The 144,179-nt window shown below is 38.6% G+C and overlaps 1 protein-coding gene across 4 annotated transcripts; it reads left to right on the forward strand.

Moving 5' to 3' along the window:
• Positions 1–55,492: 55,492 nt before the first annotated feature.
• Positions 55,493–112,626, forward strand: LOC131691713 (protein yellow-like). 4 transcript variants are annotated; one of them, XM_058978322.1, is made up of 3 exons: positions 55,493–55,622; positions 110,425–111,264; positions 111,323–112,626. In XM_058978322.1, the coding sequence occupies exons 2-3, from the start codon at positions 110,772–110,774 to the stop codon at positions 112,381–112,383; spliced, it is 1,554 nt and encodes a 517-aa protein (XP_058834305.1). In that variant the 5' UTR covers positions 55,493–55,622; positions 110,425–110,771; the 3' UTR covers positions 112,384–112,626. The 4 variants fall into 4 exon arrangements, with proteins under 4 accessions (XP_058834305.1, XP_058834304.1, XP_058834306.1 ...); XM_058978321.1 differs by lacking the exon at positions 55,493–55,622 and adding an exon at positions 64,078–64,384; XM_058978323.1 differs by lacking the exon at positions 55,493–55,622 and adding an exon at positions 64,408–64,518.
• The last annotated feature ends 31,553 nt before the right edge of the window (positions 112,627–144,179 follow it).

Genomic DNA, 144,179 nt, shown 5'->3' on the forward strand with positions numbered 1-144,179 from the left:
TTCATATGCATCAGAGCACTCTTTGTCCCACCAAGGATTAGGGGGCCGTCTTTTTATTGTCATTCCAGGATTGCATTTCGTTTGGGCTTGTTCTGCTGCTTCAAAAATTAAACCCGCTAAGAATTCATATTCTTCGGTAGGGGGTAGCTCTTCTGTCGAAGCAAGAGAAGTGGAAATTAATGTTTCGTATGTTTTCCAATCAATATTTCGTGTTAAGTCATAAGGAACATTGATTGAATTCGTAAGGCCTAATTCACTGTTAATTGAAACAACGATTGGCAAATGATCGCTACCGTCAGGATCAGGTACAACCTTCCACGTGCAATCTAACCGAAGTGATGTCGAGCACAGAGATAGATCTAATGCACTTGGACGTGCAGGAGGTCTGGGGATGCGTGTTGTTTCGCCAGTATTTAAAACTGTCATATTAAATTCGTCACAAACATTGTAAATCAAAGAGGATCGATTATCATTGTAGAGGGAACCCCACAATACTCCGTGCGAGTTGAAGTCTCCCAGTATCAGACGCGGAGCAGCCATGGATTCCACTACCTCAAAAATTTGACGTTGTCCAATTTGAACTTTGGGAGGTATATATATAGAAGCGATAGACATGTCTTTGCCTTTAATGTTCGTTTGGACAGCTACAGCCTCAATGCCCGCAAACAAGGGGATGTTAATTCTATAGAAAGAATAGCACTTTTTAATTCCTAGAAGCACTCCTCCATACGGGGTGTCTCGGTCTAGGCGAATAATGTTGAAATCATTTAAGTTGAAATTAATGTTTGAGGTAAGCCATGTTTCACATAGAGCAAAAGCATCGCATTTTAAATTATGCAGTAAAATTTTTAAGGAATCAATTTTAGGTATGATACTTCTGCAATTCCACTGTAAAACAGTGATGGAATCTTTCATTGGAGGAGGTGAATTACCCATTGAAAGATACAATCGCTGCAAGGATGGGCCATTGAGCAATCAGCTGCTCTAAAAATGTTCTAATTGTTGGGAGGAAAGCTGAAAGTATACTCTTTAGTGGTTCAGAAATATTGAATGCTTTAAAAATCCAATCAACAATTTCAGAAAATTTCAATAATCCTACCCCCGGCTGAGGCTCAGAGGTAGTCGAAATTTTATTATTTCCAGTAATGGTGTTCTATTTGGATTGTACGTTCCCAAAACCGGGCGGAATTGATTTCGGTTTTGAATCGGAATTTTTCGGTTTTGGGCGCAGTTTATCTATTGGTGGAGAAATTTTAAGGCCCTTTCTTGGCAGCTTGGGAAAAGAAGACTGTTTTCTTTTTCTGGAATTTCCGGGTAAAACAAATGATGTACCTTCGCACGCTCCGTCAGAGTCAGACTGTTCCGAAAATAGAGATGCGTAAGTGTTTTCTAAGAAGATGGGTTTAGGGGTAGCATTTTTCAACATTTCTGCATAGGAGCGCTTAGACCTCTCCTTCAAGGATCGTTTAATTTTATCCTCACGCAATTTATAAATGGGGCATGCAGGGAGCTCATGTGAGTTTTCTCCGCACATTAAACATTTTTCTGAATTTTCATTGCATGTATCCTCTTGATGAGAACCCCCACATTTGCCACACCGTGCCTTATTGGAACAGTAAGTGGCTGTGTGGCCAAGCTGTTTGCAATTAAGGCAATTCATTACACGAGGGATAAAAAGGCGAACAGGGAGACGAATCTTATCGATAATGACATAGTTGGGCAGCGCAGACCCAGCGAAAGTCACTCGAAATGAGTCAGACAGTCGATAAACTTTTTTATCTCCTTCGTGTGATACTGAATGCAATTGCTTGCATTCAAGTATTTTTACGTCTTTAAGTATGGTGTCTTTGAAACGACCAACCCCATGCTTAACTAAGTCATCAACAGTCAAACTCGATTCTGTGATGACCCCATCAATTTCAATTTCCTTTGAAGGAATATACGCTCTATACTCACGCGTAAAAAGCTCGCAAGAAGCAATTGCATTGGCTTGTTTGAGACTACCAACGACAATGCGTATTTTATCTTTATTGACTTTGATGATCTCTTTTACATCCGAGAATCGCGAAGTCAAATCTTTAGAAATTTGAATAATATTTAGCGCCTTTACTTTACGCCTAATAAATACAATCCATGGTCCCGTTGACGACTCTGGGTAAATTTTAATTCTAGTCGGATTTACATTTTCAGCATAAGGCTTAGGGGGAGGGTCTGTTACTCGTTCTCCCATCTCTTCATCCATTTTACCTAGCAAGAAAAACTATCACAAAAAGGAATGAAAAATATACCTGTTATACCTGTAGAACACACCTCATGTGTTACGTTGTAAACTCGGTGCCCGTTGTTTGACAATGTGACACTTGCTGTCCTTCTTCGTCGCGTTGCTTCTTCAGTAGAGAAATAGTCCTACCTGCAACACTTCAAAACTCTCTCCGATTAAGCTGCTCGTCGGTATCACCACCACAAGCGCGCTCTCTCCGTTTCCACCACCTCGGTAGACAAATGTGACTACCTGTGGCTTGCTGCGAAAATCCCACTGTCGATGCGGCACTTTTCGGTGCCACTTGTTTTCCTTATTCGTCGTACCACTTCTGCGGTAGACAAATAGAGCAAATGGGTCTACCTGTGACGCTTCCCTCTCGTCGATTAGAATTGCCCGACGACACCAATACACTATATTTTTTTCTGTGTGTACAGGCACGATCACTGTCGATTTCTGCCACCGCGGTAGGCAAATTCGTCTACCCGCGGTTTGCTGTCAAAACACCACTTGTCGAGGATGCCGTTGACCACGCCTCCGACGTATCAACTGTCGACTCACACTTAACAAACTGGTCTCTCTCTCTCTCTCTCTCTCTCTCTCTCTCTCTCTCTCTCTCCCACAATAACGCATACAGCGTCTCGCACTCCGTCACTCTCTCGAGAACAAAACCTTCCACCTGGAGGCACAACCGTCTCGGTCGGTTGCAAAAACTGTTATGAACGGAACCCTTTTGACCTTAGTTCGAATACGAGAAGTTGGGGTTATAGGGCTTTTTGTCATTCATATTAAATTTTATGATTTTCTCATGCATATATCTCTATTTTTCTTCACTCAATTTTTATAAACTGTATCTTGTTGAACGTGGAAAATTCTTAGGATTATAACAAAAATAGATTCGTTACCGGTAAAATTCAGGAACATCAAACTATCTGACATATAGTGACATTTTTATCATAAAATCGCACATATTAACTCCGTTTAACAACAAAATTCATATTTAATTTACTACTTTTAGTGTAAAGTATGCTTAGGGATCACATGAGAAAAGTTTGATTCCTGGAAAATAGGGGAAGTTGAGGTATTAGGACAAATAATGAAAAAAATGAGATTTGTAGAGTAAATATCAAAAAGTTTGATGTTTCTGAATTTTACCTCTAACGTTTTTATTGTTGTTTTATTCCTCAGAATTTTACACGTTCAACAAGTTACATTTTATGAAAATTGATTGAAGAAAAATAGAGATATATGCATGAGAAAATCATAAAATTTAATATGAATGACAAAAAGCCCTATAACCCCAACTTCTCGTATTCGAACTAAGGTCAAAAGGGTTCCGTTCGATTTCTGAGATTTTTTCACATTAGAAAAACTACAAAATATGTATGATTTGCATCAGGGAGTAGAAAAATCATTAAAAATATGGGATTTTGGGGCCAAAATGACCCAGTACCCGACTTTCCCGTATTTTACTAGAACCAAAAAAATCTCCATTCAAATACTAAGATTATTTCCTTTCAAAAGAGGTATAAATTGTAATTTTCTGATTGCTACTTCAAAAGTTATAGAGTTTAATGTATTTTTCCTCCATATTTTCCCATAGTAGGGGATATCGGGGCTAGTTGGCGGTGTTTTCAGTTTTCAATTTTTACTGCTTTGATGTAGGTAGATCTTGCAAAATAGAATACGTGCCATGAAAGAGCAGACTGTTGGCAACATCTCTGATTTTTTTTAAAGTGTTTGATGTATTGTCTCCATTTTTAGAGACAAATATATGTGACGCGGAAAACCCGCCAACTTACCCTGGCCCCGGGGTAAGTTAGCGGTAAGTGATGATACGCCAATAACTAAGCAATCCAATGGAGATTCAATTACTTCAAGGATCCGTCTGGAACGTACTGAATGTCTTTTCGAAAAAACTGTATTTGCTATTATATTTCAGTATCAACACCCCGGCATTTTGACTTTGACGCGTACTCCATATTTAAAAGCAAATTTTCGAAATTCTTCATGCAATTGGCCGAAATAAATGTCTTCTACATTGGCGAAATACACAAGAAAAAGATTTTCTTATTTTGGAGTGAATTACAGAAATAAATTTTTTTGATGACTTTTTTTGCATTGTAAATAGTACCGCCAACTTGCCCCGCATGCAGCACCGCCAACTTACCCCAACCGCATATTTTATTAAAAACTATTTAAAAAATAACTTTTGTTTTCGGATAGATGTAATATCTTTACGGATACTGAAAGATCTTTTCAGGTGCTATCGAAAAATATAATCATTTAGGACATAGATTGAAAATCACCCTAAATAACGCAAAGTATTTAAAATTTAGAAAATTTACTTGGTATGCTCGAAAATACCATATCACCCACAACTTCCACCAAACAAATCGTTTTGCAACAAAAACACATTGGATAACGGGTTTCGCATAACTTGAGGTACACAAGAAGAGGCAGTGCTATATGTCTAATAGAAACAGAGAAAAAGGGATTCCGCCAACTTACCCCAACCGCCAACTAGCCCCGGGCTCCCCTATCAATTTCAAAAAATTCAAGCGAAGTGGGTGGGGGTCTAAAATTGTCCAAATGATGTGAAATTTGGCATCTGAGCTTACTTTGACATTTGTCACAATATGAGAGGGAGGGGGGCTATGAGAATTCAAAAAAAAATTTTTTGCAATGCCCTGTGTATGTCTATATGTATGTAGCGGAACATGGGGAGACTTAACCTGCATAAATTTTCAAAAAGTTTTCAATCCTTCCAAAGCCATTAACCGTTATGTGTCCGATGCGGTACCCGGGTATCTTTTTAGGTTTCCATTAATGAAATTTCCATGTTTTATCCATAGCTGGAAATTGAAACTTTGTGATATCTTAGAACTTCACTAAGTTAAGCATTTGGGTTAATAATATTGTTGATATAGTAAGGGGAAGTGAGCAGGGGCTTGTGATTTTTTTTACTACGTAATAGGCCGACGTGGGTACCCGGGTACCCACTAAACTGAAATGCCAATAACTAAGGTAATTTCCACCCGATTTTGATACATTTGGGTGTTTTGAATTCAGGTACTCATCCACTCTTGCACTTGGTAAAAATGTTACGGGTTACTTCTTTCGGTTCCCGGGAATCAGGATTTCGGGAAGCAGGTTCCAGTGCTGGGATACTATTCGTGAACTTGAATGTAATACTAACAATATAGGTATCAGAATTCTTGGAATTGCATCAGTAGGCTGTATCTCGTGGTTTTCGAACCATTTGGTGACTTGACCCCGGAACGGACATTCCGGAGCAGGTTCCCGTGGGGCCGTGAGTGGCCATTCCATTCCAATTCCTTTTTAAAATTACCATATAGTCCTGTAACTATAAATAACAGACATCCGAGACAATTTGAAGAGTTTTGATACTCATATTGCTAGGACATTATTAAAATTTACAAATCATGCCTTGGTACTGGAACATTACTCCGGAAAATCCGGATTACCAAGAACCAGATCCATTCATCCGGTTCAAATTCACAGAATAAAAAAGTAGATGAGTTCTTGAATCCAAAACAACTAAAAGTGTCCAAATCGGTTAAAGGAAGTCATAGTTATAAGCATTTCAATTTGTGGGTACCCGGGTACCCTCGATGGCCTGCTAAAGGTGTTTTTTTGTTGGACGCATAACGGTTAAGATATTAGACATAAAGGTATTGTGTGTGTTCATGATTTTTTGCAGAATTTTTAATTTTTTACATTTCTTATAAAAGAAATGTATAGAATTCGCTCAAACCTTCAAGATTTTTTCCGAGGCCCGGAGGGCCGAGTCTTATATACCAATCGACTCAGCTCGACGATTTGGGACAATGTCTGTGTGTGTGTGTGTCTGTGTGTGTGTGTGTATGTAACGGACAAATTCTCATTCGTGTTTCTCAGCAATGGCTGAACCGATCTTATCCAAACCAATTTTAAATGAAAGAACTAAAAAACAGTATGAACGCTATTAATTTGTTTTTGATTCTGATGTTTAGTTTCCAAGATATGAATGTTTGAATGCGTAAAAATAGCGCTTTTTGCAGTTTTTTTAAATTATCTGCCGAAATTGACAATACAAATTAACAATTTATATGTTTTTAGACAGCTTTAACGAATACCTTTCGAACAAGCTATAGATTGTTGAAATCGGACTATTATCAAAAGAGATATTTAACATTAAATGCGGACGAAAGATTTTTATCATTTCCCATTGCCAGAAATATGACCAAAAACATGTAATCTATTATTAACGCCGAAACGGCTTATTTTAGGTCAATAGTATCTTCGGAGAATTTAATGGAGGTAATATGCCCTTTCTTTTGGTATTGTGCTTTTGCTGATTAATCCCCCTATGAGTGAGATATTTTCATAAATTTTCTTGGAAGTGATTATATCGAAATGATGTCTTCAGAAAATTTGTAGCTCTTACTTTTGCGAATAACTTTACTGAAGACATAAAATATCTATTTTGAATACTTCAAAAGTTATGGCTTGTTGTTTGTGGATTACCTTTTGTCGCCCATTTATTGTTCAATATAGTAATAATCCATTGAAATAAGCCAAACATTATTTCGATAAAACGAATTTTGTATTTCATTTTACTATCTACAACCGCTAGAAATAATCACCGAACACTTCCAAGTTGTTTGGAAGGAACTTGATAACTTATCAGTACAAAAATGTTCATTTGTGCGAACCTTCTGACTGCAATTTTTCAAACTTATAACCATCGGATCGATCTGAAACATATCGGAAAATGAAAAGCGAAATAAATAACTCCAAGCAACGGCGTAGCCAAGAGAAGTTTTGGGGTTTAACACTATACAACCGCCCCCCCCCCACCCCACCACACCCAAAAAAAATTATTGGATTGAAGTTGAAAATTTATTGATGCAGACTGATTTAATTCAATATTACAATAACAATTATCTGATCCGTAGATTGATAACCTGTTGCTGTAAACATCATGAGGAATTTTGAAAAAATTGTCGGAATGGGGTCCTGATATGTAACTGATCTATTGGTCTTGATTTCACAGTTGTCTAATAGCATCAATATCAAATTCCTGCCTGAGAACATTCCAATAGAAAATTACAGAGTTCTGTAATCAATCATAGTCCTCAGATTTATTTTCAAATTGATCTCGTTTTTGTAGAGATGTACTGTAATAAGGGTCTTTATTTAATTGGAAGAGAAGTTAAAATTGATTTAATGTCTATGAAACATAGAACTGCTCACCAAAAAAATGCATAACTTTCAACATTTGCTAAAAATGTTTTTTCCTTTCGCATTCACTCTAAAATTCGTCAATCTAATCCCGACCCGGAGAGCCGTGTGTCATATGCCAATCGACTCAGTTCATCGAGAACGGAAAATGTCTGTGTGTGTATGTGTAAAAAAATGTGACCTCTGTTTCTCAGAGATGGCTGGACCGATTTGCACAAAGTTAGTCTCAAATGAAAGGTACAACCTTCCCATCGGCTGCAATTGAATTTTTTATTGATTGGACTTCCGGTTCCGAAGTTACGAGTTGAAGAGTGCAATCACACAGCAAATTCCCATATAAACTGAAATGAAAAATTTTCAAGATCAAATTTGTATTTTTGATGCTAAATGACTTTAAAATGCATGAAACATTGAGATGTTTGACAAAAATTGACTTTTTTGGACTTTGGTACATTTTTGTCTTTCTCATATAGAAAGGTTATGCAATCACTCTAAAAATCGTCAATCATACCGGCCCGGAGGGAGTATGCAGTGAGGGGTTGCTACTTTAAAATTAAAACTAGTTTAAAATTTCTTAACAAGTTGAAAATTTTCGGCAGGACCTGGACCTCCCGGATCTTTCTCTATGATCCGCCCTTGGTTTCAAGCGATGTTTCAGTATCACATAGTATCTCAAGATCGTGGCTGTCGATCCGTTGTATGTATGTGCAAATCGTACTGAACATGTAATATTCATTTCCATCATTGTAGTGAACATAACCAACCATGGAATCGTAGTCTGGACAAATGAGAAAAGCACAATTGCACCATTAGGTGGATTAAAACAGGTTTTTATTTTGGGAATGCGTCGAGTTGAGACGAAAACGTAATATGATTAATAACGAGGATAACACTTTCCGAATGTAGAGAGAAATTTATGAAAAATGACGATTTCCATTCGACTCTAGCAGGTTCTGATCGATTTTGATGAGCATTTGATTTTTGTTGTATGACCAATTATATGTATAGGTTAAACGTTTAAAAACAGTAATTTAAGGTCAAGATAGCATCATTTTGAAACCGCCAATTTCGGAGGTTTAGTATCTTCGATGACTTTTACAAACGTTAAACAGCGCATCATTTGATAAAATAATTTTGACGGTATATCGTCCAAGAAGTATTTATGGTGGATTTTCTCAGGTTAATATTCATGACTACAATAAAGTCTCAACAAATTCGCTAAAGACACGAACTCTGTTACTATTTTCTGAAAAATTAATTCTGCATAATTTTAAAACTTCAAAAATTACGATTTCGGAATTATGCCGTTTGGACAGTAAGATCGATTTTCACCAAAACGAATTTCTGGCTACGCCGCTGATTTCAAGTAAGTAGAAACAAAGTCGTTCTACACTCGTTCACAAGAAACTTCTTCGAATGCTGAATATCTATTATAACACATTGAAACCCCGATTTTATCAGCCAAATATGAACATATGTTTGATGGGCTCTAGCAGACGAACAAGACTGAATTCGAGTAAATCCTTTCTTGAGCATGTTTTCCTTATCATGAAGATGGAAATATGCAAAAATAAAAAGTTCATCATAATCAGATATAGTTATCAGACTACATCAAGGGACGGGAAGAATATTGTAACAGCTTCAGTTTATTATAGAGAAAAAAATTGCCCGATTTAGTTAATGTCCCCATTTTGTCACCCTAAAATACACCATCAGACTGATAAAAATGGGTCTTTATTGTATGTATTATGCGCTGTGTTTCATATTAATAGGTACATTTCTTTTTTGGAGATTTTTTATTGCATCGAACTACAACAATTTTTAGGTAGTTTTCAAGGGGTTATTTTATAGACTTCTTCCAAAATTTGGCGAACCTATTCCAATTCGTATACAAATTAATTGGTATACTTAAGGGTTTATATGTTGCAGATAGAGAAAATACTGAAATTTTCAGCTTTTTTCCTACACAATATTACGAAAGCTTATTAAACAATTTTTCCTAATAAGTTTGTGAAAATTATAAACTATTTGAAATTTTTTAATAGTTTTATTTTTTATTTAACCGTGTTTTTTTTAATAAATAGTGACCATCGCTTCACAACGTAGTCTATTTTTCATGGCTTGTGGTGAGCACGATCTCTCGAATTGCTGAACTAAAAATTATGGAATAGAAATTAATTTTTAGTATTCTTTACAGACCCGCTGGTGCCCTAAGACGATTTCGCTAGATTTTTAGAGCACTGTGCAGTGTGCACCCAGTGCATTAAGGCAAGTGACGGAAGGTTATCGAAAAGTTTCGTGAAAATGAAAATTCCAGTAATGATGATGATTTTCCCAAACTTTTCGTTTTCGTGAGGTTTTTATTTGTTCTTTGGCATTAGTATTAGCGATAATAATTCAAATCAAGGATACTACTGGGAAGTCACCTTTAGAAAAAGTCGATATCGAAGTAAAATTTGGAACTATTCACGCATGCACTTCAGAGATAGCGTGATATCAGGAGCTGCGATTTCATTTCAACGCTTTTTTGTGAAAAGGGCGATACTTACAAATGTAAACATAGGGCTTTTTTCATACATGCGAATGAGGGCTTTGAAACGCAAAAAATTAGCCTAAAAATTTTGAATCTTCGATATTGCTTTCTTAAACTACAGCAAAAAATACAACGGGCGAAACTGTATTTTTGTTTATTTAAAGTTTTGCCCTCCACGCTCCATGAAAACAAACAGGGCGATACTTTTTTTGCTGGCAGTTTAGAGGATAAACTGTTATTTTCGTATTTTTTAGGATTATCAAGCTGATACCAGCTGTAAATAGTAGCAATGATCTCTATTGAAAAAACACGGACGAAATCGGTGGTGTAAAACGGTAGTTATTGTAAAAAAACGTAAGGGCGATACTTCAATGCTGATAGGTGGGACCGAAAAAGTAAACAATCGCCAAAGGGGCGATACTATCATTTTGTCAATTTCAATAGCAAAAACAAATTTTAATCTAATAATTTCAAATACTTTATGAAGTTCTGGGTTTCGATCACTGAATCATGCAATCTAGGATGTAAAAAAACACAATTGTTCTTAAGTAGGAAATAAAACCAAATCTGGACATATTCACTGTTGATTTTCTTTGAATGGTACCACTGCTAGTATCGCCCTTTTCAAGAAAAAGCGTTGACTTCTTAGTTCTCAGTCGCGTTGGAAATTTGAGTAAAGTATAAACTTCAAATCGATTCAAAAAAAATTCGATTTTTTTTGGCTCAGTATAATATATAACCCCTTTAGGAAAATTCAATTTTCCCACCACAATGCATTGATTGAGGAATTGAGATATTTTATTAACAGAGCATTAACAATAATTCGTTGGTATGTCTATTTTATGGGCCATTTTTTCGCTTTCCCATTGATTTGGTTTGAGATTTCTAGCACTGATGTTGTCCTATGCTGATTTGAGCGATTCTCTGAGTCCTGCCACTATCCCATGTAGTATGTGTTATCAAAAACATCGCGAAGCATCAAGTTCTAAATGTTCTCAAACGATATAATATCCGAAGAGAGTGATAAGAGTTATAAGAAATGTCTCATCACACTGTTAGGTGGATTAAACACGTTTTTACTTTAAAAGTCTCCACAGTGCGGAGAGACTTGATCAAGGCCTGAGGAGACCTGACTAAGATATTTTTTTCAAAATCAGAATAAAACATAATGGCATAAAACACATACAATCCTTTTCATTTTCATATTGGCGAGATTTTTAGGGTACAGTAAAAAATGTTACATTTCACAAATTTCGACTGTTTTTAATGCATTTTCTTTTAAGTATTACATTTACTGCTTACATTGCATGTTCACACGTCAAGAAATCAGCCATATTACTGCTAATTTTGTTTACTAGCACTAAAAGATATAGACTGATGTTTGATGTCGGATTTTTTTGTGACGTGATTAACAATAACATTAACAGGTACCACAGCATAAAATATCAGAATTTTTTTATCTTATTGCCACTTGGTCAAGTCTCCCCAACATTAGCTATTGCGTTCAATGTCGTGCAAATTTTAGTAATAGCTATTTCAAAGTTCCGATTTATGTAAAATCATTTCACTAGTTCATAAACAATAAAATAATGTATGAGTGCTTCAACAGTTATTATTAGTCGAGTAGATATGTCCATACAAAGTGTGATAATATATTAAAGCTTTTAACGCAAATTTAATAATTACGGAATATTTTCTATAAGGAAATGATTTTTAATTACAAACTTTTAAAATTACCTTAAGAGGCCGAAACAAGTATAAAAATACTTTATATAGGTTTTTCTACCATTTAATCCCACTATGTTTGTTTATAGTTAAATGCACTTGCACTTCACCATTTAACAGATACCTGGTACTTCGATTACTACTTGTAATCTTCCTCAGTGTTTGTAACAGTCTATAGGAAATTACAGGATTGTCTTATATCTGGGAATATGGGTAGGCTGTGGTCGATAGGTATAGGGTGACCATATCAGACGAGTAAAAAACAAGGACAGTCGAAAGGGTATACTGCTTCCCCCCGTTACCTATCAATCGACATTGCCTTTTCCGCATGTTTTCGACAGTTAAAAAGTTCTTGGGTCTGGCAGGCAGAGCTTCGACAGTAAAAAAGTTCTGGCAGTCTAGGAGGAAGAGCTCTGCCAGAAAGTCTTTCGTCGGAATTCGATCACCAAGAACTTTTTCGGATTTACATGAAGGAAGTTCTTGCTACACCACCATCAACAAACGTTTCATGCTGAGATGGCCTGTACAGGACCGGCGAGAAGTTTTCAGTACTAAAAACACAACATTGACGTAAATCAGAAACATCAGCAATCCCAAGTAGCTTCCTTGTGCTATGCCTGGCAATCTCCAACGACAACTATTATCTCTCGAGTACGGTTTTTTTTTGTTTTAGTGTTTCGGATTCTCCTCGTCAGTAACTAGCACCAACTGGGTGTCTAGTTAGACGATGTATCTAAACTAGTACCCAAATTAGCACTAGTTAGACACTAAAATTCAAAAAGTCACACGTCTTGCGTGAACACTAAACAACTGGCTTATACCGAGTGATGTCTCGATAGTAAGTGTTTGCCGACGAAGAATATGAACCGAAACTGTCTTATGGTTTGAAGACCCAAACGCCTGAAATTATGCAAATTCCCAAATGGGAAAATTTTGGACGACACCAAATTTTTTTTGTGCATAAGGACACATACCTTACATCATGTACGGTTTTTGCTTTAGTGTTTCGGATTCTCCTCGTCAGTAACTAGCACCAACTGGGTGTCTAGTTAGACGATGTATCGTCCAAAATTTTCCCATTTGGGAATTTGCATATTATCTCTCGATTTGAGAGCTGCAAAACTTACCGTTGTTACCAAAAATTTCTCCGTTTAATCGATTGTTATATGAAAACCAGCGGATAGCTTGGTGTAAATAATATCAGTTTGGTGTAAATAAACATCAGTTCAAGCCCGAGCTTGAAAAAATTGACATCCCTGCGTGAACTTGAAAGAAAACAAAATTCAATTCATGCCCGTCGCGATGAATGAAATGTTTGGTTCGTTTCCCTCGTCATTCGTTCTCCCGACACAGCACATTCAGGTTTGGACATGTTCGGTTTCAGAAACAAACTGAATTTTGTTTCCATTCTACCTACGAGAGGAATTATTGAGCAATAGTGCACCAGATATAGATTTGGTAGTTCACTTATGCTCGAAAATGTAGAAGATGCCAGCTTCTGCCTTCAAACTGTCCACAGAAAAACAAATAAATGCTTTGGTTGGTGAAGGAATTTACATTTCCTCTGCACTCAAGCATTCCATTCTGCATAAATAAATCGAATTTTATTGTATATCCATGGGATCTTATATACACGATTTGTTACTTTGTGTAAAGATCTTATTTCTTGTTGAAGATCTATTTACTTCATTGCCTCTTGTTGCTTGTGGATCACTTAGTCCGCTTTCTCTCAGTTTATTGTTTTCGTTCATGCTATCCTCGCTGTTAATGTTGTATGGGCTTTCACGATTACCTTGTTTGAGCTGTTTGTGGGGCCTACGGGTCACGATCGCTTATCCGTTCTTTGTTATATACTTTATTATCGGTGGTGCTGGAAGTTGATTGGGAAGTAATAGGCACATCACAATGATCGTTCACGTTGTGTGTAGGTTCTGTTGTTCCAGAATGCCTGAGCTGCAACTCCGGTGGTTTGTGATTTAGTTGATGTTGATGAAGGGCTGTGTGATGGGTATGCTTGCAGTTTCTCGTAGTGTCTTCTTGTGTGACAACGTAGGGCGCGCAGGGGTCTGTCCTTCATACGTGCACAACGTGATTTGAGATTTGGTCACGCGTTTTGCTTTGAATTGAAAGTTCAGATATGAAGGTATAGTTCCCGTAACTCGCATTCTCACGAAACAAACACCGTTGGAAATACCTAGAAAAATTTTCTCCAGGTTTCAAACTTAAAGGATTCCACCGTTACATATTCCGACATGACGGTTGTAATAAATTTATTAATAGTACCCAGGTGTAGATCGTGCAGACGCATATTAATCTTATCGTTGTCAATATAAACGGGTATCTTGGTTCCATAGCGCAGCTTTCCGTTATGGTCAAAGTTTTGAACGCTATCAGTAACGAGTGTTGTGGGCTTGTATAACGATGACTTCCGTTAGTCTAAAATGCATTTGCAAATTCGCTGTTGAATTTTTCTGTTGAGTTTCAAACATTTTTGTGATTTTTCAGATTTTTTGGAAATTTATCACAGATTTTTTTTTCTGTTTTGGTCATCACAGATGGTAAAAAGATTTTTTTGACCGAAACACATATTTCTATGTGGCATCTCTGCCCTGTAGTAATTCCATGATCCCCAGCTCGAGAGAGCGCTCAATGAAATTATTCCACGATAGTGCTATTTTTCTTATTATGTCATGGATTTTCCGTAAGACGAAAAAAAGCCACTAGCAAGAAAACTCAAGCAGAAGCAGAAGCACCAAAACGCCGATATGTCTTTTCAGAGGTACCAAAGGGAATTATTCGGTTCCCGGATTGAAAGACGATTTAAGCCGAGAAGAAACGCTGGTAACCATTGTTTCATTGATATTGATATTGACGAGAGAAGACTGAATAGAAATATATTAGGCTTACAGGAGAAAAACCAGGACAACTCAAGCATTTTCCTCGACTTCCCAGGACACCAGGACAGTCCATGCATAACCAGGGCATGTCCTGGGAAACCAGGACGTATGGTCACCCTAGGTAGGTACCTAAGTGCGTGAAGCTGGCCGTTTTTTGCATGTAGGTTATATTTCGAAGAGCCATGAATATCGGTTACCTTGGTCTCGATTTAGTAAGGAAGGAGAGGAATGTTTGAAAATTTCTAGGCTTTCAGCTACGTCTAATTTCCAAGGATTGGAGATTTGACGTTGAATTTTAATATCTTCTATAGTTAGGTTATGTTTTTCTGTAATAGCGTGTTCCGCTCAGCCCCGTGAAAACTGTGTGTTCGAAACAAGTAATTTTTAACAATATATGAGAAATCACACTTTCTCTTGCATCGCTTCTTCTCCACAAAATCCGAACGCTTTTATCACCTGAGTACCAGTTAAGCACATCAAAATGAAGTTTGTTTGCATTCGATAAGTTTCAGGTCGAGTTAACAACATTGGCTCGTAGCGATGTGAACGTTGCTTAAAGCGCGTTCGCTGTCATTTTTGACAACTAGCAGAGCCAGAATGCCAGCTTATGTTGGCTTCACTAATTTTTCAAAGAAACGTCAAAACATTCACCCTCTTGGTTCCGCTACCTTGGATTTGACGTGAAATGGTAAATCTTTATCAGATTCCCCAGAAACTTTCGCTATTTCTGCAATATGCTCCTTGAATCGAATTTCTAATGTTCTTTTGGTTTGTCCAATACAAACTTTATCTCAATGTGAACATGATATTTTGTATACCCCCGATTTGCTCAGTACTCCTATCGGATCCTTTGTGGATCCTAGTATTGATTTTAGCTGGTAGTTTCGACTATTGAAAACTAGGTCTATACCAAACTTTTTAATTTTGTTCTAAGTGGATAATCCGTATGTTTGTTGAAATCTACAGCTATCCTTTTTAAATTTTCAGTTGTTGGAGTTAAGGTTGTGAGACTGCTTATTAAGCATTCTAGATTATTAATTATTGATTGGATGGTTTGCTCTGGATACCCGTTGAGCTTGCCTGTTTCGAAAATGAATTCTGTTTCTTTGATTTTTACTCTTCCCCTAATGGTACAGTAAGCATTCTATGGGCCATGTGATGAAAAGTGGCTATTTTATACTGATAAGAATCGTTTGAAGTATTTGGTATAATTCTTTCGGTATTTGTAGGTTTCCTATATATTTCGAAAGTCAAGGGCCCTCCCTTTCTTTTTTCAAGTACATCCAAGAAGGTTGTTATCTTGGTGTTATCTTTCTTTTCTTAATGTGTAAAATTAATATTTTTATGGATGTTGTTAATAGTTTCCAACATCCGGGATAAATTTTCACATTTGATAATACAGAAGATATCATCAACTTATCACCAACAGCGTTTTGGTAACTCGCCTTTCTCCTTCAAACATTTTTCTAGGTTTGACATAAATAGTTAACAAAGAAAAGGAGAGAGTGGGTAAACCATCGGAGCACCCTTGGTTTGTATGTAGCAGACATCCCGGAATGTGAAATAATTTACTTCCCATGCAAAGGCGAGTAACTTGGATATAAGATCTTACTTTGCTTTTCGATAGACTGTTGCTATTTTGTTGTAGTAACCAATCCTCTAAGAGGATAATTGAATCTTTTACAGGGACACCTGGGAAGAGTGCGGTTACGTCAAAGGAGACCATAATCTCATCGTCTTTGATTTCACCTGAGTTCGGAAGTTTGAGAGTGAATTCTGGTGTATTGATAACAGATCGACAGGAAAACTTTTTTGACATATTTTGAAATTCTTTTACTATCCATTTTGCAATTTTACCACCAAGTTCATATTCTATAAGCCTCCTCTGAAGGTTTCTGAGTAACACTGATTATTTCAGATCATCCGTAATCAAAGATTACGATGCTGGTTTGAATGGATCCGTAACGGAAAGTTGTTTAATATAAGTATCATCAATGGCGGTAATTTTTCTGGACGTCCGATTGCTACACATGGTTTCGCATCACGACGAATATTGGAATCATGTTGTCGGTCTTTAGAGCAAACGAGAGCAATATCTCGCTGCGATTTTCCCTATTTCATCAGTTCTTTTTTCAAAACCTGTTCCATTTTCGAAAAAGTTATCCTCGACTCCGACTTTGCCTTACAAGCTTGTAACGAATTCGCTAAAAATATGCTTTTAATACAGTTTTATTGCATTTATTTGTTGCTTTTTTAAAAAGCCAAAAATTAGGAAATAACGAAATTCTGAATAGCTAACGAAAGTGGTCCTATTTTTATGTCACGTATTTTACGATATTAACGTTAAAATGTGAAAGATATTTTCATTACACGATGTTGGTATCACTCAATGACACATCATTACTAGTGCCCACCATAGATGGCTTTATCTTAATCATAACGTGTAGATGAGGGGCGCAAAAAGAAAAACGCCGCAGTGTTCTTATTGTTTTGTCTGTTACCATAATAACATAACTGCACTGCGAATGGTGAAATAATTATGTTTGCAAAAATAAGCTCATTGCCCTAATAGCTGTTTTGGCATTGGTTTAAAAACAGATACATACCGTAAACAAAACAAATATGCTCCAAAGGGAAAATAATGGGATAATCAGCGACATTTCTAATCTAGTGTTCTGTATCTCCGGGTACTGGTCGGGTTCTGGTAAACTCACGAAACATTACATTTAGGTTCAAGTTGGGTCCGAGTATGAGAAATCCAACACTACAGTATTTCATAAAGTGATCAATCCTGTTTTGTCAGCCGCCGATTTGATCAGCCTTAGATTTTTTCTATCCTAAATATACCAATTAATGCAACATGGTGATGTTGTTAATATATTGAAGGGTTTCTATTTTTTAAATTGATGCGATCATAGATTGTTATTTGGATTCAGAAGATGTGTGGGGTTTTATACGGTTATATTTTAACAGTTTTAGTTCTCATATAAGAAATATGCAAACATTTCCTGATTTGGCTAGTGCTCCGATACGGTCAGTCTTAAATACACTAAGGGATTGACAAAATCAGGTCATCACTGTATTTATCCAAAGCCATCAGTCGTGGAGCCCTTCGCATAGCATATTTGAAAAGTTCAATACTATAGTTTAAATCTTTATTTTAAAATACGATCTGCAACCCTAACAGAAACTTTCGTAGCAGGCATGGACTAATATGTATATAATGCTTTAACCAACTATCGAATCGCTCATTTGTTAAGATACTAACGTATCTAGTCGGTTGTCAACATCGATAAAAATTGCGCATTACAAATCGCCCACTACACAATCATCTAAATATCGAAGAATTTACCTGTCGATCGTATAGTTCCCAACCGGTACTCACATTGTAATTATTAATCAATTCGGAAAGCGATTGAAGGATCTCGTAAAAGTCGCGTCAACTACTAACGAGTTTCTTCCAAAGATGGATATCCCCTAGGCAATAAAAATCGAGACTCGCCTCTGAACGCTTCACATTCGTATGCTCATAAGGATCACACGGACAGTAGCGCACGTATGATATCCAAATGACCGCAATATCCGCATGACGCAGGTTCGCAGTGTCGTACATGTTTATCGTACCTACGGAATGTGCGCTTCCGCACGCTTCCCGATCTGTCGTGTCCGGCTGTTTATGCTGTAGAAGCAGTTAGTCGCCCAGAAGTTGACCTCGACTGGGCAATTTAAGAGTAACGCAGCGGTCGTGCCTTTACTAAATGTACAAGACGAGATGCTTTGAAGATAATGCGAAGAATATGAGATCACGACTGACACTTGCTGATATGTCATTAAATTCGATGACATAATTTATTGTGATTGTCGACTCTGATTCCGCGATTGAATCTGCATGCATTGCCTAGTGACTCATCAGTTCATTGTAAGGATTGATTTGTAATATTTATTATATTTATTTCACGCAGCGACCAAAGTGGTTTGAAGGGTAAGACCTTCCAAGCTGACCCCAAATAACTAGCCGCTGGGCTACCGAATCTAATGAAACACCAAGTTACAAACATAAGCTTTATCCGTGCCGCCACCACAATGACGTGACACGCCTTGAGAGTAGCTAACAATGAAGGAATTAAATATAGTCCTTCCGCACCGACCACAAATTACATCTCAATTAGCTCCCCTCCAGGCCCAGAATCCCTGGACCATCATCCGTTGGAAGCACACATTAATAAATTATCTCATTCCAGCAGAGCATCAATACATTAATTAGTATTCACTGCCCGTCTTTCGACTCGGATCCTTCTCAAGGAATCGCACCGTGTAAATCCCGTCAAGTTTCTCATATTAAAATGAGTGATAACCCTCGGCGTCATCCATAACTCAATTCTGCGATATGGTTTGTCTAAATGGAATACCTAACCTTGACCAAAGTCGTAGTCCTACCCAGTGACACGAACGCTGCAAGCCTTGTCCGCTTGTTTATTGTGTTCTTCCCCTCCTTCCTGTATTCGCTCCACCCACGCACTGCAGAAGATCTCCGACGAACGCGAGTCCGTTTGTTTGAATCGCAACCGGACAAGATTCATCATAAATCAAAACAGCAATAAGAAGTAAATATACTCAATGACTTCGCGATGTGGCTCGGATGTGGTGTGGTCCAGGTGTGTAGCACGGTTTGCTGTAATCTGACCATTTACTGGCTGGTCACGTAAATGCAGTCAAATGCCGCACCATTTCAAACATTTTTTTCAATCGCAGCAGACGACGCAGAAAGTACATCACATTGCCGTGGTTGGCTTTTTCTCGAATCAATATCGATGTTTGCCAGTAGGTATGATTCAATGACTGCGCTGCTGAGGCTGGCGAAGAAAAACTAATTGACCGACCGGTAACGGTGAATGAATCATGTAATTCATTCGATTCCAGGAATTCCTTACTCAATCCTAGGTAGGGTTCGTCGCGGTGCGGATGTGGGCGGTAAATGGATAGTCCGCACCGCAACCGCAAAAAAATAATAAAACCGCACCGCTTACCGCAACCGCATTGCATTTACCGCACCGCACCGCGCGGTAATGCGGTAAATGCGGTAAAAATTATGCATTATAAATATTGTGTTGGAAAATTAATCATTTGTTTTGTGTAGCCATATATAGTAAACTGTTATTCTTATTTACACGAAAATTACCTTTGACGGACTCCTCAGAATGTAACATTTATGAAAATATTCAACTTTGCAAGTTTTATTAAGAGTGGTAAGGGTTTTGGCGTGAAAAAAAAACACTTTTTCTCGATTTTTTTGAAACTTTGCGTGAAGCGAACTGATCAAAACTTTTGTACATTATAGTGTATCATTTCAATAACATGCTGTAATTTTTCCATGCAAAAATATCGACAAACGACTCGATGACGAAGCTTTTTGTAGAACGTATCTGGAAAAATATGATTTGCGGTGTTACCTTCCATTCAAAAACTACTTAACCGATTTCTTTTAAACTTTGCATACAGACTCTATGTAAAAATACCTAACCCCCTCGTTAAAGTTTCGAGATAAATTTTCAATTAAGGCAAAAACTGTCCAAACCATGCAAAATTTGGCATCTGGGATAACTTTGACATTTGTCAGCAGACCTTGAGGCAGACTTTGAGAAACACAACAAAAATCGCAATGCCCTACATTAACTTCGAAAGCTTTACTTTCAAAAAGTTACAAAATACTCCTAACTGAAAAAAAATATTCGGTAATTTGGTAGAAAATATTCCCAGTTGGACGAACGATGGACGCACGCGAAAAAAAAATCCTCCAAATTCGTTTGGTTTGATGATGATAATTACATTCTTTGAGTTGTTTTTAAGTAGTAGTATCATTAGTTCATTTTTAAGTTCTCCAAATTAATCAAAATTCACTGTCGAGAAAATGCCATTGAAAAGGATTCATAATTCCACGATTACCAAGAGGAATCAGGAGAAATGATGCATTTTGAAATTGGATTTGACAGAAAAATTCAATTGTTTTGCAATGATTGGATTTTGCGTTTTATGTATTTGAAAAGGTTCGTTTGTAAATTTTTTCTTTGAAGTATAAAACAAATAGTTTTCAAAATATGTCGTAAAAATAATGGTGCCAAATTATATTGGACACAGCTTATAGATTTTATTTCTTAGTAACAGTATGTTTTATCATATTTGAATGACCAAAATGTAAAAAATCAAGTAGCGATAGGTCGAATACAGATTATATTCGGATTTCTTTTCAAATCATTGTCAGGTCTATGGAAATTAGAGCAATTAAATGTTTATCATGTTTCTCTATTGTAGGGTAATAAATAAAAATCGAACGTTCTGAGAGAGAGAGAGAGAGAGAGAGAGAGAGAGAGAGAGAGAGAGAGAGAGAGAGAGAGAGAGATGTTCCTTATAATGAGATTGCTAAGCATTCGTTCAGTAAATAAATCTAGTTGCGTCCTTCTCAAATGGTAAAAGTCATAGTTTTAATTCACTTTTTAATGCAGACTGCATACTTTATCAATTATTTTTTGAAGCGCGGTTGCGGTAATACCGCGCGGTAAATACTCATTTCCCGCACCGCATCCGCGGGAAAAAGTGTCTCACCGCACCGCAGTTTTTGCGGTGCGGGTGCGGTAAATACCGCGCGGTTGCGGTAATTTCCGCAACCGCGCGGTATTTGCCGCACCCGCACCGCAAAAACTGCGGTGCGGTGAGACACTTTTTCCCGCGGATGCGGTGCGGGAAATGGCTTTTACCGCGGGGTATTACCGCAACCGCACTTCTAAAAATAATTGATAAAGTCTGCAGTCTGCATTACAAAGTGAATTAAAACTATGACTTTTACCATTTGAGAAGAACGCAACTAGATTTCTAGAGAAAATTTTCAATAGGACGTAAGTAACATTGAGAGCCTCTCTTTGTTTACTTTCTCTTTCGTTTATTACGACGTCATTACAACACTTTGTACTAATTTTCCAGTACATATCGAAAGCCGACGGTTTTTACTACAATATTATGCAAAGAGTAGAGTAGTAAATGTTGAAATGGCCGAGTAATGAACAGAACCTCAAAGAGAATCTCTCATTGTTACTTACGTCCTATTGAAAATTTTCTCTAGATTTATTTGTTGAACGAATGCTTAGCAATGTCATTATTAGGAAAATCCCTCTGTCAGATCGTTCGAGTTTTACATATTACCCTACAATACAGAAACATGATAAACATTTAATTGCTCTAATTTCCATAGACTTGACAATGATTTGAAAAGAAATCCGAGTATAATCTGTATTCGACCTAGCGATACTAGTTGATTTTTACATTTTGGTCATTATAATATGATAAAACATATTGTTACTAAGAAATAAAATCTAAAGGCTGTGTCCAATATAATTTGGCACCATTATTTTACGACATATTTTGAAAACTATTTATTTTATACTTCAAAGAAAAAATTTACAAACGAAGCTTTTCAAATACATAAAACGCAAAATCCATTCATTGAAAAACAATTAAATTGTACTGTCAAATCCAATTACAAAATGCATCATTTCTCCCGAATCCGCTTGGCAATCGTGGAATTATGAATCATTTTCGATGACATTTTCTCAACTGCGAATTTTGATTAATTTGGAGAACTTGAAGAACTACTAATACTAAGACTTAAAAACAATCCAAAGAATGTAATTATCATCATCAAACCAAACGAATTTGGAGGAATTTTTTTTTCGCGTGCATCTATTGTTCGTCCAACTGGGAATATTTTCTACCAAATTAACAAATAATATTTTTCAGTTAGGAGTATTTTTTAACTTTTTGAAAGTAAAGCTTTCGAAGTTAGTGTAGAGCAGTGCGATTTTTTTGTGTTTCTCAAAGTCTCCCTCAAGGCTTCCCTTCATATTGTGACAAGTGTCAAAGTTAGCCCAGATGCCAAATTTTGCATAGGTTGGACAGTTTTGCCTAAATTGCAAATTTATCTCGAAATCTTAACGTAGGGGTTGGGTATCATTTACATAGAATCTGTATACAAAGTTTGAAAGCAATCGGTTAAGTAGTTTTTGAATGGCAGGTAACATCGCAAATCATGTTTTTCCAGATATGTTCTACAGAAAGCTTCGTCACCGAGTCGTTTGTCGATATTTTTGTATGGAAAAATTATAGCATGTTATGGAAATGATACACTATAATGTACAAAAGTTTTGATCAATTCGCTTTACGCAGTTTAAAAAAAAATCAAGAAAGTCTTTTTTACGCCAAAACCATTACCCCCTTAATAAAACTTGCAAAGTTGAATATTTTCATAAATGTTACATTCTTAGGAGTCCGTCAAAGTTAATTTTCGTGTAAATAAGAATAACATTTTATTAAATATGGATATACAAAACAAATGAATATTTTTTTATTTCGCATTTACCGCATTACCGCGCGGTGCGGTGCGGTAAATGCAATGCGGTTGCGGTAAGCGGTGCGGTTTTATTATTTTTTTGCGGTGGCGGTGCGGACTATCCATTTACCGCCCACATCCGCACCGCGACGAACCCTACTCAATCCAATTTGCGATAGGCACTTTTCAGGGATTTCAATTTTCCAAGAACTTTGTGCTTTATGTTGAGGAAAAAATGTGCATCAATGTTATTCAGGCACCGCGTAAACAAGCTGATTCATTCCTTGTAATTACTTGTTGTCATCGGATTGGTTCGTAGTCCGTTGTTTTCTGCTGGTGAAATTAAATTTCACCGGAATTACAATAATGCGTGGCATTTTTTACATTTCTTATGAAAGAAATGTATAGATTTCGCTCAAACTTTCCAGATTTTTTACGAGCGTCGGAGAGCCGAGCCTTATATTCCAATCGGCTCAGCTCGACAATTTGGGACAATGTCTGTGTGTGTATGTATGAGGCAAACTTTCATTCGTGTATCTCAGCAATGGACGAACCGATTTTCTTCAAGCCGATTTGAAATGAAAGGTCTATCTGTTCTATCTGCTATTAAGTTGTTTTTGATTTTGATGTGTAGTGTCTAAGATATGGATAATTGTGTGTGTAAAGAAGATATTTTTTGAAGCTTTTTCAAATTATCTATCAAAATTGACAGCATAAATAATCTTGCATATTGCCAGAAAACTTATACATATACCTTCCTAAAGAGCTAACACAATCTATAATCGGACTATTAAAAGAAGAGTTATTTTACATTGAATTCGGACGAAAGATTTCTATCATTTTCCATACCATGAAATAAGACCAAAAACATGCAATCTATAATTAAAGCCAAAATTTTAGGCTAATAGTATCTTCGGAGAATTTAATGGAAGCAATATGCCCTTTCTTTTAGTGTAGCGTTTTCGCATATTAATATTCCTGTAATGAAATATTTTCATTAATTTTCTTTAAAGGTATTGTATTGAAATGATGCCCTATGATTTTGTACCTCTTACTTTTACGAACAACTTTACTGAAGACATCAAATATTTATTTTGAGTACTTTAAGAGATATAGCATGTCATTTGTGGCTGACCCTTCCCGATTAGATAAGTATAACAATTCAAAACTTTATTCCGCTCTGTAACTTGTTACAATTTTCTGTTATTTTAGCTACTAACGAGACCAAGTTTATAACACATTATGTTACGAAAATTGCATGCTGTTGTAATCTTGTTATTTCATTCTGATCGGGTTGGCCGCCTATTTATTGTTCAATATAGTGACGATCGGCTAAATAAGCCGAATTTTATTTCGATAAAGGATGATATCAGGACATTTGTTGTATTTCTTTTTCCTTACCCTATCCACCCCTAGCAGAAATTGGGGTGATGAGCCTATTTTCGCCATGTTTCTATTATCGTCCTACCCGTTTGAAGCCGTTGGTTAGAGCAGCGTCTGCCGTCTTTGTTCAACGCATTGAGTCAACTGGTAAGACAACAATAGAGGCACTCGATTCGAGTTTTCATTGCGCTGAAACACGAGCATTTCACCATTTTCAGAGTATTTGTGTTATTATCTTGTTTGTTTCCAACGAAGCAAAGCTGTTGATTTGTACGTATTCCATCGATTCTGGAACATATCACGAAAAATGAGAAGCGAAATAAATAAATACAAGCAATATCGTAGTGGAACCTGATCTGTAACTGATCTATTAGTAGGGATCCCATAGTTGTCAAATCACATCAATATCAAATACCTGCATGAGAAAACTTCAATAGTAACTCATTCGGAATTCTGAAACTAATCATAATCATCATAATTTTTTAATTGGAAGCAAAGTTGGAATATGTTGTATGCCTATTAGGTCATTGCAAAAAGATATATTTGTTGAGATCTCAACAGAGCCGTAGCAATCCTATTTTGCGTGAGGGGGCACAGGCTGCAGTGGTGTCCGGAAGATGATTAGGATACCGACTTATACGTAGAGACGACCCGCCTCAAAATCACCGGGAAAGGCAAGTACCTCCATGGGAGAGTAGGATCTCGAATAAACGTGCCGCTATTGAAAGGCTATTGGCGTACAGAGACGGCAAAAGATCGGCGAAATTATGCCGTCATGCGGCTACGATCATTGCACTTACTGAGCTTCGCGTGCGGGGAGCTCACCTGCTGACAGAAAAACTCGACACACTAGAACAGCAACACAGTGTCTTATTAAAACGGCTGAGGCGATACACTTGTACGACCAAATCAAACACGAGAAGGCCGAAGCGAAGGCCTACCGGATATCGGCGATGTCACTAACTTTTGGGTCACTATTTGGGAGACCCCCGCACAACATCGCAAAGGGAAACCGCGGCTATAGCGCAAGGAGGAATTGTCAGGTTAAGAGATTGACGAGATGCCGACTTTTGGTACATGAAGCTGACCGTTGTACATCCCACGATGGCTGCACTTTCAACAGGGCATTACGCCAACCATGCTTATTATCGGATTCAATCACCCGTGGTACTACAATTCTCCTTCCTAAGGACAGCAACACGTCCAACCCATCCAAGTACAGACCAAGTCCGCATTAGACCAGGAGCACCTTCATCACCACATACGTATGGACCCACTGTAAGCAGAATAGCATCCTGACAGAGGAGCAGAAGGGATGCAAGAAAAACACAATGACTGCATAGATCAAGCCATCATCGATGCAATCATTGTTGAAGAAGTTGTATGTTACCAACGGAACCTTAGTATGGCCTTAATCGATTACAAGAAAGCATACGTGGTATGTTTTCCTCATCAAGGTATTGGAGATGTATAAAGCTAATCCTGTAGCCGTGAGGTTTTTGCAGCAGGCGTTCTAAAACGTTCAGTAGAACACTCAATCGAAACGGGCATGGCTATCAGATAAATTATGAAGAAAGCTCATCGGAAGAGAATATCCATACCTTCCACATGGACGATTTCAAGATATATGATGACTCGACAAAACGACTGGGTGTAGTCATCGAACTAGTCGAAAAGATAAGTGACGACTTCGGCATGGCGTTTGGCCTAGAGAAATTCCGATCTGTTCAACTACTACCAGGGCGATTAGTCGACACTGAAGGCTGCGAGATCGACGAAAGCGTGATGATTTGGGACATGGTTCTTTCCTGAATACCGGAAATAAGGAGAGCAATCAACACGTTTGCTGTCCGCGCGTTGACCTACAGTTTCGGTGTCATCAAAATGGAACCGGATTGACCTGGAATATCTTGAGAGTAAATTGAGGAAGGTGTTTAGACAAGCGGGAATACGTCATCCGCAGTCGGCGCTGGAGAGATTCACATTGCCTAGGGACAAGGAATAGTCGACATTCAGGCACTATGCTTAGCGCAGGTGCTACAACTGCGAGAATACTTTGTGGAAAGTGCGAACCGACATGGACTATATGAAGCAGCAACTACTGCGCACTTCACCTAGCGTAAGCGAACCACAACCTTAACTACAATCTGCAGACTGCGTAGAAAGCAGTAGTGGAAGCAGAAAGCACGGTGCCCACTAGAGTGACAAGAATAAAATAACCCAACCCCCTTCGGGCCATCTCTTTCGATTCTTCGTCCTACTGGGAGTGTTTTTAATGAAGCTATGTCTGAGTCAGTTTTGCATGAGACCTAACAGCACATGATATCAGTAGTCGATTTCCACGAACTTTTACTTTGTGAAATACTGGATGGGTTTAGCCAAATAGTATATTTAAAAAAAATTGAGAACATACTATGCATTAGGGTTCGTCGCGGTGCGGATGTGGGCGGTAAATGGATTGTCCGCACCGCAACCGCAAAAAAATAATAAAACCGCACCGCTTACCGCAACCGCACTTTATTTACCGCACCGCGCGGTAATGCGGTAAATGCGGTAAAATTTTTCTATTTTTAAAAAAAAGTGTTGAAAAATTGTACATTTGTGTAACCATATATAATAAAATTTTATTCTTATTCACACGAAATTTAACTTTAAGAGACTCCTCAGAATTTAATGTTATGAAAAAAATCCACTTTTGCATTTTCTATTAATAAAATTCCGTAGATTTTAAGGCAAACATTATACATTCAAAAACGTTCTATTGCAGTAATAGGAACACTTTTATTTTAGCAACCCTTCAGATAATTGAAAAATGTGGAATAAAAATGTAATAAGAAATGAAGTTGCCTATTTTTTTCTTTAAATTTTCATATTTTCAATGTTTTGACATATGAAAATGAAATGGATGATTTTCGCATTTACGTAGTAAACCACCTTTCATTCTTAAAGGAATTTCACCAAAAAAATAAGGTCGAAATACCAGTACTTCTATATAGTAGCGCATATATTACAATACAGTGAAATAAAAACCTATTGTATTTAATCAATAAGAACGACGCCATATTTGACGAAAAAAAAAGCTCTATACAATACATCTAATCAGGAGTCCAGTCTCAACCAGCAAAGAATTATTGAACATTAGAAAAACTGCAAAAAATGTATGATTTGTAGCATACAGCAGAAATGATTTTTAAAAGTAGGGGGTTTTACGGACAAAATATCCCAAAACTCTAACTTCCCCATTCTTCAAAAAACAGATGTATTATCATTCAAAAACTAAGATTGCTCCCTTTAAAAATGAATGAAGTGTAATTTTCTAAAGGCTAGTTTGAAAGTTCTAGCATTTAGTATATTTTCCTCTAATATTTTCCCAATGAGCCAATGGCAAAAACTTCAATTGAAGTGAACGGGAGTCAAACTATGTGGTATTTAACAACAAAAGCTTCAAAAAAGCTACAAAATAGTCTTGAAAAATATTAGGACTTAATTTGGTAGAAAATTATAGTAAATTTGAATGGAAGTACGCGAAAAAAAGTTATGTAGCATACTTTTTGAGAAAGAGTCCAATAAAATTGACTGCAGACAAATTCACATTGAATTTACACAGCAATCAAAGAAGATAAAAATACGATGTTGATGAACGAATGATAGAATAGTCATCCTAATTTGGACCTCCTTATTTTGGACGCTTTCCTACATTTATATCCTATACTGCCAATTACTCCAAATTCGTTTGGTTTGATGAAGATAATTATATTCTTTGTGTTGTGCTTAAGTCCCAGCATAATTAGTTAATCTCTAATTCCTTTAAATTAGTCAAAATTCACAGTTGAAAAATTGATATCGAAAACGATTCATAATTCCACGATTTCCAACAGAAAGCGAGAGAAGTGATGCACTTTTAAATTGGATTTAAGGGTAAAAATTTATTGTTTTTAAATGATCTAATAATTTTGTCTCTATTTGGATCTTGCATTTAATGTATAAGAAATGGTTAGTTTGTGTAGTTATACTTAGAAGTATGAAATAACTAGTCCAAAATATGTCGTAAAAATAATAGCGTCAAAATATTTCGGACACAGCTAGGTTTTTTTTCATAATAGCAGTCTGTTTATCAGTTTAGAATAATCAAAATTATCACTTCATCATTTTTTTTGCGGTGCGGTTGCGGTAAAACCGCGCGGTAAACGCTCTTTCCCGCACCGCATCTGCAGGAAAAAGTGTCTCACCGCACCGCAGATTTTGCGGTGCGGGTGCGGTAAATACCGCGCGGTTGCGCAACCGCGACGAACCCTACTATGCATCATTATTTAACTAACAAATTTTAGTTCTACACTTCACCACCAAGAAGGCGCCAAAGATAACTACTTGGCAAGAGATAGAAATTAGGTGTCTTCTACAAAATTGTAGAACAAATCTTTTCCAGTAATTCTTGGTAACATTTCCATATTATATCTGTCTTCTTTTAAAATTTAGTGTTGGTGCTCTCTATGCGGTGAAATATGTAACTGAAATTTTGTGGTCAAAAGATGACTCATATCATGCACTAAAATAATTCCAAACATACTTTTCAGTTGAACCCAACTATTATTGAGCAAAAAATAAAGTTCGTAGGAATCAACTAATGATTCACCACCTTGTGCTGTTAGGTCCCATGCAAAGCTGACTCAGACAGCATTTCATTAAATGTTTAATAATTTCTTCTAAAGAATTTAAACTGATTGGCAGTGTTCGACAAAGTTGTAGGTAAAAAAAATATCTTTCTAATTTTCACTTGCAGTGATAAAGTGATTTATACAGCCACCAAGCGGTGAAAATGAAACCACGAACAAATTCGTTGCGTGATTGAATATTATTAAAAAACATAAGCAGTGCTCCTTATAGCCGGCTATCCGGGGTTCAAGTTGCTTATTTTGCTAATCGTATTAATACAACAAATGATAAATTTCCCAAATTCTCGGCAGCCAGCTGCCCAGAGCAATTATTACATGATAACGCCATTGGCACATTTACTAACAACTCTCCCCTTCCCGTGATACATGTGGAGATGCAGAAGATCCCTCGGTCTCTAGTAGCAACATATACCGGACTAACATTCCTTCCTTTCCCAGAAGATCTGCATTCGGACGTAGCCGGCGTCGGTATTGATCAGCGCGCAGGGATCAGAATAGATTGTACAATGTGGCTCATCATGTTATTCCCAAGCATGTTGTTCCAATGAACATTTTGCAACCTAATTTGGTTCTGGTCAATAACGGAGTAGGAACTACGGGCGATCTCTTAGGCTTATGCTTATGCTTTGCAGTGTTAGACAAAGTTGTAGGTAAAAAAAATATTTTTCTAATTTTCACTTGCAGTGATAAAATGATTTATACAGTGCCACCAAGCGGTGAAAATGCAACTTAGTACGCTGATTCCATGTATATTGTCGAAAAATTCCATACAATTTTCTAACACGTTGGTCTAGTAGCTAGACTCGTCCGATTTGGATAAAAGACTCCTGATGGGACTAGGAATCGACTCAGGATGAGCCGACTGAGTTTTCAAAAACTTGAGACTGGGCAGTCTGGTGCCCACCCCCACCAGTTGGAGCAGCCGTACATCAACAAGGCTGCATCGAACCTGTGGCTAAAACAAGATAAATTTACTGATAGCCATCCAGGACAGGATAATGCCGACGAGGAATTGCAGGAGGTATGTTTGCCACCAAGACGTCAAGGATATATTCCGGATGTGTTAGTTACCGCACCAGACCATCGATCTCATTATGTCAGGTTGCTGCGTACTAGCTAACTCAGCTTACACCGAGCGTCACAATAGAGTTGCATTTTGCAATTGGCGCTGGAACTTGGTCTTTTGGAAAAGATTGTGCCGAACTACCGTTATCTGCTGCGATATATCGCCCGCTGGGTAGTAAACCGCCAACACATACATGCACAAGATCGCGTTATGTTGTGATGATTTGCTGCGGTGAAATTTCGGGCCGTTACTAATTAACACAGTATAAATTATACAAATAGATCACTTTATTGTTTTTTATTATTCCTTAATTTCTTTCCTTATTACTTCCATCTTTCTTTTAAACTATTTAAATGTGAGAAAGTATGTAAGTATGAGGTGCGTCGGAAAACGCGTGGGGGGGGGGGCTTTACTCTTGCCCCTTAGGTTGCTACGGCTCTGGATCTCAAATTCTCTCTACCCTTTTTATTTTATATTTACATTGTTTTAAATGTCAAAGTGAGCTCAGATGCCAAATTTCACATTATTTGGACAATTTTAGACCCCCGCCCACTTCGCTTGAAGCTTTCGACATTGGCACTATCGGTAAATACAACGAAAAATGTATTAAATACTATAACTTTTTAAGCAGCACTTGGAAAATCACAGTTAATATTTTTTTTGGGAAACATCCTTAACATTTCATTGGAAATATTGCCTTGATTTTGCGATTCTTAACATTTCATTGGAAATATTTTCGTCTCTCGAAAAATAAGAAAAGAAGGAGTTTGTCTCTAAAATCCGTTATAACTAATAACTATTTCGCTCGATGCTGCAAATCATACATTGATTGCAGTTTTTCTAATGAAAAAAAAATCTGCAATCGAACGGAGCTTTGGCGACCTTTGCCAGAATACGAGAAGTTGGGGTTCTAGAGCATTTCATCATTCATATTAAATTTTATCATTTTCTCTTGCATATATCTCTAATATTCTTTAACCAATTTTTTTTTTGAATGTGCTTTGTCGAACGTAAAAAATCTTAGGGAATAAAATATAGTTAGATTTGCCTTTAATAAAATTCAACTACATTAATTTTTTTTTGACATTTAGTGTCATTTTGTCATATGTTATCATTAAATAGCACAAAACAACTCTATTTAACAGCAAATTATAAGTTAATTTACTATTTATACTGTGAAAAATGCTCAGAAATCACATGGTGAATGTTTCCATTTCAGTAAAATACGGAAAGTATACGGAGTATTAGGGAATTTGATGAAAATAATGTGGTTTCTAGAGTAAGTGTCAAAAAATCTTAAGTTACTGAATTTGATCGTCAACGACTCTATATCTATTTCGTTCATGGGAATTTTTAACGTTCATTCGAATGTTCCACAAGATACATTTAATAAGAAAAAGAATTTAATAATGTTTGAAAAATAATTGAGATATATGAACGAGAAAATGATAAAATTTAATATCAATCACAAAATTTCTCGTATTTTAACAAAGGTCGCAAAGCTTCCGCTCGATTTTTGATTTGTTTGCACATTTTATTTTTTAACTGCAAAATATGTATGATATGCAGCATAGAACAAAATGGCTACTTAGAATAATAGATTTTTGATACAACACCTACTTCCCCTATTTTTCGAGAAACGAAAATATCTTGAAATGTTAAGATTGATTTCTTTAAAAAAAAGTGTAAACTGTAATTTTTCGAGTGCTACTTCAAAAGTTATAGTGGGCCGTGTGGTGTTCGGCGGGCTAAAATTTTTTTGCACTATTCCAGCCAAGAATAGCCCCACTGGGAACCTGCTCCCATGTCGTAAGAGGCGACTATCAACATGCTAGGAGTTCCTAGGTACTGCTCCGTACCGAAGACTTAACCTGAACAGAACTTAAGGTTTTGTTTCATATCCTTTATCCATTCTGTATTGAGTGAATCACTGACATATAGTCTGATTCGCTATTCCCGATTGTGTACCAATGTTGAAGTCTAATTCTACACTAAGTAACAGCATATATTAATATACCGGCACTTTCACGCCAAGGTATAACTTTCAAAGCTTTGGTTCAAAACCCGTATTTAAAAAACCAAACTTCCATGTAGGAAATTAATTGAATTGGCGTAAGATGAAGCTATCGAATTGCACAAAAAAGTATTTGTGTGGCGATCTGTAGATCTGTCATATTAAGCCAAAAGTGACTTCTTGAGGTATCATGAAGGTTTGACAGTAGCTTTGTACTACATTTGCTTTCCTAAACAGTGGTAAACATTTCAATACTCCAGAACTTCACTCTGTCAGAAAATGTAGGGCCATCAAAAGCTAAAACTTCGTAAAATCACACTCCTGGTCCTTTCTTCAAAATTATCCAGTGCAGTACTCTATGTCACTCTCTCGAGTTTGAACCGCTCCTGTGGTAGTTGGTCGTACCAATATTGCTCTTTTCCTATCCATTGTTCTTCTGGGCCGCCGATGGATCAAGAGCCCTTGTCGTTGTGTTTATTATATTTATTACGTATAATAAACATGTCGTTTGCAATTTGGTATTTAACACAATTATGGAAACGTGTATGATAAGGAGAATGGAGATGCCAACTTGTCATTGACATTTCGTAGTGAATTTCTTCACATTCATTTGGGATATCTGTTATACTTTTTGTACGCTTGCTTTGTACTGCAAATTTTGGAAATGATCATTGAAGTGTTAATAAGAAGAAGTACTCCCGATGGTCGGCTGTTCGGAGTTTAAATTGCTCGTTTCGAATTCTCAGAAATTGATTGTGAGCGACTTTCGTACATATCACTGAATAGATGCCTCTATTATATTTCGCGCTGTTTTGTCATTTTATGTAACGCCCCACGGAAGAATAATTATTTAAATGCCTATTCGAACGGCATTCATATTTCTACTGGAGGTCGCACACCTGAAAAATTTGATCTAAATTGAAAAGATAAAGCGCGTGAGAACTCAGCTAAATTACAATATCTACCAAGATATATCCTGATTCATTCCCCTACCTACTAGCACCAATCCTATTCTCCGACACTTGTGGGTGATGCAGAGAATTCCTCGGTCATAATAGTCATAAATATGGAACTAACATTCCTTCCCATCCCAGAATTGATCTGCATGGGCGTGGCCATCTAAGTTGTTGATCATACTATACTTTAGGTTGCACGTTTAGTATGATGTACTACTCCCAAGTATCATACAATTGGTTCAATATACAATTTCAGCAGGCTTTGATCAATCATGGCTAAGCTAAGCTACTTCAAAAGTTATGGCATTTAATTTGTATGAAATCTCTTCTACTGTTTATAAACATTAAAATTTACAAGCCAAGCCTTGTCGCAGTGGATCGTCTCCTATATAAAAAAGCCTTTATTTTCAAAATAAAATTGCACATATTTAAAAAATTAGATTTTAGAACATTACGTAAATACCCTCTAATAGATTGATATGCTCCTTACATACACACCCAAAAAGTCTGAATTTTATTATTGACGTAATTCCAAACTTGCCACAATCTAACAAACCGACGAAATGACGAAATGTAACCGTGTTCTGTTTAATTTTACATGAAAGATGTACTTTTCATGTGCTGTGCCATAAAATTACACTCTTCAACATTATAAACAAACGCCACATGTAAAGTAAAATTACGCGACACGCCACGTCTTGTAAAACTAAAATCAAACGTAAAACTATGTCATTTTTGATGCTCGTATATGTGATGGTCAGGAGACGTAAATTTACACGATTTTTTCTAGGTATGTACCTTCAACAAAGTTGTTTTAAATGACAGTTTCAACTAATTTTCCAAAGAGTCTGTCAATATCTCTTTAGAAGAATAAATTCTCCATAATTGCTTCCAGAAGAATTATTTTTTTTTTTTTCAATTTGTTTATTTGATAAGGCACGTATGCGTTAGCTTAAAGGTGCCATTTTTTCATTGTTTTACATTTTGAATTTCTTAAAACTAGGGGGATACACATTTCAATATTATTTTGTTTTATATAATAAAACTAAAAAAAAAAACTACAGCTAACTTATACATATAAAAGAGGGTATAATATAATATTCGTAAGATTTGGGGGACGGGTCATTTGTGTGTTCTTTGTATAGTAATTCACTTTATGATTTTTAGAAGGGAGATTGTAGAAAAAATAATTATTAACTAAGCGGAACATTTTACAAGCTTATTAACTAGAGATAACTAGAAAGAGTGGTTCAAGATTAAGGGGAATTAATTAGGACTATTTTAAAGTAGTGGTACTGTTGCGCATTTCTTAACGAGATTAAATATTGTTCAACTAAAACTAGATGATAGGGGGGCACATAAATTTTGGGAAGATATTCAAGGGGAGAAGGGGGTGAAGTCATACATCTGTGTATCAGAGACATGGGAGGGTGGGTGGACAAGGCTGAAGGGGGGGGGGGGGTGAGATATAAACTTTCAGTTTCCGGCATCAGGAATTAACGGCCAGGATTACAGATTCGAATGGATTGATCAACTAACACTAGAAGATAGGGGGGCACATAAGTTTTGGGAAGATATTCAAGGGGAGAAGGGGGTGAAGACATACATCTGTGTATCAGAGACATGGGAGAGAGGGTGGACAAGACTGAACGGGGGGGGGGATATAAACTTCAGTTTCCGGCATCAGGAATCAACGGCCAGGATTACAGATTCGAACGGATGTATCAAGTATTGGGACGCCGGGCGGTTTTCCTCGAGCCGGCAGGGGTTCCTCCAGACGATTTCGTAGTACGGCTCAGATACGGATCGGGAACACACCGCGCTGCGCGTGTGATGTTGTACTGTAGATCTCGTGTTGTTGGTTCATTCGACAGATGTTTTGTCTCGTCTTGGAGTCGTATCAAACCATCGTTGGGGTACGGTAGGCGGAAGAGGGCACTTCTGGGAATGATAAGAGAAAAGATAGGGGCATTTAAATTTGGATATTGATGGTTTTGAGGAACGTGTATATAAGGGACATGTAGAGAATATCGCGGCTTGCTAGTACATCTCGAACCGGGACATTGGGTGATCTTCCTCGGGCCCGAAGGGAATCGAATAGTTGAGATCTGGCAGAACAGTACTCGGCGCATGCCCAGACAACATGTTCGATTTCGTGATAACCGTTGCCACAAGCGCAGATACCGCTATCCACGAGCCCAATACGCCGGAGATGTGCGTCCAGCGTGTAGTAATTGGACATGAGCCAAGACATCACGCGAATGAAATCCCGACCCACATCCATCCCTCTGAACCAAGGTTTCGTCGATACCTTAGGGATTATCGAATGTAGCCACCTTCCCAGTTCACCATTGCTCCATGATGTTTGCCAACTTTCGAGGGTTCTCTGATGAGTAATACTGAAAAATTCGCTGAAGCTAATTGGTCTTTCATATATATCACCTTGCAAAGCGCCCGCCTTAGCTAAAGAGTCCGCTTCTTCATTACCTGGAATGGAGCAATGCGAGGGAACCCAAACTAAGGTAATCTTGTACGATCTTGCAGACAAAGCACGCAGGCGCTCCCAGATTTTCCCCAGAAAATATGGAATGTGCTTTCTAGGTTTCATTGAACGGAGAGCCTCGATTGAGCTGAGGCTATCCGAGACAATAAAGTAATGATCGGTGGGCAAAGTATCAATGATCCCAAGGGTATGCTGAATAGCAGCAAGTTCTGCGACGTAAACTGAAGCAGGATCGTTGAGTTTGAATGAGGCGGTGAGGTTTTGATTGAATATACCGAAGCCAGTGGAGCCGTCGAGGCTTGACCCGTCGGTGTAAAACATCTTGTTGCAGTCGACTTCTCGAAATTTACTATGAAAGATGCTTGGGATCACTTGCGGACGTATGTGATCCGGGATTCCACGAATCTCGTCTTTCATGGATGTGTCGAAGAATACAGTTGAATCAGAAGCATGAAAGAGATTGACACGGTTGGGATAGTATGAAGAAGGATTGATATTTTGTGCCATGTAATCGAAGTACAAGGACATAAATCGGGTTTGAGAATTGAGCTCGATAAGCCTTTCGAAATTTGCAATTACTAACGGGTTCAAGATATCGCATCGGATGAGCAATCGATAGGAGAGTTCCCAAAATCGATTTTTCAGCGGAAGGACGCCCGCCAGCACTTCTAAACTCATCGTATGTGTCGAGTGCATACAACCCAAAGCAATACGCAAACAACAATATTGGATTCGCTCTAGTTTGATGAAATGTATGTTCGCAGCGGAGCGGAAACAGAAACTCCCGTACTCCATCACCGACAATATTGTTGTTTGGTACAGCCTGATCAGGTCTCCTGGGTGGGCACCCCACCATGTTCCGGTTATTGTACGGAGAAAGTTGATCCTTTGCTGGCACTTCTGTTTCAGATACCTAATGTGACATCCCCAGGTTCCTTTAGAGTCGAACCAGACCCCGAGATATTTGAAAGTTGAAACCTGAGCAATAGTTTAACCCATTAATTGAAGCTGTAGTTGCGCTGGTTCACGCTTCCTTGAAAATACGACTAGCTCAGTTTTCTCCGTGGAGAACTCGATACCTAGCTGGAGGGCCCAAGCAGACAAATTGTCCAAGGTATCTTGCAATGGTCCTTGCAGATCGACGGCTTTGGGACCTGTAATAGAGACCACACCGTCATCTGCAAGCTGCCTTAGCGTGCAGGAATTGACAAGACATTCGTCAATGTCATTCACGTAAAAGTTATAGAGAAGGGGGCTTAGACATGAGCCCTGGGGAAGACCCATGTAGCTAATTCGTGATGTCGATAAATCACCATGCGAAAAATGCATATGTTTTTCAGACAGCAAGTTTAGCAAAAAGTTGTTTAGAGTCGGTGAAAGACCATGCTGGTGCAGCTTCTCAGAAAGAATTTTGATAGAAACTGAGTCAAAAGCCCCCTTTATATCTAGGAAAACTGATGCCATCTGCTCTTTGCTAGCATAAGCCATTTGAATTTCTGTTGAGAGCAACGCAAGACAATCGTTCGTCCCTTTGCCTTTGCGGAAACCAAATTGTGTATCTGACAGTAAGCCATTTGCTTCAACCCAATTATCGAGGCGAAACAAGATCATTTTCTCGAACAACTTTCGGATACAGGACAGCATCGCAATCGGTCGATACGAGTTGTGGTCGGAGGCTGGTTTTCCTGGTTTTTTAATGGCAATGACCTTCACTTGCCTCCAGTCATGAGGGACAATATTACCCTCAAGAAACTTATTAAATAAATTCAATAAGCGTCTCTTGGCAGAGTCTGGCAGATTCTTTATCAAGTTAAATTTGATTCTGTCTGGCCCTGGGGCTTTATTGTTACATGATAAGAGAGCAAGTGAGAACTCCACCATCGAAAACGGTGTTTCGTTCGCGTTATTGTGAGGGGACGCGGCGCGGTAGATCTTCTGTGCCGGGGCGGAATCCGGACAAACCTTCTTGGCAAAATCGAATATCCAACGGTTTGAATATTCCACGCTCTCATTGGTACTGTTTCGGTTTCGTAAGCGCCGGGCCGTACTCCAAAGAGTGCTCATCGATGTTTCTCTCGTTAGTCCGTCGACGAACCGGCGCCAGTAGCTACGTTTTTTGGCTTTTATCAAACTCTTCATGCGCGTTTCCGCTATCGCGTACTGTCGGTAGCTAGCTGGCAGCCCGTCGTCCCGGAAGGTCTTATACGCAGCGGCCTTCTCCGCGTACACGTCTGAGCACTCTTTGTCCCACCATGGATTGGGAGGACGCCCGCGTGAATTCGCGTCTGGTACGCGTTTAGTCTGAGCTTGAATCGCGGTATCGAGAATCAAGCCAGCCAGGAACCCGTACTCTTCCTCCGGAGGAAGCTCTTGTGTCGATTCTACTTTTTCGGATATCGCGGACGCGTAGCTCTTCCAATCAATATTTCGTGTGAGGTCATACGAAACATTGATTGTATTCGGTGGCCCTGAACCGTTAGCAATATTAATTACGATTGGCAGATGGTCGCTGCCGTGGGGATCAGAGACTACCTTCCACATGCAATCTAACCGCAGCGATGTCGAGCAGAGGGACAGATCTAAGGCGCTCGGTCGCGCTGGAGGGCCAGGAATCCGTGTCATTTCACCCGTATTCAAAATAGTCATATTGAAGTTGTCGCAAAGCTCATGGAGTAGGGTAGATCGATTATCGTCATGAAGGCAACCCCATGCCGTGCCGTGGGAGTTAAAGTCACCTAAAACTAGCCTCGGTGCGGGGAGGAGTTCCGCAATATCGCAAAGCCGTCGGTGGCTAACTGAGGCTCTAGGGGGGATGTAGGTGGAAGCAATGCAAAGTTCTTTACCTTTAATTCTGGTTTGGCAAGCGACAACTTCAATGCCTGGTGTCGAGGAGAGGTCGATCCGATTGAAAGAATAGCACTTTTTGATCCCCAAAAGTACTCCTCCGTAAGAGTCTTCTCGATCCAAGCGAATAATATTAAAATCGTGGAAGTGTAGGGTTATTTCTGAAGTGAGCCATGTCTCGCATAGGGCAAATGCATCGCATTTCAAATTATTTAGTAAGATTTTAAACGAATCGATTTTCGGGATAATGCTTCTGCAATTCCACTGTAGAACAGTGATTAAATCCTTGACCTCGTTCGATGAATTAGCCATCGAAGGATACAATCGCTGAAAGGAGGGGCCATTTCGCAGTGAACTGCATCAAGAATGTTTTTACTGCGGGGAGAAAGCTTATCAAGATACTTTTAAGGGGGTCAGAAATGTTTAACGCTGTAAGAATACGGTCCACAATGTCAGAGAAATTTATTAAGCCAGCACTGTTTTCTTTCTCTGGCTGAGATATGGGAACACTTGGGGTTTTTGATGTTCCTGGAAGTGCTGGGAACTCCTTTTCTGAGCTCAGGTTACTGAGACCGGGAGCGACTTGCTTCGGTTTTGCACCAGTACTTCCTTGAGTAGTTATTTTAGGGGGACCATGAAGAGACACCTTCTGGCCTTTACGACGAAGCTTGGAAGAGAAAATGTTCTTCCTTTTTCTACTACTTCTAGGCACAGCAGAAGATGTTCCCTCCTGGGGTTCATCACAGTCGCCTTCGTCAGTAGACAAGTTGGTAAAGATGTTCACAGAGACAGGTGGCGTAGCTATCTTAAGCATTTCTGCAAAAGATCGCTTAGAGCGTCCCTGAAGGGAACGCTTAAGATTTTCCTCGCGCTGTTTGTACGCGGGACATGAAAGGAGATCATGTGGGTTTCCCCCACAGTAGAGGCACTTTTCGACATCTCTACCACAGGAATCATCCGCATGATTCCCACCGCATTTCCCACAGCGGGCTTTATTGCTACAATGGGAGGCTGTGTGTCCCAATTGTTTGCAATTAGTACAGTTCATGACCCGCGGCACAAAGAGGCGAACAGGTAGACGAACCTTGTCAAAAAGGAGGTAATTAGGCAGGGCAGAGCCGGCGAAGGTCACCCGATAAGAGTCTGAGTTGACGTATGTTTTCTTCCCGTCAGCTGCGACTGATGCTGAATGCAAACGTTTGCATTCCAGTATCTTCACTGGCTTAAGCATGGGGTCTTTGAAACAGCCAGTCCCATATTTTAGCAGGTCCTCGCAATTCAGACTCGAATCGGAAACGACCCCACTGACTTCAACCCTGCTAGCTGGAATATACACCCTGTACTCCCTCGTAAAGGGCTCGTATCCAGCAATATCGTTTGCCTGAGTTGAACTGTTAACCACCACCCGAAGCTTATCAGGCCGAATTTTCGATATTTCTGTCACGGCCGAATACCGATCTGTCAGAACGCGAGAAATCTGCAACAGATTCAAACACTTTTTTTCTTTGGTCCGGAAGAAGATCACAAATGGCCCGGTGGCCGAGCTCGGATATACTTTGAGCCGGGGAGCCGATTTTATTTCGACGTCCATCTCACCTTGAGATGAACCGCCGTCAGGGGAAGTCATTTTTGCACGGGCCTATTGCCCAGTGCACGTTATTAAGACAACCAAGAAGGGGAAACGAAAACTAATACTTAGCTTGTGTATGTAACGGTATCCAGACGGCTTACTAGAAGAACACTGTTTCACTTCACTGACCGGCTAACGGTACTCAGAAACAGAAACACAAAAGAAGGGAAAAAATACTGAAACCTCAACTAGGCGCAGAGTGTGTAAATAACCTTGAACGCAGATTAACACTATTTGTCGCTATAGAGTGTACGGACCGATGACAAAAGACTTCTATCTCGACTGAGTGCTCGATAACGAATGAGAAGAATTAATTACTAAAATTATTAATTCAGAAGATGTGCAGCTCATAAAGCAACATTCCTCCGAAGTTTTAAAACATCACAATATAGTGGTTTTCAGAATTAAGTGATTTTGACAGTCAGTTTGATTTGCATCAAATCCCTACCAAACCGAATCTCTGGCTTAGCCACTAACTCAAAGCAAGCAGAAACAAAGTTGTACGAAACTCGTCAACAAGAAACTTCTTGGAATGCTGTCTATCTTTTATAATATTTAATATTTACTGTGTCCCATGTTAATAGGTACTCTCTATTTCTTTGAGAATATCTTTTCTATTGCATTGAATCAAAAATGGGGTGTATTTTTAGTAGTTGTTTAAAGGGTTAATTTAAGGCTTCTTCAAAAATTTAGCGGACCTACTTCAATCCGTGTATATGCTAGTTTATGTCCAAAGGGTATTCTAAATTGATTGGTTGCACTTTATGGGTTATATATGTTTAGACGCGGGAAAAAAGAGAACAGTTTGATTTTTTGTGAAGGTATGAAGCCATATTTTTATGAAATACTTGTTATACGTCTAGCGCAATACAATGTCCAATTTGTAAAACCCACTTGAGAACATACACACCAAAAAATAATTAAATTTAAACGACATGTAAATCAATACGAATGTAAAAATACAGAGCTTGAACAAAAAATTTGATTGAAAATGAAGTTGAATTCGATGCACTCAATGGGAGCATCAAAAATCATGTGGTTCTAAACTTTCGTTCGTGTGGTATTACATGTCATCTGTTCTACAGCAATATTGAATTAAAAACACAAAAAGGGTATTGGTTTGCCGTTTAATGAAGCTGTAATTTCAAATCAACGTGTAAAATTATAATATAATTCGTTGAAGAAAGCACGAAAAGTTGTGTGTATTTATAGTGGAACTTAATTTTGCATTTATATTCATGCTCCAAATATGTGCATGAAAATAAATTTAAAATCACAAAATATTTTTTTCTGTGTAGAAAAAGTATTAATATGTACAGACGGAGGTGTGCGGATGCAGGTTAAATCCACTAGTAATTCTTGAGCATCAGTAGAACTTTCTGTGTGACAGTAGGAACGTGCGAAGAGTGGCTTATTGTGAATTAGTGTCTGCTGGTATTGTATTTAGAAAATTTTAGAACACAATTTCAAAGAACAGTTTACCGCTTTAGTCAACCTATCACTATTATGACACTACCTGTACTGTTCACCCAGATTGGTTACAATGTTTTCTTTCGCCAATTTGATGTTATCCCTTTCTGTATACTCCGCAATAATCATACCCTCTTTTTTCTAAAGTTACTAGTTTTTTGTACCGTTTGAACTATTTATTCACTAATTACGTTAAATTTCATTCGAGTTCAATTAACAGCCCTAAGCGCAGTCACGATGGTCTTTTTAGAGACAGATTACATCTTAAAAGTGACGAACCCGATGTATTAGTCATTTACTCTACGATTTCTTAAACAACATGTCAGCATGAGAGATAATTATAATCAATCACTCCAAAAGTGCCAAGAATATACTGTATTCAAGAACAGTTCCAAACTCAAAACAAATGTAATTTATTTCCGACGCAATACTTTGAAGAACAATAGCAAATAAAACTTCAAACATTGAATAAACACATTTCAAGATAACTGCACAACACATATATTCTCTCATTCTCCCGCACACCCGCTAGTCTCTCTGGCTATTATCCATTATTTTATCCTCCTTTAAAATGGAAGGAGGTGCGCACGGCCACAAAGCACCTGCTAGGCACCCGACTGAATGATGACTTGACTGCTAAGAAACCCCCAGCAATGAATATCCAAGCACAACTAAATAATAAACTAGAAGGAGCACAAATCTAATCGCATCACCGACCGTCATCTTCGTCGTCGTCGTCGTCTTCGAAGTCGACGACGGCGCTCAGTTTTGAAGCATCATTTGTTTTAAAGTGGCACTTTTAACGAATTCGGAACGACTCCACGTGGTGGAACGGAATGAAAGCGGAAGAGCCCCCGGTAGCGAACAGCGAGCGACAGGTTAATCTACGCATCGTGTTTGATAAAACGGCAGGCAAGTGGCCAAATTCCTTGCTATGCGGAAAGGCGCAGAATTCGGGGCGGGTGGTTGTCGTGAGCACGGTAACATCGGCGGCGGTGCGACTTACTAACCTCCGCTTCAGTGTGTCATGCGTAGATGGCTGGAATGGGTGCCTGAATGTTGTTGGCTATTAGGTAATGAATGTTTCATATGACAATGTTTGTCTGATTTGGGCTTGCTTGTTTTTGTTAGTGGTCACTGAGTTGAGCATATTTCTCACACTTTGTTTTCTGGTCATGCGGACACGACTTTGATGCAAAAAGGTTAGTGTTTATACCATAATAGGTGAAAGAAGGTTTGTAATTTCCATCAATTTATTCCAAAGTTAACATGTGAGCTCCAAGTAAAAAGGTTACATGCGGATGTTCAAATTTTGGCTGTAGAATTATGCAAGACGATGAGATACAGTTGTTGTAAACTAACTAAAGCCATTTAAACCCTTATAAAATAACTCATAGGCAATATCATTGAGACGTAATCATTAACTCGTCACGTCATGAAAAGCAATCAATTTTTAAAACAGGATCTTGTGCATATTTACAATCTAGAAACTCTACAATTATTATTGTTGGTAGTAAATCATTTTGTATACTTGAACTGAAATCGCAATACAGAACAGTAACGGTGAAGTTAATTGCATTCAATATGAAACATTGTGTTTCTTTTTCTTGTCAAATAACCTTCGGCATGAATATTATTTATTTTTCATATTTCTGCTACAACAATGTAGACCAGATATTAAGTTAATCAATAAAAATACAAATATGGATAACTAGTGTTTCCAATTAATCAAGATTTATTTGCTAATATCAAAGAAAAGTTTATTCTCTAGGCTAGGGAAAAGGATACCAAATTTTTTTTCCAAATCTTTGATAATTGTGCATTTCCCATCCTTGCTCTCACTTGAGTACTATGGCTCTAAATTTTCATAGGTTTCCCTACTGAGTAATCCTAGCTAATTGAATGTCGTTAGAAAGCAAAAAAGAAAAATGTGACTACATCAGTAACGACTGACTCAAATGGCACGTTCCCTATGTTGATCAAAGATATGTACCTTGCCATGAATTGCTTTTTGTTATAATTGGAAGGATTGGGAAAGTGGTATGGTTACCCGATCAGAATGAAATAACAAGATTATAACAGAGCACAAATATTGTAACATATTGTATTATAAATTAGGTCTCGTTAGTAATTAAAATAACAGATATTTATAACAAGTAACAATGCGATAGTTTTGAAATATTTCTGTTATTTGTTTCTGATCGGGTAGGGATAAGGAAAATAACGGCACAGAGAACATAGACAATACGGAAGCATTCTTCACTCCCAATGGAATAAAAGACACTTCTCGTCGAGCGGATATAACAACAACCCTGAGGAGATATTGAGATAACAGAACGACAACACCCACCAAGAGAAATTGCCTGGCAAATTCGGCTTACACCGACTTAGGTTTATAAACTTACGCTCTGACTTTCTGGAACTCATAGTTCAGCTTATAACCCTTTTCGCCAGGAATTGCAAAGATCGGTCGTCATTACTTCAAAAATAATGTTGTATTTTTCCATAATCGGCTTGGTTTTCAGAACTTCCCAGGAAATTCTATAGTTCCTTACCACATTGGGTTAGAAACAATTGCAAATCCTAGTGTTTTATAGCTTCCTGTACATAGGTTTATCTATGTATGGAGAATCCAAAATCCGGATACGCAATTTCACTACTGCAGGGCAGTTACACATCAAATGACATGAAATTCCGTAATCGGATTCACAAAGAACACATGAATAAAACTCATCCTTAAGAATAGTTTTTGTTTGAAAGCGAGTCAACTCCAATGGTTGGCATCCTCGGATGCAGCCCAAGAGCGAATCTTATCCAACTCTTCGACAGTGGTAGAATTATTTCGAAACCAACAAAATCAGTTGCAGCGCCCGCTCTAGCCAATTTGTTAGCCCATTCATTTACAGTAATGCTGGTATGGCCGAGTAAAAGGTAGATAGCATTTCAAATGCGAAGTGCTTCGATTTGAGTTCAACAAGCGATTTCTAATTTGGATCTCGAATTTGTTGAAGTAAGCCCTTTTAGGGCAACCTGACTGTCAAAGCAAAAATAGATTCTTTTCCGCAAACGACCAGTTGAAGTGCCGTTTGTACGCCACATAGAATCGCGAAGATTTTTGCTTAGAATATGGTACAACATCTACCAACCGAATAAGATTGGTTAATTCTCATTTCACGACAATAGACACCAGCACCAGCTCGGCCATCCAACACAGAACCGCCAGTATAATAAACTACGTATTCTAAACGTTGTCGCTCCATCCAGCCAGACAGCCATCCCTCGCAAGCAGGAATTCTCACATTGAAAATTTTAAAAGGAAAGCTACGTGTGAGTGTAAGGTCACTGGAAGCAAGTATATACTCATCACAAGTAGGGGAGACCGGGGCTGGTTGGCCGAGTTTTGCTTTCGGAATTTCTGTACTCATTCTGGTTTGAATTTTTGAAAACCGGTTTGCGCTGTCATGAAGAGTACATATGAATTTTTTTCATTCATGAAAAAAGCAGGGAAAAAATTATTAGCAAACAAATGCGGAAAGAAAAATCGGCCAACCAACCCCAGGGCTGGGGTAGATTGGCCGAGTTTGGTAAAATAAGTTAAACACGTCAAATGTATCAGTGGTAGGCATTGCATTTATCGCTCATATGAGTAAATGCGCCCGGATAGTTTGCTACTGCGACAATAAAAACTCACATTTTCACACGAAAAGTTATTGGCACTCACACAACTTCTCCGGATAAATACAGCGTGTTATTTCTCCGGATAAATAAAACAGCCGGAGAATGAGTGAATGAGTTTTTCACGGTATCCTTTTTGCCTTCCCTGCTTTGCTGTCGTTATTCCAAAACACGATAAAACAAGTCTATCATACTTCTTTGCCGCTTTTCTTTGTAATTAAGTGTATTTTTTTAAGTTTTTATTGATTTCCACGAAATCAAAATTTTATCACCTTCTCCGGTGAGAAGGAATAAGTCAAATAAATTTTATCCGGAAAATCATTCTCACGCTATTTGTGGAAATGGAGAATTTTGCGACTCATCTTATCTCGGAAAAGTTGGACATCGGATAAGCTACTTCTCGCGTGAGTGAGAGAGAATTACAATCCCTGATCAGTGGAAAACTTTTAATTACAAAAAAACATCGTTTTTTCGTATATAGGTAAGGAAAATAAAATCCACTTTTCACCTTATTAGACTTTTTAACCTTTTTGGATTTAGTTTTGACTGCTTTAGTAAACTTTTTACCAGCTCTCGCTGATTTCTTCCTCCGCCAGCGTACGCTTACGTTTGATTTCATATCTCTGCTCCTCCAATATTGCTTTTATTGGGGAATCGGTCAAATTTTGAATCGATCGGAGTTTACGACCTTGCCACTTCTTCGAATCAGATCGTGCACTCGCCTTGGGAAGAGGTCTGACGTCTTCAGAGAGGCTTATATCTGCAGCAGATTCTATGCTAATGGACGAGTTTTGTTGGGTCGATCTGTGACAAATCCTACCAGAAACTCTTCAGGAGGAAAAATTTCAGGATTGAAGGGGCCCACGCCAAAAACTCTGAAACCAGCTTGGCATTAAATTCATAAAATATCGGAATTAACTTTTTTATAAACAATTTCCTACTTTTAATGATTCTAATCTCTTTTTTCTATTTGGTAATAATTTCAAATCATTTTTATTACTTATTTCTCGTGTAGATTTTTCCTTATAATCATCAATATTAGCATAATATCAAATTTTGCTTTGAAAAAGGATGGCATTTCATAAATATCAAAGTGTACATTACTCTACCCCAATGTATATTTTCGAGAACAATCATGTTTTATACAAACAAATATAAGGTTACACTGGTAACCGTTATACCATTTTGTTGGGTTTTGAATACCCTTTCCAGCAGTAGCAAGTTATTGGAAATCGTATGTAAATTGATTCGCGTTACACATATTATTTTTCAGAAACAGAAATTTACTCACCAGTGCAGAAAAAAGTATAAACGTGTTCCTGTACAAACGACACCACTAAAACACCTGAAATTACGTCGGTACATTGGTGACCTAATACCCCACCAAAATCACTATAGATGTCGCTACTTCGCATAGTAGCTTTTTCATAAAAGGCACTCGGCCAACCTGCCCCTTCGGCCATCCAGCCCCTGTCACCCCTAACCATTTGTACGGTTAGTTTCACGATCTATTGAGTTACTGTTCCGGAGCTCAGTAACATTAAGACGGTATGTATGAGAAAGTGCTTCTTGCTTCAGAAACACATATAGTGGTTTTATGTTCAAAAGTACATCTAGAGCAGCACTAGGTGTTGTTGAGAGCGCTCCAATCATCGCCATCAAGACTCTTCTCTGAAGATTGTTTAACTTTGATTGAATTGACTTAACTTCTTCCTTCTGCCACCAAATAAGGCACCCATATGCCAGTACAGTAATGTTTCGATTATATCACGGTCGGGCTGTATTTAAGCGTGATATATTTGAAGCGTGATATATTCAAAACAAACCAAAAAGTTACATTCAAGCATTAACCCATGTATTTCTATAATCAAAAAGTAATGAAAAGGTCAAGTTAGTTAAAAGAATAAATCATAGTAGGGTAATGGGCCTATTTTTGCCATGCTGCTATAATCATACTACCCATTTGAAGCCGTTGGCAGCGTCTGCCATCTTTGTTCAACGCATTGGTTAAAACGGTATGGCATCAGTGGATAATTTTCCCCACACAGCTTCACCTTACGTAGCACATACCGTTTCTTAAAATAGTTGAACCACCCAAAACTAAACTTAAAGGAATCTGCCACTTTAAGTTTTGGACAAATATCTTGACTATTAAAATCAGTGTATTCGAAGAGATTACGATTCAGTTCTCGTTGTTTCAACATCCATAGAAATATTCCCATCACCAATTGTTGATGTTGTCCTTTCAAAAGAAAAGTATTCACATCGATTCAAGAGAAAATGCATATCAAGGCATACCTACCATATCTTGCGTATTTTGTTTTGTTATTTTGTTAGATTTTCATGCGGATAACTAAAAATTTAAAAAAGAAGTCGATTTGTTTACCTGCTACACCGAACGGTCCCTCCAGATGGCCCCTTGAGGACACGGCAAATAAGTAACGAAGAATTTAAAACTAAAATTGAAATCGGTCGAAGAATATTTCGGCAATCCTAGTCATTGCAACAACGTCTTGGTAAAACATTATTTCGAGATCATTCACGTTTAAAGTTTCGCGCCACGCCCTGTCCACTTAAAGGAACAAGATGAACAGTGCTATAAATTTGCTTCTACTACTTGTACCTCTATCAAAATTTCAGATACTTTCTTAAGAATCTATACTTTAAAATAAAAGAATAAAAAAGTTTGACTTTTTGACCGACCTCATCATAGATAAACCCTTAACGAAATAGTCCGAAACCTAATAATAGGCTTATTACCCTATATGTAAATAAGCAAATCAATTGTAAAAAACCCTAAAAGTGCCAGGACACAACATGTGGCTTAATTGGATCAAAACGTAGTGTGCCTTATCTGTTTTTCAAAAAGCGTGATATAATCGAGATAAAACCGTGATATATTCGAGGGTGATATAAACGAGTATTGATATAAACGCATAGTGATATAATCGAAACATTACTGTATTGGTCTAACCATTGTTGTGAAAATCTACTGAATGTACTTGGGTTTGAGTCCCCAAGATTTGCCGAAAGCCTGTCAGGTTTCTTGATTCTGAAATAGATGTGAGCTGACCAATTTAGTTTTGTGTCAAGAATTACTCCAACACACGGAGGACAAAAATTCCGCTCAGATGCGAAAACCTTAGTAGAATTGAATTAGTTATAATTTAGGACAACTAAGCAAATTCTCACTTTGCTGATTTCGATTAGTTGTTCTCGACCATCCTGAATAGAGCTAAAATGCTAGTTGGAATTTCTTTTTTTCTGTTCATTTGGCGTTAAAATGATGCTGTCACATTCTCCATCTTCTCAACTATAGTTTTTGCTGAATTTAGTACTATTTTCTGTTTTATTTTAAATGTAAGACAGATTTGGTTGAATGAGGCGTTTCTTTTCTATTTATTTAAAATGAATAAAATTCCTGCTATTTAAACTTAAATTTCGACATTGATTTTAATCAGTTGAAGGCCTTTTGAATGCAATCAATATGGGTACTTTCGGAAAGGTTTTGACGAGTGGGCGTCGGAGGTCGATGTTTAACGCAATTTTTAAATCCAAGATGGCGACTTCCGGTTTAATGAAATGCTTCTTAATCCAATTAATAGGTATGGGAATTTTCTGAACGATTTTGAAGAATAGATACCAGAAGAACCATTTTGAAATCCAAGATGGCGACTTCAGGCTCAGTACAGTCTTGTTATCTTGTCTTATCAAGATGGATATTTTCTGAAAGAACTTGATAAGTGAAAGTTGCAAGACGATTTCTGACACAAATTTGAAATATAAGATGGCGACTTCCGGTTTAAAAAGATTCTGTGTAACTCATTCGGTATAGTTGTTTTCGAATAGAATTGACAAATAGTTGCGAGAGGTTTCCTTGGTTCCTAATCTTGGCTTTTAACCATTTTTATTATGACTATATTCCCGTAAATGGGATCTTCCCGTGCAAATAAATTTTTAATTTGACAAATTTTGCATCTATAAGTTGGGTAAAATGTTCTAAAAACTACAACCATGAATTTGGCTTTATTCGTCAGCTACGTCAGCTAGCAACTCCATAAGTTGTATCACGTACACAGCGCTACAAAAATAATTAAACGTTTTTCCATGTGTTTTGACTAGATTTTCTCCCATTTTATTATGTGTTTAGCTATTTTTATGTCGATTTTACCAAAAAACGATCTTCCTTATTATAATCTGTGTTTCATGATTAATCACACATCGACCTCTAATACCTAATACTCTAATACATTCAGAAAAAAAACTATGATTGGTTTATAAAATTTCGCTAGACCAATCTTCGGCACTTTCTCGTCAAAGTCGATTTCAAAATGCCCATACTGATTGAGTTAAATCGAATTTCGATAAACCGGGAATCTTCATCTTGGATTTCAAAATGGCGCTTAACATCGACCTCTGACACCCACTCGTTAAAAAATTTCCGAAAATATTCATATTGATTAAGTTATAGCAAGTTTCGTTAAGACGAAAGTCGCCATCTTGAATTTAAAAATGGCGCTAAACATAAACCTCTGGCATCTAATCGTAACGACCACTCTGAAAACACTCATCCCGTAAAAAAAACTTGGTAAAAAACGCATAAAAACCTTTCAACATATTTTGCATGAGGAACCCAACGTGATTAAAATAGCGCAAGCAAATAATTGGTTAAACTAAGTTTGTTTTCATTGGTTAGACTTATTTGAAAAAAATTGATCAAGCTCGTAGTATTTCAACGAGTATTTGGACATTGAATTTATGTATTGCTAATCCAGACAATGTAAAATAAAATTTCGTTGTTCAGAGTAATTGATGACGGACGTAAACATGTTAAATCAATACATTTTGCGATGAGACTACGATTTTTTCACTGACATTTAGTCTTCTTTGTTGACTATACGTTATTTGTCACAATTTCATACCATTAGTCTAGAATAAAAGACAGAAATCAAAACTTACCACCATTTTCAACCAAAATACTACTCTTTCCCTGGACAATTTAATGCAACATTAACTTCTCATTTTATCTGTGCCTTTAATTATTTAATTAGTTAATCAATTTCACTAAACATTTCGTGTTCAAATCTTCCACAACATTAACTACTTCCAATTTATTTTATTCGTTCAGGTGAATTTGATATGAGCAAAACCTGTTCTGCTTTTTAACAATGTTTATGGTTATAAAATGTAGTAAATGTTCTTATAATTCGCCTTGCTAAATATTCACAGCAGATACACATAGCCCCGAAATACCAAAATACCATTTTTCATCTATTTGGTTGATAGTGCTGTTTTCATTCCTAAATTCAACCGCAAGCAAAGTTGAAATTGTAATTTTTTTAGTTTTGTTTTGCTGGATTGTGTCCAGGAGTTTATTCAGCTAAAACCTTCTCTTAAAACAAAAACTTTATTAGAAAAATACAAGTTGGATTTTAACTAAACCTGTTGGAGGATTTGTTGTTAAATTCAACTAACTCGAATACAGAAATAGGATTTAGCACTAGAGCTGGTGTCTATCTTACCGCGCATACTTAGCTTAATCTGCGGTAATAATTTCATATTAAAAAAAACATGCAGCGAACAAGCTTCGATTATAATCGTTCATTGCGTTGAAAGCCACCATTGACGTTTTATTTGGATTTTATGATATATGAAGGTGCTCCATGAACTCGTGCTGCTTCCAAAATGGGTTCGAAAGATATGTTATGCATGTTGCTTTGCATGCTAACATCCCGAATGTAGTGGTCTATTAAAAGGATCCCCTAATATGAGAACGAAAGAGGTCAAACAAGTCGCTCTACAGCTCTTTGCCTCCTTATGACTAACGCGGCCACCTTTGGGAATAAATTCATACCCCTAGCAGTTTATCAACTATGGTACTAATATGAAAAGCGTATTTATCGTTTTCGTGGCTTTTTCATATAGCTCTCTTCTATCTCACAAAATTTTGTGGTTCTCAGTTTTCGAATGCATGCGTGTTTCGGAGCCCTTTTTTTGAAAAAATGTGTAAGCCGAAAAACAATTTTTTTGTTGGCAACAACAATTTATAAAATCAAGTGCATTATCGTGATTTTAGATCTGCCAGATAATTTATTTTATATTTTTATATTTTGATTTGGGCGAGACTATCAACTGTTGTTATTAATCGGTGTGCGAATAATAGAACATTTCCTACCGGAACAGGCGGTCCGTTGTGTGATTCTTAACCACATTAAGTATCTAATCGAATTGACGGTGACTTTTAGAATTATCACGCAAATTGACTGTATCTTCGTTGATTTTACTATAAGACATTGAACGATGAGAACGTGACCCATAAAAAAAAAATATTTTTCAGTTGTCATTTCATACTTTGATTTATCGTAAATACTTTGTTCATTGCACTTTTAGAACCACATAAAAAGCATGTTTTTGCTGAAGTAACAAAGTTTAACAAGTATCGTCTATTTGAAAAGTTATGAACTATTTTTGTTGGCAAATATGCCATTTTTTTAAATTGAAATTCAAAATTTAAATTAACTGTGATAACAAAAGAGGTTGAAACTTCTTTGCTTCGGCAAAAATGTGCGTTTCTCAAGGTTCTAAAAATGTCTTGAACAAAGTTTTTGCGAGAAATTAACACATAAAAAGGTATTAAAAAAAACCAATTTTTCAAAATCCACCCTACCATAATTATTAAATTTCATTACTGTGTGGAACGTTATGTAAGAAAATTTTGTATATCGAAAAAGTTGATACTTTGAACACTTTAACAACAAGGACCACCCTAATTTAATTAATATAAAAAACGGCTAAAAAGTACCGAGAAAGTTTACCGAAGACATCATATATCTAAAACCACCGGTTTAGGCGCAAAATGTTTTGTCTTCTTAAATACGGTTTTGGGATCATAGTGCATTGAAGGACAACTTCCATAGACAGCCAAGTAGCATCATTCTAACCAATTTTTTTTCCCAAAAGCATCTTCGCAAATATGTATTCATTTACCATTACCGTTCCTTGCTTTCGTAAGAACATGATCAAATATACGATAGATTTCATAAAATGTCTCAACTTCTTATTAATGATCATGAAGTACAAAGACATTAGATTATGGGGCCCCTTTTCAAAATTTTCGAAAACAGGACCAATTTGTATTGTATTTCGAAGTACAGGTCGGACTCGATTATCCGGGGATTTCAAAAAAATCTAAGCCCGGATAATGGAGTTAAAAAGTTTTTTTGTGTTATTTTATGAATTTAAGCTTCATTTGTTGAGAAATTGGAAATAAAATGGTCAAGGTAAATTTTCTATTATAATAATTTCGACCTCAGTTGATTTTTCAAAGTTTCGATGTGTGATTTGTATTTTCAGTTGGCTTTCATTGATCATTTATATTGGTACCGAGATAACAGTATATATCAGTCGATTACACGAATTCTACAAAAAAATAAAGCAAGCAAGTCGTCTATTTCTTGGCTCCAGCTTAATTTACGTGGTGATATCACATATCACAGCTAACGTTTCTTTTAGCCCTCGCTCTAGTTAGAAGAATGCACGTTGTGTCTCCACAAGGAGATCCTTGTCCTTGTAGCATCATTTAGTTAACCAATATCGTACCGGATTGTGAGGTGATCGCTATGCATGTACTCTGCACAAACTCTCCCACTCGTGTTTGTTACCAGCGAAGGACTACCAAAGGTTACGTAGATGATGGATTCCCGGAGGCTTCAGCGAGAAGTACTACTGGCGCCCTTTTTACATAGCCTAACATCCACATTTGCTTAGGCTACCCAAGAATTGAAATCGCCTCCAGTGACTGCCAGGTCTCTTATCAGAATCTTGTTAAGCATTTCTCGACCAACTTTTTTTACCGCATATAGGCTTCCACAACTATTTTTTCTTAGAACTGTTGGCGTCATGAAACACGCAAAACCTGGTTTAACAAAGATAGGTGCTTCTTTCGCAGTGCTGGAAGCTGTTCAATATTTACCTTCCGATCTAGTCCAATTCCATGATAAGGGTGGTTGAAGGCAGTCTAAATAAGAAAGATTTATCAGTTTTCAATAATATTGCCAGGCTACGAAAATATTCCAAAATTTCATTTTCGGCATTAACAGAAACTATCCCTGGCAGCACTGCTTCAGCGGAGCCCTATCAGATTAATTCTAATAAATTCTGTTCTACTGATAATATTTATAACTGTTAGTGCTAAAATGAAAGACATTAGTCCCAGTTATTAGCGTTACTTGTCGCTGGAAATATATGCTATGTAAACTAAAACTTATAGTCATTTAGAAACGTGGTTGTTTATCAACAACATGGACATGAAAGAGTCAAAGATGCCATTGGAATTCTGAGCAGGAATCAATAGTTGAAGAGGATAATGGGAGAAGAGCAATATTGTGTCAAAGTCCACTTGAACTCAGAGCAAGATATTCATCAGAATTTCATACCGAATTTCATTGGAACTAAGAATGCGATTCGATCTTGAATAAATCATAATCTACAGCAGAGTTCTATCTTGAGAAGGATTCCACCAGACCTCTATGAAGCTTTTCTCTAGAATCCTGCATCAAAATTCAGAGAAAAAATACCGTAAAAATACGGAAAGGCAATCGATCTAAATTCTGAAATAGATTCCATTTGAATCACAATTTTGGAAAGTTTCCAAACATAGTTCTGAGAAGCATGTCATCATTATCCCAAGAAAATGCCAGAAACCGACCGAACAAAGTAGATATAATGGCATTTTATGTGTCAAAACGGCCAGCAGTAACCGATATGTGTATTTTTAGTTTAAAATTGAAAAGTTGCATATTTGACAAAACTGCAGTTACAAGCTAAGATTTTTTCTAGAATCCTTGAACAAATCCTTCAAAAATCATCTCGCTGATTGATTTTAGTGCAAACAGTACCAGAGATATAATCCGAAAAAAACATTTTTTCAAACAATTTCTTAAAATTAAGAGACCGAGGGCTGGTTAAAATGACACAATAATTTAGATTCTTATATATTGGCTCTTTAAAAAATAATTTCTTCAAAACTGGTTCCAAATCGTAAGTCGAATCGTTGTGATTTTTTTATCACTTTGCGCGGTAAAACCATATATAAGCAATTTTTAGGTAAGCCAAAATTTGGGAGCGGATTTACCTAAGAGCCCCATTCCTCAACAAACTGACTGAAATGATCAAATTAGCACTATAATCAGACATTCTAGTTGAAATTTAATTTTTTTTCGAAACACCCGGATAATCGAATCATTTTCCCCAGATAATGAAGTCACCGAAACACCCGGATAATCGAATCCCAGGATAATCAAGTCCGACCTGTATGCAATTAGCATTAATAACGTAGAAACTGAAAACAATTTTTTTGTTAAAATAATTATTTGCCTGTATAACCAGTAGCAACGGGCTGTTTGAATGCGATATACCTGCTGTTGTAGAACTGTATGTTGATACCAATATACTGAGAAGACAATATTTCAACCTGGGGCTGTATTATTTGCTGTGCTGGTGATAGATATTCTTTTTTCCGTTCTATACCAATATCAGACGGCAAAAGAGTCAAAAGATACAGATGCATTTCTTCCTGTTCCATAATAAGCTCATTCGCTGCAAAAATTTTTTTTTTTCATTGTCGAAAACTATAAAATCAAACAGTTGTAGTCTAGCATAAATAGAGAAATACTGGTTTATAAAAGTAGCGAGAAGCAGTTAAATTGTTTCATTCAAACTAATGCTTATGCTATTATGCTTCACTCCGGTTATGAGATACCCACCAATCATTTATTCTGTTCTGAAAACATTTAACCTAATACCGGCTTCACTTATCAAAAGAAGCACACAATTGTAATCAATGCATCTACCAGAGCCATTCCACGAACAAAAGATCAACAAATGATGAACCAACCTTGTTCGGGTCATTTAATTTTTTATCGCTAAACCAACGATTAAGCGCACGGTCGCATATCACACCCGCATAAATCAACTCTGGCTACATGAGCGCAAATGAAGGCACGCAAGATCTACACCATTGCTCAAAGGCTGCCTCAAAATATCTCTAGAATCGAAACTGTACAATTTTATGAAACGACTCGACACCATCACCCGGTAGTGTACTTATATTCTCAACAAGCTAATTGACAGTACGGTGCGGTACCGCGTTCGTTCCGACACTCACTCACTCACTCGCACCGAGATCGAACACAATTAGTCACTTACCGCCGCTGCACTGTGCCAGTCAGCACAAGTGAGAGCGAGCGACTTCGTGACAAAGTCGACTCACCAAGCAGCAGCAGCTAACGTGCTGCTCAGATCAGTTCACGATCTCCACCATCTACTACCATTCGTCGCAGCGCAGCAGCTAACACGCGGTGCATATCAAGTAAGTTAAAACAGTCCTAGATATAAGAGCAATACATGGATGACGATTGCGATGAGGGTATCTCGAACATCACTGCAATTGGCCTGATACCATGCTAGGCTAATGAAAACTCGCTTGAACCGGCTTGCAATAAATGAATTCGGAATGCGAAGCAGCAGCTCGACGGCATGGCGGTCAAGTTGAAGCAGGATTTGAAAATGCAATTCGCGTGCTACGATGCAACTGCTCGCTACAAGTGGCTACTATTTTTGTTGTCACCCACAAAGGATTTGCTGGAAGGTTTTTCAAGCGTCTTGAAGTTGTATTCAGAATCGATAGAACGCAATAAGTTGCTTTAGAAAATGTTAATAATTCTACTATGATAACTGTAAAATCATGAATAGTTTCAATTCATGCAAACTGAAAATTTTATAATGTATAATTTTAGCAATTGGATAAGAAAATAAATCGATTCTAGTAAGTGCTGGCGGCGCCAGGTATGAGCACGGAATGGGACGGTCTTCCCCTTATTCAACAAGGAGGTGTTTTAATAGAAGTGTTTATTTTACGCTCCATAATGTTTCCAAGATTTCTTGGTAGGTTAATATATTAGAATTCTTCTTAGCACGTATGAATAATTGTGCTAAATCAACGAGCGATGTGACTCATGATTCAATCAACGAGCACCACTTATGTACCTCAGCTTGCTGCCACATCTGTCAAGACGGCAAAAAATTCGACAAGAGGACGCTCCATCTATACCTACGATTTAACCAGCTACGATGGCTCGCCATGTTTTAAGAATATAAGCATACATTTAGAAAGCTTATGAAAATACCTTTCTAACAAGCTATAAATCCGTTTACGAATAGCAGAGATATTGAACATTTTCTATTCTCATTTCTCACTTACTACTTTCCAACAGCTAAAAATGAGACTATTGCATAAAGAAAATTAAATTACTTGCATTTAGGTGTCAAAACTAAACCAATTTTCAACGTCGTGTTATGAAAACACTCTATGTAATTTAAGGAATTTGATTGCATACATATTTTGTGAATTTACTGAACAATGATTGAGTGATTTTCCAAAAAGTAATGTAAAAGCTCCATTTATTTATTTATTTATTTATTTATTTCAAGTCGTCAATCAGACCGATTTCTTACAGTAATTATTAAACTAACTTAACGCTAGTTAAAATTTTGATTTACCGTAAACTACTGCTTAAGTTTTGTTTTCGACATAGTAAAGTCAATAGTTTCGCAATGCTTGTTGTAAATATTCATCATTTGATTTAAAGGGAAAAACTTGGCATAAAAGTGATTTTTTCCCAGAGCTAATGTATTTACTCTTCTGGAATAAGCGTTGCGTTCAGCCGTGAGGTAGATATTCAGTAGAATATGAATACACAAATCACCAAGTAATCTACCTAGTAGGAAGCAAGACCATTTCTCAAACAATTCATATTCATGTTATACTCTTAGCATCACCGAGAGCAGTATTTTTGAATCCCAAACTTCCAATAAAAACCTGACTATTTTGCAAGAATGAGGTTATACTGATCATGGCGGAAAAATTACCAGATGCATAATTTATAATAAGAATTTCTGGAAATAAAATATCAAAAATAACATCACGGCACTAACCATCAGTTACCATTCCTCACACGTCAATTGCCTCTCTCCCTACCACTCCTCTGGCTCTTTGGATTCGTGGCAACTGTCGAAATTTAGATCTATCTTGGTATTTCTCTATCGTTTTCTAAGTTGTGTCATAAGAAATCGAAAATATTTGGTAATATCCAATCGAATTTGAGGTGCGCGACGCAATTCTGTAGGTTTGGAAGGACAAAACTAATTTTTGTCTGCTGTTTCCCTATTAATATATTATGTATTTTAGTGTAGAGCAGACCCACTTGCGGAAACAAATTTAATATTACATCCTCCTTGGAAATAAGAATAATTGTAATCGCGAGAAAATTTGCACAACGAGAAAACTATAACTATAAATTATTTTAAACCCTACTTTCCCTTGAAGATGAAAGGAATCCCTTCGAAACGTTGCACTATGGAAGGCATGGGACCAAAAATCGAAAACTACATCAACTCCGATTTAATTCAATTCTTTACTGGAAATCATTGCGTACCTCATAAAAAAATTGGTATTACCCAGCTAATATGGAAGTTAAAAGATAAAAAAAATTCGAAAAGAAACTTTCTACATGCGTTTTTTAAACTCTTTGAATCTTTAAAAGCCCAAAAATATCCACAAATTAGATCCGGGAAAGAAGGCTCGCAAAGAACCCATGAACCCTCGATGGATGATGCAAGTATAATGTTTAATCTAACGTATAGCGAAGGTTTCGGTTGCTCATATTTGCGCTATGCTGAGAACGTTTCAATTGAAGTTTCAATGATAGTTATAATTAGTAGAGGGGCGGTAGATAATTCAGTACACGTTTCCTTAAAGTGCTCCGTTTTCTACAAGTAAATTGGCTATTATTACAATCAGAGTTTATGCATTGTACAGATAGTTGACCTGACTACATTTTTTCCATGAATATTATTGTGTAGCAACAAATAACACTGATTTGTGCTGAAAACCCCAAGATACCTTTTTCATGATCAATGTGACCAAAAACCTATTTATTTTCAAAAAATATAATTTCAAGAATGATCATGTCCATAAATCCGTTTTCAAGTGTCCAGCGACACTCTCAATGGTCTCTTACTTTTCCAAGAATTTAAATACTTATCCTGAATATTTATCCTAAATACTTATTCTGAAACTCGAATAACTTCGTAGAAGGTTGTAATAAAACAAACCAATTGTTTTTGTTCAAACAAAATTTAAAATATCTAGAAAACAACTGCCTTTTCAAAATTTTTGTGAGCTTATTGATGTGAAATGGTATTCCCTTCCCCAAGGTTGAGGGGTTTGACGATATTGCAAACATCATCAAACATATTGCGTGCATCAGTTTTACAGAACCTCTGACAGATAATTGCTTTAAGATGGTTATTGCATTACGCCTAGATAGTGGTGCATCGAGGAGACTGAGAGGGCTTATGTGCCTTTTTATGTTTTATGTTTTTTTTCATACTCTGCACCTGCACATACTAACGCTCAACCACTAGTCTGTGCGCGGTGTCGAAGCCGACTGGCGGGTCGACGTGGATTGATTTCTGCCGTGTGCCGTGTTTGCAAACATTGTTCCACAGTTTAATGACGGTATTCGTGGAAAGGGCTCACAGTGAGAGTCATTGTGTGTCCATTGGTCGGTTGACTTCGTCATCGTACATAGACTAATTAAATTAATTTAATAATTAAATTAATTTAAAAATACATAAGTGAAAACCTATTAGATGTCGTTTGTAATGATTGTAGTTTTTCATACTAGTGTACAATTGTTATGTGCTAGTCGTATGTCTATCTGTGTATGTGTTCGTCTGAGTATTTGTGACAGTTGGGTCGGGAAATGGATGCAGAACTGGCGTATATGATAGAATAGTGGCTAATACTTCTGGTGTTCAATTTGAGCATTTGGTTCTATTCATTCGGGAAGGTCGGAGTGGGAAAATTAGGGTAGGTACAATGAATTTACCGACGCACGTGAATCATCCATTTCCAGCCAACATAGCATGATGAAGGTCTAACAGAATGCAATTGGCGTTAATGGTAAATATGTTTCATGTGTTTTTCTATTCTACTTCATTGGTCTGTTTCTTTTGTATATCTATCAGTTTGCTTTTCCATTGCAGATTGCATCTTGTTTATTTTATTCGGCATGATATGATTCCTTTTATTAGTATATCTTTACTATACTCTATTTATACTCATATAAGCACACACGCTCGTGGCCTTCCCGATAACACAAACCTGGTCACAAACGCGACCATGCAATTGCACTAATTCACACATACTTACGCCCGCGATTTCGGCAACATGAGAACTCCTCGGTAGTTAAGTAAAAGTAAATTCCAAACGCAGTCTCAAGCATTAACCCAGCACTCGCGCGATCAAGAAACGGTCACATCCGGTAGTCTAACCTCGATCTTAGCAATCTGCCTTCAGTTGAACCATTCAAAAATGACACTCATATTTCCTAGACAACACGTTCCATGGTGACATGACCTGGAACTCTAAGGATATGGATAAACTGTCTATCTTCTACCATCAGTACCATATACTAAAAATTAAGCATCAGATTCACGGTTCGCGCGCGATTATTCAAGAATACACGCCACAATATTATAAAATCGAAATTATATATGCGAAGTCACATACACGTGACAAACACGTTAATATACAAATGCTTGAGCTCTTCGCGACCATTCACGGTACCTACACCCGCGATCTCGCAAACATGATAACATCCCGGTAATAAGATGAACATCTCAGCGCTTATAAACTTTCAAACGCGGTTTCAATCATGAACCTAAAAACTACCGCGCTCGCACGGTATGAATCGGTCACTTCAGGAAGCTTTTATCCTTGGTTTCAGCAGACCATGCCTTCATATGGACCAATTAAAAAAACAAAGCTCTCATATCCACTGGACAACACGTTCCGTGGCGACATGACCGGAAACGCTAGTGATATGGAAGATCTCACTTTCTTCTAGTACCTGAGACGTATACTAACAATAAAGTATTAGATTCACGGTCCGCGCGCGATCATCCAAGAACACACGCGAATATGCGAAAAGCACACGGTTTTAATATAGAATTTATACACGCAAAGTTACATACACATTAGCACACGCGACATACAAACCCACACACGATCGAACACGTTAACGTACAAATGCTCGAGTCGTTCGCGATGATACACGCGATCGCGAAGTCCCTACGCCCGCACATACCTGAACCGTACAATGAATAACACATTTAGAATCACCGCCTGCTACAATTGGTCTAAACCAATGTTTTAGTGGGCGCCATTGCCTGTCTCGTCAGAACCTAGCTCTACAGCATCAGTAGGACAAAAGTCGAAAAAAATATTGATTTGAAATGGTATTCAGAATCATATTGAATGTGAAAATATAATTCAGCACGAATTTTAAAAATATGGTCAATGTGCTGTTAGGAAAATTTTCTAGTCGATAGTTTCCCTATAATCAAAATTCACTAAATAATTTGTTTTTCATGTTTAAAATCATACGCATTTGATTTTTGATAGATCATGAAGGAGAAACGCGAATATCTTATAAAAAGGGTAGAATTTCACAACTTATGGGGTGGTTCTCATTCAAAATTATCAATAATTTGATGTCTTTTCTTTGCATTTGTGAAAGGTGTAAGTATCTACTGTATTATGATAAACGGGTTTTTTGATTCCACTTAGTTTTTTAGTGGAGGCTCGCCATACTAGATCAGCCATTTTGAATTTCGAAAAATTGACTTCAGATTCGTAATTAGCGATGTTCAAAACCCCATAATTCCATATAATTGTTTCAAAATATTGACATTCTACCACTAATAATTCATCGAAAGTATACTGAAAACTTTAAAGGACATCTTTTGACCTTTCGAAAGAAAACCCTTTTCCTTGGAGGAATGACCTATAAAATCTACAAATTCTTTGTATTCACTATTTTTAGCGAAGCCTTAAAGTTGACAAAAGGGGTAAAAATCGATCTCAAAATTTGAGATTGCACCATTGCGTCATATTTGAAGTTTTTTACCCGTTCTTAGGTCATTTCTCCAATAGCTTTTTTCACGCGGTTTTTTTGCGCGGTATTTTTTTACGTGATGAAATTTACGCGGTTTTCATTTACGTGGCTTGTATCCCCGCGTAAGAAACCTGAGTGTACTTTAAATTATAAATTTATTATTATTATTGTGTTTCATATCGATCCTGTGTCAGCAAGCTGACGGCAGTTTTGAGCTCCACGCGCACCTAATCTTAGACAGAACGTCACCATGGGCGCAATTTTGATTTTTTTCGTCTTGAAAAAAATTGCAAATGAAGTCGAAAATATAAGCTTTTAGAATTCAAAAACTATTTCATTCTATGTTTTTCGTTGGCCCGCAAAAAAAATCCAAATTTCGCTTACTTTTTGGTAATTTTAATGGGAATATATTCTAAATTGTTTTTTTCGAACAAAATTCCAAATATTTCGAATACTTTCGTATTTTGGAAGATATTTTTTTTGTTGGAGACGAACCACTGCGACCAGTATTTAGATCTATTGTGATAAAGATAAAATATATTAGTTAAATGTATTTTGATTTGAAATGACATGAAAAATGAATATTATATAATAAAATTACAGTTTTGTCTGTCGAGTTGTATGAACTTATGAAACAAGTTTAAAGTTATCGCTGAAAAAAAGTTTTCAAATGTTTCTTTTCTCTTTAGGTATCTATTGACAAAACATAAAAAAATTTAAAAAATTCTTTTTTCATAAATTTTTGTATTTGTTAAAAATTTCAAAACTTTTCTTTCCGTGTATATTTTTTCGTGCAGAAGTTTTCATACCCTGTATCTGTTTCTTAGAGTGTTTTGCTGAATTAAATACGGTAATCGAACTTTTTTTGGAAAATACTGCATGTAGAAATTTTACGCTCTGATAAAAAAAATAGCGCTTGAGTTGGGCATAGCAAAAAAAAAGTAATTTTTTTGGATTCTCAAAGCCCCCCCCCCCCTCTTATATTGTGACAAATGTTAAGGTAAGCTTAGATGCCAAACTTCACACCATTTGGAAAATTCTAGACCCCCGGCCATTTCGATTGAAATTTTTGAACTTAGTACTTTGGGAAAATATGAAGGAAAAACATATTAAATGGTATAACTTTTGAAGTAGCACTCACAAAATTACAATTCTCTTTTTAAAGGAAATAATAGTAGTATTTTGAATGGTGATATTTCTGTTTCTCTAAAAATACGGAAAAGTGGGGTGCTGGGTCATTTTGTCCCCAAAATCCCTTATTTTTTAAATTTTTGCTCTGTGATGCAAATCATGAATATTTTGCAGCTTTGCACGGTGAGCAATTAGATGCATTTTTAAGAACTATGAATACAGTTTGGCTTTGATAGTTTTGTTGAAGACACTAATTTTCTGAAAATATCTTTCAATTCAAAAGATTCTGTTTTGTATGCCTGAAAATTTCATCAAAATAAACTGGATGCGAACTGTTTCCATTCCAATTATTTTATTAATATATGCGAACGAAGCAGAGATATACACACTTTATCAATTGTAATAATTGACAAAGTATTGCGACATCTTCCATAATAGTATCGAAGTAGGCAATAGTCTTATAGAAAATTACTCTAATTTTCCAAATCTGTTCATAGGCCTTATAGAATAGTTTTTGTTATTACTGTTGTGAAATATGTTAGCAATATTTAGTATTCTGAGTGATTAGTACACAGACTTTGAAAAGCAAATCATTCAATTCAACTAAGTGCTTCATTACGGGGGGAGGTTTCAGCAAGAAAACAAAATCACTTTTTTGGGAATTTTTCTTTAGAACTTCGGGTAAAGCGAATTGACCAAAACTTTTGTGTGTTATAATGTATCATTTCAATAACATTCTGTAATTTTTCCATGAAAAAATATCCAAGCGACTCGGTGATGAAGCTTTTTGTAGAACGTCTCTGGAAAAAACACGATTTGCGGTGTTACATGCCATTCAAAAACTATTTAACCAATTTATTTCAAATTTTGCATGCACATTCTATGTGAAAAATACCTAACCTCTACATTGCGTTTTTGAAATAATTGTTCAATTAAGGGTGCTTTTCACTAATTTAAAATAACAATTGCTGTTTTACACGAAAAATTCCACCATTTTATGAGTAAAAAAACCCTTAATCGAAAAATTATCTGAAAAACTCAACGTAGGTTTTTTCACATAGAATGTATGGGTAAGGGACCCCCCCCTCCCTCTTAAAATACGCATAGTTGCTGTTCTGAATGCTTATCCAAAGGTCAAAATTGTATATGTAATACAATATTTATATTTCTAAAAATTTAATACTATCAAATTCATTCGGATAAACCTACACTGATTCATGCGATAAATTAATTCCAAAATGTATACGACGCAATTATTAGGAATTGAAAGTGGAAATCGAATATTCTTTATCGCAATACACGCTAGAAATTCGCTCGAAATACATAATAATTCACAATCACCCAGACATCGACTCCAACAACCGGAACGACATAAATTTGCACTTGTACGATTCAAGCGCACCAAAACCGGGCGTATTTACAACTTCTCCGCAGCCAAAAGAACCGGCATGCAATCCTGTGCTGCTCTCAGCAAAACAAACAACAACGTTCCGCCAGTCGCAAGTACGCGGCTCCGAACAAGCCGATCATCAGTGACCGATACTACTGCTGGTCTGGGTAAAGTTGAAACCGGGGCGCAGCAGAGAGGAATAAAAAGACACACTATTATTAAATCATCCGCGCGCGAAACTCACACTTAACGCGGGTCCTTACTCAACTTAACTCGCATACGACGCGACGTTCGAGTGAATCCGCATCGTAGTTGGATTGGAGCATACGTATCTTTTGCTATCTGCTGTATATCTACACCTTGGCGGTCGTCGATGGCGCTCAGTTCACAACTGGACGATCTTGGGATAACATTGCAGTACCGGCGTGGATAAGCGTGTAGTATCGTGGGAGAATCCATTCCAAGCGGAAGCAACTTGTGCGATTTGTTGGAAGAAGTCGGAAGCAGTGCGAGGAAAGAGAGTGAAACGAAAGGTGTGCGTGTGTCTGACCGTGTTCAAGAACCCGAGAAAATAACCTACAGAAAACCGTAAGTGGGTAAACTTCCTGACTGTTATCTTCCAGTTGTTTCGTTCTTGTGAGTTAATACTGGCTGCTGCTGCTGAGTGGTTATATATTGGATTCTATTGGAGGGCTACTTGGCGGTGATTAGCGTGAGAGCTGGTAAGAGTGCAAGTGTCATGCTTGAAGTGTTGAAGATGGTTTCAAGAAGGCTCGAATTACGCACGCGACTCAGCAGAAGCAAACATGAGCAAAAATTCGGGTGGGGCCGATGCCACCCAAAATCAACACTCATCCTGACTCATCTTCGCTTCTCGAGTGTGAATCGTTGCGCGAGAAGAAGGAAACTGATCAGCATATTCATAAGCTTTCAATTGGCCCGGAGGTTCTCACGGTATCGATCCGAGTTAGAACAATTCAATCAACGTGCACGTGCTCATAGCTACCTAATAGATAAACGGAGCCTGTAATATGCATATGTGGCTTGGGGTAATTGTGGGAAAAAATAGTTGTTGTTAATAAAAGCGCGCATTAATTATAATGCTTTAGCGCTTACGACTAGGTATCTGCGCTTCAACGAGGCTTTCGATCCGTGATGGTGTCTGGAAGTGATGCTCGATTGAACGGGGAAGGCAAATCACTTACTTCCCATCGGCATCCTCCTGCTCCCATCACGCAGCAGTCAGTGTGGTATGTCGACAAGTAGATGTAGATCTACGGGCCGGCTGACCATTAGGAAGAACGAGTATCGATTGCGTCAATCAAAGTGTGATTATTGCTATTATCTCTTGCTTCGCTAGCTAGCACTGCTGGCAATTTTAAATCATGGCCCAACGAACGACCGCCTTGTTGAGGTTTGCGGTGCGCTGGTTGGCTGTATTTAAATGGTCTATCGGGTAGAGGTCCAATCAATGTAGTGCAATTAGTTGGAGAAGGGATGAAAAACACGAACGATTACATGTTTTTAAAGATAATAAATTTAATGTAGATCAATTGTTTGCGGATGTTTCGGTTGCAATAAAGGTTTTCATTAGACCGATTCGTTGAGTTATTTAATTAAAAGAGATAGTTAAAAAGGTTGTTCATTCGATGCCGTTGTAGATTTACTCTTCGGTATTATTTTAATCAGTCAGTCAATCAATTATTAACATAGAGCAATTTCAGGGCGAATGGAAAAAATAGATTTGCTGTCCGACCACTTGGAATGAAAGTATACGCAAAATAAAATTGTATTTTCATGAAACATAGTAGAAAGTTACTACTTTCCACAGAGGGGTTTTCACCAAAATCTGTAATTCATTACTGCCGCGAATACGGAAAATTGTACAACAATGATATCTTTTGAGATGTTTAGACGATGATTTGTTCGTTAATCACTTTTCGCCAAACTATATTCATAGATCGAAAGTTCAACGCTTACTACCGTTAACTCACTTGTTACGAAATTACTGTTTAGATTCTTAAATAATTGATGTCAATATCTTAGTTTAGATATTTAAATAATTGATTTTAATGTTTTTGAAACCATATGGAACTTATCTAATTGTTTGACCGATATTTTAAATAACGCTGTAAATTTTTTTAATTTCTATTGTAGAGGATTTAGCCTTATGGTAATTCGCCTCTTTCTTCCGGGCTAGAAAAATTCTTTTAAAACAATCTCTAACCCTATGTGTAGGGTTGGAAATCGAACCCAGGTGTACTGCGTACAAGGCAATCGATTTACCAATTACACTATGCCCCCGCCCCCTGAACACAGTAACGCATTCTTTTCGTAACATTATGATGTCAGCAAAAAACAACAGAGCCGACATGTCACTTTTATCCTGAATGGGTAGTAGATAAGCATAGAGTGGGGGTCGATTACAGGTATACCCCCTTATAATTCTATTTCGCATTGTTACTTGTTATAAATTTCTGTTATTTTAACTACTAACGAGACCTAAATTACAACGCAATATGTTACAAAAAATTGTGTTCTGTTATAATCTTGTTATTTCATTCTGATCGGGTGCACGTCTCCGCTTCGTTTATCGTACACGGAAAAAAATCCGTTCATAAATTTAGAAAGAAAAGATCATGATTTCTTGAACTGAACGAGTTACAAAAATCGTGAAAGTTCCTGAAATTGTGAATAATAAACCTCGTTTTCTTGAAACTTTATGTGTTTCCAAAAAACTAGTTCGCTCCAAACAGATAAATGGCATTTCACTCGAATGTTTGGTTGGGTTACTGTTGTTGTTCCCTGGACACGTTTAGTTTTTGTTATGATTCTGGTTCATAATTTGGGAATACACAGCCGACACTCAAACGATGTTCATGATTTCAGGAGGTTTTTCGCGATTTTGGCGATTACTTATCACGTTACCGTGCAATTTTATTCATGAGTTTACTATCGGATTTTTATGTCGGACTGGCGGGATTTATGTTCATGATTTCAGGATCTTAGTAGCGAACTGCGTAATTTCTTCGTTATCGTCATATTTCAGTCATTAGTAGAGAGATTCATGTTCATGATCTCAGGATCTTAGTCGCGATTTTTTAATATTTTTACCACGAGTAATGAGATTTAGGTTCATGATTTCAGGAACTTTGTCATGATTTTCGTAATTTATTTTCACGTTGTTGTGATATTTTAGTCACGAGTAGAGATCTATGTTTATTTCTGTTTTTGATTTTTGGATCTTAGTCGCGATGTTCATGATTTCAGGATCTTAGTCAAGATTTTCGTCATTTCTGTTCGCGTTATCGTGGTATTTTTTTTCTAAAGCTCACTTTCGAATTTGACACGTGGAGTAATGTGACTCATGTTCATGAAATCAGCAATTTTGTTCTGTGAACTATATCAAGAACACGATTTGTGGTGCTCAAAGCAGTTTTCGTTTTCTGTCAAGACATTACACTGAATCTTATCAAATGAATAACGATGTTCGAGGTTCTAATAATTTTCCTATATCTACTGCTCGTACCTATTACTGGTCGCTAGCAGCTGGACATTTTATGAAAAAGTGCATGAAACAAAAATGATTCCACGAACAATACTCCAAATTTTGTGGAAGAGTTCACGCGAAAATTTCATTATCAATTTGCATGAAAGTAAAAATGATTAGGAATATATTCTGTACATTACAAGCACACAAAATAGTTCATAAATCATGTACTAGGAATCATGAGCTAGTTCACATGAATATTTTATGATTTTGTGAACTATTTCACGAATACGAATAGTATGAATCATGAACCAGTTTACGAATGCATGAAAAATATTTCATGATTTTGTGAACTATTTCACGAACACGGATATATTAGTAATCATGAACCAATTCACGAATGCATGAGTAATATTTGATGATTTTGTGAACTATTTCACGAGCATGAATGGCAATTCGTGACTAGTTCACATATACATGAAAAACTTCATAATTTTGGAATTTATTTCACGGGTACGCATGGTCAGTCGTGACTATTATACTAGCAATATTTCACAATTTTTAAAACTAATGCACGATAACGAGTGAGATCGTATCAATTAGTTCACGATGTCATGAATTATTTCACGATGATTGAATGAATTTATGAATGAAATTCCGACTTTCGTAAAGTAGTTCACAAGAAAACATCCATAATGTTTTGGTTTTGTGAACTAATGTTTCTAAATCTTTGAATATCATCAAGAGTTAACCTTTGGTTTTAAGAATAATGTTCATAAAGCTGTACGTACTGCAAATCGATTTTGTAATGACATGGCAGAAACCGTGACTGAAGTTCACAAAATTAAAGCAAATTGTTCCACTAATAAAAGCGTTATGCGAGCGTTACTGAAGGGAAACTGAACATATTTATACGTTTTCGTATCGTAAAAACATGATTGTTCCAGAATTCATGGCATTTTATTCACATTTTTGGGAACTATTTTTTGTGTTCGTATTATCGAAGCACTCAAATAAATTTCAAAATATTACTTCCTATATTTGATATTGATATTGAATATTTTTTACAAAAATAATATTTATTACTCACAAACTTTCTTACAACTAGGTACTCAATTTTAAAAAGTTATGGTTTTGATCAACCAGAATAGTAATTTTTTTGGAAATTTGTGGACATTTTCCGAAATTTAGAAAAACGAAACCTATAAGACTTCTCTGAATATTATAGGATCTCCATGAGTTTCGGATGAATTCCTTGAATTTGATTGCATTTCTTGAATGCATTAGGACTTTTGTAAGATTTTTTTGAACTTTATCAAATTCCTTTGAAGTTCTAAAACTTTACAGAATTTCTGAAAACTATAAAATATGTTTGAACTTCATGGAAATTCCACGCGGACTCTTTAATTTTCGATGCCCATGACTTTATTGCGAGGTTGCCCGTGTAGAAAACAGGAGCTTGTTTTGTTTTTTTTTTCTTGTTATAATAACAGTACAGGTTATTAAACTAAACTCAGTTTTTTACGCGGTTTTTTACAAGTTTTTTTACGCGGATTTTCCAATTAACGCGGTGTTTTACGCGGATTTTGCAATCAATGCAAAAGACTTGGACTTTTTTCTGAAAAAATTTCTAAGCCCTTTTAAATGCAAAGAATTTGGTAGTTTTTATTTTGCGCGGATTTCGCAAATAACACGGTTTTTGCAAAAAATATATATTGAATACAAAAGACTTAGAAGATTTACAGAAAGATGGAAGAGACTCCTTATGGCCCGTACCCCAACAATATGAGTATTTTCGGAATGGACCTGACGAGTAGGTGCCAGAAATTGATTTTGACGCCATTTTGAAATCCAAGATGGCGACTTCCGGTTTAGCGAAATTCGCTACAACCCAATCAATATGTGTAATTTTGTGAATGGTCTGACGCCATTTTGAATCCCAAGATGACGACTAATTATTCACTATAACCCACTCAATATGAGTGTTTTCGGAATGTGCTTAACGAGTAGGTTCCAAAAATTGATGTTTGACGGCATTTTGAAATCCAAAATGGCGATTTCCGATTTGGTGAAATTCGCTGTAACCCAATCAATATGGGTATTTTTGGAAGTTGAAGTTGTAGTACAAATAATTTTAATTAAACAGTTGAATTTACTTGAATTTAAGCAATGTGTTTAATTTGAATCAATTCAAACCCCCAACTCACACCACATACGTCTCTTTCTTCTCTGTCTTCCATTCTCACCGCTCTCTTCTGGATGAACACATAAGAATATTGTGCATTTTGCTGGGTTATGATTAGATCTTATATTTGAGGATGTTTTGGATGATTGTCCAGATTTTTCATTCGAGAATTTCGGTGAACCGGAAGTCGCCATCTAGAATTTTAAAATGACACCATACATCGACGTTTGTCTCCTACTCATCAAAAACATTCCGAAAATACTCATATTGATTGAGTTATAAAGAATCTCGCTAAGCCGGAAGTCGCCATCTTGGATTTGAAAATGGCGTCAAAAATCAATTTCTGGTACCTACTTTTCAGAACCATTCCGAAAATACGCATATTGATTGGGTTACAGCGAATTTCGCTAAACCGGATTTCAAAATGGTGTCAAAAATCAATTTCTGCCACCTACTCGTTAAGACCCTTCCGAAAATACCCATATTGTTGAGGTGCGGGCCATAAGGAGTCCAGAGCCGTCTCTTCCATCATTCCGAAAATCTACTATGTCTTTTGCATTCAAAAGGACTTAAAATATTTTTTGCAAAAACAGTGTAAATTACGAAATCCTCGCAAAAAACTGCCAAAATTCAAGTATTTGCATTTAAAAGGACTTAGAAATTTTTCAGGAAAAAGTCATTCAAGTGCATTTAAAATGACTTGCAAAAACCGCGTTAATTGCGAAATCCATACAAAAAAACTTCCAAAAATAGTTTTGGGCTGAGAGTTTTTTTAAGCGGATTTTCGAATAACCGTGTTTTTTTACGCGGATTTCCCAATTAACGCGTTTTTTTTCACGCGGTGCGTATCCCCCGCGTAAAGAAGCTGGGTGTATTGGATCAAACAGCTGGTTGACAAAACTGCATCATTGTGCAACATGAGGCAACACTATGCCGCCATTCACCTCTGTTACAGAACTCCTTTCCATTATCTCACCGCAGTGCCAGCCGGGTACGAGCTGCCTTATGCTGTTTTTGTTTTTGAACCCAGGGCTGGGTCGAGTTCAGTACCGTCTTTATTCATGGGTACACTGGGGCTGAGCCAGGGGCACAGAGGTTTCGGGAGCTGGGAGGATGAATATAAATCCATGCAAACGACTGAGTTCAAAAAGGTAACCCGATTATTTGCATCTCTTCAGAGCATATTGATTCGTATCCCGTTCAAAGAACATTAAACAACCAAGCGCGATGATACTAGCGGCAGGAAATGCGTTACAGCAAGGCCCAATTTAAACGTTGCTCGAAAATTTCGATTAAAGCTTTAATTCACTTTTAGCAAAAACTATAATATGTTTTGAACTGCTCGTTAGGGTTGTGGTATCGATCGTACCGGAACCGAAAGTTCCGGGAAAACTGACCCGTTCTTGGTACCGAAATACCGGTGCTGAATAAACATAAGTACCGGTATTTTCAGTACTATGCAGAGTTTTTGATGAACAATATAATGGGCTGTTTCAAAAAATCGACGAGCAAGAAGGCTTTAGAAGATTAACGAATATAACTCCCGTTGTTCCGTAACTGGATATTTTAACAATTTATTCGAAAATAAATACAATGATTTTTCATTCATGTATTTTGAACTAGCATAAATAAAGCAACAATTAATTGTTTTTAACTCCCTCTTTAGTGATATTAGAATTATTTCCTATTATTCACTGTATGCCAAAATAATAACTTTCGGGCCTAAGTCACGCCTACATGCATTTTGCAGTTAAATATCAATCTATAAAAGAACGAACGCCGACTTAGTATCTAACCTCGATCCGTAGGCACGTAGGGATATGCCCTGGGTTTGTGATCAGCGCTATTTGATTATATGTGATTTACATCCAAAACCAGGTAAGAAGGAATATGCTTCGTCATCTGGATTTTCACAATACGAACTGTTGGAAAAACACTAGAAAAAGTTTCATCATTTAATGGATTTAAATTCTCCTTATTTCGATAGGATTCCTTTAAGGAACTCCAAGGTAATGCGCGGTTCCAAATCGACGTACTTTGATTTCATCATCATCCATATACACGGGAATCTTGGCTCAAGCGTTGTTGTATTTGATGTTGTGTTGCATGAAATTCTTCACAATGACGCTTCCAGCCTCAGATTAACTTCTGTGAGCATTGGTAGTATGACATTAAACCCACGATGTAGCCACTTCCGTTAGGATTATCGCCGTTGTCACCTTTTGAAACTATTCCACCATGCGCACATTTGGTCTAATACTAATTGATTTAAAGTCAGTTGCAATGGTAATTCTTGTAGTAGAGGCACGTTTCATATCTGTGTTTTTCTGATTTCACTGCTCAGCAGGAGGAACGATACTGTACTGTTTGTGCAGTGGATAAGCAACAAAGCAGTAGAAATTGATTGCTTGGTGTATTGATAGCTTGAACATAGTGTTTTTGTCGCTTTGGTGCTTTTTAGTTTTTTTGGACAAAAACATTCCAACACCGGTACTTTACCGGTACTGAGAGATAAATTACTGGGGAACCGGTCTCACCAAAAAGGGTCGATACTATAAATCCTTCTGCTCGTATACAAAGTTCGGAAGCGACATTCAGAACACGATGCTCAAGAAGTCTTTATATGGTAGCAGTTTGCGGATGTGGAAAAATGATTCAGGTTTACATCACATTTAGGGCCGTCAACGGAAAAGTTTCCCCCCACCTCCCAAACTCTTCATTTTTGAGGTCTCGTGAAAGCCTTATACTAATATAGCCGGGTTTAGCATCTTCCATTATGCTCGGACAATCTTCGACTGGAATGGGATCAATAATGACCTCGACTGAGATTAAACCTAGACACACTGCGGTAATCAGCAGTTATATGTTTACTACAGACGCTGTCTATAAAATGTAGTCAAAACGTCTATTGAGTTCCATAAAAAATTGCCTCAAAAAATCACGTGATTAGAAAAATAATTGAAGAGAGCCGTTATTTCCATTCCTACAGCGAGATGAAAGTGATATATGTGCTTAGAATCAACATTATATCGATTGATTTAAAGGTGGCAAGATTCGGCAAAGTTGAAGGTTTATTGAAAGAGAATATTTGGCTACTCCCGAAGTTGGATGTCGACTCTGCCCAGTTTCATCATATAAGGAATACTGCTTACAATGAAGAAGTTCCTAACAAATATAAATCGGACAGTGTAGTTACGTACTATTGTAACTACCGTAGTTAATTAGCGCTGAAGAGAAACAATTCGAAAAGTTAAACCAAACTTATAATGCACAGTCAAATGGTGTACTTAAACTAAGCCTTGGCAAATGCAAGTCCAATTTTAGTTAACTCTGTTCGCAGCAATACACGGGATTTATGGTAGAGGACACTTTTTACCTTCAGAGATATGAGAAGAACTCCGAAATATGTAATGGCAATATCACTAACAAATAATTGTTTCCATATTTTCTCAGCATTGTGAGTATTCAAATGTGTGATACTATAGTGATAATCCTCTGGCAACGTTATGCCAGAAAGTTATAAACGAAGTTTGGCAACTGTTGACATAGAATGGCTTCGAAGTTAACAAGTTCGGACTGGACATGTGAAATAAGAAACTTCGCACTTAGTTTACGAAAACCACCTTAAACACATCATGGAATACGAATTGTTTTTTTGGTTTAGAAAACTTTCAAATGGTGGACGGTAATTCAGCCCAGCTTCACAATTTCTCCTAGGCCAAGGTACTTCAATCTCAAACAACGTCACGCAACTATGAAAAACAGATTACTACTTGTTTACTCCTTCAGGGTACTGCTACATTCTGGAAATGTAGTTAAGAGTAACGCCACGCAATATCTTTTAGTTCTTGTCTGCAAATACCCTGTTATTTTTCCAACTGCCATTGCAATATGTCTCTTTTTGCAAATCTTGGATTGAACCACGGATCTTCTCTGTGATATGATTCATTATCATTTTATTTTAATTCAGAATAACTCTATCTGAGAGTGCCTGCGAGTTTGATTTTTTTTGGCAATCTTACGTATGACAGAGTACAATTTGCAATAAAACTTTTGGATCAACGCAGATCATCTTGCGTGTGTTATGCCATCTGGTAACGGAATCTATAATCATGTTTTCTCCATATATTTTGATGATTTTTCTCATACAAACTTAACTGTGAGCCTATTTGCCTCAAATTTGGAAGAGCCTTGGATTGGCTTGGAGAACCATACTACTATATGTATATCTGTTTACGCCTGTTCAATGAGAGGAACTTAGTTCAGTAGTGCCCAGGAGCCTCGAGAGGTGTTAAGACGGATCTGGTTACTGCCATCCTTTAAGACTTCGATCTATCAAAACACAAACTGTGAATGTCTAAACTGCAGGCTAAGAGGAATCTTGGTTTACCTGCGGGACGAACGTTGAAAAAGGAAGAGTCAAAGGCTGCCTTGATTACCTCTATATGAGTGTAAGTTTACAGTGTGCTTCCGTAGACGTATATAACAGAACGTATTTTATAGAAATCTTAAGCAACCAGCACATATCCTCTTCTCTCTCGATGGAAAAAAATTATATTGCCACAAAACTACGGTTGATTTTTATAAAATTATAAATTATAAATTTTACAAATTAAAATTTTTATCCATTTATAAATTGACATTTATCAAAGCAGTTTACCGAAGTATTGCAGAGATTGTGCAGTATGATGCTTTGTAGTATGATATTTTGCCAAGTCGACATTAGATAGAGTAACCAAATGGACTGATAGCACATTAAGGACACATTAAATTTCAACCGAGGCAGGTTGGGATGATGCAGTACCGATACTGGATGAAGATGTTATACTTTATCATACGTCGTATTGATTTATCTATCAATTTTTTGAGGCAAGTTATTTTAGTTGAAATGAGTTACGAAGAATACGCATGAAACTGTCCCAATATAAACATTATTCAAAACATCATGGAACTCAATTCTATAATAAAAGATAAACAAATAATTTGAGCCACCATATCAATTGTATTGGTTCCGATAATGCGATTTATGAAAAATGGCCATTTTTGAGAATAGTTTTCATATAAAAGCAGTTTTCGCAACTTTTTAAGACCAAATTTATTTTAAATATGTTTTTTTTTATTTTTCTGTTGCCCTTGGAAGTAAAATTGTAATTGATTTTTTTTTCAAAAATATTGTTCATATAATTGATACATCCTATTCATCATAGCAGAAAGATATTTTTTTCACTCAATTTTGAAGATAATCTGTCCAAAACAAAATATTAATATTTTTTTCCTGAGATCAGAGATTTCCAGTCATACGAATTAACTCAACATAACTGTGACATACTGTCAACAATGATTTTCTCCGACGCGTTTTCCCAACCCAGATACCTACTGTTCCAGTTAATCATGGGTTTGGGTGACCATATCAGGCGAGTAAAAATCAAAGACAGTTGTAAGAAGATACCATAAAAAATTTAAAAAAAAACTCTGTGATCTGGCAAGCAAAGTTGTGACAGGATGTCTTTCGCAAGAAATCGATGACCGAGCACTTCGGATTTACACACACACGGTTCTCATTACATTCCGATCGTCTAAGGTTTCAAACTGTTGTTGGAAAAATCCGCAATCCTCAGCTCAGTGGATGAAACGAAATATTTTTAGATTGTCTGCGAAGCAATGACAAGGGATCAGAAATCGAAAATCTCCATTAGCTCCAATAAATATCAGCTGCGGTTTTGTGTGATCTCGCCTTAGAGGCAGCGTACCATTATTGTCGCCAATGCGGTAATCACAAAAACTTCCTGGGACATCATTGGGTAGGAGTCCCAAAGGTTGCAGGTTCAAATCCTGCCGCTGTGGTGCTTTTTTCAATTAATTGCTTTCGTTTGACTCACCATTCCAATCTGTCTTCCCTGTTTGGAATCCACAAAAATAAAGAAGAAATACACGTTATTGAAGTAGATCAGAAACATTAACGGTCCCTAGTAGTTTCCCTGTTGCTGATGTAGAAATCAAAGTGGGTGTTTTGCTATTTACAATGGCAGCCATTTTTGTATTGAAACCTTCTCCTTGATTTAAATACACTGAAAAAGATTCTTTTATGTATTTAAAACGATAAACATTAGATTATTGACATTTTATTATGGGGTACTGCGAATAACTTTTAAAAAGGGCATAATTACACGAATTAACTGTTTTTGTTGGAGCAAAATTCCAAATACCTCGATAACTACCGCACGATATATATTCTGTAACCACAGTTACAGAGTCATATTCTGTGATAAAATTACAGTTTTGTATGCCACTTAGTATGAAATTTTAAAACATGTAAAAAGTTGTAGGTAGAAAAACTTTTTTGCCGATAAGTTCTCCATCATGCAATCCGCTTCAAAATGTTGCTTTTCTCTATAGGTTTTGTTGACAAAATATAAAAAATTAAAAATTAAAAAAAATGCTTTTTTGCGATTTAAATTTTTAACATAAATTTTTGTTTTTGGGGAAAATCACACAACTTTTTTTTTCAGTGTATATTTTGTTCGTACAGAAATATTCATTCCCTGCAACTCATTTTGAGATAGTTGTGTTATGTAAAATACGGCAAAGGATTTTTTTTCGAAAATGCTACATGTAGAAACTTTTACACCCTTTTAAAAATTGCTCTTGAGTGAAAATAACCTTATTGACTGTGGAAAAAGTTTTGTCTTCCATGCCGGTGAAACGTGTATAGTTTCATCGGAATCTAAGATTTTGAACGGATCTTCGTGGGATTCCTCATGAAATTTACATTTTTTACTGTAAACAACCATAACTTACGCTAACTATGTATTTAACTGAAAGATTTGAAAGCTTTATGCAATAGGAAATTTTATCACCTTTCCAATGGCATTAAAAAAAATTGAAATACAAGGTGCAATTCTTGAGTTAAAGTCATTTAAAGACAAAAAGGTTAAATAGAAAAAGTTTAATAACTCTGTAACGGTTGTGATTTGATAGTATGTGTCGAACGATTTTTTACCCAAATATGATTCCCTATCACTCCTCGAGAGATGCTTAATCATGAATCAAACACCCTGTATAAATCATTGATAATTTTTATTTTATAATACAGTCATTCAAATCGAAAATGGACAGCTAGTCGAATCGAAACAAAATGCGTATCAAAATCATTTTTTGTTTCAGTTGAATTCCTGTTGTTCATGTACTGACTTCAGTTATTGTGTTTAGGCTGAAACAGTGGCGGCGCGAGATGTTTTGTCGCTCGGGGCCAAACATTAAATTTGCCGCACCTTTTACAACGAATTTTCAAAAAAGTTCAACTATGTCCCACCTTTTCACATGAAACGAATATGATAAAGGTATTAGAAAGAGTCTACACAAAAATGAACTTTTTCACATTTTATTGTCAATATTTTGTCCTGGCGGTAGTGTTGCGCATAAATTTCCTCGCGAAAGGTGTGGCTACGAATCCGTTCACATGTTCGCTCCGCGCTCATGTCCTTTAATTATGGCAATAATTGGTGCCTAAAATTTTCTTGTTTGAGCAAAGAGAGGGCATTCTTCATTTGGTTTATGACTACTGGTACACCTTCTATAAAATATTACATATTAAAAAAACTGATCAAGGAATTCGACAAATCATTTTAAAATATTATTTTTGTGAGATACTGGCGATCAACCTTCTTTTAAAATTCTCTAGCTAAACGTTCAGAGAAACATAATTTTCTTTTAACCCCGATCAAACCCATTTTATTTATAAACAATAACGTTTATCAATTTTTGGCTAAGGAAAGACCAGCTTACAAAACTAATTATTGAGACTATTAAATTTCATTTGAGCACTAGCACATATAAGTAATATTCATAGAACTGATGTAATTGCAATTTGTCTGGATAGATCCTGGTGAAACAGTGCTGCCAAGGACAGTGGGCATAACATAAATTTTTGATATCTTTATGATGGCTCGAATTATTATTGAAAACTGATAGACTCAATTAAGACCGTCTTTGACTACCTTTTCCATACTATTTGATTATAGTAATCATTGTAAGGGAATTGTATTGAGCATCGGATGTTAAATTTTGAGCAGCTTTTAGCACGGCGAAAGAAGAACCTATCTTAATTAAAACAGATTTTTATGCTTCTTGATCGCGACAGTTTTGATGAAAAATTGTTTTGGAGCCCTATATGCACCAGGGAAAAAGTGGAACATGAATGGGCTAATGTATGTTTTTTAAATATTAATTTTTCATATTAAAGTATCGCAATGTTCACTTTTTTAATGCCTTTGGAGTACTACAAATAACACGGTGCCATAGTGATTCTGTACTTTTCAAGTGACCTGGGTTATAGATTTCATCAAATGCAACATAAAATAATGTATAAGAAATGCTGTATATCCTCAAAATCTTAATTTATAGCCAAAAGTTTTCATATTTTTCGGGACCTTCGCCGCTGAAAGATTTTCTAAGCGGTCATTTTTTAACAGATTTTCAATTTCTGTGTTCTGCAAAGAAGACGAAAAGACCTCTCCAACGGTATGATATGTTATGTTCTTTTGTTTAAAATACTCTGCGGGTTTAGGACAGCAACTCGTAAACAACCAATATTTTGCGATTTTCTCATGAAAATTAGGAAAATTACTAAACAATTTTATTAAAAAATTAGAGGTTTAATTCTGCATCTAACGACCTGTTTATCTCCAAATTCGGCTACAATCTTCAAACTTTAACTTTAAAGTTTATACACATGCTTCCAAATGTATACGCAATCGAGCAAAAAAATCGATTTTTTTTATGGGGACGGCCCCTTGAAAGATCATGCGAGCAAGTTTCTAATTTGGAAACGCTGTCATTTTTCAACCAATTGTGATTGAAAATACCGCATAACACTTTTAACAAAAGAATATAACATAGCATACCGTTAATAGGGCCATTTCTTCCTCGTTACAGAATTCTCAAAAAAATTAAATCCGGCTGAAAAATGACTGCGAAACTCATATTTTAGACCCGAAAAATAGTTTTTTTGCCATAAATGAAGATTTTGAGGGTATATTAATTTGATTAAATGTGGTTTTGTATTGTATTTGACCTAACCTAACCTTTACTAAATCACTTGAAAAGAACATTCTTTTTTATTTTGTAACCCCGTGTAATTATTCATTATGGTACAAGAGTCGACAATTTTTTTATAGTATTTGTAGTATTTGTAATATTTGTAGTATTTGTAGTATTTGTAGTATATGTATACTAATAACAAGGTCGTCGAATTATGTATACTTCCATGTGTTCGCCAGCTTCTACCTCGTGCCTCAGCTTTGTAAGTAATTGTTTGTCACAATTTGAGTCCTATATATATGCTCCCAAACGACCCCAGATGAAACGGCGGCCAAGAACCATATTCTACCATAATTTCAAATTCGCGTGAACAAATTAATAATCGTCATCATTATCTTAGTGACCTAGTGTGACCGAACAATCCGGATAACCGAATCATAATTGTATGTATTTTAGAGTTCCAGGTTACTTGATCTTGAATCGCCGGTTCCCAACCTCCATGGACGCCCACAGCATGCGCATCTTCCTCAATGCACCGCCAGCGATAGCGGGGTATACCGCGCAGTCCACAACCTCTTCCAGGTTCTCTGCTGATCATAACTTTAGCTGGTTCTCTCTTGTCATACAAGCTCAGCTCACTGTAGTGTGCCGTGTTTTATCAGCCTTCCAACCATGCTGGCCATGGTTGTATACTTGGCACCGTTAGGGGTTCATGCGACTGTGCTATTCTTAGGCTGTGGGACTTTAGCTGACTACGTAAACCACATTCGCAGAAGCAACATGCATTGTTCCTTCGCGGCTAACATCGTTATGACACTAGTGTTCTAACATATATGAATTTGTTTGTACCGTACCGTACCCTATCGATTTCCACCTCGAACCCAACGTCGTGCTGTCACGTGCTCTACCAGCTACCATGTACTTTGTCTTGTGAGAGTTTATAGTCAGTTCGATTCTTGCAGCTTTACTTATGAAAGGCAACAATGCCTCCTCCACTGCTCTGCGATCAACGCCAATGATGTCGATGTCATGTTCCTTTTGCACATCAGATCTTTGTATCGCTTGATTTATCTTACCCAGCATCATACGAATCAGCTTAATCAGTTTTGTCGGGAAACCATGCTCAATCAGATGGTGAGTCCGCAAGTTGTATTCCCGGAATATATTCAGAATTTGTCGCTGGGTAAACATTTGGTCCGTCGTTGATCGTTGATCGACCGACAAAGCATTCAGCCAACAGGCGCAGGGTCCTCAATAGAACACGAGAGATTACCTTGTAGGCGGCATTGAGTTATGCCTAAGAAGATATTATGTTCGAGTTTGTAGCACTTCTTGAAGATAGAACATATGAGGCCATTCAACCAATCCAAGGGCATTTTTTCTTCCACGCAGATCATCCCGATAACGGAGTGAATTGCTTCTCACAGGTCTCTTAGACTTTGAGAAATTCATCCGGAATTCCGCCCTTCCCAACGGCCTTATCGTTGTTAAGCTCTCGCACCTGACCAACGCACCTGATTTTTAACAGGAGCGGAAACACCTTTCCAATGGAATTAAAAGATTGTAAATACAAAGTATACTTTTAAATAGACATTTAAAAACAAACAAGTTGTTTACAAAAAAAGTTCAATAGCTTTGTAGTTGAGTTTTGATAGTTTGTGTAGAACGATTTTTTCCCCAAATACAACCCTCTATCACCGCTCGAAAGATTCTTACCCATGAACCAAACACTCTGTATATGATAGAGTTCCCTGGTTTAATCCCAGCAAATTAGTCTGCATACTCCCACTACTTTAAGTTCGTTCGGAAACTAATCTCAGTTGAATCTTTTGAGACTGAGCAATATGTATATAATTTTGTTCGATTGCATCCGTCGTCTTGATCCCCTACTTTTTAATAGTCAATCTCCAAAATAATATAAATTCAAGCGTTTCACCCATACTTGGTTTTGATCGTGATTATTAAAACTTGAAGAATTATTAAAAAAATGAAATAGAAATTTGTTTAGTAGCAAATGCCGCCCCCTGATTTTGCCGCTCGGGGCGGTTGCCCCCTTCGCCCCCCCCCCTTAGCGCCGCCACTGGGCTGAAACAATCGAATCAAGCTGTAACCTCAGACTTAACTCCTGTGCTCAGCGCTTTGGAACTTAGTTACTGTCTCTGCTTAGATGTATTTGAAGTAAACAATTTTTTTAAAACTTTATCTGCCAAGTACTAGTTCCCCAGGTAATCTTAGCTCTAAATTTTAATCAAATTGGATAAGTCTAGCTACCGGACCAAACTATTTGAAATTTGTGTGGCAATTTAGATAGAGAAAGCGCACTTAGTTGCTTCTTCACTGCTAGGTGGCACTGTATGCATCAGAATTTCACTGCAAGTGAAAATTTTATTGTCTACAACTTTGTCGAAGACTGCAAATCAACCGGACTTACTTAGGGGAAGTTATTAAACTTTTATTGAAGAACATTTAATGAACAAATAGAATAAAAACACTTTCAGAAGAAATACTGGAAACGGTTTGTTCTACAACTTTGTAAAAGACACCAACTTTCTATTTTTTCATTGAAAAGTTAGCGTCAGGCACCTCTATGTGTTGAAGTGTAGAACTGAAATATTCTAATTTAAAGATGACACATAACACTTTTTTCTTGTCAGTCTAGTGCGTATCTTGGTTAGTTTGCTGTCTTTTGGTATGACGTGCGTCTTGAATAAAAACTAAAAATAATTTTCAACAATCATTATTTGAGAATCACCCAAAATTGAAAGAAAACTTATTTTTCTGTTGAAATCTACTAATCTACAAAAGTAGAATAGGTTTTATTAAATTTTTCAATTAATGGTTTCCGGAGCAGCAGAACTAATAACAATAATAATAAATACGAAACATCCGATGGCACCCCCAACAATGTAAATTACAACATCCTTCTTTCTGAAGTGCAACGAAAGAGAAACCACAAACTGCGTGAAACATATATGATTTATGATATGTATCACTTTCCAGTCGCCATATTTTTAATCAACAAATATAAATAATGCCACAAACCGGATCAGTGCAATAATAACACCTTAATGCATGCAAACTATCCCGGAATTCGATCCCATTACACGAACAATTTATTATGCAAATGATGATCCTTTCTGGATATGTGCAATTCATTCAGCATCCCCAATTACGGGAGATGACAGTAGATCATAACGCGTGGATTGAATTGGTTCAAGTTACTACAACACCGACCCCTACCATCCGATCCGAACGATGATGGTTCGCGATAACAGCGAAAATTGTTTGTAACAAATATCGAAATGCTTCCTCCATCCCGGTCGACATCGCCATCATCAACACCATCGTCATTATCGTTATGCTAATTTCATTGGCAAATTTTGTGCACCATTTAGCAATCATTATTTGAAGCGGTCGTAAAAAAAACGGTGCCGTCCCTTTTTTCGTGTCAGTGTTGCAGGGGTCTTCTTCTGACCTTCGCAAGGCAAATCGACACCGCCAAGGAAAGCTCCAGCTGTACTGTCCGGTCCATTCACGGGTTCGGTCATTTAAAGGCAATATTTTACGATCAGCGTAAAATTATTTGTTCACACTTCGACCGGCTGGTGCCAAGTTACGGGGCATCGTAAATATTTGTATTACAATAAGCCTTTTTTTCGGCTGTTGTTTTGTGTGATTGGTGCACCATTCCACCCACCAAATGAGATCATATCTTCTTGATGACCTCGTATCCTGCCATGTGCCTACTAACGGCAGAATGCTTTGTTCCTTTAATGATTTTGTTATGGTTCCTCTCACATATGTATGCAGAGTCCGTCCGACATGCGCAGCCTTCAGTGGGAAGAACGTAAGAACCTCTCTAGACTGTAATATTAGACCTGCACTCTGGTCGGTGTGTGACCACGCATATCGCAGAAGTGCCATATGGACAGGTTGTTTGTTATGAGCTGCGCCATTGTAACTTGTTGTACGCGACGAGGAGTTTTAAATTGATTTCACGGTAATAACAATGATTTACGTGCGAAACGATCGAATGACGATTGGCTTGGTTGTATTTTTACAGTCGATTTATGAACATACGAGAGTGCTATAAAGTTTAAATATATAAAAACAATCCCATGTTAGTCTACGTTTATTGCCTTCCGACAAAGAAGCAACTACTGTATTAAACCATTTTAGCGTGCATAACTGACATTTGATAGTTTCCGTACAAAGTAAGTTGGCAGTTCAATCGACCCTGTTATGATCTGATCTATCCACTTAACATCGCAATTTTATTTCAGAAACTGCTCTCTTAGAGAATCTGTACCAAAATGGCAAAAGCCTAAACAGGAGGCACTCAGTTTTGTAAATCTCACAGTTTGTCGTGCTCTTAGTCACGTATGGTTCACTATAGTTTTTTGGCCAAGTCTTACAACGAAATGTTTGGAATCTTGCGTGAAATGATTAATCAGCGCTCATTCGCTTTTTTGCGCGCATACCATCATCGGGGATTACTTTACGCCAAAAATAGGAACGTTTTGTACATTACACGCAAGAACTACGATCACGCAATTTCAACTTTGCTTATGGCAGAAGTACCTCCAAAGTCAGTGAAAAGAACTTTTGGCAAATCAAGATTAAACATGAACCATTCGTTATCGAGCAACAAATCGAGATAGAAGTCTTTTGTTGTCGGTCCGTACACTCTATAGCGACAAATAGTGCTAATCCACGTTCAAGGTTATTCGCACACTACGCCTAGTCGAGGTTTCAGTATTTTTCCTTTCTTTTGTGTTTCTGTTTCTGAATACCGTTAACCAGTTAGTGACCAGTAAAGCAGCGTTCTTCTAGTAAGCCGTCTGGATACCGTTACATACACAAGTTTACCAACGTGCACCGGGCAATAAGCCCGTGCAAAAATGACTTCCCCTGACGGCGGTTCATCTCAAGGTGAGATGGACGTCGAAACAAAATCGGCTCCCCGGCTCAAAGTATATCCAAGCTCGGCCACAGGGTCATTCGTGATCTTCTTTCGGACCAAAGATAAAAAGTGTTTGAATCTGTTGCAGATTTCTCGAGTTCTGACGGATCGGTATTCGGCCGTGACAGAAATATCGAAAATTCGCCCTGATAAGCTTCGGGTGGTGGTAAACAGTTCAACTCAGGCAAACGATATTGCTGGCTACGAGCCCTTTACGAAGGAGTACAGGGTGTATATACCAGCTAACAGGGTTGAAGTCAGCGGGATCGTTTCCGATTCGAGTCTGAATTGCGAGGACCTGCTAAAATATGGGAATGGCTATTTCAAAGACCACATGCTTAAGACAGTGAAGATAGTGGAATGCAAACGTTTGCATTCAGCATCAGTTGCAGCTGACGGCAAGAAAATATACGTCAACTCAGACTTTTATCGGGTGACCTTCGCCGGCTCTGCCCTACCCAACTACCTCCTCTTTGACAAGGTTCGTCAACCTGTTCGCCTCTTTGTGCCGCGGGTCATGAACTGTACTAATTGCAAACAATTGGGACACACAGCCTCCCATTGTAGCAATAAAGCCCGCTGTGGAAAATGCGGTGGGAATCATGCGGATGATTCCTGTGGAAGAGATGTCGAAAAGTGTTTCTACTGTGGGGGAAACCCACATGATCTCCCTTCATGTCCCGCGTACTAACAGCGCGAGGAGAATCTTAAGCGTTTTCTGCTCTAAGCGATCTTTTGCAGAAATGCTTAAGATAGCTACGCCACCTGTCTCTACGAACATCTATACCAACTTGTCTACTGACGAAGGCGATTGGATGAACCCCAGAAGGGAACATCTTCTGCTGTGCCTAGAAGCCATAGAAAAAGGAGGAACATTTCCTCTCCCAAGCTTCGTCGTAAAGGCCAGAAGGTGTCTCTTCATGGTCCCCCTAAAATAACTACTCAAGGAAGTACTGGTGCAAAACCGAAGCAAGTCGCTCCCGGTCTCAGTAACCTGAGCTCAGAAAAGGAGTTCCCAGCACTTCCAGGAACATCAAAAACCCCAAGTGTTCCCATATCTCAGCCAGAGAAAGAAAACAGTGCTGGCTTAATAAATTTCTCTGACATTGTGCACCGGATTCTTACAGCTTTAAATATTTCTGACCCCCTTAAAAGCATCTTGATAAGCTTTCTCCCCGCAGTAATGCGAAATGGCCCCTCCTTTCAGCGATTGTATCCTTCGATGGCTAATTTATCGAACGAGGTCACGGATTTAATCACTGTTCTACAGTGGAATTGCAGAAACATTGTCCCGAAAATCGATTCGTTTAAAATCTTACTAAATAATTTGACATGTGATGCATTTGCCCTATGCGAGACATGGCTCACGTCAGAAATAACCCTACACTTCCACGATTTTAATATTATTCGCTTGGATCGAGAACACTCTTACGGAGGAGTACATTTGGGGATCAAAAAGTGCTACTCTTTCAATCGAATCGACCTCCCCTCGACACCCGGCATTGAAGTTGTCGCTTGCCAAACCAGAATTAAAGGCATTGCTTCCACCTACATCCCTCCTAGAGCCTCAGTTAGCCACCAGGCTTTGCGATATTGCGGAACTCCTCCCCGCACCGAGGCTAGTTTTAGGTGACTTCAACTCCCACGGCACGGCATGGGGTTGCCTTCATGACGATAATCGATCTACCCTACTCCATGAGCTTTGCGACAACTTCAATATGACTATTTTGAATACGGGTGAAATGACACGGATTCCTGCCCCTCCAGCGCGTCCGAGCGCCTTAGACCTGTCCCTCTGCTCGACATCGCTGCGGTTAGATTGCATGTGGAAGGTAGTCTCTGATCCCCACGGCAGCGACCATCTGCCAATCGTAATTAATATTGCTAACGGTTCAGGGCCACCGAATACAATCAATGTTTCGTATGACCTCACACGAAATATTGATTGGAAGAGTACGGGTTTCTGGCTGGCTTGATTCTCGATACCGCGATTCAAGCTCAGAGCAAACGCATACCAGACGCGAACTCACGCGGGCGTCCTTCCAATCCATAATGAGACAAGGAGTGCTCAGACGTGTAAGCGGAGAAGACAGCTGCGTATAAGACCTTCCGGCACGACGGGCTTCCAGCTAGCTACCAACAGTACGCGAGGGCGGAAACATGCATGAAGAGTTTGATGAAAGCCAAAAAACGTAGCTACTGGCGCCGGTTCGTCGACGGACTAACGAGAGAAACATCGATGAGCACTCTTTGGAGTACGGCCCGGCGTTTACGAAACCGAAACAGTACTAACTAGAGCGTGGAATATTCAAACCGTTGGATATTCGATTTTGCCAAGAAGGTTTGTCCGGATTCCGCCCCGACACAGAAGATCTACCGCACCGCGTCCCCTCACGATAACGCGAACGAAACACCGTTTTCGATGGTGGAGTTCTCACTTGCTCTCTTGTCATCTAACAATAAAGCCCCAGGGCTAGACAAAATCACATTTAACTTGTTAAAGAATCTGCCAGACTCTGCCAAGAGACGCTTGTTGAATTTATTTAATAAGTTTCTTGAGGCTAATATTGTCCCTCCTGACTAGAGGCAAGTGAAGGTCATCGCCATTCAAAAACCAGGAAAACCAGCCTCCGACCACAACTCGTATCGACCGATTTCGATGCTGTCCTGTATCCGAAAGTTGTTCGAGAATATGATTTTGTTTCGCCTCGACAATTGGGTTGAACCAAATGGCTTACTGTCAGATACACAATTTGGTTTCCGCAAAGGCAAAGGCACGAACGACTATCTTGCGTTGCTCTCAACAGAAATTCAAATGGCTTATGTTAGCAAAGAGCAGATGACATCAGTTTTCCTAGATATAAAAGGGGGCTTTTGATTCAGTTTCTATCAAAATTCTTTCTGAGAAGCTGCACCAGCATGGTCTTTCACCGACTCTAAACAACTTTTTGCTAAACTTGCTGTCTGAAAAACATATGCATTTTTCGCATGGTGATTTATCGACATCAAGAATTAGCTACATGGGTCTTCTCCAGGGCTCATGTCTAAGCCCCCTTCTCTATAACTTTTACGTGAATGACATTGACGAATGTCTTGTCAATTCCTGCACATTAAGGCAGCTTGCAGATGACGGTGTGGTCTCTATTACAGGTCCCAAAGCCGTCGATCTGCAAGGACCATTGCAAGATACCTTGGACAATTTGTCTGCTTGGGCCCTCCAGCTGGGTATCGAGTTCTCCACGAAGAAAACTGAGCTAGTCGTATTTTCAAGGAAGCGCGAACCACAGCTTCAATTAATGGGTCAAACTATTGCTCAGGTTTCAACTTTCAAATATCTCGGGGTCTGGTTCGACTCTAAAGGAACCTAGGGAAGTCACATTAGGTATCTGAAACAGAAGTGCCAACAAAGGATCAACTTTCTCCGTACAATAACCGGAACATGGTGGGGTGCCCACCCAGGAGACCTGATCAGGCTGTACCAAACAACGATATTGTTGGTGATGGAGTACGGGAGTTTCTGTTTCCGCTCCGCTGCGAACATACATTTCATCAAACTAGAGCGAATCCGAATTTGCGGGCGTCCTTCCGCAGAAAAATCGATTTTGGGACCTCGCATACGATGCGATATCTTGAACCCGTTAGTAATTGCAAATTTCGAACTCAATTCTCAAACCCGATTTATGTCCTTGTACTTCGATTACACCTAGCGAATTTGTTATCACACCCGCAGATCGATCGTTCTCCAAAACCGTAGATTGACTTTTTTATGAGAATACATAATATGTGTAGCCAGTCGATGAATCACGGAAAACTGAATTAAAAAAAATCCCCGGCATTTTGAAGAGTAATGGTCTAATTTTACTTTCAAATAATTAAATTAAATAGTTCCATAGTGGACGAATTTCGAGCTAAATCTTATTCAGAGTTGGCAGCACCCTCTCAGATTTTAATGAAACTCTTTGTGACAAAAAGCTATATCGCATATTTTGTTTCTCCAAAATATGTGTAAAAACTTGTTTTTCCATCTCTTCTAGACTGTCTTTTTAAAAAGAGAGAGGCCCCTCGGTGCAGCTGGCAAAATGCCTTTGAATTTGGTGAAGAATTTCAAACTATAGTTTGCCAGTGTAGCCCATCGTAGCATTTCGTCACAAATCTCTAAATACCCCCCCCCCCCATGGTAATTACATAGTTTAACGCTAATTCTCCCCCCACCCTCCTTGTCCCGTAAAATTAAAAAGAATAAAAACGATGTTAGTTATTCCCCTTTTAAAACCTGTTTTAATCCACCTAGCGGTGCAATTGTGCTTTTCTCATTTCTCTAAACTATGGCACGGAGGCTTTTTATGTTCAACATAATTGTGGAAATGTCCATTACATTCTTAGTACACTTTGCACTTATACATAATGGCATGCCAGCCACGAACTTGATGAGCTACGTGTCGACTGTGAAACACTTGAAACAAAAAAATATCATACTCCATTAGCCTAATCAGCATTAGATCAATGTTATCTGCTTGCTAACTCATTTTGTCATGCGGGGGTGGGTATGTGAGGAGGGCGAAAGTCCCATGAACGAGCGACTCCCCAGCTTAAATTGGTATGCTTTGTGATATAGTGGTGGTTTAAAGATGATGGGGTTGAAAGGGAGGGGTATGAGGGCTGGATGGGGTGGTGGTCTGAGGGGTGATTTAAGGAGATATTTAAAGGAAGGGAGTGAACTATAGGGGAGGGGTGTAACCCCTCTCCGTAAACCATCAACTACGCCCCTGCTAAAATCCAGAAACCTTATGCGAGTCGAAAAAAAATTAGGTTGACGTTTTTCAGAGTGATTGCATAACCTTTCTATATGAGAAAGGCAAAAATGTGCCAAAATCCAAAAAAGTGAATCGTCGTCAAATTTTTTTTTTGAGTTTGCATCAAATCTCGACGTTTCATGCAACTTGAACACATTTAGCATCAAAAATAAAAATTCTATTTTTAATTTTTCCTATAGTTTATATGAGAAATTTCTGTGTGGCCGCACGCTGAAACCCGTAATTCCGGAACCAGAATTCCGATCGATCCAAAATTCAATAGCAGCCGATGGGAAGGTTGCACCTTTCATTTGAGACTAAGTTTGGGCAAATCGGTCCAGCCATCTCTTAGAAAAATGAGTGACATAATTTGACACATACGCACATACACACACACATACATACATACATATACACATACACACACATATAGACTTTTTCCGATCTCGACGAACTGAGTCGAATGGGATATGACACTCGGCCCTCTGGGCTGGGATTAGGTTGTCGTTTTTCAGAGTGATTACATAACCTTTCTATATGAGAAAGGCAAAAAGCTACGTAGCATGACATGACCCCCTACCCCCCTGTCGTCACACATCATCACAAAATACAAAACTCCCCCCTCCCCCATATAATGCTACGTTATTTATGGATGATCCGTTATGATAGCTGCCCGATTGCCGCGATTTTCATAGAAGAGAGAGCGCGTATATGGCACCCCTATCCCATTCGTATTGCACTGACATAAGTCAACATCTCAGCGGGCACACAAATTATGGGCCCCACTGACAGTTCAAATTGTTCTGCTTGTTTTGCTCGAAGCTCGATTTTCACTAGTCAGATAACGTACGGCAGACATTTGTTAAAAAGCGAAAATATTGGATAGCTAATTGAAGAAATGTGTTGTTTTGGGCATGTCGGTGAATAACAAAAACTTAACACTATGGTGCACCAACAAATTAAACGAACTCGACTATCACAAAATTGTGTCGAATGAAATTGATTCTATTTATTGTGGATCGATCCTAACGCGACGTTTTAGATGTTGGCATAGAAATCATGCCGGCGTAGCTGAGAGGAGTGACCGGGGCTGGTTGGCCGAGTGCCGTTTATGAAAAGGCTATTATACGCAGTAGCGACATCTATAGTGATTTTGGTGGGGTATTAGGTCACCAATGTTCCGACGTAATTTCAGATGTTTTGGTGGTGCGTTTGTACAGGAACACGTTTGTTCTTTTTTCGGCACTAATGAGTAAATTTCTGTTTCTGAAAAATAATATGTGTAACGCGAATCAATTTACGTCCGATTTGCAATAACCTTGTACTGCTGGAAATGGTATTCAAAACCCAACAAAATGGTATAACGGTTACCAGTGTAACCATATATTTGTTTGTGTAAATCGTGATTGTTCTCGAAAATATACATTGAGGTAGGTTGGCCGAGTTCTGTGCGGGGCTGATTGGCCGAGATGTAAATTTAGTGTAGAATAATGTGCACTTTGATATTTGTGAAATGCCAACCTTTTTCAAAGCAAAATTTGATATAATGCTAATATTATAAGGAAAAATATACACGAGAAATAAATAATAAAAATAATCAAAAATATTACCAAATAGAAATAAGAGATTAGAATCATTAAAAGTCGGAAATTGTTTATAAAAAAGTTGATTCCGATATTTTATGAATTAAATGCCAAGCAGGTTTCAGAGTCTTTTGCGTGTGCCACTTCATCCCTGAAATTTTTCCTCCTGATGAGTTTCTGGTGGGATTAGTCACACTCGTCCATTAGCATAGAATCTGCTGCAGATGTAAGCCTCTCTGAAGACGTCAGACCTCTTCCCAAGGCGAGTAAACGATCTGATTCGAAGAAGTGGCAAGTTCGTAAACGCAGATCGTCTCAAATTTTGACCGATTCCCCAATAAAAGCTGCATTGGGGGAACAGAAAAATGAAATCAAACGTAAGCGTACGCTGGCGGAGGAAAAAAATCAGCGAGAGCTATTAAAAAATTCACTAAAGCTGCCAAAGGTAAGTCCAAATAAGTTAAAAAGACTAAAAAGTGAAGAGTGGATTTACAGATATACGAAAAAACGATCTTTTTTAATTAAAAGTTTTCCACTGATACATTTGACATGTTTAACTTATTTTACCAAACTACCCCAGCCCTGGGGTTGGTTGGCCGATTTTTCTATCCGCATTTGTTTGCTAATAACTTTTTCCCTGATTTTTTCATGAATGAAAAAAATACATATGTGCTCAAGGGTTGTATCTTCATGACAGCGCAAACCGGTTTTCAAAAGGTCTAACCAGAAAGAGTACAGAAATTCCGAAAGCAAAATTCGGCCAGCCAGCCCCGGTCTCCCCTACCTGAGAAAGAGAGAGAGAGCCTGTCACCGCTTCGTCAGGATGAATTGAATGCGCTTCTCATGCGCCATTCCCACGTTCAGAACATTGCGTGTCGTTGATGTTGTGTGTGAGCGCCTCCATTAAAATGCATGCGACTAATTTTAACCTACCGTTAACGTACTGTACCAGTGACAGAAGCCTGCCGTATCGTATAGATCGTGCTTTTAATTCCGTTCATTTCGTTTGCAGACTTGGGGGTTGAGGTGATTGGATATTGTTTTTACCATTGTTCACTAGACCGAATCATGATGTCCAAAAACAAGAAGGCGTTTGAAGCATGTGGCGTCTGTGGAACATTGCATGGGGGTGTTTGGCCTTACTTTATTGATAGTTTAGAGAGCTTCTTCACATAAACTTAAAAATATTTTATTCGTCTCGCGTGCGAAGAACTGTGTTCTAAGCGCTTTAGAGCGCCAATACCTTGTAAGCAAGCTCGCTGAACTATTATTTTGTCCATTGATGTCCTCATCGTGCAATGTTTCATTTGGAAGTATTAGGTTTGTTCCAGAGGTGGGTAAGAAAACCAACCGGTAGGTAGGGGAAGATGGGGTAAAACGCACCCCCTAAGGAAATATGATCATAACTAAGCTATAGAACATCAATTGGGAGAATTTAATTAATGATATCGTGTAGCCAACATTTTCCTCTGTAATCAAAACCATAACGCTTTGCAAAATATTCAAAAACATGAAAATAATTCAATTTTTCAAAATCATTAAAAATAACCTTTCGAAAAATAAGCGGGGCAAAACGCACCTGTGCGGGGGCAAGATGTACCACAACAACGGGGCAGAATGCTCGGTGAACAAGCAAGTAGTTTTGTTTTCTAACGAGATTTCACAAAAGTGTGCCATTAAATAGCCTTAGGTTATGCAATTGGTATGTTTTCAGAACGATTTTTCTGTTTTCGATTCAAAACCAGCAAAATCAGAGAAGAGGGCATTTTGCCCCCGATGGAGCAGAGATATAAATTTAGCAAAAAGTGAATTATTTAGTAGATTTTTCATATGTAGTGCGATAGAATAATGAACAACGGTGTAAATAGATCTGGAATGCTCTAATATAATAGTAAAACAGTATTTCTAAGAGCGAAAAATCCTTGTTGCACGAGCAACAATAATTACATGAGAAAAGCACGTTTTTGTTTTTTGTTTATTTCTCGAGCTGCTATTGATGTACGGTTATCAAACTTTGACAGTGTATGTTTACTATGGCGGACTTCCGACTGGTGTTACCGTTTTCTAGAAATTTTCAGCTGTTTTCGATATAATCAAGGGGTGCATTTTGCCTCGGGGGTGCGTTTTACCCCATCTTCCCCTACATGTACTGGTATGGTTTCCAAAATCTCAACACGTGTAAACGAGTGATGCACATCGTATTCGGTTTTGATTTCGTTCACACGGTAAACGAAAGAAAAACCTCCACAGAGTCTCAGTTTCTAAAACCAAACCGAGCCACTCAGCACCGTTTACATGAGTGTACGAATTTCAACTTGTGTTGATGTATTCTCAGCAGCGGTTTCCAGCCCCCTGGCAACCCTATACCATCATATTGAGTTTGACATCGACCGACATATATGGAGTGTTATAGCTATAAAGCCCCAAACAAAGAATTATGGCACTATGCTCGATATTCAAGCATTCCACACGACGTTTTGCATCTTGTGGGATGATTTAATATCATATCATTCAGAAAATCGACATTTTGTAACTAAATACAGCTTCTAATCATTCGGTTCAAAATCAATGTTTTGCCTTTCATGGCAGTGATGCTGGCTGTACAGAGACGTCGTCCTTGACAGGGGGCTGGCGGTTTCGGTTTGGCTTTAGAAAACCGAGCCTGGTTTTTTTCTGTACACGGTAAGCACCGAAGCAGTAAATTCGTCTGCAGTGCTGCCGAATCAACTGAATTTAGTTCAATTAGTTGTTGAGAGTCAATGGGGTAATATCGAAATGGCTGGTTCTGAGCAGTTGTTAAAAGTTCAACAATTGATGTTTATTTCAATGCTGAACCATGAAATGTAGATATGTTTGATTTGGCAAAGTTGTCTAGAGCAAACAAATTGATGTTAATGTCAAAATAAATAAATTGAAATTAAAGAAAACAATGAAATCAGCATTTTCAATAAAATAACAAAAACAATAAAATCAATTACATTAATGAAATCAATAAAATTAATGAAATCAATTAAACATAACTTGAATCACTTGAAACTTCACATTAACACTCAATGCATTCAAAGTGGCCTGTATTTATATCGCCAATAGTCGTATCAATGAGATCTAATCCACGTCTGGTTGCGCTGGTTAGGCGATTCTCGAATAATCTCGAGCACACATTTTGTATACATATATCCTTACACGCATTTTGTATACATATATCCTTATTATTACTGCTACGGCGCATCGTATTGATACATCTATCCTTGCACAGAGGCAATTGCGTGTATGTGTGTGTTATTTACATATGGTAAGCAACTCAGACGCAAGTGGGGGGAATCTCACAATTAGGTGCTTATTTACTGAGTTCTGGTAATACGTATTTCTGTTATTTTTGCTGTTATTGTACATCGTTTTGAAACATCTAGAACATTCGGTCGCGAACATTCGAGTTTAGAGAAAACTACCACTATATTATTCAATTACTAAAAAACTTAATTCATTGAGAACAGCAATCAACTAACGAATAGCAAAAACACTTTCATTTTACAGACCGCCGTTAGAAACTAAGTTTCTTTAAGGAATAAATATTTCCGGCGGTACCAATCGATGTGTGTATGTAAATCTACTGCAGAACAATTAAATTTTTAAAAAATGTTGCGCAATAATTTGAATAAAAAAATTATTCACATTGTGTCCAATCACGCAGTTGTCTGTCTCATTACAACAAAACATGTAAAACGACCTTCAATCATTAGGGTGGATATTGGTCCACAATGTAACCATGCTAGTTGTTAAATCATCATGAATAGGCCGCCATTTTGAATTTCTAATTTACGACGCAATTCAAGTTTCGTTTCCTTGGAAATATATGCTTATTTAAATATGCATGCTTTTAAATGCTAAATCGTCGTGAAAATAACACCATATTGGGATGCAAAATAACGACGAATAACAACTTTTAATCTCTACACAACTTTCCGATATCTAAACTACCCTTGTTTCATGACATTTTTTACGATTAAAACGTTATTGAACATCAGTAGTATTGAATATAGCTCGCCATTTCAGATTTTAAATGACGGCAGGCATCAATTTGCGATCTTTTGACATATTTCTTACATTTTTTCAATAACCGAAAAAATACCTTATATTATACCCAAAAGAAATTTGTTTAGAATTCTTAATGAAAATACTAGCAGCACTAGCATAGCCGATAAACATCAACCCGAATACACAACCGCAACACAACCGAAGTTTGGTTTCGTTATTCTCGTGTTTCCTTCCCATACTCGTGCACCGGTAAACGAAAATCAAAACCAATCCGCGGTGCTGTGTAAACGAAACTCGGTTTGGTTTTCGTGTCTCGTATAAACACAACCAGCGATATGACAGCACACAATGTAATGGAAACATAAACACTTGTGGAAATTTGGTTTACCGTACCGGTACTCAACCGGTATTTTCCCACCACTGGTTTGTTCCAAATAGCAAAAAGGTTCTTTATGGACAGACACTCTGAGCTACCAAAGGGTGTTATAAAAGGCCAAGTAATTCTCTAAACAGGAGAGAAGGTTGGCAAATTTTTAATCGATTAACATATCGGTGTAATTGCGAAATATTTTGCTTCTATAATGTTTTTTTTATAAATTTTGTTAAACACGAATCTGTTCGCTTAATGCTTATAATTATCGTTGAATTAAATTAGTTTGCAATAAATTCCCAAAAGGGAATATTGGACTAAAACGCTTTGTGCGTTAAGGGCACAAGACCTAACATAAATTAAGTTTTGCTTTTTTGTGTTTCGAATTCATCTCGTCAGTAACTAGTACCATCTGGGTGTCTAGTTAGACGATACATCTAAAACTAATACCCAGTTCTTAAACCAAAAGACACGAGTTCGTCTTCGCTTTCTCGTCAGCAAACCAGAGCTATATTTGCTTCCCGGGACACCACTTTGGACATTTGGCTAGGCGTTCACATATGTCGTGTGAACTGTTTGGAATTTTTTGTGTCTAACTAGTGCTAATTTGGGTACTAGTTTTAGATACATCGTCTAACTAGACACCCAGATGGTGCTAGTTACTGACGAGATGAATTCGAAACACAAAAAAGCAAAACTTAATTTAAATTAGTTATTTTTGTTCCTTATGTTTACCATTACTGTTTAGATTTCTAGTACTAATATCACGCTTGTGTATTGTCGGTTGCATATTCGCCGCACAAAATCATTTGCTTCAGATACTTGTGGAATTTTCGATTGATTGACACCGGTGTAGTGGAGTGCATTGGAACTGCACCATTTTTGCACCTTCTAGCAGAAGTGCAGAAAACTGGGTATGTTACATTGAAGTGCAGAAAACTGGGTATGTTACATTGGATACTTCTGCTAGAAAGTGAAAAACCAGTGCACTCAACTGCACCGGTGCATATTAATCGAAAATCCCATTAGGTAATGATTACTTTATACCGCTCAAAATGCACTTCAGGTAGCATGACGCGTGCGAATAATGTTTGAATTACAATCGGTATATTTTTCATCGTTCGTAAAGAGAGTAAGCATCTCGCTCCATTGCCCATAGCTTTACCATTGTTTCTACACGACTTCCATGTTACACCGAAATAAAGCGACAGAGTATAATAAAATCATTCACATGCCGATTGACAAATATTTGATATAGCTAAACATAAGTAACACACCCGACAGTCGGCTGTCCGGAGTTGAAGTTTGTTGCATGTTTCTACAAAATGAGTAGCTCCGAATTAATTCAACAAGCAATCAAATTTTCGACAGCCGGCTGCCCAGATCAATATACACATGATAACACTTCTGAGAGCTGCACCGATCATATCACTTATCAAGGTGAATCCAGATTTGTGTAACTTTTTCCCCATCCCACTAACAAAAGCTTCTTCCCGTGGCAAACGTGGAGATGCAGAGGTATACACGGTCTCCGTAATAACGTTTGTCACACTAACATTCCTTTCCTTTCCCGACGACTGTAAAGACGTGGCCGGCGCCATTATTGACATTTCAAAGTGTAGAACTCTCGGAATGTGCACATTGAGGGGTGGATAGCTACTCCCAGGCTACATCTGTTGATTCTCTGTGCAATTTCGCTTGTTCTGGTCAATCATGGAGTAGCAACTACGAATTGTGCGGTCATCATGCTCATGCTTAAGAGATCTAGACTGTCTTTTAAAAAGGGTTGAACTTTTTTTACCAATTTTTTTTTTCAAATGGCTTTAGTCTAAAATGACAAATCCTACAAAAAATGTTGTAGGAGTGATTTTCACAAAATTAGTCAAATTTTTTAATAAAAATATTGAAAAAAATCCTCATTGATTCCTACACTAAAAAATCGATTTTAAAAATTTAAAGTCGATTTACAAAAAAACCCTATCTTTTATTTGGATGAAATTTTGTTCAAAGATAGGTAATTATGATCCCTCCCTACCGTCAAAAATTCAGGTTGGGCACTTTCAAGGAAAAAAAGCTATTGAAAAAAAACTTTTCTTTATTCAAACTGAATTTTTTTGCAGTATTTTTTTTTCGAAAACTAATCCAATAAAAGTCATAATCATCTCAGAATCCAATAAAACTCCACTCTTCCAGTCTTCCAGTCTTCCAGTCTTCCAGTCTTCCAGTCTTCCAGTCTTCCAGTCTTCCAGTCTTCCAGTCTTCCAATCTTCCGGTCTTCCAGTCTGCATTAAAGTTTGTAATAAAAATACACCAAATTCGTTACTGATACTTTTTGCATGTATCAGGAAACTAGCAGTTGGGAAATTGGATTATGAGATGATTATGGCTTTCATTGGTTTAGTTTTCGATAAAAAATTCAGTTTGAGCAAGGAAAAGTGACGCGTGTCTCATACTCACAACTCGCGAGAACTGTGCAGTCGGTTACATGAACAAAAAGTATGTTCAGCATATCTACCGCAAAACGATTCATCTCATTCTGATGATTCCAACAGCGTTGTATAATATTGTAGTAGAAATGGGCTTTCGCTCGTTATGGGCAATGATGCAAATGCTCATCACATCATTTGGGGCAGCTCAGACGTCATTCTGAATAACTCTAAACTGATGGAGTACATAAATAGTACAAATCTCTATATTCTGAAAGCATTTGCGAGGTCTTGGAGGGAGGAAGTGTTAGATATAACGCTTTATTCTGAAAGAGTTTTGTATGAGCTGGAAAAAATTTTCTTCATAAATATAATGTCTCGAACTTATTATTGCTTGTAAAGTATATATTAGAATTCAACATAGCGGTATACAAATTCAAATTTGAGTCGATGTATGTGCTCAAAGAACGCGAACTAGTTATGAAATTAGCGTTTCGACTTCGTTTCATCAGACTCCGACACTAACTTAGTGAAAAAACTAAGCTAGCGCCGGATAGACGCTAGATCCACAAACGTAGACACTAACTGTGTTCATGAGCAAACTTGTAGTCCAGGGTGATGTCCCGCAAAAAAGTAATTCATTTTTAAACCGATGAGAACTAGTGAAATCGAAGCATTTGGTACTTAGCAATCCAATGCAAGATACACTATGCTATTTTGCTTCTTAGTCCTTGTAGCGGTCATGTCATATTCAGCAATATTTTTCAAATTTAGTAGAACCAGTCTGATTTGTTTGCGCCAAGAGTTAGACAACCTACCGTTGATCGACTCTTGCGCAACACCCTAGCAAGTACTCCTCTCCGCGATGGGAAGAAATTAAATTGCCTGTTGAGATTCTCCTGAAGACGAAAACCATGACGATCCTTCGCTTGGAATGCATGATGGAAAGGGACAGATAGAGCCAAAGGTTAGCTGACAGAATAAAACAGCTAGTAGGGTCGTTGATTTCCGAACTTGTCCGAAGAAATTTGCGGGAAAATACGCGCTTCCTGTAAGTTCGTACGAAATTACCTTCCCTAATCTGAGGATTAACGCTGCTAGTCCATTTCGTCCCAGTCCACCAAACGTTTTGGAAGCTCGCGTGATTTGTCCGGTTTAGTTTGTCCAAAGTAATTAATGTGACGTGATAGTACTGTGAATTTTGTCTAATTCTTTGCTCTCCCGCCCTAATAGCTCAAGTATAGTCTAAAAGGGAGTAAAAAGTGCGTTTGTAGGAAAGTGTGTGCAGAAAGTTGCTAGAAAAGGTAAATGTGCTCAACGTTAGGTGCCATTGACCCCAACGCATATGCTAACGACCCCGTTTGTCGTAGGCAGACGGCATTCTATTTTCTATTCCGCACAGCTTGCCGACGAACGAGAGAAGAGGCAAAACGAAGGAAAGCAGCACGCGCGCAAGGACGAATTTGAATCCGGCACCGTTACGCCGCCGGAAGGAAGGACGGTCCATCAATAAACCGTCTCCTTCAATCGCCGGGAAAACCATCGCAGCTTTTCCGGCCGAATAAAGCAAGCATCAGCAGCAACTAACAACCGCTGGTCAGAAACCGGCGCGGCCGATCGATGTAATCGCCCGTCATCGAATCGCCCGTCATCGAAACAGCCACCGTATCGCAGAACGATCGACAGCAGCAGCAGAAACCAACAGCAGCAGATTGGGTGAGTCGTATCGTTCTTGCTAGATAAGTGTGAAGGGTGGCGTCCAGGGAGGACGCCACAGTGATTTAATCCGGAAGAGCGCAAAACGCTCGAGAAGTCGTCCACGGACGGCGAGATTAGGGACGCGTCCATGAAGTGAGGTTGTGTGTCGGCCATTATATCGAGTTCCGTTTTTATGAACGCCACACACAACCAAATTAATTAGCCACCCGGGTGCAGAGTGCTAGCCAATAGAGCACTGGATCAGTGAGGGGACGTCACTAAAAGTTTGGGAGAGTTTTGATGGAAAAAGCACACAGTATGGTCAATGAGCACAGTAGGGAGAGAACACGCACACAGACATAGAAGATAGGCCTAGAATTTAAAATTGGAACAATACAAACAAACATGCAATAGTAATGAGAATCTTTCCGTTTTGTACCGTAAATAAATGTTGTTTAGTGTAAATGTAGCGAATGTTTTGTAGATTCATGTAGTACTCCCTTATGGTTTTAGTCTCGTTCTAGTATGGTTACGTCACTTCGTTCGGTGTAGTTTTCGTTTCGTTTCACTGTCTTCCGCTTGGCGGAATTTGATGAGTGGTGAAAGCTTCGCTTTCAACGTGTTGTGCCACCTGTTGATGAGTGGCTGCAGTTCCAGTGATGATAAGTTAGGTATGGGGAGTTTCTTACCGCGAATTATCTGAGGGTGATGAGGTTTTTAATGATTGCTGCTAGTTGATAATAGGGTCGTCTACCCAACTTTTGGAGGCTGATTTTTGATAAGCCTGTCTGATTCGATCCTGATTAATTTCTTTTAGGTGAATCTTCTTCAGGGACTCGCCCTAAGAAGAGTCTCATCCGGGCAAACAAATCTTGGCGTGCAGTCTTCCTACGGGAAGTGGCGCATAAGCTGCACGCTTGCTAGGGATCGACCAGGGCTGGCTACAAATTGGCGCCCAACTGCAGGATTTTTCGGAATTCTTGAAGTATATTTGGAGAATATTGTTGAAGTTATGATTGTTTTCGTCATTTATTTTCGTTCTTATGTACATTTTTAGTCTAGGTTCATTTTTGTAATTTATGTAGTATTTAGGGTAATGTAACATATTTTGGAGACCGTTTATTTTGGAGAAATATCATCAGGCATATTTTTTTGGAGAAATTTATTGAGGATACAGAAATATTTTGGGGTTTATAAGGAATATTCTTGTGATGTTATCGTTGTGTGGGAACATTTATTAGAGATAAGGGTTTATATTTACCATTTTTTGTACATTTTCTATACTATTTTATTAAATTTTACATATTCAAAAAAAACCGAAATGGCTTCTAAGTTTCCGAGAGCCGACCACTTAACCAATGAGGAAGTGGATTACGAGCTCATAATCCGTGGTAAGGTGGAGGAAACAAAAAATGATTCGGAAGCCAAATACCGACTGTTACGAAACCTTTTTTACGAAGATGTGAGGGAAAATCGGGATTATCCGTCGCGGTTTACTATCGAACAAGAGTTCGATCGCGTGTCAAGTATAATCGATGTTTTGAGAGGAAAGTTGGAGAAAGGTCCAGATGAAAGGTGCATTTCCCGTTTGAAACATTACGCGCTTAGGGTCGCCCGAAGCATCGCCGAGGATCCGGGATCCGAAGCCATGCGTAAAGAACTCGTGGGGGAAATTCGAAGTGTGTTGAACAAATTTAGTGGGAAGAAGGGTTTCGAAAATTCTCATTCAGAAGAAGTTGTCAATAATCAGCAGATGGCATTGGAGTCAGGGAATGATGATAGGAAAGACGAGGAGCATCGAGACGACGGACAAGAACGCGAAGACAGGTCGTCTGATGAGCATTCGAAGCGATCCCTTGGAGCTATTCCCAAAACGGCAAGTGAGGAACAACTGAAGAGGGAAATCCAATTAAACAACGAAAACAGAATGCTGAGAATGCAAGTGGCTGAGTTGAGGCGAGAATTGGCAGAATTTAGACTGGCAACCCAGATACCGGATCCGACGAGGTTCGTCAACCCTTCCAATCGAGGGCTTCAAGTTCCTGAGCTGATGAGTAGGGTGGAGTTCGACAGAGAAGCGCAACCGACACCGTACAACCGAGTCAACCGTCCAGAAACCGAACGCAGGCTGAGAGAAGAGGTACCACAACGACGATATAGCGGCATTCCACAGACAAGACAGGATGAGTCCGATGGAGGACGAGCGATTCGAAGGGAATCAGTCGAACGACGGATGGAGACAGTAAGCGACCGTTCCTACTACGATACACGAGACGGTCAGGAGCAAGCGCGACAGTTGAGCAGAATGTATGGTATGGAGACGAGAATAGCTGAACGGGAGGATCCAGCTGATAGACGGTGGAGCGACAGACGGAGTTTTTCTCAGTGGGATAGTCGAGGTAATCCCACCGGTGGCCTGCATCGAAGGCAGAGTGCAGTACCCCTGCAGAGTAGCGAGGACGAAGATGGGTATGACGCTGAGGAGTTTCGCCCAAGACGTCGTGTGAATCGACGAATCGCGGATCGCGAGATTCAGGATGCAGACCGGCGTATGGAGAAATGGCATCTAACTTTTAGTGGCGACCCCCGCCATCGATCGTTGGAAGATTTTCTCCATAAGATTCGTAGGCTAGCGCGAATGGATCGGATCGCAGACGACATCCTATTGCAGCGAGTGCATACCATATTACGGGGAGATGCCTACGATTGGTACTTGTGCTACGCTGACGAGTTCCTAGATTGGCAGGACTTCGAGGAGAAAATCCGTTACATGTACGGTAACCCAAATAAGGACCAAGGAAACCGTCAGAAAATCTACGAGCGGAAACAACTTCGGAACGAGCCGTTTTTGACGTTCAAGACGGAGATAGAGCGCTTAAACAAACTTCTATCGTCACCGCTAGATCAGGAAAGAATTTTCGAGGTCATCTGGGACAATATGCGCCCACACTACCGTTCAAAACTAGCGTGTAGAACGGTACGAGATGTGCGAAAGCTTGAGTACTATGCGTACCGCATTGATGCGAACGATCCGGCACTCAGGCAGTGTCGAGAAGGACCGACACGTAACACGACGGGTCTACACAACATCGAGGCTGAAGAGTCGACGGGGTTCTATTCCGAAGCAGAAGAGGTGAACGCGTTAGGAAAAAGGTTCGATGGTGATCGGCGGGCAAAGGAGCAGTCCAAATCGGTAACGCGTGCTCAACAACCCAGTGCCACGCCGGCAATCGAACAGACAAATGGTCCCCTTTGCTGGAATTGCCGCCGAACGGGACATATTTGGCGAAACTGCAGACACGAAAAGCAGTTGTTCTGCTACATCTGCGGAACACCCGGTAAGACGACGGTGACCTGCGAGAACCACCCACGGATTGACCGGGACAGGATAGGTAATCCATCGGGAAACTAGGTCAGGAATGCGCAGTAGGGAACAACAGCATTCCGCCGACGAACGATGTTCCCAGTTCTAGTCCGTTTGAGGACCCGTTTCTGAAGGTGTGTGAAGTAAGGGTCCACACCGAGAGCAGCCCTCACGTAACCGTGAAGATTTTTGACACCGATTACGACGCTCTACTCGACTCTGGAGCAAGCGTCAGTGTCACGAGCATGACTGATATTGCCAAAAGATATGGACTGACGATGCAGCGTAGCCCGCTGAAGATTGTCACGGCCGACAAAACCGTACATGAATGTCTCGGATTCGTACAGCTACCGATGGTATTCAAGGGAATGACCAGAGTGATCCCGACGCTAGTGGTACCGCAGATTTGTAGAGAGCTGATCCTGGGATACAACTTCTGGAAATCGTTCGGAATCGAGCCGATGATTGAGGGAGAGCACGGATTTGAACGAGTGGCCACTGTTGAGACAACTCCAACGGGAAATGAAAAGGTGGATACGATCCAATTCACCTTGCTGCCGATCGAGACGCTACCCGCGTTGAAGAATGTTGACCCTGATGCGACGTTGGATATTCCGGCTCTAGAGCTACCGGAACCATCAAAAACGACTCCGGAGACGGTAGAAACGGAACACGATCTGACACCCGTTGAACGCAAGGAGCTGATTGAAGCAATCAAGCAATTTCCATGCACAACAGAAAATAAGTTGGGTAGGACCTCGTTGTTGCAACACGAGATTCGGTTGACCGAAGAAGCAAAACCGAGAAGACAGCCATGGTATCGGTGTTCACCAGCAGTACAAGCGGAAATGGAAGCTGAGATTGAACGATACAAGCAGATGGATGCTATCGAAGAGTGTTCGAGCGAGTGGGCCAGCGCTTTAGTACCAGTTCGGAAAGCGAATGGTAAACTACGAGTCTGTCTGGACTCTCGCAAGATAAACGCCTGGACTAAGAAAGATTCGTACCCGATGAGGAATATGGGAGAGATCTTTCATCGTTTAGGGAAGGCGAAGTATTATTCGGTAGTGGATTTGAAGGATGCCTATTTCCAGATTCCTCTAAAGGAAGAATCAAGGGACTATACGGCATTCCGCACACCGCAAGGCTTGTTTCGGTTCAAAGTTTGTCCGTTTGGTTTAACAAACGCACCGTTCACGATGTGCCGGCTTATGGACCGGGTAATCGGATTCGATCTCGAACCAAACGTTTTCGTCTACCTGGACGATATCGTGATAGCGACGAATTCGTTCAGTGAGCACGTGAGACTACTGAAAATAGTAGCAGAACGTTTGGCAAAGGCAAATCTGACGATATCGCTTGATAAGAGTAGATTTTGTAGGAAGCAGGTGACATATCTCGGGTACCTGCTAACGGAGAGCGGAGTATCCATTGACAATTCACGGATTTCGCCAATCCTCGACTATGCTCGTCCGAAGAACGTAAAGGATATTCGGCGACTGCTCGGTTTGGCAGGGTTTTACCAGCGCTTCATACGTGACTACAGTCGCATCGTAGCTCCGATATCCGATCTGCTGAAAAAGTCGAAAAAGAAGTTCGTGTGGACGGAAGCAGCAGAGATAGCGTTTGGAGAGCTAAAAGCAGCTTTGGTGTCGGCACCGATTCTGGGGAATCCAGACTTCGGAAAACCGTTCACGATTGAATCTGATGCGTCGGACAAGGCAGTTGGTGCAGCGCTGATACAGCACGTTGATGATCAGCCGAGAGTGATCGCATACTTCAGCAAGAAGCTGAGTAGCACGCAACGGAAGTACGCCAGCGTAGAAAAAGAATGCTTGGGTGTGTTGCTAGCAATTGAGCATTTCCGCCACTATGTGGAGGGTTCTCGCTTCAAGGTGGTTACCGACGCACGTAGTTTGCTGTGGTTATTCACGATCGGGGTGGAATCGGGCAATTCGAAGTTGCTAAGGTGGGCTTTGAAGATTCAGTCATACGACATCGAGTTAGAATACCGGAAGGGTAAAAACAATATCCTGGCAGATTGTTTGTCGAGGTCGGTGGAGACGATATTTACCCTGACTGCCGATGTTGAGCATCAGGAATTAGCGACGAAGATTCAGACAGACCCAGCGAGTTTCCCGGATTTCAGGGTGATAGACGGACTGATTCTGAAGTACGTCAAAGGGAATGGAAAGGTGGAAGATACACGATTCCAGTGGAAGAGATACCCATCGAAAGCAGAGCGGAAGGAAATCGTTCAAGGAATTCACGATCAAGCTCATCTCGGTCCAGAGAAGACACTAGCAGCGGTGAAGGAGCGCTATTTCTGGCCACGAATGAGCAGTGAGGTCAAAAAGCAGTGTCAGGCATGCCTTGCATGCCAAACTAGCAAAGCGACCAATCAGAATACGACTCCTCCGATGGCAGAGCAGAAGAAGATTGCTCAGTACCCCTGGCAATTTCTGGCTATGGACTATGTCGGTCCACTCCCAGCTTCCGGCAAAGGCCGAAGCACTTGTCTCCTAGTCGTGACTGATCTCTTCAGCAAGTTCGTACTAGTACAACCGTTTCGGCAGGCGACCGCGGAAACGTTGGTACAGTTCGTGGAAAACATCATCTTCCTGTTGTTCGGTGTTCCGGAAGTGATCCTGTCGGACAATGGGACACAGTTTACTTCGGCAATGTTCCAAAGTCTGCTAGCGAAGTACAATGTGACGCACTGGAGAACTCCGAACTACCATCCTCAGGTTAACGATACGGAACGAGTGAACCGTGTAATCACGACAGCGATACGAGCCTCCATCCGGAAAAATCACAAGGAATGGGCCAATAATTTACAGCAGATAGCCAATGCCGTGCGCAACTCAGTACACGACGCAACTCGCTACACTCCGTATTTTGTTTTGTTCGGCCGGAATATGGTTTCCGACGGTAGGGAATATCGCTATCTGAGGGATTCGCAAACGACCAACGATGGTCAGCTGAAGAACGAGGAAAGGGAGAAAATGCTCGAAGAGGTTCGGGAGAACTTGAAAGCGGCGTACAGCAAACACTCGTCCTACTATAATCTTCGCTCCAATGCCAATTGTCCAACTTACTCTGTTGGTGAGAAGGTTCTGAAGAAAAACATGGAACAATCGGACAAAGGCAAGGGATTTTCTGCAAAGCTGGCCCCCAAGTATGTGCCAGCCGTAGTGAAAAGGGTAGTAGGAACTCACTGTTATGACCTTGAGGACTTGAAGGGGAAGAGACTGGGAATTTTCAACTGCAAGTTCCTCAAGAAACTTACCCATTCAAGTTCCGCTTTATAGACACCGATCATTCGTTGATTGGATAAAAGTCAAGCTATGTACCTCTCAGTATTTACTGATTGAGACAACGCACCATGATGCTTTTGCTCTGGTTGCAGAAAATACTGTACCGCAGTTCGTAAAGTTAGCATTGTCCTTCAGACAGTGCACCCCCACAACAACTTTCATTTACTGGGGGCAACCTTGTTGCTAAGATCTTCATTCTAGCTCAAGAAGAACTTTGCGAACGTGTTGGATTATGGTCATTTTATATCTCCTTGAGTTGCAGCACTCTTGGGTATAAAACATTTGTTACTGAACGAACTAGTTCCCCTCGACCTGAAGACAGAGCGAGTCCTTGATTTCATCAGGACGATGACCTATAAAACCAAGAACTCGGAGCCACCAGTGCGTTGATGAGGAGTACCGCGAAAATTCCGCGAGAAGCAACAAAGCGTGAGTTTAAGACGGGGGAATCTTAAACGTTGATCGTAAAATAAGACTCAGAAGTCCTACAGACGATGTTGAGCAAACCCGAGTTAATCGAGCTGTCAGTAACAAATTGCTTTAGCTGAATAGCGTTGCAATTTAAAGAAATCGGCAGTGTTCCTGGAAATTTAACCATGTTTGGAAAAAACACAGGTTGTATTGCATCGGGATACACATACCTTGTTAACTACCTATACGAGACATGTGCAAGGACGAAGAAAGGGGATTGTGCCTTTGCACGATCACCCAATGTATAAAATTTTGTAAATACTATTTTTCGGATATAAGTAATGTTAGTTTGTAATTCACAATGTTTCCTTATATCTATGTTAGTACTTAAAATTATCGTATATTTGCTTATATTCATGTTATGTGTTAATTGTTATTTATTTTCTTTGTTATTTATTTAAGTGTTTATTTATTTATCACAATATTTAACAAAAATTTTGGGATTTAGTGGGTTAATGTTTAATGTGGGAGTTTATGTTAAATGTGGGTTCACGTTGGGGTAGGGGTCCTTCGGGTTGATTGACATCTTGGGTTCCGCCGTCCGATTGTTCCTAAAATGAAAAAGAAAGCATTAAAATTTGTTCACACACTTACCTTTAACTGGAAGTCAACTTCCCTTCTCGGCATCCGTTAGAGCTGTCTTCAAATAGGCCGTTTGAGGCAATTCCCGTTTGCTGGCAGCAGTCCGTCCGGCGTGTGCTCGCCAAAAGTAGTTCCGGCCTGGTGCCGTGGTCCGTATCCGCTCCTAGTTTAGCTGCATGCAACATCCTTCAATTCTAAAATCTATCAATCTTTTGTCAGCCGGTCTGGCAAACATTAAAGAAAATCATGTAAACTCACCCATCGTCTGCTTCAAGAGTCCAAATCCGTCCGTCCAGAACCGTCCAGTGCTGCGCGGAAACATCCCTGCCTCCATCTAAGTAGAATTGTTTTGGTTTTTGGTGGGTCCGTTTTAGCCTGGAAAAAACAGTAAAAACAACAAAAATTAGTTCACTCACCTTCCATTACGTAATCCGTCTTTCGGAAACGTTTTATCTGCACGTTTTTTGAGCCATTTCGGTATAATATTTGGTAATTTACCTGGAAAATGTACAATTACCGCACAACACAACATTTCACTTGTGATATTTTTTGGTTTGACGTTTCTCTTCGTTGCGGGTTGGTAGTTCAGTGTATGCGTGAGTTAATGGGAGCTTTAATAGGTTTGGGTACTTTTTCATTTTCGTTGCATTTCTGTTTTGTCGAAAGTTTTTTTCGACGTAGGAAATGTAACGTAAGATGGATTTATGGGATATGTGGTCATTTAGGGTATGTGTTCGTATTGTCGGAATACATCCGGCGTTAATACATAACCAAAATGATTGTTTAGGGAGATATTTTCGGGGGATATTTTCGGGGGATTTTCGGGGGTTTTCGGGGGATATTTTCGGGGGATTTTCGGGAGATATTTTCGGGGGAATTATGTGCAGATTTCTCACTAGCTGAACTATTTCGGCGTAAGAGTCACTGCAAAGGAAATTATGAAGTTCAGTTCTGCGTTTTGTCTAGTAGAAAGTGTTTATTCAGGGAAGAGCTCTGAGGTGCTTTCAAAAGACAAAACTGTGCGGTAAATTGAGTGAAGGGATACATTTCCAACGTAAGGATTGGAGTAGTTCTGGAACTCAATAAGCCTGTTTCTTGTAGTATTTATGAAGTTACATTGGGAATTATGTTGCATTGAGAGTCGTAAGAAACTCAGTGTATGTTGTAGTGTTGGGGTTTCGGCTTGATCTAAAATTTCAATATTTTGGTATCAATGCCAGTATTTTGGGGAGTTGTTGCAGTCTTTGAGTGTTATATATCTGAACTACCGGAGCGCAACAGGGGAAATGTCAAATCCATCAGTATTTCTGTATTCAAGGCGAACCTAGGATTAGTTGTACATAACATTTGTAAATAGTAGTTGTAGTTTTTTTTCTATTGTTAGTCTTAGTCATTTTCGTAAAATTGTCCCTTACGAAAATTTGGTATTAATCCTAATACCAAATTTTCGTAAAACAAGCCTGGTGTTATGTAGCGGTCATGTCATATTCAGCAATATTTTTCAAATTTAGTAGAACCAGTCTGATTTGTTTGCGCCAAGAGTTAGACAACCTACCGTTGATCGACTCTTGCGCAACACCCTAGCAAGTACTCCTCTCCGCGATGGGAAGAAATTAAATTGCCTGTTGAGATTCTCCTGAAGACGAAAACCATGACGATCCTTCGCTTGGAATGCATGATGGAAAGGGACAGATAGAGCCAAAGGTTAGCTGACAGAATAAAACAGCTAGTAGGGTCGTTGATTTCCGAACTTGTCCGAAGAAATTTGCGGGAAAATACGCGCTTCCTGTAAGTTCGTACGAAATTACCTTCCCTAATCTGAGGATTAACGCTGCTAGTCCATTTCGTCCCAGTCCACCAAACGTTTTGGAAGCTCGCGTGATTTGTCCGGTTTAGTTTGTCCAAAGTAATTAATGTGACGTGATAGTACTGTGAATTTTGTCTAATTCTTTGCTCTCCCGCCCTAATAGCTCAAGTATAGTCTAAAAGGGAGTAAAAAGTGCGTTTGTAGGAAAGTGTGTGCAGAAAGTTGCTAGAAAAGGTAAATGTGCTCAACGTTAGGTGCCATTGACCCCAACGCATATGCTAACGACCCCGTTTGTCGTAGGCAGACGGCATTCTATTTTCTATTCCGCACAGCTTGCCGACGAACGAGAGAAGAGGCAAAACGAAGGAAAGCAGCACGCGCGCAAGGACGAATTTGAATCCGGCACCGTTACGCCGCCGGAAGGAAGGACGGTCCATCAATAAACCGTCTCCTTCAATCGCCGGGAAAACCATCGCAGCTTTTCCGGCCGAATAAAGCAAGCATCAGCAGCAACTAACAACCGCTGGTCAGAAACCGGCGCGGCCGATCGATGTAATCGCCCGTCATCGAATCGCCCGTCATCGAAACAGCCACCGTATCGCAGAACGATCGACAGCAGCAGCAGAAACCAACAGCAGCAGATTGGGTGAGTCGTATCGTTCTTGCTAGATAAGTGTGAAGGGTGGCGTCCAGGGAGGACGCCACAGTGATTTAATCCGGAAGAGCGCAAAACGCTCGAGAAGTCGTCCACGGACGGCGAGATTAGGGACGCGTCCATGAAGTGAGGTTGTGTGTCGGCCATTATATCGAGTTCCGTTTTTATGAACGCCACACACAACCAAATTAATTAGCCACCCGGGTGCAGAGTGCTAGCCAATAGAGCACTGGATCAGTGAGGTGACGTCACTAAAAGTTTGGGAGAGTTTTGATGGAAAAAGCACACAGTATGGTCAATGAGCACAGTAGGGAGAGAACACGCACACAGACATAGAAGATAGGCCTAGAATTTAAAATTGGAACAATACAAACAAACATGCAATAGTAATGAGAATCTTTCCGTTTTGTACCGTAAATAAATGTTGTTTAGTGTAAATGTAGCGAATGTTTTGTAGATTCATGTAGTACTCCCTTATGGTTTTAGTCTCGTTCTAGTATGGTTACGTCACTTCGTTCGGTGTAGTTTTCGTTTCGTTTCACTGTCTTCCGCTTGGCGGAATTTGATGAGTGGTGAAAGCTTCGCTTTCAACGTGTTGTGCCACCTGTTGATGAGTGGCTGCAGTTCCAGTGATGATAAGTTAGGTATGGGGAGTTTCTTACCGCGAATTATCTGAGGGTGATGAGGTTTTTAATGATTGCTGCTAGTTGATAATAGGGTCGTCTACCCAACTTTTGGAGGCTGATTTTTGATAAGCCTGTCTGATTCGATCCTGATTAATTTCTTTTAGGTGAATCTTCTTCAGGGACTCGCCCTAAGAAGAGTCTCATCCGGGCAAACAAATCTTGGCGTGCAGTCTTCCTACGGGAAGTGGCGCATAAGCTGCACGCTTGCTAGGGATCGACCAGGGCTGGCTACATCCTGTCACTAACTTAGTGTCGGATTCTGATGATACGAAGTCGAAACGTAAATTCCATAACTAATTTAGTTATAGGTTTCAGGTAAATGAGGTTTTACAATTTTCTCGTTAGTGGAGAGAAATTAATTTTTACCCAAATTTTTCTCTTCTAAGGAGAAATATAGCATAGTGTATTGAAATTGTACATTTTTGTTGAGTAATGGGATGTAAAATCAATATTTAGATTTCTGTTTGCCATATATCCCGTTATAGTTATATGTGTTATAATTCAACAAATACCTTGTGAAACCTTTCCAGAAGATATCATAGAAAAAACATGAAAGGATCGAATGCTCGATTCTCAATCACTTATCACTAATAATAGGATAAAATAATGAGTCCATCCATTTATCGCACTACACTTGAGTGTAAAACAAAAATGTTTCATAAAATACAACCCAAACACCATCCCTGTAATATATGAAAAGGCTAAATATCACACTTTTACTCATCTTGGTCACATGCTTGCGAAGTGATTTAAAAGACAAATTTAAAATGCACAGACCATTATCAAATGACTGTGTTTTCGCTTTCCATTGCGAATTGCTCACGCTCCTTCAATTAACACCGGCGGATCGGTAATTGACTATTTTAACAGACAGAACACGACGGCTGCTCAGTAGAAATTTACCTGCAAATATAAAGAGAAAAGCCTTGATTAGTAGGTACTAAACATTGAACAAAGTCACAAAATCGCGATGCACCCCGACGACACGACACGAACGGGAATCGAGTGTAAATCGAATCGGTACTTTCAAAACACGTGATGATTCGATTTCCATTCGTGTTTCAAATCTATCTAGACACTCGGGGACCGAAAGCGACCCAAATATTTAAGTTTGAAATAATTAAATTAACGAGTATTTATTTTGTTTGTTATTTTTCTCATCAGATTTTGCACCCAGCACCCAGCAACGAAGTCAGTGCGGATGTTCAAGTGATAATTGAAAATGAACATGTGATGGAGTAGTGAGGCCACCTACATATCAGGGGGAGGAGAGAGGAAAAGTTCGCCTTTGCAAAATGACACGATAAAGTGCTAAAGATACTGTGACTAGAATTAACGATACAGCAGTGTTGTAGTGAAACGTACGTAGTTAGAATCTAACAAGAAGAACGATACCGAAGGAAACAGTCATTCATTAGACACCTAACGATAATTGGCGATCCAGCGCGGAATCCGTCTATAGAAGTTATTTTGAACAGTTCGAGCAGTGTGCAATTGAAATTTACGTAAAAATGACAGTGAATAGTTTGTTGGTGGTTCTTTGTTTAGGCCTTTTCGTGATTGGATCCCGGTCACAAGAGCCGCAGCCGAATTTCAATCCACCTACGCCCGGTAGTCCGACAACGCAGTCGGACCGACAGTTCCGAGTTGTGTACGAGTGGAATGTTCTGGACTTTGCATTTGCCAGTGAAGATGAACGTGCCCGGGCTTTATACCTTGGGGAATATATTCCTAAAAACGTGCTGATATCTGACTGCAAACCATACGCAAACCGACTGTACGTTACGGTACCTCGCATGCTGGCCGGCGTTCCAGCCACTCTCGGATACTTCGTCCGGCCGGAAAACAATGGACGATCCGACCCGGAGATCGTCCCGTTCCCATCCTGGGAAATGAATCGTCGAGGAAACTGTTCTGCGCTACAATTCGTCCAGGGCATTTCCGTTGATAAGTACGGCATCATGTGGGTAGTGGATTCCGGGCGAACAGAAACACTGCAGAGAGGTAAGCTGACAAGAAATTTCATTTATAACAGTTTAAGAAACAATTTTCATTCTTACAGGCGAAAATCACGTAACCTGTCCACCGAAAATTCTACTCTTGGATCTTAAACGCAACGGAACTGTCATCATGCGATACGAATTTCCACCAGAGGTAGTACCAGCAGGAGCCAACTATCTGAACAAATTGGTCATTGACGACGCTTTCGGAGGATTTGCGTATATTACTGACAACAGCGGCGGCGATCCGGGAATCGTTGTCTACTCCCGGCAACTCAACCGTTCCTGGAAGGTGCGAGAAAACAACTCGATGCGAGCTGCCCAGAATGCTGTGCGCTTCTCCGTTAACGATACCGAGCTAAACTTTTCGATCCATATCGACGGAATTGCTCTGGGTCCGTACTACAACCCGCACATTCAGAATGACATAGATCCACAGAACGATCCTTTGATCGGCAATCAGAACTACGAACGTAATGTTTACTACAGTCCACTATCCAGCTATCACTTGTATTCTCTGCCAGCTTCTTTGCTTCGAGATCCGGAATTTGTTCTAAAAGCCAGCCCGCGTGACATTCTAGAATCCGTAACCGACTACGGTAGAAAGAGTTCCCAAACAGATGGAATGATTATGGACAACCAAGGCGAACTCTACTTCGGTTTACTTGGTGAACATGCAATCGCCCGGTGGGATTCGTACAAACCTTTCACCGCAAAGAATCAAATCGTAGTAGCGCGTGACAAGACCCATATCCAGTGGATCGACGGAATGGGTTTCGATCACGAGGGCTATCTTTACGTGGTGATTAACCGACTGCACAACTTTGTTGCTGGAAAATTGCACACCGATGAGGTCAATTTCAGGATTCTTCGATCGAAAACAGGAGCTCTTGGCTACGTCCAGACACCAGACAATGTGTTCAACAACGATGTCAGATACCGGTATGATGGCCAGGTTGACAACAGTTTGGTGCACTACGGTGTTTCGTCGACGACGCCCGTCTCAAGTCGGCTGGAAACGGCAGGCCTATTCGGTAGCGGCAGGAATGGGGCAAAGACCACACTCGGCAGTATCATCACGATCGCAATCTGTACGCTGGTAGCCAAGCTTCTCACAGTATAGGTTGCGTTGAATATTTCGTGAGGCACCGAGAACCTGCCTTGAAAATAATTCCTGATTTCAGTTACAGTTACCGTTCAGTATCTTAATTATCGTATAAGTGGAAGTGCGTTGTAAATAATTGATGTTACGAAATGTGAATAGATTTTTAAATTTACCAAACTAAATGTTGATATTTTGCGGTTAAAAACTGGCGAAAATATAAATCTTAAAATAAACGAGTTCGGGTGCTTTTGGAAAATGTTATCTGACCGATATCAATTCAATTTGGAATTTTTTGGTCATTCAAAATTAATCTTTCACACCAACGAAATACAAACTGAACAAAACATCACGATACCGTCGGTATGAAAATGAAATTCTCGCAATTTTTCCCACAGCCTGCTGCTCTAATCCAGTGCGGTAAACGGAAAACATTCCCCAGTTACATGATGATGACATGCCGTGAGCTCACACCAGTTAAACCACAGAGGATTACAAATTTACCACTCCACTGCTATTCACTTTCAACCGCGCGCCACTACGAGCCACAGCGAAACTATTAATCGCAAGCCTGGTCGTATTTTTCAATTAAGTGTAACAAGTTATTAGGTTAACAAGAGCCACTGGGTGTTTTAAATTCCCCACTTTATAGCACCCCTGTACAGGGGAGGGCGACGTGTGAAGCGGTAATCATGTTCGAATGCTGCAAAGCGGAGGTTCACACGGTGTTGCCCAAAATAATTTGTGGTTATCGTACTGGCAAACCTCTCTGCCAAACATATGCGATAAAGGGAAAATAGTATTAAACTAACTAGCAGCAACCAGAGTAAGTGTTGTGAAGTAAAGTTTCAATGAATGTGTACTCCTTTCCGGGAGGGCCAATCTAAAATAGGGTGTGAGTTCAAATATAACTTGTACCCTTTTTGTACAATGACAGTTGTGAATCTTTTCCCCTTCTAAATAGCAAATATCGTAGACGGGGGAAGTTTTACGCCAAGATTGAAGTGTGTTGGTTATTCTTCTGGATCAAGTACATTATTATATGCGTATATTCGACTATTTTTAATCAAAAACAATACTATCAAAGATAATACACTGAAGTATTTTACGTGAAATTAATTTTTAGTGTTTCGGATTCTCCTCATCAGTAGGGGAGACTGAGGAAACTTGATCCCCCTTTTACATTTCTTACAAAAGAAATGTATAGGATTCGCTCAAACTTTGAAAACGCTTTCCGAGGCCCGGAGTGCCGCGTCTCATATACCAATCGACTCAGTTCGACAAATTGAGACAATGTCTGTATGTGTGTGTATGTATGTACAAAACGTCATGTAATTATCTCAGCAATGGCTGAACCGATCTTAATGATACTAGTTTCAAATCAAAGGCCTAACGTTTCCATTTGACACTATTATTTTTGTTTTTCGATATGTTGTTTACTTTCTGAGATAATTAATAAACAGATTATCAAGTAATTCACCTAATAGTGAGATAAAAGATTCCTTATATAATTGTACTCGTGGCATCACCGAAAAAACTGTATTTTTTAATCCCAAAACGCTAGCGTATTTTTTAACCCCAAAGCTCTCTTTGCAAGATTTAGGTTATATTGGTTATGGCGCAAAAATCACTACTTACATTATTTATAATAAGGATGTAAGGAATCAATATATCGCATAATCTATCTATATATATATATATATATATATATATATATATATATATATATATATATATATATATATATATATATATATATATATATATATATATATATATATATATATATATATATATATATATATATATATATATATATATATATATATATATATATATATATATATATATACACATATATATATATATATATATATATATATATATATATATATATATATATATATATATATATATATATATATATATATATATATATATATATATATATATATATATATATATATATATATATAAAAACAAAGTTGGCGTACGTAAGACCGCGCATTACTTAAGAACGGCATGATTGCGCAATTTGTTCTTCATTTTGTTGGAAATTTAGAACAAAGTTTAAAAAAAGTTAAGTCCAAAGAGGACGTTTCCATCTATAATTGAATATATTATAGTGTACAATGATCATATTGTGCTTAACCCCACCGAGGTCCTTTACTCCGAGTTCCGTCATTCACGCACTGTAGTACTGATAATGTTCAATACTTTCTTGCGAGTTTTGCTACTAAGTAGACTCCAAGTAAAAATAATTTGGCATTCGAAAATATGCTCACAGCGCCTCTATCACAGATTGGTTGCTGCGGTGACTAACAAAAACAACATTGAACGCACTCTTTAGGATTGTGCATAAGATGTTCGGTATGTTTATTTTCCGTCCCACGTGTAGTTTACCACGAGGATATTAATTTTGCTGCTTAAAAAATTTGCACGAAAGTCCAAGGCAGAATAATTTATTATGCGTGTTCACATATTATTGGTGAGCCACACTCATCATGAAACAAACAATTCCAACAGAACAAAACTAACGGCGCTCTGCTTTGCACACTGTTTCGGGACGACTGACTGTTGTTTGTCATTTCTTTTTCTTGCTCATAGCGCTGGCTCAGGTACAGATAGAATACAGACTTTGTTGTTGAGATAGTTTAGGCTGCATTAAAAGTTCTTATTGAGCGTTAATAATCAGATTCTGTGTTGGATTTTTCGGTAATTGGTGAAATATTGATATGTTCTTCAAGAGAATTTTTTCAAGTTATTCGTGGTTTCTCTTTCAATTGGCATCTTCATATTGATCAATCGCGATTTTTTCCGGTGCTGGAAGTCGAAATTACTGCGATCCTGGTAAGTTTATCGAAAATATTCAACTGTTCTAATGCCTGCAGTGCATTTGTGAATCGAATAAAATTGTTTCGTGGAAGATCATTCGAATTATTCGGTATTGTACTTCCAGTGTTCGAGAAACATTATGCCGTCGATCAGCAGATCAAACATTGGCTCACGCAGTCGCAATGCGCAAAGATTGGCGATTCGGCGTGCAAATCAAACCTGTGTGCAACGCGCCGAAGTGAATGAGCAACTTCGGGCATATGCCTCGCAAATTCGTGCAGGACGAACTAAGGAGGCTCGAGAAGCACATGCAGCTTCTGAACGACTGAGACAGCAGCGTAATCGTGAACTGCATCGTCGAGTTGAATTGAGCGTCAATCGTCGAGTGAGAAGTACCGTGAATGTTCAATTGCATCGCGCCGCTTTCCAATATGACTGTGCGATTGATTACAGCGGGCTGCCGTGTGTTACGATTGGGGGCATGGATGTGATTTGTCAATATTGCAATGCACTGAAATTTCAATGGGAGACGCCAGGATTGTGTTGTGCAAATGGCAAAGTCAAATTACCACCGTGTTACATTTTCCCCTTAATCAAGGTGAGTCGCTCAACACCAGTAGAAATGCTATCTCAAAGTCTCAATGTAATCGACCGACTAGCTATACTCAACTGACTCGAAAGCAAAGGTGACTCAATTAGCGGTGAGCGGAAGAGTAAAAGAGGGAATGCTGCTTAGATAAGAGGATTTTGAATAAGCTTACATTCTATTGTTCGTTCTAATCGATACATGCTCTACTATGCATAATCATCACTCACTTCTTCGCATCGGTGGGGGCCCCGTACTGTCACTGCCTACTGCATACACGAAGTCGATCGATTGGCTGATTCTGTCAAGCGACGATGCTTGGTCCTCACGGCTGCACTATCCTCATGAAATGTTTCCGCAGCTGCATACAAAACGTTACCACGAGCAAGGGCACGTGTCGTGCGAAGATGTCTCGACGCAAGGCTGCACTGGTCTGTCGATCTGCTACGCAACACTCTCATGCACCATTGATGATCACAAGACGGTGTGTTGTCGCGCTTGCACTTTGGTTCCGCGTCGCACTGCTGCACCGACTTTGACCTCCCCTGTCGATGGTCAGATTGGCACTTTCTCTCTCGATCACGGGTACACTTTGGGTCAGATGTGCCCTTCATCGACCATTCAATCAGGAGCTTGGAGACCGCTGACACGATTGGCAACCCTGTGCGCTGACGCTTCTCGGTTTCTACTTGACGATTTAGGGCTAAAAAGAAAAGGCCCTCTGATGAGGAGACGTGGAATGAATTTCCGATCATCAGATCCGTAATAGGCTAGTTTATTACCTGATGAAGGCCTTTTATTAGATTGCAGGATGATTTTCTGATTCTTCCCATCAAAAGAGACAAACACTAAAAGCGCAAAAGAGGGTTTCAGCTGGGACTGACACTTTGAGGTTGTGTTTTCTCACCTATTGTGCGACTTGCTGTTGGTTGCCGGTGTGGCGTCCCGTGTGTGTACCTGGTTCTATGCAACTTGTCGAGAGTTCATTGGCGAAGTGGCGAAATCTACTCCATGCGAGATGGATGTCGGGTGATGATGATGCCTTTCCGAGGCCTTAAGGAGTGGATTAGGTGGTCTTAAGGATCACACTCATTAGCTTTATTTGCACTCACGTGGGAATTTTGGTACACAGCACTGAGACGAATATTGCAATGGCTTTGTTCCAACCACAATGATCAAGCTTTCTTGTCGGTCGTTAGCTGTTTCGGTCTCACCGGCTGGGTATGCGCGAGAGCGAGATCGATCTTTTTTCGACGAATTATATTCATCGATTCTATGTTTTGCGACTACGAGAGGAAGTGGAGATGTTGTGTTGGAGAGTTGATTGCGTTTATTCGGCACTCGAAGAAATAGTTGCTCCATTTTTGTCGGCATAATTTCAAAAGTGTAACAACCGTTGACTGAACCACCCGAACCATTGCGCTCTTTCCTTTACGTCGATTTACCAGAATCAAGACATTTCTTGAAGAATGTTCACAAATACAACACTTGCTTTCAAATGACGTCATTCGGTGCGAATATTATTGAAGAGCGTGGATTCAATCCGACATTTAAGGTAATTTCATCTCCAATAAGTATATAGCTGCTTTTTTATGGACCAACAACACCTACCCATTTTGAATGTGCCACCAACTTTACAGATTCAAGGACAAATTCACCATCGAACCGGATCACTGTTGCCACCAGCGAATGAAGAACACAAATTTCTTCAAATTTATTTCGTTGGCAATTCTGATACCGAAATTGATCATCGCTGTGCGATTAACCGTGCTATGAATCGTCAGATCATCGGAGAACTGCAAGAGCTTCTTCACGAACACAATGCTTTGATTCGGATATTCAAGACGGCATTCGAAGCTATGCCTTCCGACGACCACAAAATCATCATCAGAGCCGAGAAACGTCCTACTGGAACTCACGAACGTCAACTCAATGCCCCCACAATTGATGAAATTGCTGTCGTCATCGTTGGTGAAAATGTAGAATCCCGTGACATTGTTCTGAAGCGGCGCGATGATGGCCAATTACAACGTGTTTATGAGTCCCATCGCTCATATGACGCATTGCAATATCCTCTCATGTTCTGCCATGGAGAGGATGAATATCACTTTCAAATCAGGATGATTAATCCATCGACAGGTTAATACCCATGTAATACAAATATTTATTAAGTTTCAACAAAACGTTTCAATATTGTGTTTCAAGTGAAGAAAAAAACAAGGGCAGCGCAATGAACTTCTACGCATATCGTTTGATGATTAGATCGGATATTGATAACTATTTGCTGCGATATCGTCGATTGTTCCAACAGTATGCGGTCGACATGTACGTAAAAATCGAGACTGAGCGCCTGAACTTCATCAGATTCAACCAACCAAAATTGCGGTCGGAGGAATATGTACATTTGAGAGATGCAATAAGTTCAGATGGGAATGTCAATCACATTGGTCGTTTGACAATTCTTCCGTCCACTTATATCGGAAGTTCTCGGTATATGAATGAATATGCGCCATGACCTACGTGAGGAATTACGGACGTCCAGACTTATTCATTACATTTACATGCAACCCGAAGTGGACGGAAATATCTCAGCATTTGCTACCCGGCCAGACATCGAGTGATCGTTACGATATCACTACACGAGTATTCCGGCAAAAGCAAAAATCTCTCATGGATTTGATTGTCAAGCAAAGAGTTTTTGGTGAAGTCGAATGTTGGATGTACTCCATCGAATGGCAAAAAAGAGGTCTTCCGCATTCACATGCACTCATTTGGTTGGTAGACAAAATACGTGGTGACCGAATCGACAACATCATTAGCGCAGAGATTCCCGATTTAGAAACCGATGCTGAACTTTTCGAAATCGTACCGACAAATATGGTTCACGGTCCTTGCGGTCAACACAATCCAGAATCTCCATGCATGGTTGAAAATCATTGCACGAAACGATACCCACGTCCATTGTTAGCTAACACTCTCTCCGGAAACGATGGATACCCCCTATATCGACGTCGTTCTCCCGAGGCAAAACTTTTAGACTGAAAGTGAAAGGAAATGATGTTGTGATTGACAATAGCTGGATTGTTCCGTATTCACCGCTGCTCTCCAAAACATTCAAAACCCACTGCAACGTTGAATTCTGCAACTCCATTAAATCAATTAAATACGTTTGCAAGTACGTGAACAAGGGCAGCGACATGGCAGTTTTTGGAATTGCTGCTCCTGATACCAACGACGAAGTGACGCGTTATCAATTAGGCCGTTACGTGAGTTGCAATGAGGCGATTTGGCGGATTTTTTCATTCCCGATTCATGAACGCTACCCGACCGTTGTCCATTTGGCTGTCTATTTAGAAAATGGACAACGTGTCTATTTCACGGAAGCAAATGCAGCCCAGAGAGCCGAACGACCTCCTGTCACGACATTGACAAGTTACTTCACCCTCTGTCAGAGTGATTCGTTCGCTAGAACACTTTTGTACTCCGAAATACTACGCTATTATATATGGCACGCATCGTCAAAAACGTTCCAGCGAAGGAAACAAGGGAAAGTAGTGCCTGGATTCGACAATGTTTTGTCTACAGACGCACTTGGACGAATTTATACTGTGCATCCGAAAAATGATGAGTGCTTCTATCTTCGGTTGCTTTTAGTCAATGTTCGTGGTCCAACTTCATTTGAATCGCTTCGGACTATTGATGGTGTGCTATGTGCGACATATCGAGAAGCCTGTCAGCGATTGCAATTGCTTGAAAACGACTCTCATTGGGATTTAACACTCACCGATGCTATTGCTACTGCGCCTGCGAACCAATTTCGTACACTTTTTGCGATCATCATCTCAACGTGTTTTCCATCAAATGCTACTGAATTGTGGCACAAATATAAAGACGACATGGCAGAAGATATTTTGCATCGAATTCGTACGACCACTTCGAATTACGAATTGGAAATGAACGATGAGATGCGTAACGAGGCATTGATTTTGATTGAAGACATCTGTCTGCTAATGTGCAGCAGTTTGTTGAGCAAATTGGGCATGCCATCACCGAATCGTGCAATGCACGATGCATTTAATCGTGAGTTGGAACGCGAACGAGAATACGATCGAGACGCTTTGAAGCAGGTAGTTCGAATAAATGTTCCGTTGTTGACTCCCGAGCAAAAGGACGTTTACGACACTGTGATGAAAGCGATTGACGACCGGAATGGAGGCATTTTTTATCGATGCACCATGAGGAACTGGAAAAACGTTTCTTATTTCATTACTGTTGGCTTCTGTTCGTTCGAGATCAGAAATTGCACTGGCCGTTGCCTCTTCAGGAATTGCAGTGACACTGTTGGAAGGTGGTCGAACGGCTCATTCTGCGTTGAAGTTGCCGTTAAATCTTCAAGTGACCGAGGAACCGACTTGCAACATTTCAAAGAATTCCGGAATGGCGAAAGTTTTGCAGAGTTGTAAGATTATCATCTGGGACGAATGTACAATGTCACACAAACGAGCATTCGAGGCACTCGATCGGACTATGAAAGACTTGCGCAGTAACACGAGACGTTTTGGAGGCGCATTGATTCTGCTGGCAGGCGATTTTCGACAAACGCTTCCTGTCATTCCACGATCAACAGAGGCCGATGAAATCAATGCTTGCCTTAAGCTTTCGTATTTATGGCGTTATGTAAAGAAGTTGCGGTTGTCGACGAATATGCGAGTTGCGTTGCAGAACGGTCTTTCTCCACAGATTTTCTCGAATCAATTGTTGGCGATTGGTAATGGAGACGTACCAGTTGATGCTTCCACCGGATTGATATCGTTCCCGCCGAATTTCGGCCACTTCACAACATCGAAAGAGGAACTCATTTCGAATGTATTCCCAAACATCGGCCACAATTATGTGAACCACAATTGGTTGAGTGCACGTGCAATTTTAACAGCAAAAAATAAGGATGTCGACGATTTGAATTTCCTAAATCAAAATGCAATAGCTGGAGAATTACATTCGTTCAAATCAGTTGATTGTGTGACTAATCCGGATGAGGCAGCCAATTATCCAACAGAGTTTTTGAATTCATTGGATTTGCCAGGATTACCACCATATGACTTACGACTGAAGGTTGGATCTGTTGTCATTATGCTACGAAATCTCAATCAACCGAAATTGTGCAATGGCATAAGATTGATCGTGAAGCAGGCTAAGAATAATGTAATTCAAGCAACGATTCTCAAAGGCAAATTCAAGGGCGAAGAAGTATTGATTCCGAGAATTCCACTAATTCCAAATAATTTGCCTTTCGAGTTGAAACGCATCCAATTTCCGGTGCGTCTTGAATTTGCCATGACAATTAATAAATCCCAGGGCCAATCTTTGGAAGTACACTCAGGTTTTTTTTTACGCGGGGGATACGAGCCGCGTAAATGAAAACCGCGTAAATGAAAACCGCGTAAATTTCAAAATCCGCGTAAATGAAAACCGCGTAAATTTCAAAATCCGCGTAAATGAAAACCGCGTAAATTTCAAAATCCGGGTAAATGAAAACCGCGTAAATTTCAAAATCCGCGTAAATGAAAACCGCGTAAATTTCAAAATCCGCGTAAATGAAGACCACTTAAATTTAAGAATCCGCGATAAAGGGGACCTCATTGATGTATACCGCGTAAATTCCAAAATCCGCGTAAATGAAAACCGCGTAAATTTCAAAAACCGCGTAAATGAAAACCGCGTAAATTTCAAAATCCGCGTTAATGAAAACCGCGTAAATTTCAAAATCCGCGTAAATGAAAACCGCGTAAATTTCAAAATCCGCGTAAAAAAAAACGCGTAAAAAAATACCGCGCAAAAAAAACCGCGTAAAAAAAACTTGAGTGTATGCGAAGATTAATCTCGAATTTCCTTGCTTCTCGCATGGTCAATTATATGTGGCATGTTCACGTGTTGGAAAGCTATCATCTTTGTTTATTTACGCACCGGACAACAATAAAACGAAGAACATAGTCTATCAGGAAGCATTAAATTGACCTGACAGGTGATTCTCACAATCTCTTTACATTCTGTGGAAATAAAATATTTGGAATTCATTCGAACTAGGAAAGTGTTTTATTCAATCAATAATCCAATTTAAAATCATCTGTTATCGGTAGCGAAAGTTAGACCAAAATCAAAAACCAATCACAATTACAGTGAAAATCCTGAATGCTCGAAACTATTTCAATCAAGAATATTATTTTGGGCAGGACGAAGTTTGCCGGGTCAGCTAGTATACCTATAAAAATAAGGTCTCAAACCATCATTTGCCATTCCCCACATGCACCCCCCCCCCCTCCCCAACCACTATCTCACTCTCAGTCTCTCTCTCTCTCACTCTCTCTCTCTCTCTCTCTCTCTCTCTCTCTCTCTCTCTTCGTGTTCGTGGCAAGTTTCACGTCTCACATCTATCTTGTTATTTCTCTATCCATTTCTAAGTTGTGTGATAAGATCCTCTGCTAATCTTTATTAATATTCAAGCTAACTTTATATGAGCGCTGTAATTGTGAAGGTTTGAGAAAACAAAACTATTTTTGTCTGCTGCTACCCTATTATTTTCTTTGCATTTTAGTGTAGAAGAAACTCACGGAAACAAGTTTAATAATAAATCCTACATGGCAAATAAAATATTTGTAGTCATAAGAAAATTTGCAAAATATTTACATTATGGGAAAACTATAACTATTTTCAAGGTAAAATAGGTATCCCTCCGAAACGTTGCACTATGGGTGGACAGGTGACCATCGAAAACTACATCAACTCAAATTTAATTCCGTTCTATTCAAAGCTTATATATACACTATAATTAAGGAAATTCATGGCTTTCTCAGAAAAATATGAGGCTTAACTGGGTAATATAGATATTTGACGATGAAAACTTTCAAAAGAGACATTCCACGTGCGATATTTCAACTCTTCGTATCTCTATTGAATTTTGAATGAGACGTATGCTCAAGTATGTCATGTGAAAACTAAGAACACCTTTTTCGTGATGATTTTATTGAAAATGCATATACGTTGTATTAATATGAACTTTCTTGAAAAATAACGGATCAAAGCCCAAAAATATCCATTAGAATTAGATCCGGGAAAAGAAGTCTCCCAAAGTCCCCACTCTCAATGGGGGATGCAAGTACAATGTGTCTTTTAACTAATCGTCGTCCATATCTGCTCTATACTGAATACACTTCAATTGGTGTTTCAATGGCAGTCACAATTAGTAGTGAGGCATTGGATAATTCAACACACGTTTCGTTCGAGTTTTCCATATTGTACAAATATTGACAAGAATAACAATTAAACTGTTCGCTGTTTTCCAGTTTTCGTGTCAATACTGGCTGCGTATGGTTAGATTCTTGCGTGAGTGAGTCCACAAAGGATACATTTAGAAGTTAAAACTGCATGTCAACTAGTAACACAAATCAACGTGACCACCATCACAAAGTGATCTTAAGCATGGGCCCAGTAATGACACACAAGACATGAAAACAAGCCACGTATAACCAATTAAGATGGCCAACGACGTTGATGGCTGCTCAGCTCCTAATTAATTCATTTTCATATGCATTTCATTTTACCAGCGTGTTTTCTGAGTCCAACCAGTTGGGTAACATTGGAATCCCCGCTATAGTTTTTTTTTAATCTATTGATAATATACTGTATGTCTAACCAAGGTTGTTGTATAGAGTTTCACACAACTATAATGTTTTGATTGCGAAAAAATCAAGCTCCAAGCGGCAGCTTTGCAGCAATTTAAATACTAATGCTGCAAAAGCTGCTCCAGAAAATGTAAGAAAACATCGTTAAAGTGAACCATTTCTACGCGAAGTAATCAAAACAGGCAAAAGAAAGAAGAAAAAGGTTCGACTCATCTAATTTGTATTCACGTCGTTCAAAATTAATCACATAATTTAACGGCTCAGACGAACACTGCAAATGATGTTTTTTCATCGCTGTAAGTAAATGGAACTAATTTTGCTTTCTTCGTCTATTTTTTCGAGGACGTTCGGTTTACAAAAGGTCTCACGCCAAAGTTGACGGTGAGCGAAATTCAGGAAGCAAGGCAATGAAAACTCATTGTGAACTAATTATTCCCGTTTCATCAATTGATTTCCAAAAAAACAGACCGAACCTTTCCAGTTGTGATGTAAATAAGCTGTAAATTTCTTATGCGAAATCTTTCTATTCGAAGAATCTTATCTTTGACGGCGGGGACATGGCAAAATTTCGAAAGTAAGTACCACGATAAGCATTTCATTCCACGAAAATGTTTCCCTTTTCGAAAAAGGAAAAACCCCCCGTGGCTTGTTGTGTCATTTACGGTAACTGGGGAAGCAGTAAAAATAAAAATTCCAACCATTCCCATCTCACTGCTACTCCGGCGGGCGGGTTTTAATGCGAACTGCAAATATGGCCTGATACCATTCGGGGGCATTGGTCCGGCCTGCCAAGTGCGCTGATGATAAGGATTCTCTCATAATTCCCTACTTTACTTTGTGACATCGTGGGACTTGTTTCTGTACCGTGACATGGTAAGATTTGGGATTGTGTTTTTTTCCTCTATCCGTAACGTTGGCGAAAAAGGCTTGTGGAAAACAAGCTGGTACATTTTGTTGTTGTTAATTAAAGGACTGCAATTGGCTGGGCTGCCTTTTGTCTCAGAAATGTAGGGTTTTAAGCTTTTGGGCATCAATATTGTTCCGTGAATATCGGACATATTTACTTTGATGTTCATAGCATTTCTAGTGTTAGCCTTTGGCGAGGCGAGATACCTGCCGAACTGACCACGGCAGGCGTCACTGTTTTAGCCTGAGTGGGTAGTACGACAGGTACCAAGTAAGGGGACTATTACTGGGGATTTGTCGCATTTCCGCAAGAGACACTCTTGTATTAAATTTACAAAACATCTCTTGGAATTCGTTTGTACAAATGGAATAGTTGTACATCTAGCATTTCAGACGCGCGTATTGTGTACCTGAAACACATGTGTGGCAGATATCAGTTTCCAGTGCCACCCAGCGATGAAAACACGACCAGATGAGTTTTCTCAATGTAAATTAAAAAAAAATCGCATAAGACGTCATGGCTAGCTGTGTGTCCGACGACAAACGTAACTATGTCATTTTCCTGATGATTTTCGAGCATTAACGACTTACATCTTACTTTACAGGGTGATCAACTTATACCACAAAGAGTTGAATTAGATTATTTATTAAAAGTCCATATGTTACCCAAGTAACCAATAGACATGGAAAGTCGTTTTTAAAAACCGCTTTTGGCAAAATGTACCGCTCCATTACTGCTGTGTCATGAAAATATTTTTGCGGCTTTTCTTCCTTCAAAATGCTGATTAGTGACAAGAAGTTTTTAAATAGTTTATTGAAAGCAGGTTTACAATAATTATGCATGAAAATGCTATTGCTGCAAGAAGCATCCAGAATCCAAATAGAATGCTACTTTACTGTATATACACCCAGGTTTTTTGCGCGGTTTTTTGACGTGGTTTTTTTACACGGATGTTCCAATTAACACAGTTGTTTTTACGCGGATTTTCCAATTAACGCGGTTTTTGCAAAAATATTCTAAGTCCTTTTGAATGCAAAAGACTTTGACATTTTTCTGAAAATATAATTCTAAGTCCTTTTAAATGCAAAGAACTTAGAAGAGTTTTGGCAGTTTTTATTCTGCGCGGATTTCGCAATTTACATGGTTTTTGCAAAAAATATTCTAAAGCCCTTCTGAATGCAAAAGACTTAAGGTTGCACAGAGAATGCGCAAAATTCGCAAACGAAAAAAGCAGTTTTTTTCCACACCGTATGTCAGATCTTCATAAAAATCAATCAGCGTATGTAGAATGTTGTTACAGTACTGCTGATTGATTTTTATGAAGATCTGACATACGGTGTGGAAAAAAACTGCTTAAAACCTTAAAAGATTTTCGGAAAGATGAAAGAGACGGGTCTGGAAGATTCCTTATGGTCCGCACCCCAACAATATGGGTACTTTTGGAATGGACTTGAAGAGTAGGTGCCAGAAATTAATTTTTGACGCCATTTTGAAATCAAAAATGGCGACTTCCGGTTTAGCGAAATTCGCTATAACCCAATCAATATGGGTATTTTTGGAATAGTATTGACAAGTAGGTGTTAGAAATTTATGTTTGACGCCATTTTGAAATCAAAGATGGCGACATCCGGTTTAGCCGAAATTCCCTACAACCCATGGAATATGGGTATTGTCGGAATGGTCTTGAAGAGTAGGTACCAGAAATTTACGTTTGGCGCCATTTCGAAATCCAATGTGGCGACTTCCGGTTTAGCGAACTTCGCTATAACCCAATCAATTTTTACTTAAATTTAAGCAATATGTTTAAATTGAATAAAATCAAACCCCCAACTCACACCGCATACGTCTCTATCTTCTCTCTTCCATTCTCACCGCACTTTCCTGGATGAACACATAAAAATATTTTACATTTTGCTGGTTTATGATTACAGGTAAGCTTCGATACAACGTACCCTCGATATAGCGTAACTTGGTATAACTTACATTTTTCCTCGATATAACGTACATATTTTTTAATTTATTTTTCAGGTCCAAATTTCTCTTCAATTACGCATGTATTCAATATTTTAAGAATTCAATATGTTACACAGTGTTCTTAAAACGTAATAATTGGGTTTATAATGAGCATGTAGCAATTGGCTACTTTTTTGAATGCTACGAGAGCATTTTTTTCAATTCCATTTGCGTGTAATCGTCATTTATTAAAACCAATCATTTATCTCAATAAATAATGCAAGATCAGTTGGTTCTAACCAATTACAAGCAAGAAAAATCAAAATTGGTGTGACCATTGAAAATTTGTTTGGGAACTGCGGAATCTGATTCTCTGAGCCGAATAACAATATTTATGTTCCATGGCATGCTTGACCATAAAACAGTATGTGAAATGCAATCATATTTGATGACAATCAGTTACAATCGCGAATTCAGTGATATTTATTAAAATTTTACTGCTGGTTTATGAGACTCCTAAATCCGGTTACTAGAGAAGATTGTTTTCGAATCCTATTATGTGTCACATCAAATAAATGAGACTGGGAGATCATTTGTAGTTACACGGACAACTGTGCACGTTTTACGACCGGTTTGGTGTGTTTAGATAACCGGTTAGCGGACTGAAATATATTTTCAGAAATTCTTAAATCGTTTATACAAGTGGATCTTTATACTATACTCTAACGATTAAAGTTTTGCCTTTATTTGATTAGGCGCACACGGTGGGAATATTAAAAAAACACTTTACAGGCACAGACAGAATAATAATGACTGATGGCTTAATAATTATGAAAGGATTCAGAATAAGAATATTTTCACTAAATTCAATTCATATAAGCAAAAACAATTAATTCCGGTATCTTTTTATGGAACCACTATAATTTTTTTATGAGAAAAGTTGTTTCACACTGATAGGTAGGTTTGATTAATCAGAAAATTAGTTACGCGTTGTCGAAATTCTACAGAATAATGTACCATGAACAACAATTCTGTGAGCATTGTGCATGCTTCGATATAACGTACAATTTTTAAACCGAGATGTGCGTTATATCGAAGATTACCTGTAGATCTTATATTTGAGGGTGATTTAGATGTTTGCCCAAATTTTTCATGCGGGAATTTCGGTAACCCGGAAATCGCCATCTAGAATTTTAAAATGACGCCAACCGTTTGTCTGCTACTCGTCAAAACCATTCCGAAAAGGCAGCCCTAAGTTTGCGCCGCTAAAACAACAAAAATGATCCATAAAAATTGAAAAACGATCCATAAAAAAGTTGTCCATGTTCCATAAAACAAAACTGAAAATCCATAAAACAGTGTGAATGATCCATAAAAAGGGGTAATTTGATCCATAGAATATGTAAAACTGAACCATAAAATGGTGGCAAAAGAGCACTAAAATAGTAAAAAAAGAGCAATTAAAATCAACCAATGCCCCATAAAAATATTGGAAATGTTCCATAAAATGATACATTTTGCGCCATAAATTAACTGACATTGATCCATAGAATATTAACAATGTACATTAAAACACGTCGATATGTTCCATAATATCGACAAAAATGTTCCACGGTATTACAAAATGGAGCAATAAAATGTTAGAAAAAGTTCCATAAATTTGATGAAAATATTTGCTAAAAATTTTTTCTTGGTCCATAGAAGATGTAAAATGAACATTAGACATGATTCATATATCGAACGTTAAATTATGGTTCATGAATATTTACAAAACGATCCATAAGAAAAGAAAATGTAAAACGATCCATTAATATGTGCTTTTGCACCAGAAAAAATTAAATTTAATGAATTCATGCGAAATTTTTGCTATTCGAACTAATAATAAAGTTTATTACATTTGGTTGTAATGTAAAACTACAACAAACAATGCATACATTATAGTTAAACTTCAGCTTCCGTATCCCACTAGTCAGCTAACTGACCTTAGCTTACCTGAAATCATTATGGCAACTCTTTAAACGGCAGGGTATCTATGATATTAGAGCGCTGAGAGTTATTAGACCACTCATACAGGCATGAGTCGCAAATACTATCTGAATAACTATCTGAAGCGAAAACGGACACTTTATACACGAACACTGACTAATGTGGCTACGCCACATCGCTTTCTAGTGCACTGTCCGACTTCGCTGCCGCTCAGTCGGCTTTTAACTAGCTATAGCCCCTACGTTTAAGAAAACCGGGCAAACGAGAGGACCACAGGTTTGCTTGCAATTCCAGCTACGGGTTAATCAATGCCTCGTCCAACGGATCCTCAGCGGCTTTGCGCCGCTTGGGATCCTTGGCCTCGGATATGCGGCCAAGCCGCATTACACTAGCTCCCAGTATAAGCTCACTTGTTAAAACACTGTCAAAGTTATGAGAATTATTAAGCACAACTTATTTTTTAAGTTTACCATAAAATTTCGCATGAATTCATTAAATTTATGTTTTCTAGTGCATAAGAACATATTAATGGATCGCTTTACATTTTCTTTTCTTATGGATCGTTTTGTAAATATCCATGAACCATAATTTAACGTTCGATATATGAATCATTTCTAATGTTCATTCATACATCTTCTATGGACCAAGAAAAATTATTTAGCAAACATTTTCATCAAATTTATGGAACTTTTTCTGACATTTTATTGCTCCATTTTGTAATACCGTGGAACATTTTTGTCGATATTATGGAACATATCGACGTGTTTTAATGTACATTGTCAATATTCTATGGATCAATGTCAGTTAATTTATGGCGCAAAATGTATCATCTTGGATTTCAAAATGGCGTAAAAATTAATTTCTGGCACCTACTCCTCAAGACCATTCCAAAAATTTCCATATTGATTGAGTTATAGCGAATTTCGCTAAACCGGAAGTCGCCATCTTTGATTTCAAAATGGCGTCAAAGATCAATTTCTGGCACCTACTCTTCAATACCCATATTGTTGGGGTGTGGGCCATAAGGATTCTTCCACACCCGTCTCTTCCATCTTTCCGAAAATCTTTTGCATTCAAAAGGACTTAGAATATTTTTTTGCAAAAACCGTGTTAATTGCGAAATCCGCGCAAAAAAAACTTCCAAAAATATTCTAAGTCTTTTGCTGAGAGTTTTTTTACGCGAATTTTCGAATTAACGCGGTTTTTTACGCGGATTTTCCAATTCACGCGGTTTTTAACGCGGATTTTCCAATTAACGCGTTTTTTACGCGGATTTTCCAATTAACGCGGTTTTTACGCGTTTTTTACACGGTACGTATCCCCGCGTAAAAAAATCTGGGTGTACTTGTACATACTTGGTGGTTACTTGAGAATTGTTGGGTTTCGAGATGATCCATAGAACTCAAAAATTGATGTTCGCCGTCATTCTAAAAACAAAAATGGCGGAGACTTCAAAATTCAAAATGGTGACTTTTCCTTGACGTGTTATCATATGAAACCGTGCAATGTAGATATTTTTGATTTGCAAACATGTTGAAGCTCATAGATATAACGGATTTTTTACTATAGAAAAGTTGGAAAACCTCCAATCTGGGTGCTTTTAGAATAGATATGTCGCCATCTTGGATTTCAAAATTGCATCAGACATCGATTTTTGGCATCGACTCATAAAAATCATGTCAAAAATATCCAAATTGATTGGGTTATAGAGAATTCGGAATTTGCCACAAAAAATGGGGTGCCGACAATCGACCATGATTGGGTGCCGACAATCGATTTTAGTAACCTTTTTACCTTAACCTTAACATTCAATGTTGAATCACAATGTAGAATGAATTCACTTCGTAAATATTCAATGTGCATATTTTTTCGATTTATTCATTTTATTTATTTATTTTGATAGATTTTATGGTAAAACGAAGTTAACTTATACAACAGTGTAACTATACACTGTACTAAAAACTGAATGAACAAAGCTGATGCAACAGAACAGAACATACGAAACTGTTTGCTTCAGCTATCGGCACGAAAATAACGTGTGAATATAGTGTAAATGTGACCTTATCTGCTTTCTGTCAAAAGCTACATAGGGGTGCCAACAGCCGACCACTTTCCCCTACATTTAGCCATTTATATAAATCAACGGATATTACGAAAGGATTATCTCCTTTGATCAGCAACTTTCTCTGCTCTGAGGAAATAGTTTTTTCCACTCTATGAAAAGAAACCAGCAGCGTCGGGAAGCTGAAATCCAGTTAGTGATGTAATCGAAATGTAATGAATTGCACACCATGGTTCAAAAAGCAATCGCTTTTAACCCAGATTATAAAACGGAATTGATTGAGCGGAAAATTATAACTGTTTTCCTCCATCTTTCCAAAAGCAAAGAATGCTACCTCTAATGAACGTTTTCTTTATTTTCCCCGTAGCTCCACCCCAAGAGACGCCCAATGCTGTGTAATTAATAATTCTAGCTTCTTTCAAAACGTCTCCTATTCATTAAACAAGAACAGCGTCTGAAATTGTAATCAACACTTCCGCATCGTCCCTTCCCTTCTTCCCGACCACTTAGTGACACCCGAGAAAGTAAAACTTGGAGAGCGCATTTCAGACCACCGCCGCCCTCCCCCTCAAGGCTAGTACTGGCAGTCTGTTGAGGGGGTTATGGAAAACTTGTACCACCAGGCCAACTTCGAAAGGACTCCCAGAAGGACGGACGTGATGTCCACCAGTTCATCCATCTTTTGAACCAAGCTGGAGAAGGAGAGCGCTTTATGCAGAAAAGTCTAGAAGTTTACTTTTCAACCCGAAAGACTGAACCCAGGAATCCCAACTTCGATGCTTTTTGTTTTGCCTCGGTCGATATGAAGTAATGCACAGAAAAAGCACTCTGTCGAATGTGTACGATCGGAAGATCAGGCAAATTTATTCCAGATTACTTTGCCTTTTTAAGCAGTAAAGACAGGCGAGTATGTATAAGTTTCTAACTAAAGGGGTAAAAATTACAGTTTCAACAACCCTAACCGCACTGGTACCGGCACTGGACGGATTTAAGGATGAAGAAGTTGATGATGCTGAGAAAGAGCTATGACTTACAAGCGTCTGCAAAGTGATACTCTGGTAAATTTGCACCCTATTTAGTGGTGCAAGTTTTCATTCATGAACCATTGCTTCAGTGGAAAACTGTTTGCCGGTGGCTGGTGGGGTAGAACTGTGTTAAGCAGGGCTTACCGAAATTGTAATTTACGAGCTACCCTCTTCTGAAACTGACGTAAGGTGAGTGCTTTTATAGCTGAGGTGTACCAGTGGCTGCAGTAGTGGGTTATAATTAAGGTAGAAACCGTCACCAAATATTTTTGACACTCTAGGACAAGATTAAACCGGAATTCAATTTTGGTAACATATTACAATCTAATTTTTTCTGCCGAATCTCAGCTTTTTTCACATCTTTTGCCAAAATTTCAATGGCTGAGATCTCGGTAAACATTTTTTTTTGCTTAGATCTCAGTAAAAGTGACGTTTGATAGCTGAGATTCGGAAAATATTTCACCGCAAATCAGCAAATAAATCTCACTTTACTGAGATATCAGTTTCTAAATTTGCTGATTACACGGCTGTTGGGAAATTACCGAGACAAATTGAGTGTGTAGGTCACGTAAGTAGTTAATATAACAAAAATTTATAACAATTTACAACGTGAGATATGGTTTTGAAAGCTTTCTGTTCTTTGTTTCTGATGGGGATGTCACTCTAAAATCTAAAATATATCATGCATAACAAAACTATGCAAGGTGTGTACGCTTAAAACTCCGTTATTACTAGATGGATTTTAATCATATATACAACAGCCGATTCAAATGCACCTAACTTGAGTATTGGTAATAATTTAATATCTGTGCAATAAAAGTAGTCCACTGAAAACCGGCAAAATTAAAAAGTCCACGAAAAAGGGGAAAATTGCGATTCATAAGGCAGCTATTTCAGACAGAGCCATCAATAGAAAGCACCTATGTAGTTCTATCAAATGCGAGAGGTTTTTTTAATTCGTTTATTTGACACGGCTCTAATGCGTTAGCTTAGAGGAGCCATGGGTCTTTTATATATTTACAAGAAGTAAAAAATAAAAATAACAAAAATTTTATTTTGAGCCTGCAAGATCCCGTGCGCGCAACTTGCTATTGCGAACGGAGATCTTTTTGAGATATTTTGAGCCTGCAAGATCCCGTGCGCGCAACTTGCTATTGCGAGCGGCGATCTTTTTCGCGTCGGGAAGTTGCGAAGCCTGCTTTCGCCAACTTCGAAGCTATCCATGTCTGTCTCGTTGATGTTTACGTCCGTATCATCATCTATATTACTGCCATGATACTTGCGATCAGATGTTCTTCCTGGCTTCTTGCCCTTGCGGGTCACGAATGTGAACACTCCAGCCTTGGTGGTAGCTTCTTCACTGGTGGCATTAGTTGTTGAATTTGAAGTACTTGACACAGCTTTAGCAGTTGTCATTATTGCCTGAACAGCAGCCACAAATTTGGCAAGTGTTTGTGGTTCAGTTAAAAATATTGGAGCCTGTGTGTTGGCATATCTTTCTGGAGATGAGCTTTCCTCAGCTGTTTCTGGGTATGGTTGTCCGTAGTGTGCCGTTTGTTCACAGAACTGGCACGTATTAGTTTGTCCTTGATATGTACAAAGAGTTCGCTGTGTAATGATATCACCGCCTTCTGTGTTGTACTGCAGGGTAAGGTAGGAGGGAATGGGTTGGTCTACCCGAATTCTCGCCACAAAGACACCATTTGAAATACCTGGGAAGTAGTTTCTCTATGTGCCCTCCGTAATAGATTCCACTGCTCCGAAATGCGACATGAATCTTTTAATTGCCACTTTGCAAGTGAGTGGATATAAATCATGTAATTTAACTTCAATATTCCCATTATCCATGTATATAGGGATCTTGATTTCAGCGTTGTTACAAACAAGCACGTGTTTTAAGTTGTTCTGCGGAATGAATCTTTTCGCCTGGGTGAATTTGTTGTAGGTTATCAGCACCGCATGCTTGACGTGCTCAAGCTGTATGCAGGTGACTTCCGAAAACCGAAGCTGCATTTTCACCTTCAGCAGATGTTCCACATCACGAATACTTGGTCTTATGCGAAAAGACCTGAAGTCAATGGCCGAATAATCACGTTTTGTTGATGAGACTCAGTCATCTTGATAGATCACGCAAGAATAAAAATAACGGTATCCTTTGTTCTTCAGACAATGCGCACAAGTAACTGTTTTTGCGTACGCTTTGCACTGGCTCGGACAGAAGCAGGAGCACACTGAGTATCGTGACCGATGCCTTCAATGATTGAAAATAGACTGTGAAATGCGAGAGGTTATAAATAGAAGTGGTGTGCGAGGATAAATCACAAAATAAGTCATGATAGGAGTGCCATTTCCACGTACATACTAAATATTTGCTGTTAGTTAATTGAAGTGAAAAACAAAGCCAATATAAACACCAAAGTAGCGCACAATTGAGACCCCACCAAAGGTGCTTAAAGATTACGCAACACTAAAGTCTTTTTGATGTCAGGAAGAGTTCCGCAATACCACAAATTTGGAAGTGATCCGCGAGTCCTGCACTAAGTAGAATCTTAGGTTGAAATGACACATAAAACTTTTTGAGCTCCAAGAAATTTTGTTTCATCTTAAATTATTAACACTTTGTGTCAGAGCTTCCTTGAGCTGGTATATTTGTCGGCCTCTCAAGGGAAAAATTTAAACCTTTACAAGTAATCTCATCCGTCTACAGTTTTAGGAGCAGTAAAAGATGTTCCCACATGGAGATAATCGAAGACACTCTCCTGAGCCAAGTGAGCATAATGATTTGTCGTTGTGAGTGGCATAACTCTTTTTAGTATTTCTGTAAAAGTGCTGTAAGAGCGTTTTTTAAGGGAATGCTTCACATTCCTCGGACGCTTCTTGTACGTAGGGCATGGTTGTGTGGAATCTCTTGCCAAAGGTTACCTGACACGAATTTTTAGAGGACACATCATTTTGTCTCGTCCAGTGTGATTACCATTAAAAATCTTTGCTCACAGTAGCAAGGGATCCTTAAAACAATCTGCCCGTGATTTATTAGATCCACGCATGACATACTCAAATCGGTGACTACACCGTCGATCTCCACTTTGTGAGCGGGCATGAAGATGTGGAGGTCCTTCATAAAAGGCTTGTCGCCAGTAACGTAATTTGCTTGGTTTAGACAGAATAACACAGTTCTGAGCTTGTCTGGGAAAACTTTCGAAATACCTGTCACGGTTGAATATTTTTACGTTAGTTCTTTTGCAAACTTTAGAATACTAAGCGGATTGTCTTTGATCCGAAGAAGATCAGATATGATCCGACCGAGTACAATGTGTATTAGTTTAAACGGAAAGTTGGAGTCTTTGATGACGAAGTTTGACATCCGTTTTACCAAACCTATGTCAGCAATTGATCATAAAAGCAGCTTTATTTTACTTGCATGTGCAATGTGCATGGATAATGTCTGGGACATAACCGGAATATCGTGATGGCACTTGGACTAGTGTTTTGAATGCATGCACCGTAATCAACAATACACAAACCAGTCCTGAAAATTGTCTCCTCAATATACTGGTTTGGACATACAGATATAGTACATCGAAAAAAGTCAGTGAAGGGTTGAACGACAGAGGCTGGTGGATTTCTCTAAACAATCGTCAGCTCAGTGAATTGATGTACACATACAGTCTTTCGGAACAATCTTCCGTCCATCGCCTTTAAATACCTATGGTCTACTGATTTCCCAGTCTCCAGAAAAAATGTTCCGTCCGTCGCCTTCAAACATTTTATTTCGAATGATATTGAAGACATATCTGCAGCGAACTCATATTTAAAATTTCACAAAACTTTAGTGTTCTGTTGCTGTTCCATACAGATAGTTTTGTCCGAATTAGGCAAAAAATGTACATTTTTTAAACCTAATATCTTTCAGGTACTGTAGAACGGGGTATCTTTGATCATCGGGGTAACATTGATCAAATAACCGAAATCATCGAAACAAAAAACAAACCATATTCTAAACAAGGATTATTTCATCATTCAATGTACCTTTTATAAACACAAATTTAACGTAATGTGCCCGACGCGATATCCGGGTACCTTTTTAGGTGCTAATTATTGAAATTTCCATGTTTATCCATAGCTGGAAATTGAAACGTTGTGACATCTTAGAACTTCACTAAGTCAAGCTTTTGGGTTAATTATATTGTTGATATAGTAAGGGGGAGAGAGGAGGGGGAGAGTTTTATTACGTAACAGGCCGACGTGGGTAACCGGGTACCCATAAAACTGAAATGTCAATAACTAAAATAATTTCCAACCGATTTTGATACTTTTGGATGGTTTGCATTCGAGAACTCATTCACTTTTAGACGTGGTAAAAATGAATCGGGTTACTTCATTCGGTTCCCGGGAATCCGGATTTCCGGAAGCATGTTCCAGTGCTAGGATACTATTTGTGAATTTCAATGGAATACTTCCCGTAGGGCCGTGAGTGGCCATTCCACTCCAATTCCATTTTTGAAATTGCTGTAGGGTCCCGTAACAATAAATAGCAGACTTCGGAAACAATTTGAAGAGTTTTGATACTCATATTGCTGGGATATTAATGAAATTTACAAATCATGCCTTAGTACTGGAGAATTACTCCGGAAAATCCGGATTACCAAAAACCAGATCCATTCATCCGGTTCATTTCTGCAGTATTAAAAAGTGGACGAGTTTCTGAATCCAAAGCATCTAAAAATGTCCAAATCGGTTAAAGGCAGCCATAGTTATGAGCATTTCAATTTGTGGGTACCCATTGTCGATCATTGAAGCAAGCACTTGCTGTTATGACAACTGGCTAGATTTGGCCATAACGTGATTGAGTCGTCATGGGACCGCTCATGCTGATTTTCTTGCCACAGGAACAGTTCCCTAGCCAAACCATTTGTTTCGAAAACAAACTTTATTCTGCTAGAAACCGTTAGCAGTAGCCTCTTAAAATTCGAGCCCCTGCATTCATTTGAAATTGGTTTTCGCATAAGTTCCATCGTCGATCACGGCTCATCCACCAAAGTTCGTCAGCACCTGGCCGTACAGCTAACGGGGCCGGGTTCTGACCGATTTCTGTTGTTTGGGGCTCCTGTTGGGTTGTTTATTTACTCGGTGACAGGCCTTCTCAAAGACGGATTCGCCACACAGTTCAGTGTTCAGTTTTTTCATCATAATGGCATAGATTTTTAACGAACGAATCTCTGTTCTTTTGTCAGTTTTATTTTGTCTTGTCGTATGGACGCAATCCCGCACCGAACTCATTGCGACCCCGCACCCGACAAATAACGCGACGCAAGCCGAGCTCGTCCCAGACCCCATTCCTTCCACGTAATTTGCAAGAAACTCGCAGCAACACTCCTGTTCAATCACCCCATTCGATTACCAGCGCATCACGGCCAATTCGACAACCCTACCCCTGCACCACAAAGCTCCGTTCGAGAATGCCGCCAGCAGATTATTTTTAAACATCTCGAGAAGTTCTGGCAACTCTAGTTCAAATATTTACTATCAGAACGTTGGTGGCATGAATAGTACCATCTCTGAGTATCTCCTGGCTTGCTTATCCAAACAGATTTTCGGAAGTTCTATATTCTGTGTTTAGGCACGATAGAGCTTGAGCTTGAGATTGAGCTTGTGCGACCACCCCTGGCTGCTACTCCGTTATCGATCGGGACTAGCTGAAGTTGCACAGGGAATCAGTAGATAATTATGCTTGGGATTAGCGAAACATCTTTCAATGTACAACTCCTGGTAATCCTAAAGTGTTTCTGATCAATACCGGCGCCGGCCAGGCCCGAACGTAGATCGCGGAAGGAATTGTTAGTCCGATACTTGCTTTTGTTAGAGGTCGTATATACTACTGCGCACTCCACAAGTATCACGGGAGGAGGATATTTTTTTTTTGTTAGTAGAGTATAGAAGTTGGATATACTTCTTCTTTACCGACGCCAGAGAGGTGATTCCACTACCTGGACTAGATATCGATCCACCAATATCATGGACCGGGGACCAACGGCTTTACTTCCCTTCCGAAGGAATACGCGACCACAGATTTTTTCACGTTCAAAATATAAAGCACGTTTGGTGTCCCTCTCTAACTGTGCCAGCGTTGAACAACTTTGGATTGCTCTCATGCTCAATCATTTTCGCGTCAATGATTTTGATCTCATTGATAAACACTTGCGCTCGCTTTCATCGATCACGAGTCAAATGGCTTTGAATGACAAGATCATCATACTAGGCGATTTCAATTTATCCGGTATTAAATGGAACCGCTGTTCTTCTAATTATTTGTATCTGGATACGAAATATTCTACTGTAACTGTAACTCGCAGCTTTTGGACGATTATAACATCGCAGGTCTTGTTAAACTAAACGATAATTGTAACAGTAACAATCGTCTGCTTGATCTGTGCTTTGCTAGTCAAGAACTTACAAATTCGTGTTCAACAACCGTTAGGGGAACTGGGGGTAAGCCCGACACCCTGGGTAAGCCCGACACCCCACGACTTTTCCTAGTTATCAAATTCTAAATCATACAATAATGACAAGATATTATTAGTACGATTATTTTAGGCATTTCGATACACATCGATGCCGTATGGATTCATTAAACGTCAACAAAATAAACAAAACAAGCGAAAGCAAAGTTGATGCGCGCTTGGATGTTATTTTTAGTTGATACATTTTAAGGTTTCAATAGCACAAAAGCTTTGAAAATGACCAGTTTTTGTGTCACACATACTATTCTACTCTCCATATCGTTATTTGAGTGTATTGAAGATAAGTTTGAGTATTTCAATACTGTTAATTGAGCATTTAACAAAAATGTGCGCTGTTGGGGTAAGACCGACAGTTTTGGGTGGGGTAAGACCGACACGGTGTTTAGTTGATTGGGTTCGTTTTTGAATCGATACAAACGACTGGGTATATTTGTTGTGTTCAATTATACTATAATTACGTCATGTTAATAATTGAAATACACAAAAACTATGTTTTTTTTGTCTTTATTTATCAGTATTGTCTAAAAGCCGACCAAAAAAATTAGGAATTAAATTGAACGTGATTCATAGTTATATTACAAACAGAAACGAAAAGTATAATCTAATATGAGATATTGAAATGATATTGATGAAAAATTTTCATTGACCGCCGGATTATTGATCAACAGTATTCCGAAAAATCACAACACGAACCGGATAGCTTACTACGAAGCGTGCGTCACTTTTAAGTGAATGAGTCCTAGTAATAGCGTATATAATCTGTTTGCAGAACAGCTCTTCCTACTTAGAATGGCTATACAAGTGGCAATTAAGCTCGAAAGAATTACTTGAGAAAACCCGTACCATAATATAAACCATGCGTTAAACACTATTTATTCATAACACCACGCATACGAATGCTCTTCCTCTTGCTACGCGATGAAACTACAGAAAGCATGCGTTTGCATCACACATACTCATATACACATAATTACACTTTATCACACATACACAATACATTTTTAATGGAAAAAATTGGACATAAAGAAAGTTTAAAAGGGGGTCGCTCTTGCCCCTTTGGGGTGTCGGTCTTACCCGCAGCGTTTTTAAAATGTCATTTTTCTCCATTTTTTGGCAACCAATAATTTTTAATGAATTCAATTTTTTGAAACGCTGAAAAAATTATATTTTGTTAAGAACCACCTAAACAAGGATTATGCACAGAATATAAAATTTTAGGAGCTTTGTGGAATTTTAGAAAAAATATTGCGCTTAAGGTGTCGGACTTGCCCCGAGGTCCCCTACACCTTCTTCGCTTGGCAAAATTTGTCGTCATCACCCTCCGCTTCAAGTTACCATTCATGAATGCACACCCGTCGTTTTCGAGAACATCGCTGAAATAACTTACTACGATTTTAAAACTGGAAAGTAAGTTTTGATGAATCAATTTTTATCATCATTAGATTGAGGCTTTCTATTATCCAACCGCGATTGCAACTCGGCTGCTATGTTATGGACGCACATCTTATTATACGCAATCGATCAGTGCGTACCAAAGAAAACCAGACGTGAGCCAATCCATCCACCATGGTCTAATGCAACCTTGAAAGACTATAAATGTGCGAAACGGTGCGCCCTAAAGAAACTTACGAAGCGGCCCTCTCTCCAATTAAGAGCGCATTATTTACACCTCAACAGCCGCTATAAACGTCTGAACAGAACACTTCACTCTGCCTACCGACGTCGTGTCCAGAATAATCTTAAAACCGACCCCAAAAGCTGCTGGAACCATGTCAATGAACAGAGAAAGGAAACTGGACTGCCAATTCTCATGTCACTCGAAGGAGTTGAAGCATCATCCTTGCCCAATATATGCAACTTGTTCCGAACACACTTCAGCAGTGTTCTGTCCGATGAAACCTTAGCCAATGAACAGGTTTCCGAGGCCGCCAACAACGTCCCTCTTCGTTCTCGTATTGGCTCTCATCCTCCAATTACAACCACCAAGGTGAATACTGCATTTTCTATACTAAAATCATCGTCGAACGCTGGACCTGATGGTATTCCATCAGTAGTACTGAAAAACTGCTCAAATAGTATTCTCGTACCATTAGCAATACTCTTCAATACCTATCTTAAGTCGGAAACTTTCCCGGTTTCATGGAAAAAATCGCATATCTTCCGTCTTCAAAAAGGGGATTAAAGCCGATATTTCGAATTACCGCGGAATTGCTGCATTATGTGCTGTGTCTAAGCTGTTTGAGTTAATAGTTCTGGATTTTATCGCCCATAATTGCTCAAACTACATATCAGAAACTCAACACGGCTTTATGCCTAATCGATCAACTTCCACGAATCTAGTATCATATACATCTCTTATTTTAAAATCATTACAAGTACGTGATCAGGTTGACTCTATCTACACCGATTTCACCGCTGCCTTCGATAAAATTAACCATCAAATAACTGTAGCAAAACTGAATAGGCTCGGTTTCAGTGGTTCCTTTCTCAATTGGCTACAGTCATATTTGACTGGTCGCAAAACGACAGTAAAAATTGGAGACCATACTACATCTCCTTTCGCAGTCAGCTCTGGTGTTCCTCAGGGCAGTCATCTAGGACCCTTCATATTTCTGCTCTATGCTAACGATTTAAACTTCGCAATAGACTGTTTGAAACTATCTTTTGCCGATGACTTCAAACTATACCACTTAGTTAAAAACCTTGAAGATGCAGAATTCCTACAGAAGCAGTTACATTTGTTTTCATACTGGTATAAGATAAATAGAATGGTATTTAATGCTTCAAAGTGTTCAGTCATCTACTTAACCCGCAAGCGCTCATTGATTACTTATGACTACAACATTTCGCAACCTGTTCTCAAGCGAGAAACATATATAGATCATATAGAATATGTTATTTCCAAGGCCTCAAATTAGGATTCATTTTTCGCGTTACTAAACAGTTTGTCGATGTTCATTGCTTAAAGGCGCTGTATTGCGCCTTACTTCGCTCTACTCTCGAATACGCTGCTGTTGTTTGGTCACCTTATTACCAGATTGACATCCAGCGCATAGAAGCTATTCAGCGTAAATTTGTTCGCTTTGCCCTTCGTAATTGACCTTGGAGGGACCCGCTAAATCTCACAAGCTATCAGGACCGCTGTCTACTTATCGACCTCGATCTGCTGTCAGCTCGTCGAGATGTTTCTAAAGCACTTTTCATTGCCGATTTAATTCAATCCAGAATTGACTGCTCAGCCCTCCTTCAGCTTGTAGATTTTGATATTCGCCGTCGTAGTTTTAGGTCTCATCAACTTTTGCGAATCCCTCGTGCCAGAACCAATTACGCCTACAATGAACCATTCACCAGTATGTGTCGCCTATTTAATCGTTGTTCTGATGTTTTCGATTATCACCTGTCTCGCGATGTCATAAAACGATTGATTCGACGATCCCTATCTTAATTAGCATTAGTTTAAACATTAGTTTCTAGTGATTTATTATGTCTATGTTAATGATATTTTGTTTAGCTATAAGTTATTTAATGAAATGTATCATTTGGATATTTGTCATCTGTTGGTACAAAATATGAGGAGGTTTTATGCTTTCTGGAGAGCGAGTTTGAAAGAAGCTGAGCTCCAGGAGGCTTTTCCCTGCTCCTAAAATAAACAAAATAAACAAAATGAAGAAAAAAATTATGGGAATGGCTCCTAAATCTGAACTGGTCCTTCGGACATCGGAGTTCCGGAACTAATGTTTAAAAGGCCATATGAGTCCAAAATGGCATCCTTGCTCTTCCATCAGTCTTATTTCGTCAAGGAAGTGTGGTAATATGTGCCGCGTGATGGAAATGACCTCTAAACCGGGATCGGTTCCCGGAATCAGACACCGGAACTCATATTGAAATGGTCATATCTGTCCAAAATTATATCTTTGCTCTGCCGTCAGTCTGATTTAAAATGTCGCATGATGTAAATCTGAACTGATCCTCCGGAACTGGACACCGGTGTTCCGGAACTGATGTTGAAATGGGTGTCCAAAAAGGTCTCTTTGCTCTTCCGTATTATCTTGATGAGAAAGTGTGGTTTGATGTGTCGAATGATAGGAATGGTCTTTAAATCTGAACTGGTCGTCAGGAACCGGACATCGGAGCTTCCGGTAACTTATTATCCGGCAATGTAAGCGGCAATATAAGTTTAAGCAATTGAAGCCTTCCTGTATGATTTTAAGGGACAAAATTGAAGTTTTCACCCGTGTACAGTACATTTCCGGCAATCTTTCCAGATTGGCCACTTGTATCCCTATTTCTCCATATTCATTTGATAGTGCCACTATTCCCCTAAATATATCCATTTTTCGATTGAGAATTAATTTACTGTGTCAAAAGATATTACCAAAAATATGCAATAAAGTCGTCCCAGTGTTTCAAGGGTTAACAGGAAAGAAGGGCTAAACATCGATCTCAAAGTTGGAGATCGTACCATTATGTTAAATGTGAGGTTTTTTACCCGTTCTTAGGTCGTTCCTTCAACAAATTTAGTTTACTTTAAATCCTTATTTTGTGTTTCAGATCGATCCCGAGGCAGCAGGCTGTACGCAGTTTTGGAATTCCACGCGCATCTTGCCTTAGACAGAACGTCACCGCGGGCGCCATTTTGTTTTTTTTTTGCTTTGAAAAAATTTGTAAATAAGAACGAAAATATAAACTTTTCGAGTCCTTGTCCTTCTATGTTTTTTTCATTGGCCCAATCCAAATTTTGCTTACTATTTGATCAATTGAATGAAAACCTCCCCTTAAAGAAGACAGAAAAAATATTTTGTAATTTAAAATTTATTTTCATGCACATATTTGGAGCATGAATATATATGTAAAATTAAGTTCCAGCACAAATACACAAAACTTGTCTTGCTTTTTTCAGCGATTTTTATTGTAATTTTACACGTTGATTGGAAATTACAGTTTCATTAAACGACAAATCAATGCTCTTGAATGTATTTTTAATCCCATACTGCTGTAAAATAAATAACATGTAATATTACACGAATGGAAGTGTAAATCACATGCTTTCTGATGATCTCATTGAGTGCATTGAATTCCACTTAATTTTCAATCAATTTTTTTATTCAAGCTTTGTATAATTACATTTGTATTGATTTACATGTCGTTTAATTTTCATTATTTTTTTGGTGTGTAAGCTACGCGATTCGTTCGTCTCTTTTGGTCGGATGCCGATCACATATAGGTTTATATGTCACATCAATATGCATCAATTTTTGCTTTCATCATTCGCTCTTAGGTAATTTTATCATGAGGAACTTAAAGTTGCTATCAGTAGCTATCGTTATCGTTAATGCTGTGATGGTGTTCGTACTCAGATGTTCTTCCTTGTATCAATATACGGATTACAGCCGTCTCTGGTATTAGCTTCCTGCTGGCTGTTTATATGGGGGTACCGGACGCAGTTTTTGACTAATATGTTTGTCCTGGATATAAGCACCGCTGGTTTTGGACTGATTACGTTCTGGTGTCTCTGCTGTTTTTATCATACAATGCGCTTGTATGTATATAAACAATTATATTATATAATTGTTTATATACATACATGCGCAATGTATGATAAAAAACAGCAGACACCAGAACGTAATCAGTCCAACACCATCCAGGACAAACATATTAGTCCAAAACTGCGTCCGGTACCCCCATATAAACAGCCAGCAGGAAACTAATACCAGAGACGGCTGTAATCCGTAAGTTGATACAAGCAGGGCCGTCGAGAGCCGCGTCGGTTTGTATTACTGCCGGGCCCTTTCAAACCTAAGCTCTCTAGCTTAGTATGAGTTAGTACCTCTTCAACCATGAGAAACTCGTGAGTCCGTGGTTTCTATTAGTCTCCGGTTGACTCATATTGCCATATCCACAGATAGCGTACCAGACAGGTGAATTTTGACAGCTTCTTATTCCATGGTATCCAAATCGGGTAAAATTGCCGTAGCTAACAGGTTTTTGAATTTGCGTGTACTCAGGAATCGGTATCGTCTAGTTCAAATGGTACGAATGAATCGTCTTTTCATGATTTTCCTGATGATGGAAGGATTGGGGAAGTGGTAAGGTTAGGGGTAAGGAATATACCCAAGAGATCATGAAGCATTATTTAATGACTTTAGATATGTACTATATTCACATACAAAACATATTCTTTATGGCTTCATAGTTCTAAAGAGATCATTAAAGCACACTTAGTATCGGAAAAGACGAAAGAATGTGCCGGAATAGAGCAAGTT

This window comes from Topomyia yanbarensis, chromosome 3 (assembly GCF_030247195.1).
Source record: "Topomyia yanbarensis strain Yona2022 chromosome 3, ASM3024719v1, whole genome shotgun sequence".
Taxonomy (NCBI): domain Eukaryota; kingdom Metazoa; phylum Arthropoda; class Insecta; order Diptera; family Culicidae; genus Topomyia; species Topomyia yanbarensis.

Excerpts from the sequence above, each read along its gene's own strand:
- LOC131691713 (XM_058978322.1), top strand. The coding sequence starts at position 110,772 with ATGACAGTGAATAGTTTGTTGGTGGTTCTTTGTTTAGGCCTTTTCGTG. Across the intron at positions 111,265-111,322 it reads AACAGAAACACTGCAGAGAG|GCGAAAATCACGTAACCTGT; the intron begins GTAAGCTGACAA and ends TCATTCTTACAG.